This window comes from Acanthopagrus latus, chromosome 4 (genome assembly GCF_904848185.1).
Source record: "Acanthopagrus latus isolate v.2019 chromosome 4, fAcaLat1.1, whole genome shotgun sequence".
Classification (NCBI taxonomy): domain Eukaryota; kingdom Metazoa; phylum Chordata; class Actinopteri; order Spariformes; family Sparidae; genus Acanthopagrus; species Acanthopagrus latus.
This window is the reverse complement of record NC_051042.1, coordinates 11740509-11870308: the sequence shown is the minus strand read 5'-3', so window position 1 is coordinate 11870308 and position 129800 is coordinate 11740509. Positions and strand designations below refer to the sequence as shown.

Genomic DNA, 129800 nt, shown 5'->3' with positions numbered 1-129800 from the left:
AAGAGGACTGAGATCTGTGCACCACATTACGCACACAGAGACGCATGGCAGCATTCTTCCTCGTCTGGTTAAATAGAGCACTTTGCTCAAATGAAGTTGTTATCGTCTTTGTTGTGTATTGATCACCAACTCCATGTAAGAAGATGGGACTGTCAGTAGCTGTGCTGGGCTGATCAAGGAGAAGAGGGCAAAATGTACAAAACCTTGCAAAGTTTGCGAGTCCTTTCCCATTTTTTTCCCTAACATGTGGCTATCACACAATTATCTCATATTTAGGCATTTTTTCACACCAAATCAAATACGCTTATAGTTCAGGACTATTTCTGTGGGAAGTGGAAGACAATCACAAGCTAACAATACTCCCCCCCCCCAGTGTGGAAAGTAAGTTTCATCTAATAATGATCACCTGCAAGCCCATTCAGGTCATTCCACCCACACTGGCACGGTGCCAGGGTGTTACCTTTCAGAGGATAGCTGTGCATATGTGTGTGTGTGTGTGTGTGTGTGTGTGCTTAGCTTGGAGGCACTATATTTTTTATGCATGCATATTTGATTAGTCACCCAGGCAAATAGCAAAATATAAAAGCATCTGAAAATTCCGAATGGAGAACCTTGTCAAGCGTCTCTGCTGCGCTCTGTATCAGTTTGCGAAAAGGAATTTTCCCCTTCCCTTTCTTCTTTTCCCTCTGAAATGCTGTCTCAAAAGAGGTGGTTTCTGTTTTCGCCTCCGTTTGTTCTCAGCGGGACTCAGTCAAACATTACACTGAGCTGAGGTGACCTAATAGTGGCTGCGATATACTTCTGTCTTACTTAACCAAATATAGGGTGTTATCACTGAACAGATCACTGGTAGCATTACATGATAAAACAATACCATCCCTCTGTGGGCCGGCAAGCCTTCAGACAGTAGGAACAATAGCAGCTTTGTGGGAGTCTGTGCAGCTCTGTGTCTAAAAATATCTAAATGTCTTGTCCTCTCTTACCTGACACAGTACCTCCATAATGTCCCCACCTAAGTCAAATATGTGCGCATATCCCCTATAATGGATTTGTGGCGAAAAAAAAACCTTTAATTGAATGCAACTCCGTTAGATTCACATCTATGATAATATACTTCCAATGTCTTTCTGTTAAATTTGGATAGTTCTCAAGGTGTAAAACCAACATGCAAAGAAACCAAACATTATCTTAATGAAATGTTTTTTTCTGATTTTATCAATAATGGCTATGTGTCAGCGGGGTCTCTTGCAGTGGCAAACCCAGGGAGAATGCTGAATCCTGGGAAACAAATAGCCCATTTGCGTTGCACAACCTCAAAGCAATGTAGCTTAACATGTGTCCCGAGTATTTGGATTCTACTTTTCTTTTTCACTGCTCCACCAAGTTACAACTACTCTCAGAGGTTGGTGGCAGTGATGTCAATTCTGATTTACGTTGTGACACGGTAAGGATGACGACACCAAACACAACGCATGGTGTTTGGAAGATATGAGGATACAAAGGCTGTGAGTCAAAAATGAATAGATCCCCTATGAATGGAACCTACAAGCCACAAAGCACAGTCAGGAAATGCAAAACTCAAAATTACCTTGAATGAAAAGTATGTGTATGTGAAACTGCCTAATGTCAGACACACTCCTGTATGGTACTGTTTTTAAAGGAACGAAACATATTCGATCTCCAGGGAACGAGAAGGCATTCCAGGAGCTACCGTTTGCTTTTTTCAGCATGGCTTTCTCAAGGGACTCTTTATCTTATTGCTCGGCCCAGGAGACGGGCAGCCATCAGGGGTCAGCTGTGTGACGTTCGGCTGTCTTGTGCCGAGCGCTGAGCAAACAAAGGGGCTCTTTCTGATGGCTTTTACCGCCCTGTTATCATAAGCAGCTGTGAGCCGCACCATTTTATTAAGACTTTTGTGGTGAAAGCACTTCATCGTCTTGCCAGATGCACAGGCCACTGAAGCAAAACAGAGTGACACAGAGAGGCCAGCGCTGGAATTCCCTCATGCTGGCATTCCAAATCCCTCTCTGTCCCACCTCTGCCTCGATTGTTGCTGTTTCTTTATTTAACAAACTCAAAAACTATTTAAAGTTCTACAAATCCACTGCTGAGTGGAAAAACCATGTAAACCTTTGATCTCTTGTCTGTTGCTCAAATCAATGATGAACTGTTTCTGGAAAAGTGTCCCAGAAATGATGTCCATATTACTTTTGATTCCTCCTTGTATCTGTCATGTATATTATAGGGATGGGCAGTACCACAACATTTGGTTTCCGGTCTGGTATCAAGTAATTCGAGGGCACTATCATGATATCGATATTGATGCTGATACCGATCAGGTCTTTGGTCTGTAGCCTATAATGGACTTCATGACAGTGCTGATGAGGCATTTCCCTTCTCCCTCCTCTGCTGTAGCTCCAAGTTCTATTTCTCGTGTTTATTTGGAGTTTGTGATGTTGTCACAGTAGTAAACAGCCTTATACACACCACAGTTTGCAACATTTTCATTTACAGCTGTAAAATGAGTCCAAATGTTGGATTGAAGTCCAAATGTTGGATTAAACTAGTGGTTTGGGTACCTGTGTGCTCATACATTGAGAGAGTGCATTTCAATTCACACGTGTAGCATAAAACAATTGCTGTGTCTCAGTTCAGGGTCTGCATCCTTCGGAGGCAGTGTTTGAAGGCCAATTACGTCACAACGCCACACGAAGGCTGTCCCAATTCAAAGGCTCCTCAAAATGCGCCCCACAAACGTGGCCTTCTTTTCCCTCTCTCTGGATGATGCACCGCCGCCATCCTTCGTGGCCTCACATATCCCAAGGTTCCGCCTGGAAAAGAAGAAAGAAAGAGAGAAAATGGCAACATCGCGTGGCATAGATTGTCACTTTTGCGGGCCTGGGTGGCAAAAATCGTGACATTAGGGTAAAACATCTGGTGACTCAACCAGGACATGCTCCAAAGACTAGACCGTCCAATAGTTGACGCGGTTAACAAGAGCTCTCCGAAGGACTTGCCTTCGAAGACTGCAAAGGCCGGGTCCTTCGAAGGATGCAGACCCTTAATTGAGACACAGCAAATATGTGTGCGCATATTTACAGCCCTAAACAGTGTTTCATATGGTTAGGAAACTAAATTGTAACTGCCGACTTCACATAATAAAATCAATGTGCTGCTGTAGCACTGTAAGACTGAGCCACTACAGCAGGCTCAGGGAGTCAAAATGCAAACTCAAAATTCACAATAAGTTTAAAGGTCCCATATTATGAAAAACACGTTTTCTCTGGTCTCTACATACATAAGCTGGTCCTCCCTGAGCCTGCCAACTCCCAGAATGTGGAAAGCAAATGAGTCCTGCATGGTCTCTTCAGCCTACCCACTGGTAAAACGGCGCTCCTACAGGCTGTTCAGATTCAGCTCCTTTCGTTGTGTAATGAAAGGAGAGATTTTCATAGGTCGGCCTTGTTTGCGCGGTGATAGGAGATATCCTAGAGGGGGCATCCATCCCTGAGGTGAAGTTCTGTGTGTTCAGCGGTAAGATAGCAGTGTTTCAATGGTAACATTTGTTTTATTTTTTTAAATAATCTGCCGAATTAAGTAATGAGCAATCACGAGAGTGGAACCAATAAAACAGTGATGTGTTTGCAGCCGTGACTCTCAGAGCAGATGCACGTTGTTCAGGTAGCAGCTGGACCGCATGGGAAAGTGTAAATTTTATGAAAATTGGCTGTCCAACAAAGTTTTTCTGGATGGCTGAAACCGGTACTAGGCAATTTATATAAGACACGGTGTATTTTGTGCAAGAAATGTTTCAACCTTGGCATGAAGGGAATCAAGGCAGTGGAATCCCACATGCACAGTGCGAAACACAAAGCCTCAAGATTAAGCTGTCCACAAACGCCAGGTATTTCCCAGTTCTCGTCTCTACCGAGCCTCCACCCCCATCTCTGATATCAACAACCGGGACAGCAGCATCAAATCTCCGCATAATGTTTGGATGCATACCTTTGATGAAAGCAGAGGTACTGTGGTGTCTGAACACCGGGACGAAACACCAATCAAACAAATCAAATGAGGGAATTGGAGACGTGCAATGTTCCCAGACTCTGATATTGCCCGCTCCTTTGCATGCGGTTCAGACAAGACGGCCTACGTCAGCAAGTTTGGAATAGCCCCGTGCATTTCAAATTCGTTTGTTTTAATATTTGACGTGAGCCTCAACCAGACCACGAAAATCTGCATGTCCGCTGTCCATGCGAAGATCACGTCCAGTCCACATATGCGGAATATCAGTTCATGGGACATGGAACAGCCCAGGATTTACTACACCATTTCAAAGTAAGTAGGCGGCACGCATAGATCATTAAGGAAGCAGAAAATTAGAAACATCATTCCGCCCATCTCATTTATGTAAATGTGGTGACCAGAGCTTTCAGTATAATGCAGTCCAGTTCAACACCACTGCAAATTATAACATCAGTAATTAAGTGAATATCTTTCTGACAGTGTCAATCAAAACTGAACATTATAATATCTGTAAAGTTATGGCAGAGCTGTTGAAGTGGATCACATTACATTGTACATTATAATGTTCTGAATGAAGTGGCTGGTGAGTTTCTATTGTACGGCCGTCAGCTTTCACTTGTTAAGGTGCCAGTTTATATTATTATTGATTCCTTTTCTATGTCAGCCTTCCATCCATTACAAAGATAATATGCTGTATGACAGTTTGCTAAATCGTTACTAGATTAATCCAGCATGCTTCACCATTGTTTATTCTCAGCAAGGTGCCAAGGACCTGGATAGGCGTAAGCTGTTGTCTATCTCCATGGACGGAGCAAGAACAGACAGCAGTATGGTGGCGCTCAACTGATTGTGGTAGGAAGCTGTGACCTCCACGCCTTACATAATGCTTGCAAAGGCGGCTTCATCATGTGGCAACTGGACAAAGGTCTGAGGGCCATGCGCATACTCTTCCATATTACACCTGCAAGGAGGGAGGACTTTACAGTTCTTACCAAAACCACACAATTTCCACTGCCCTTCTGTGGCCACCGGTGGCTTGAGAACTTACCAGCTGTTGAGAGGGTAGAGGTAGACTTTAGAGGTATGGCCTTCAGTGACCATGTACGTGGATGCAGTCAGGACCAAGAGGCTACCAAATCCAGGAACCTCATCTTTTGACACCCTTGAAACTGCACAGAAAGATCCTCTCATCATGGCAAAACTTTACTTCTACATGTCTGTCATCAGGACCTTCAGCCCCTTCCTGAGCACATATCAGACAGATGTGCCAATGATGCCATTTCTTGGGGACGATTTGGCAGAATTGATGAAGGTAATTATATTCTACAACTGAACTTTGTGTTTTTTTTCTGATTTTATACATATATATGATATGACAATTATATTATATCATATTGACAAAATCTGAAAGAAGAAAGCAAAGAAGCAAAGCAGTGTTGACATATTGTCCAGTCAATATGATTGTAATTATATGGGTTATATTTTTTGCCTTTCTGTTCACAGTGTATTTTGAGGCGTTTCATCAAGAGGGAGGTTCTTCAGGACATCAGTCCAGTCCAGTTAGCCAGACTGGATGTTGGTGACAAAAAGAATTGGGTCCGTGAGCATCGGCTTGTGTGCAGAATCAACCCTGAAGGTAGTGTATCAGGTTATTGTTTAAAATATTACCAGGATCCGGAAAATGGATTTGCTAGTTGTTACATAGGTCACTGTTATCCCTGTCAGGAACCCCTAAGACAGAAAAAGATAGAAGAGTCCTAGAGTTTAAGAGGGATCTAAAACTATCTATCCTGCAGAAGGTGCAAGACAAGAGCTCCTTAAAATATCCCACTGTGAGGCCGCTGGCCTGTTTGGACCGTAGAAAGATGTTCTTTGAGCTAGCTACGGATTCTCGTCCAGAGGTTTCTGCATGATGAGCAGTTGTCAGGAGGTGTCTCAGCTGGTATGAGAGAATAGAGCAGTTAAAGTTTTCTTTTTGCATTCATTATGATGTCTGTCTCTAAATGAGTGTGAATTCCACACCACTGAGGTTAGTTTCCTGGGATTTGTGGTAGCTCAGGGGAGGCCTCAACCAAATCCCTGTAAGAACTGGGCAGTACAGGAGTGGCCCAGGAGAGGGCTGCTGCAATGTTTCCTGGGGTTTGCTAATATCTACAGAATGTTCATTCGTGACTACAGCTTAGTCACAGCACCTCTCAACTATCCTCAGCCACCTCACCATTCGATTGGTCTCCTGGAGTCGACGCGTTACAGAGATTTAAAGGATTATTTACCAGCATGACTGTTTTACAGCATCCCTACCCGACTTGTCAATTAATGGTGGAGGTGGACCCCTCAGATTCTGGCATGGGGGCCATACTATCCCAGCGTCATCCTACTATACACAAGCTTCATCCCCGTGCTTTTTTCTCCAGATATCTCCAGCGGAAAGAAATTACAACATCAGAAACAATAAACTTTTGGCAGTTGTTCTGGTTCTTCAGGAGTGGCAACAATGGCTGGACCCAGAAGCCATTCCTCATTTGGACTGAACATAAAAACCTCTCTTACCTGCGCTCTGCCAGAAGGTTTACCTCCACCTGCCTTACTGATAATTTTTCCTGAGTCGCCTAACTTGCACTCTTTCATACTTACAAGGCTCCCATGATGGTAAACCAGATGTTCTGTCTGGTCTTTATTCCCTGACCCACTCCCAGCCCATTGTGCCTAATCCCTGGATCATTGGAGTTGCAACTTGGGATATCGAGCCCACTGAACATGTGCCTCCATGTGTTCACCCTGACCCTGGCAAGGGTCTACCTAACTGCCTGTTCGTGCCAGAAGAGGTTCAGTCTCAGATGCTACAGAGGTTCATCAAAATGAACCTGTCACCCTGGAGTTCAGCGGACTCTTCAGTTTCTTTGCCAGCATTTCTGGTGGCCTAGCCGTTCCAAGGATGTAAGTGAGTTTGTGGTGGCCTGTTCAGTGTGTGTCTGGGGTAAGGCATCTCATTGTCCTCCTGCTGGCCCCTTTCAACCCCTGTCTGTTCCCAGTTGTCCTTGGTCTCATATTGCAGGGGATTTTGTTACAGTTCTTCCACCTTGGGATGGAAACACCCCAGAAAGTGCTTACAGAAAGAGCTTATCGGGACCTGGGCCCTGCCCTCTGCTGCATCATGGCTCATCAACCCAACTCCTGGTTGTCTTTTCTCCCTTGGGTGGAGTATTCTCATAATTCCCTTACCAGCTCTGCGATAGGTTTGACCTCGATCATGGCCGCCTACAAAAAGGTTGTTGGAAACCATGGGCGGCCATGAAACTGTGGGCGGCCAAAATCTTGGATGTTCTTCATCGGGCCTTTGGGAAAATGATACAGTCAAGGGTCAAAACCAGATACCAGAAGTCCAACATAGGCCATGAAAATCCAAAAGGAACAGCAATAAATAACAAATTAATTTTAAAAAATCAAGAAGAAAAGAAAAGGTGAAACAGGCCGGTCAGCAAGGCAGAATGTTGTTGGAGGAAACAGCATATAGAATATTGGAAAAGCACACACTTTCATTCACACAGAAGGATTCTTCTCACACCCACTTTGGAAACTGACATTAGCTGGTCTTCTGGTGGCAGGTTAGACTTTGAAGAGCAAATCAAAGAGAGCATAAAATGTGTTCAGGTCCTGCTAAGGATGCTCCTGCTTTTGTAGCCTGCGATGTTCTGGTTTGCCTGCCATTTATCATAGTGCTGAGTTATCTCTCCAATCTAAACTGATGTCTCTGCTCTGCTTTTTGTATTCTCACTTGTTATCTGACTGAAAAATCATTTTTTGGCTCTGGACATGGCTCCCACATCTCCATTAATTCAGCCTTTCTAGCTGAGGAATAATTATGGAGTGGATCCATGCAAATAATCAACTAATATCTGAGATCAAATACTGCCATGCCATAAGCACACTTGATAAGCCTGTGTCACGTGATGATGCATGACGCATGTTTTCACTTTCAGTCTGACACGCTCACTTACTAGAACAGCTGTCAGTGATGGCTTGATTAATCACTGAAACCAGGGTGTAACAAACTACATGAAACTTTTATAAATTAACCTGTGTGCCCTTTATTGAGTTGAGGTCTGTCTAATATTTTGAAATTGTTATTGTGAAATAGTCCCAGGATGGTGCATTCAGGCTATTCAAATATCTTAGACTAAAGATCCTGCTCTCACTACAACGTTGATGGCTCATTGATTCCAAATATTTGCACGTGATTAAGTACGATACACGTGTTATCGCCCTTGGCATTAAAATCTCAGTCCAGTGGGCAACACTGCTCTTGTGCAACCAGTTTATAAATAGAAAACCTTTGGAACAGGGACTAAAGCAACATGAATGCCTCATATGCATGAAAGAAGGCAGTTTCAATACAGTGTGGAAGAAGCTGATTAACATTTCTATTCCAGTACAGCCAATTTAAACTTTGCCTCTGTTCTGTCACTGTTAAGGCACTTGAACAACAGCCTGACTTTGAAGGATAAGCAAACCAAGAAAATGGCATTACATGGCATGGCTGACGCTCAAATCTGAACAGCCTTCCTTGTTCAAATGGGCTTATTCACAAGCTATTTAAAGTTCCTTTGGAGTACCAATGTCTTACATGTGACTCTCAGTTAAAATATAGAACCGTTTTTTTCTTTCACATTCTCATCTTTGTTCACATGAAGAGCTCTTGATCCTTTGTTTTCTCCCCTCTTTAAGTAAATACCAATTGCTCTTGTAGAAGTTGGGATTATTAGCTCTATTCTGTGATTGCAAGCTTGGGAGAAAAATATTTTTTTGTCTGACAGAATTTAATCAATGACAGGAATTTTGAGTGTGTAACATTGTTCCATTTCAGCAACTGGTGTTCCTATTTCACTTATGACATACTTGATACTTATTGACATATAGGAAGGCTACATTAGATGTGGATTGGCCAGATGCACTTAAAAGCTTTTTGAGGTTTCATTTTGTGATGTATTGAATTGAAAAATCTTCAAATCTTTGCTTTTGTAGATGAACAAAACTCACTAACACATTTCCTGGAACTGGTTTGAATTCCAGCTTAATCACCAAAATGACACATGTGTTTACATATAAGTGTTTCTGACAACCCTATTGCCAACACAACAAAGGTTTGTCAAAAGTTTTGCAAATGACTATTAGAAAAATGTTTTAGATAACCATTTCAGATATGCCTTAGCCATACACTTCAGGTTTAGTTTAGGTTTAAGCAGAAAATATACTTGTCTGTGAAAATAACTGATTGATTAAGGTTAAGGCATAACTGTGGTTCAAAGAAGTCAAACATGAAGCAATCAGTGGCCTACTATGACAGACTCTGATGCTTTTATGTCTCATCCAATGGGGTGCCCGTTGAGAGATATCAATGTATATTAGTAAATGTAATGCTTATTCGTTGCCACTGTTCGGACCAACAGATGAAGTCTTTCTTTGTGGATTTCAAAATCGACTCTGAACTGAACTCAGTTTCCCAGAATCCCCCACTTTCACACCTAGGTGCAAAGACTGGCAAGAGACCAAGCTTTGAGCCACTACTGGTCAGGGTGAAAGACCCCCCACTGACCAGATAGTCAGAAATCAGGCTACTTCCTTTATTCTCCTGCTTGGCTCATCAGCCAAAGAACCACCAGCACCTTTTCTTCAAAGACTGGTAATGTTGAACTGGGCTGAGATAGCCCATAGCATAGCATGGCAAAGCACAGTACTTTTAAACTTTGGTTGATGTAATGCACATGTGCATATTCACTGTTTGGGTGTTATTGTGATCTCAGGTCAGGTTATTGGTAATTTGCTTTGCTACAAGGTAAATTTGACATCAGTTGAATTACGCTTCACACAGACTCAGGGGCTTTGCATGCAATGAGCAATGTTCTCTAACCTGGCATCAGGTCAGACACACACACACACACACACACACACACACACACGCACACACACTCCCATTCAGCCTGGAGCATATCACACCCACATTTGATATCAGTGAGATCATGGTGTGAGTGCTACCATTGTTTCTTTGTTCTCTCCTGTCAATGAAACAAGTGTTGTCCACCATCTTGGACCTTCGATCAGTCCAACCTTTCGATCAGCCATCTTGTAGTCCCTTTTGATCAGCACACACACACACACACACACACACACACACACACACACACACACACACACACACACACACACACACACACCTGTATAGACCTTCCCTCTGATAACCAGTGAGGTAACACAAGGTTCTGTTCTTGGTTCATTCTATTGTGCTACTGTGTGAGACTGTGACCTTGATCAGACTACATACTGACAACAATGACATCAATGGCATTCAATTGTGAATGTTTGTAATTGTCTATTTATTGTGGCTGTCGCTTGGGGCAGGAGCTCGCCCCCGACAAGGGGACCAGGGACAATCCTGGTAGTCCGTCATAACAGTCTGGGTCAGCAGTTCTCCTCCCCTGCTGAACACAGCCTGGACATAGCCCTGTTTTCTCTTCCTGAGTTGCTAGATACCAATGGAATTCTGACCACCACAGCTCCTAGCAGCCGCCTCCAAAATGAAGGCTTTGAACATGGTCCATTTGGATCTACACCCCCAACCTCCACTCTGATGAGCAAGAATTTCTTCTGGAGATGGGAGCTGAATACTTGAGGTGCTGGGGCCTCACCTACAGTGGCTTGAAAAAGTATTCATACCCCTTGAACTTTAATACATTTTGTCACATTACAATCACAAATGTAAATGTATTTTATTGGGATTTTATGTGATAGACCAACACACAGTGGCACATAATTGTGAAGTGGAAGGAAAATGATTCATGGTCTTAATTTATTTTGCAAATTAAAAACAGAAAAGTGTGGCATGCAAAAGTATTCAGCCCCCCTGAGTCAATACTTTGTAGAACCATCTTTCACTGCAAAAACAGCTGCAAGTCTAGAGAATGAAATAATTGCCCATTCTTTCTTGCAAAATACCTCAAGATTAATCTGTTTGGATGGAGAGTGTCTGTGAACAGCAATGTTCAAGTCTTGCCAGAGATTCTCAGTTGGATTTAGGTCTGGACTTTGACTGATTCCATTGTAGCTCTGGCTGTATGTTTAGGCTTGTTGTCCTGCTCCAAGATTGTCCTGTATTTGGCTCCATCCATCTTCCCATCAACTCTGACCAGGTTCCCTGTCCCTGCTGAAGAAACGCATCCACACAGCATGATGCTGCCACCACAATGTTTCATGGTGGGGATGGTGTGTCCAGGGTGATGTGCACTGTTAGTTTTCTGCCACACATAGCGTTTTGCCTTTACGCCAAAAACTTCAATTTTCTCATCTGACCAGGGCACCTTCCTCCACATGTTTGTTGCATCCCCCACATGGCTTGTGGCAAACTGCATAGCTTTATTTGAACAATGGCTTTCTTCTTGCCACTTTTCCATGAAGGCCCAATTTGTGAAGTGCATGACCAATAGTTGTCCTGTGGAGTGATTCTCCCACCTGAGCTGTGGATCTCTGCAGCTCCTCCAGAGTTACCGTGGGCCTCTTGGCTGCTTCTCTGATCAATGCTTTCCTTGCCCAGCCTGTCAGTTTTGTCTTGGTAAGTTTGCAGTTGTGCCATACTCTTTCCATTTTCGGATGATGGAGTGAACAGTGCTCCATGAGATGTTCAAAGCTTGGGATGATTTTTCATATCCTAACCCTGCTTTAAACTTCTCCACAACTTTATCCCAGTGTGCTCTTTGGGTTTAGTGGAAAATTCATCACAAACTGAATGAAGCAAGAACATAGCAAGAAGCTCACATGACACGCTTCAGCAGAGAGAAGATAAAGTAGCTGTTTGGCCTGCCAAGGTACACTCGCGTGCTGTTTGGTTGGTCTGGTTTGCACATACTTTACTTCATATAAACTGTAAACAAAATGCAAACGTGAAAACCCATGCATTGTGCGGACACATATGTGGAGATTTTTTATTCATAGTGTGTCCATTTGGTTAAACCATTTGTTGTTAATCATTTTCAGAATTTCAAAATACTCACCTGAGCCCTCACACAACAGCACAAACACCAAGCTTAGAGCCTACAGAGTCGCATGGCAGGGGGCAATTGCTTTGTATCATTGGTAGTAATGTAGTAATATCCTTTACCCAATCATATGTTTGACCAAGTATTGATTGCCCGATCCTTGCTTATGACCAACTGAGCCTTTCGAGGATAACCCCTTTCATACCCAGTCATGGTATCGTCACCCTTTACCAGTGAACCTGTTCACCAGTGGAATGTGTCAAAAGAGTGCATTTCTTCTCCCGACTTGTGTGAAACATGTTGCTGCAATGAAACTGAGAATAACCAGACGTTTCCAAAAATCAGTGAGATAACCAAATATGTGCATGTATTAACTAATTAATTGTGCTCCTCCTCATCTTTCACTTCCATTTTTCCATTACATCTTTTCCATATTTCAATGCTGGGAATTAATGTTGCATACCTCTTAAATGTAAAAAAAAACAAACATTTTACTGAGATGACAACATATTGTACCCCTATCACATGTAATACATATGGCTTACTTTCTCTTGATCTCTTGAGTGATTATTCAATGTGTTATAGTTTGAAAAGGCCTTATCTGTGCTCCTTAAACCAGCAATATTCCATTTTTACAATCGCCCAGAGCCTTTATAATACATTTTTGTTACTGTTAAACTGCCAAGCATGTCAGTGGTGCTGTAAGACATAAATGTCCCTCAGCAATAAATCCATCCAAAATGTTAGATATAAGGTAAGAGGGATGAGCATCATATTCTGCAGTGTGAATGGATACTAAAAGCTCTTTATTCCCCCAGTGCCAACCCTCTTGATACCCTCCACCACCACCACCACCACCACCACAGCCACCACCACCAGGCCAAAAGGGAGATGTAAACATTGTTCTGTCATTCAATCCTGCACATTAGACTCGAGCTTTTGCATCCACTGACAAAGCTGCTACATTCTTCAGTTGAGAACAGGGATGTTGGCTGTGTCTGCGCTGTGACACACTATCTACCAGACTGCCTTTCATCTCAGCAGCCCACCACAGCACCACAAACTGTGCAGAAAGGTAGACAGCGTACATGGGAGAAAGTATCCATGGTGTTATCTGTAGCACCCTTATTCTGAATAAGAAAGCATATACAGTTATTAACTTGGTTTGAAGCAGTAAAGTTGACAAGAACAGCTGGCATGTTCATGGCACAATTTCTGCAACACAACAGTCACCAAAATGTTTGCAGCTGAAAATGCCCCAAAATAAAATAGAGCTCCTTTGTTTCCAAAGAAAAGTAATTATCCCTGATTTCGACCTTGAAAACAGTAGAACAAAAGTGTTTAAAGTGTTAGGGTTATTCCTTATCTGGAATCCAGTATCCAAAAGCCGGATGCAAATCAGTTCAGTCACTCTGCAGGACTGGAACTAAAACAATTGATCATACTGCATCCATATGTTCCTGCTGTGGAAAGACACACACTGGGACAGGCTCGCCAGTCAGTAAGACACAGAACCAAACTAAGTCTAGGATTAAAACCAATCTGAACATAGCAGTGCAGAATGAATATCATCAATCAGAATCATTTCTATTTCTTTTCTGTTTATGGTACCTAACACAGCCCTATGTTATTCCAAGGGCCTTGGCGTGATTCACCGGACACTGTTTCTCCCATGTGACACAACACTCTCTGTGGAGTTGGTGATCAAGAACTCATCTTAATCAATAGTAAATTTTCTTTAGAAAACATTTCAATAAGCAGCTTGCTGGAGATGGTACTGAAGCACTTCTAGTAGTAGAACTTCACCATTCAGCAGTCCTGGCACAGTTGAACGACTTCAGCTGTTGGATTCAACGTCAGATGTTATGAAGTTTGTGTTTCATCGGTGTGGAGGATGCCTTCATCTACCTGCTTAACAAAGCTTACCTACACCTGGAGAAGCCTCAAAGCACTGTCGGTTTCATGTCCTCTGACTCAGGACCTTGTGGAATGGATTACAGAGTACTTGACTGCCTATAGAATCCGCGGTATGTCAGGCTGCAAGGCTGCTTCTCTGGCATGGTGTCGAGCAACACTGGCACACCCCAGGACACTGTACTGTTACTGTTTCTCTTTATCCTCTGCACGCCTGAGTTCTGCTTCAACTCCCAAACACGCCACCTTTCAGAGGTTCTAGAATGGCTCCTCCATTGCTGGTTGCATCACATATTATATGGAGGAGCACAGAGACCTGGTTGAGGACATTTAGGATGGTCTAACAGGAGCCACCCACTGCTCAACATCCCAATAACTATGGAATTTGAGGTGGACCTTTGATGCAGAAGGATCTCCCACACCCCTGTTGCAATATTGGGGATGGGGTGGAAGGTGGTCACTTACAAGTTCCTAAAGGTGCAAATGAATAACGAACCAGACTTGCTGGACAACTCTGATGCCCTCTACAGGAGAGAACAGGCTGTTCTTTCTGAGGAGGCTCAGGTCCTTTAATGTGTGCACAAGGCTGCTACGGATGTTCTACTGGTCCAGTATCATCTTTGTTGTGGTGTGCTGGAGAGTTCTCACCCGCAGCTGTGCCATTAACAAACTAAATAAGCTTTTTAGGAAGGCCAGCTCTGTGATGGGGATGGAACTGGACAGTGACTGAGAAGAGGATGAAAGGAAAATTGAAATCTATCATGGACAATTCCTCTCATCTTCTCTATGAGGAACTGAGGCTAAGAAGCATGCTCAGTCACAGTTCCTTCCAGCCACATGCCTGATAGCTCTTTGGGCGCTCCTTCGTACCATCAGCCATTAGACTGCACAACACTGCAGCACCCAATACCTCCCAACCCACTCACTCATATACAATACTTATTGTTGAGACAAAATTGAACATGTATATACAAACAACCTGTATGAGAGTGTACACTTTATGTATATCTCAGGAACTCTTTGGCACAGTGCACATTTACACATTTACATGAACATTGCGCACATTTCTGTTCTATTGTGCCTACTGTAAATATATTTGCACAGACAATGTGAACCAGGAATTTTGACCTCAAAACTTGTAGCATGCGCAGTGACCTGGAGACTATATTTTTTTTTGGCACAGCAACACAAGGGAACAGTGTGCAAAACAGTGTACAAAAAAGTGGCAGTGCGAGGTAAGGGCACAAAAGTAAAAACACTTTGATAAAATAAAAATTGGGACCATAAGTCAATCATCTCTGTGAAGTGTGATGTAGAGTTTTTGTTTTGTAAAGACCTGATCAATTCAGGATCATGTGTGGGGGGATCAAATCAAGGCATTGGATGTACTGTTAAGTGTTTTATTTGTTACAGCAACTGCCAAAGAAATATACATATTAGAAGATGTAAAGTTAATTGTTGAGACTTCTTTTTGGAAGATTGGTATTTTGAGGCAAATGTCTGGAGTTGTTTTATTGACAGAATTGAAGCTTGTCTTACTTTCCTCTCTGACTGTGCAGTTAAATAACTGAAATGCCAGTGCCAGTGAGGTAGGGAAGGTGATCTACTGCCCATTAGAAACAGTGATGATAGACTATATCTAAGCTTCTTTTGTCTAACGCTGTTAGTGAATGAACTTGCAAATTGCTCTGATCTGAAAACACAAAGCATTCTCTCACTCCATGTAACAGACAGGGTAAGAGACTGGACTGATGTGAATCGGTGAGAAACAGCCAGGAGTAAGAATCTCTTCCTGACATCAAAAGACTGCCATCTCACTTCTGTAAGCTTAGGCAGGGAGGGATGACAGAGGGCCGCCAGGCAGACACATATCCCTCTGCAAGATGAGCCCACAGAGCTCTCTGTGTTGAATGGATGTTGATGTCAAGGTCGGCACCACTGATGAAACCGCAGGTAAATATAGTGCCAAAAAGAAAGATGAGTCAATGACCATAGTTGTTCATCCTACCAAGCAATTTTTTTTTGTTCCAAAAACTAGCTGCAACATTTTGTTCAATTGTCTTCTTGACATCCATTTGAAAATGTATGAAACTGCTTTAATCTGTTTTATCACAATTTCTCACTTTGTGGTTATGTGGTTAAATATCTGTACATTCACTGCCAACAAGGTGGGATGTAGCACAGTGAAGTGTAGGAGATGAGGGGTTGTGTTAAGCATTTGCCCGTACATCCCAAGGTAAAGTCCCATCTTATTTTAACACATCCATTATTAAAGTGGAAGAGGGAAAGTGTACTTGGGCTGGGGTTAGGGTTAGAAAACTATCAGTGACATCGGTGAAGTGAGATTGTACTGCTCACCCTGCTGCCACCTGGAAAAATATACCCAGTGCCATACCATCAGCTGACTAAACAGCCTCTTTCCTCAGGCTGTAAGACGTCATCATCAAAACTTTTCTGAACTAGAACTTGGCTATTTTTCACAGCCATTTCTGTGACCCAAAACCATGTGTTTTTTTGGGAAGGAATGGCTATCCCCAGCCCTTATCTTGGCGACCAAAACTGGCTATTTGTCACGGGACATCAGACTTCCAGGCACTTTTGTTGGTGACCAAAACAGGTATGTTAAGCCAAAGCATGATGTTTTCCTAACCCCAACCAAGTGTTTTCTGGGCCTGAACCTAATCATAGCATAGGCACATTGTTATGAGAAATAGAAAATCGAAACAAAACAAAATTAAAGTTGCGACATAACAACGTTAAATTGCATACTTGTGGTTTTACAGAAACATACTTGGCTAGCATTATTCTGGCAACTGGGTTGTCACAAGGCTGAAGCTAAGAAGTAAAGACTGCTTGAAACTGTGAGTTAACTACAAGAAGTTAGAGAGAAATCAACCATACACATGACAGTTAATGGATTTTGTTTTTATTTTTATTTGTTTTAAAAAAGAAAGAAAATGGTTTAGGCACAAATGGAAATTCTCCCAGTGTCACATCAAAAGTGTCTAGTCTTGTTGCCACTAACACGACTGGAAAATGCCCCAGTGTCCTGCGGTTTTGCGCTTACAAATGCTAAATGCCATCTCAAATTGCATGGCAGCTGTATCACCCAGCTGTCAAGCCATCACCATCCGCTCTTGCTCCCGACATGGCAAAACAGCTCATATGCAAACTGAATGTAATATGACACAGATTATGCAAATCTTGAAACGCACAAATCTAACATATGCGTGGTTTGCAGAAATGCAAATGTCAATATTTTGTTCTAGTCACTTGGCTGGTGATATGTATTGTTCCAATCATGTCTCATAGATGTGACATTAACACTAGTATCCTTAAATTCCTTTCCAATTTACATTTCCTTCCTGGATTATGTTCATAGATAAAGTTTTACTTACATTTGACTATGGCACCAGAGTTGGTAGCAAGGTGTACAAAGCACAGAATTTAGCATTTTGAGTGATATATATTGTTAAGTTTAGGTTACATGGGCCCTTTGGTAAGGGTTAGTAAAAGATAGTGGTTCTGTTTAAATGTTTTCTGTATTAAAAAAAAAGAGCATGACCTTTCCCTTACTTACATTGAGTGCTGCAAGTGATTGAACAGAGCCATACAAACATTTGATAATGCTGAAGTCAAAACTCACAAATATTGTATTGCAATATCAGATATACTGGCTTGGAAAACAAATGGAATACATTGCAGGTGAACATATTACTGATATGTTGGGTATTGACATTCTTGCTACTCGTGAAATACATTAATTGGCTAAGTTTCTTGACTATGTTAATAAAAAATGTTGCAAATTAGTAGTTTCCAAAAGCAAATGGACAAGGATAACTGTTCTGTAGTAATATTTCCAATTACCCCCTCTGCTGGGATGATTTGTGCATATTATCTTATAGACATTGACCCTAGAGAACTTTCCAACAAAGGATACTTACTACAGCTGCAGCCTAGTACAATTCACTTATTGTTAGTGTTCACAGTTCTGAGCTCAGTTCTTTCTCTCCCAGCGAATACTCTTGTTTACTGGCAGCAGTGAGGTTCATGTAATTGGGTAGGCCTTCCCCTGGTCTATATTTTGGTACAGTAAGAGAATATGGGCTTCTGCCCGAGTTGTCCCCTTTTTTGTCCTGTATATTTTGCAAGTAGAGAAGCAGTGCGTTCTCATCAGGGCCTGAAAAGAGCCTTTGTTTGGCTTTGAACACCTGGACAGAGTTATATCAGTGGTTCAGACTCCCTCCCTCCCTCCCTCCCTCCTTCTCTCTCTCCCTCTTTTCTCTATCTGTCCATCTTTTTCAATCTGAATTGTTCTCTCCTTTTCCCCTCCCCTCACTCTATTTTATGCGCTGTGTGTGCGTGTGTGTGTGCGTATGTGTGTCCAACTGCAGCAGTGAGACTCACACTCCAGACAAGTCACAGACGGGCGCTGGAAAGTGCTTTAAGTTTAAAAACAGCAAAAGAATGATTTTAGTCAAGGCCATTTTAATGATCATATCGCAGATCAAGTCCTCCTGATTTTTTTCCCATACCAGGTCCAAGAGATTCTCAAATTAAGTCACGATCAATGAATGTGCAGAGTCCATCACCATGACCAAGTATTTAAGATTTTTTAATCCAAAAATATGACTCCTCCCTGCATTGGCTGCTACTTTCTATCTAAAACCACTCAATTTTAGTTTTAAGGCTAATTATTAGTTATTAATATCATCATATTGTGTTTCTATATGAATGTATGACTGAACACAAATATGACAGCAGAACACTGCATCAAACTAAAACCTAAGAAATATCAACCTCGCTGACACACTGTCAACAGCTATTCAAGAATCAGGAAATTCACATTGGTAGACAATAAACTGGCTGCGCTGTGTTACTGGATGCATCACAGAGTACAGTAGTGTCTAGTTTTTAGGTCACTCGGTGTTAATATACAGTCGTGGTCAAAAGTTTATATACACTTGTAAAGAATCATGCATATCATGGCAGTCCTCAGTTTCAATGGTTTTCTCATTTTTTCTGTGATGGAATGAACAGATCACAAACTGTCTGTAACAAAAAAACACTCGTGAAGTTTTTTACTTATTTGATCTCTGTGTTACTCTACTCATTCCTCTAAACTGTGAATTGTAGCTGAAAGGAATGACAAATGACCCTGTGTCCTCTCTGTGAATTGCTATTTAACAAATTCAAAGGTCTCAACAAAAGACATAACGCTGCAATAGCTATCTGGGTAGTGATTGTAATTGGCCTTGAAGCCTACAAGAGGGAGGAGACTTGACCTTCATTAGAAGGTGTGCAGCGCCAATTAGCCTGAGCAGCCAAGCCTGGAGAAGAAGAGGTCACCTGGCTGCACTTTCCCACGACGGGGCATTCTCCGAAATCGTAGTCAGCCAGAGTATTGAATTTTCAGTATATACACTAGAAACCCAAGCCTGCAGATGACTGTGATGAGGACGGCCGATGTGGATTTCAAATAAGCTTTGACACATTGTGTCAAAGGCGGGACATGTAACCCTCATCGCCCCATAGGCATGCAAGACGCAAAATGAAAACACCAACATCAAATTGGGTGATGCGTTCACTAGAGCATCATAGCACTGAGCAAGTTTTATTTCTCAGAATCATACATGAAAGTACAAAACTTCTTTTTTATTCTGCATTAACATAATATTATGTAAAACTGATAGATATGTAAATATGTAAATGTACTTCACCAATTATGGTAAATGTATATATCAAAAACATTTAAAATTGGCAAAACTATTGAAACAACAAATGAACATGTCCTCCATAAAAGGGGCATGAAACAAGGTTGCAGTATTAATCCAACCCCAATTAAAGGAAAAGTCATCTTGTATTCTGTATTTGTCAACGTATAGAGCCAAGCCATTAGTCAGTGTATTTACTACAAGCATGGAGTGTGTATTAAAAACCTGACATATCTTATATGCTGCAGAGCTCCATTGTTTGCCAAAGAATTTAAAAGACAGCTTTGTGAAGGCCTTTATACACTGGGGTGGTACAAATAAATTCATGCATCTGATATTTTGTTATAGTGTGCTCCAATTTGAGAATTTGGGACCTTGGGATATTATCCCTTTAAATAGGTACTTGTCACAGACCAGGCAGCACTGCGAGAAAAAAAAGGCTTCAGCTTGCATAGCTCTGAGAGGGCCGCGGGGGTCCGTCGGGTCTCGCTGCAGCACTGTCAATCTCGCTGACGGGTAAAGTGAGGACATATTTACTGGGTTCATCTAAGCCGCCGATCCCGGTGCTCCAGTCCGTTAAGATGTATTGTTACGATAAAAAACACCAAAGTTACAAACAAAAGGTAAAAATGGAGCAGTCTGGTGGATTTGAAGCGAATACAGACGAATATAACAGCGGCAATTCCCCACACATTTATGTCATTCTGTTTGTGCAGGGAGCGGTCGAGGTTATTCACTCCAACCTTTGTCACGTGGTCTTTAAAGTCTTGTGTCCCTAATGTTTGTGTTACATAATACAGATATACACATAGAAACAATTAACAGGTCTGCCATGGTCATGAGTCGTGACATGAGTCGAGTCCTACTGGGTGACAAGTCCCCTCGTTTCAGTGCCATGAGCACGCTCACTGTACTCACTGAATTACTGACTAGACCGAATGTGAATTATTCCACTGATGGAAATATTCCGCAACAAATTCCCCATTTCCTCTTGTTTGTGTAACATTTGATAAAAAGAAAAACTACAGTTTGCTGGCACAACGTAAAGAACATTTATGGCGGCAGTGATTTCTCAACTGCTGTTAATCCCTCAAACTGTTTGAGCAATCAACTCATCCCCTCCGGAGCAGGTTCCTGCTTATTTGCATGAGTCTGGGCTCATGCTTTGCATTTCATATTATATCCTGTGACTTATCCCGCGGAGGCCTTTCCTTTCCTGCACAAGCAAGTGCGCGCGCACACACACACACACACACACACACACACACACACACACACACATCTTACCCTCTCCCTCACTCTTTCTCTCCCTACGCTCGGTCTAATCCCTTTGAGTCCCTCTCTCTCATTATGAAGTGTTAGAAAGTTGCTGAAGTGAGAAATGAGCCTGCAAAAGCTCGTTGTCCTAATTAAACTTTGACACAAAGAGTGACAAGAAGCGATGAAGGGGAAACAATAGCAGGCTGTGTACGAGTGCAAGTCCGGAGCAAGCGAGCAGCTTCGCCCCGACGAACAAAGGCATTTGTTTGCGTGTATTCAACTCCATTCATCTTCATCCAGTCCAGGTGCAAAAACCAACTTTGCGAGGAACAACGCGACTCGTAACACCTTTGCACGGCGGGCGAACAGCCAGCGGTCTGTCCAAATCCATCAACGGGCGCAGATCAAAGCTGCTGCGTTGGGATGTAAATATTGTGCAGCAGAATGAATTCGTTCTCTTTACTTTTCAGTGCCTGGACTGAAAGACACAGCTGAATGCTTCAGCCTCAACGTTTCACTCTTGACTCCTTCTCTGGTTTTTGGGGAGCTTCCTTGCACACACAGTGCGCGAGTGTAACCTTGCTATCATCCCACCAGTTAGAGTGACGATAAAAATGCACTGCATGTATTCCCCGTTGTCATGACTGGTTATTTGAAGTTGCAGTGGCACAGCCTTGCCAACTGTGCAGAGTGAGAACATAAGAGCAGATAATGTCACACAGCCACCACGTTCCGCGCTGTTCAGATGAATACATGATGCAGGATGTCTCCAGGATGAATACCCTCACATAAGAGCCTCCGACTGCCCTTAACAGGGGCGGAGTTGGGTTCTTTCTCAAGTCTTTGTGTTAGGAGGGAGGAACTAAACATTCAAATAAAAAGCCAGTGGATAGGCTGACAGCGTCAAGCAGACGGAGCAGGCAGACTTGCCCGGGACTGTACTGCTGACCTAGAATGGCACAGAATGGAACAACAGAGAACGGAGTGGCCGAAGAAACCTCAGCTTCGCCTTTTCCCCAGCCTGTCACGGTCCAGGTTATCAAGTACACCAAGGTAAGGGGCCTCTGCAGCAAAGCACGGTTCAGCTGCTGCAGGTAGGACTGTAACGTTTACATGTCAGCGGAGGCATTTACTGTCACTGTGTTTCACACAGATTTTCATCAACAACGAATGGCTCCCCTCCTGCAGCGGAAGGACGTTTCCCACCGTCAACCCAGCAACAGGTGTCAAAATCTGTGATGTGGAGGAGGCAGACAAGGTAGTCATTAATTAAAGCACCAATGGCTTTAATGTATCATATAATGTCATTCATGAAAAGTAATAAAACTTGGTATAGTTCTACATAATGTGCCACTAAATAATTCATCGTTTAAATGGAAGGATTTGCTTATTTGCTGCTTAACTGCCTTGTCTCTAATACCACAAGAAAATACAAATTGGGTCTATATATAACCTCCACAGCTGCTTTAACGATACGCCTTTACACTGCTGTTTTCCGGATGCCACGCAATATAACAACATATGTCGTTCTGTAAATGTCAGTCATGAGGCTACAAACGCCACATGTGCTATTTTTCTGCAAATAAAATCGCGAATTGAAAACTAAAACTTTCAGATAATCATTCTGTGGGCACGTGGTACACTCAAAGTTTTTCTTTTTTTTAATATATAATATATATATATTAATATATATTAATATATAATATATATTTACTTGTTTGTCTTTTCTTACGTGCTGCTGTGATCTGATGGGATAAGCTTGTGTCCTGATCCTTCCTGCTCTGTTCCCCTCGCTTCTTCTGTGTAGGACGATGTGGACGAAGCCGTGCAGGCAGCCAAGGCGGCCCGGCAGAGAGGCTCTCCGTGGCGGAGAATGGACGCGTCCAGCCGGGGCAGTCTGCTGCACAAGCTGGCCGACCTGGTGGAGCGGGACCGGCTCCTGCTGGCGGTGGGCTCTCTCTCCGTGCTTTTTTTTTTTTTTTTTTTTCTTTCACACACACGCTTTTATGACTGTTTTATGATACTTTGATAAGATTGAAAGTTTATCACCATGGGGCTTTAGTCGCATTTGAGTCGGATTTGACCGATAAATAATAATTCGTTCTATAGTAGAATAACTCCTGTCAGAGCAATATCAGGCTATTTTAAATTGTAGCATTTCATTATTTACTTGGGTGCATTAACTTTTAACCATAATTTTAATGTTGCATTTGGTCTCGATAATACGACCCAACAGTAATATATATATATATATATATATATATATATATATATATATATATATATATATATATATATATATATATATATATATATATATATGTACACACAGCAACAGATCTTAATTATAGGAGCATGCTCTCTTTCATGAGCTACAAACTGCAGCGCATGTGCTGTCATAAACTGACTTATTCCTATCAGGGTTTGGCCTATATTATTGCGTGACATCATGATACCCTGACCCCACCCCAGCCTCTCTTTGTTTCTTTGTAATGATTGCTGGATATTGCTTTCCATCTCCTTCAGATATTGTTTGGATTGAAATCCCTTTCCACTCTGTTTAGCTGCCAACTCGCATTAAGACTCAGATCTGCAAATGACCCCTTACAGATGTGAGTGAAGTAATAATACCAGATTGCATGTGACTGCTAATTGCAAACATGCTCTGGAGTGGTATCGTGGAGGGTATGGCTAATTACGCTAAACCCCTAGCTATGTTTTTTTGTTTGGGGAAATAAGGACCAGATTCAGACCATTTAAATGTACAGTTAAGTGGTGCAGTGGTTTCATTATCTGCTGGAGCTGCAGAGCCACATTTCTTCTTTTTTTCCTTGAAGCATAAGTCAATCCAGTAAACATACTATAGATGTTGGAAAGAGGTAGGGTACAATACAGCATAAATCAATAATATGCCTTAACAAAATCAATTATAAACCCTGTTTTCCATGCTTGGCTTATTGCCATGCACTTATCAAGACACAGTACATTGCTGTAGAGCACTGTGGCTGCCATCCCACTGCAAAACCCTTTGGATTCACATGGAAACTACCTCGCCAGCTATTTCAGCCTCATACAACTCATTCCTTTTGCTAGGCACTAGATTCATTTGTTTTTATTATAGTAATTATTGTTATTATACCTGACAAGTATAAAGTCATATTAACAATTCTGGTACATTGTACACCAGAGAAAATGAAACAGTTTGTTGATGGCCAAAAATAAATGTATCAAGCTGCACTGTGCAAGAGGAGGCCAACATTTTTATAAGTTATGATAACATTTCATTCGCCAAGGTAGTTGCTACAGTCTGCAACACATCACTACAGTGAAGTCTAAGCAACCGTAGGGTCACGCAGGCTGGAACTAAGGCAGCAGGTTTATCCAGGCGATCCTTTCTCTGTGGGTCAAACTGAACAGTTTGTCTTCCAAATAAGTTTTCAACCTGGTGGTAAGGCCCCCCACCACCCAAATAAGTTCTAACATAATTACTGTAACAAAAACAACATTTTTTTTCATGTAAAATACTGCATATTTTTATGTCTTTTGACTCTTGAAAAATTATTCAAATCGACATGAAAAGGCAAAACCACTCAGTGAGTTAGTTCAGTGGTTTTCATTTGTGCCCAGGGCACACCTCTATTAATTTCCTTGCAAAATAGCCCCTATACCGTGTTATCTAATCACTTGCACATGTTTATTATAATATAAAGGCCACATGACACGTGGCATATTGGGATTTCCTGTAAGGTTTTGAAAGCACGTAAGAAAAGACAAACAAGTAAATATATATTATATATCAATATATATTAATATATATATTATATATTAAAAAAAAGAAAAACTTTGAGTGTACCACGTGCCCACAGAATGATTATCTGAAAGTTTTAGTTTTCAATTCGCGATTTTATTTGCAGAAAAATAGCACATGTGGCGTTTGTAGCCTCATGACTGACATTTACAGAACGACATATGTTGTTTTGTAGACGCTGGAGACTATGGACACAGGGAAGCCCTTCCTGCAGTCCTTCTTCATCGACCTGGACGGCAGCATCAAAACCCTTCGCTACTATGCAGGCTGGGCCGACAAGATCCACGGCAAGAGTCTGCACGTAGGTGAGTGTGTGTCATCATCTTCTCACTGTTAAGAATTTCCACAAGTGAAACCATCAGAGATTTGAAAGATCCTGTCCGGTTGTGGTTGTGGATGCGCATATGAACAGCCTTAGTAGCTTTAGCTTCTATCGCAGGACAGGCCCAGGTCCAGTACTGCTGGTTAGGTCGCCAGCGTTTTAGCAGCACTAAGAGCTCAATTCACCATCAGTGAATACAGCATAATGTACATTTGAAAAAACACGTCTGAAGAATTATTATTGGTCACAGTTGTGTGTGTAAAGAGTGAAACTGGGCTATTATATAGCCTGTTTAAAAAGCTTAATGTTACAAATATCTGTTCTGTGAGACATGACAGGGAATACTAAATAATGCAGTTAAAATGTGTCTTGTGGCCTATTGACGGGGGCATAATCTAGTTTATAGCGCACAGCATAGTTTGTTATGTACTCAAGTTTCTTGAGCACAGTTGCTGTGTCACAACTAATATTGTAGTCAGGACCACCGAAACAGAGACCAAGCCATGACTAAGACTCTGAGGTGTTGAGACCAAGACTTAGACCGGCGTCCTACACTGCATGACAAAATGGAACTAAAATGTGAAGATCCTAATTTCCATGAAAAAAAAAACAACAAAACACTCACTCAAAGCAAATGATGATTCCTCCTCATGCGTGTCATGTCAACAAATACTAAGCAGCTGAAATCATCTTACTGTAACTTTTATTTGACATTATTTTTCCACGTTTTACACAATACAATTCTTCATGCATGCAAGAGAGGGAAAGGAAAAGACAGCAACTTTTTTCCAGTAACAGATTTCCTTTATGAAAAACTAACTTAATTGTGGATTACTTGAATCGCATAACTATCACGTTACTGTACTTACTGTAACAAAAAACAATCCCAGAACTCTAACGGATTTACTTTGTAACAAGTTACCCCCAACACTGATTGTGGTGGCTGCAATTACTCAGTTGATTTATTAATTTAAGCAAACATTTGAGAGCACAAAGTAATCATTTCAAGACAAAATAGTGCAAAATAAGTAAATGAGTAAGAAAAGATATTTAATGAAGCACAAGCTAATGCACATGAGATGAGTTTCCAGCGCGCACTGGAAACATGGAGGAATTTCTATGCACGTGTCCCCTCAGGGGGCTCCGTAATCAGAGCACCATTGGAAAACAACTTAATTACCAAAGAGCAAGTTACTGGACCTGGCTCAGGACTGTCCCCAGCTCTGGGTAGGATCTCATCCGGCCTCTTAACACTTCCCCCTCTTGTCAGATCCTACTTTGTGTGTGCACATAGACAAAACACACTCGCCTTTTCCTCACGATTGGATGCCAATAGAGTGGTGAGAGACGAAAGGGACGGCAGGACAAAAGGAAGAGGAAGAGGCTGAGATAGTAATCATGGAGGTGCAACAGTCTCTGAGGATTAGCAATCAGTGTTGGCTCAATGCCTCGCCAAGGCAGCAGCCACTCAGCCACTAATCCCCACTTTTATACTGGAGTACTCGTCCCTGAGGCACATGGCTGAGCTGTAGCTTGATATGACATGCATTATATTTATAATAATAATACATTATAATACTATATATTTCCGTACTACAATCAACTACAAAATCCTCTTTCTCACTTGCAAATCCCATCATGCCTTCGCCCATCTGTACCCCTCCGACCTTCTTCAAAAATACACCCCGTCAGGGAATCTCCTGCACTCCATTCCCCACACCAGACTGTGTACCTTCAGAGACAGAGCCCTCAGGGTCGCAGCCCCGACCCTCTGGAATGTTCCCCCTGCTGACATCTGTGACGCCTCCGCTCTGGACATGTTTTTTTTTTAAAAAAAAACTCCTCAAACATCACCTGCTCACTACAACCTACAACCTCTTGTCCGTGAAGTCCATTTATTCAAGGGCTCTATTCCAATTATACCACGATCACTTGCCAAAGAAAAAGACATTCAGACAATATGTATGTGTTTTTTGTGCATTTCGATCAAAATATAAAGTTTTTCACAAGCTGTGACTCCATTTCCCTGGCAACACCTGAGAGTTTGACTAATAGCTGAAACAATCACTACAATCCCATGAGGTTCTTATTTAATGGAAATGCCGGTCACCACTCCAGTAAATGGATAGGATGGACATCAGATGTGCTTAGCTGCGGGTGCATGAAAATCCTCTCAGCTCATTGAACCCCTTTGTTTCATCCTTTAGCCAAAATGCTAACATTATCCCAGCAAGGTTAAAATTTAATAACATTGTGTACAGTTGACAGAAAATATTATATAAATGTAATTTCAAAGCATGTTGAAAATTTTATGAACAAATGACCAGCTGGCTGCAGCCTGAAGTAGTGGGTAAATGGCGAACAGGATGTAGGAGAATCTCTTGATAGAATGCTTTCGGCGGGACAGCAAGAGGTAGTGGGAAGTAAATGCACATATAGTCAATTTACCCAGCTTTTTTAAACATTAAACAAAGTTACTGACCTATTTATAAGCTATTCATTACTTCTTATTTCCAGTTCGGCCAGCAGACACTTTTTTCCCACTTTTTAATTTACCAATTTGCCCCAAGAGTTGGCTACTTGTCACAGCTGGTGTGTTACGAGTGCCACCTGGTGGTGTTCAGAGGATGATGCACAGACGGGCCACATTTCGCATTGTGAATGTTGAGTTTTAGCTCATCATGTGTATTTGGTGCATGCAATTTTCGTCTTTTGTGTGCATGTACACTTTTGTACACATATGTTTTATAAATGACACCAAAACACTCTGTAGGATACATTCACACTTAAAGTGTACATGCGCCCAAAAGCCGAAAATGGCACGGCAATGAAATATTCAGATCTATAAAACCTGCCGTACGCCCAACAGTGTGCCATTACTTTTTTATAAATTCCAAATCAGACGGAGGAATTCGCGCACATCAATCCGCCTCATACCCCGCCCTCTCAGCACCCAGATTCAACCATAAATGGTTAATACAGTGCATGCCTCATGAATGTTAATGCCTGGAAACGAAGGCGTTGGTTGGTGAGGTGGAGGCTATAAAGCATATATTGTATACATTCATTCATACATTGTCCTCTAGTAGTGCGAGGACAGTAACAGTGGTCTAAGCTTACCATGCAATATTACGCACAAGTGGCAAAATTTATATGTGTACAGCAATAAGACTGACTGTTCTACTCATCAAAATGGTTGTGAGTGTTATCCCTCAGCCTGGGATATCATTTGAAAATGGAATTTGACTGTTTTGCCACTACAGAAACTGGCTTCTGGCGATCTGGATCCATCCCTTTATCTGGCTCTGCACCAAAAGTTAGCAAGGTCCATTCTGGGCAGAGACCCATCCTCCATCCAGGTTTCAGGAAATCAATTTTTTGAGTAATCCTGCTGACAAATCAAGCAACCAACATTCAGACTTGTGTGAAAACACGACCTCCTTAGCTTAGGTAATTAAAACAGCATGACGATAATTATTTCTTATGAGTCCAAATTAAGAGGCTATAAATGCTGTCAAATGTAAAACTGCATTTCCAGTCAACAATGTTATTGTAACTCAGTCAGTAGGCTAGAAAGGAACCGAACCAAAAGTAACCGAGCTCCTACACATCACTAACTTGCACTTGTCATTTGCCCTCAGAGACACTCCTCCAGAAGACATATATGTGCACTGCTTGACTACACACACTGCCCCGCAGTGTCTAGTTTGATGTGTAGGCTACAGTCTCTTAACTTTTTAGATCAATAAATACCTAAACAAGCTCTGTTAAATCTCACAATCATATAAACACAAGCATAACAGGCTACCCAGCACACTACTCGCTCCTTATTCCTGTAAGTGCTACCGTTGTGCTAACATTAACTGCTGGAGGAGGCCGTTGGTGCCTCTGCAGCTCCGTTCAGCTCAGGGGCTGTGTGCTTTATGCCGACTTTAGCTGCTACAGGAGTGTGTTGCTGCCACAGTGGCTGTTTTCATTGGAATCAGGGGTTCTGTGCTTTGTGGTACTCAGTGTTTGACAATGCTGCTTGCTGCTCACTCGATCTTTGGGTCAGTGGCTGCGTACTTCGTTCTACTGCGTTAGCCGCTGAAGAGCAGGCTCCATGGCTGTGTGCTGTGAGTGCAGCACGTTATCATCACTCACCATACCCAACTACCTCATGTCTAAAAGAAACCTAACATTATCATAATGAACGTAAACAACTAATGTGGGTATTGTTAGTACTCACTGATGTCAAGCCAGTGGGTTGGCATTGGGAAATGTTGCCATAGCAGTATACCTGTCTAGCTCAGGTAGTGAGTCACTGACAATGTTACAGTGGTTATTTTTTTAATCTTTTCATCAGATGCTCTTTCAAACTTTTTTGTGTTTTTGATCCAAGTACAAATATTTCTGAAAAGACAAGCTGGACCTTACTGAGCCTGTGATGATCTTTACGTTGTAGTGTTTCATTATCTTTAAAGGCCAAATAGCTGATTAAGCATGTGCATAAAATCTAAACATATTTAAATATATGTAAATGTGTGTATAACAAAATTAAGTAACATTAACTTAATTCCAACCAAATGAAACAGTAAAATGCAGACTCAACATTATTTTGCCATTCTGATGAGTTGTTTTGCGTCTGATTCTTTGAAATACCGCACCAGTGGGGAGGCCCTTCCTTCAGTCGAGCTCTGCCGCTGATTTTATATAGAGAACCTGGTATGAGAATATCAGTGCATGTCAGTGGCAGCAGAGCAGGCGCACACAGGGCCTGAGGCTGCCCCTTGGATTCTTGTGTTACATACTGCTCCCTGTTACACTTTTGTACGGGGGACATTCCCCACTGACTTCCTCATTGAGTGAATGTAACCTTCAGTAAGCTGTGATTGAATGTGGACTCACCCAGTGGCTCAAAGATAAAGGCAGCTGGAGGTGAGTTCTGTTGTGGAGTCTGCCAGTCTGTGATCAGTCACACAGGAAACTAGAGAAGGTCAGGGTGTAGACTGGGAGGCTAAGTCTGACAGTTGTATGGTGCAACGTTACACATGTACGTGGCGCATTGATCTCACTGTTGGAGCTGGTGGGTAAAAGGATGTATGTAAAACTGCTTAGAAATACAAAATATAAAATTGCAACAAAAAGTTACAGAGCCCAGTGGAATATAGCAATAATATATGGAGAACTTAAACATAGACTTTAATTATTATAAAGCCCAAAATGTGGCGTATTGCCGAGCAATAACGGTTTCCTGACTTTTTGCTTGTTTTGACTTTGGGTTGTCATCGTGGCAAAATGGGGCCCTGATGACTTAAACTTTGTTCAGCTGTGAAATAATTACAAATCACAGCTGAAAAATACACATCTTTGGTGATGTGCCAACTCTATAGTAAGGGTTTGGAAACATCTTGATTTGAGTGAAAGCAACCAATTAGTCGAGGTTAGGGGATCTCTGTCGACAAGATTATGTCAACAGAGGTCCCCTGTTTCCTTGATCAGCCCATCACAGCAAGCAAAAGATTGCCATCGCTGTTAAAGATGTTGGGCAGCTGTTTTAAACAAAATATGTTCTGCATTTTTGCATCAGAATCTCAGTTCAAACCCTTTCTACCAACAAAATAAAAAATAAATCATGTAAATTGATTTAGCCTCAAAATTTTCCTCACCTATGTCACGCAGGTCATGTTTTCATGATTTGTTGGTTGGTTTTTCCACAGGATTTATTAGAAACTACAAACTTCGATAGAGGATGGGTCTTGGCTGTGAATAGACCCCAAAAACATCACAAGATTTTTGTTAATTTCTCAGGGAATAATGTGTGGATCTTGAACAAAATCAGGTGTATTTAGGTGGCCGGTATACATGATGGCGTACAAATGGGCTTGTTGGGTCTTGGTGGAGTTATGCGCTGTACTGAGTGCCATTCAAGTTCAAAATGTGTTTGTTTGTTCATGATAATTAAATGAATAAATATTAGAAGTGCCCAAGTAAAAAATTGTGATGGTGCTCTTTTGTTGTTGTTTTTTTTTTGACAGATGAGAGCTTCATGTGTTTAACCAAACACGAGCCTGTTGGCGTCTGTGGAGCCATCATTCCAGTAAGTCCAGAAGGGGATCTGGTTTGAATTTATGAGCAATAATGTTGTTAGGAATTCTTATTACTGTTCGTACTCCTTTGGCATGGTGTGAAAATTAAACACACACATACACACTGGGGTGCTGAAATAAAATAAAACAACACATAACACTGTTGTTTATATACTGTGTGTGTGTGTGTGTGTGTGTGTGTGTGTGTGTGTGTGTGTGTGTGTGTCTGTGTATGTGTGTTTAAAACGCACTTCATGATGTGTGACTGTGCTCATGTAACAGTCTGCTCTTAATAAGTATGTAAAAAAATATCAGAACATTACGCAATAACTTATTTATACCATGAGGAGTCCAACACACTAATTTGATGCGTATGTATTGTGGAAAGACTCTGCTGTATTCTGGTTTACTGTATATCTACCTACTGTTAATAATCCTCACAGGTGTATTAAATTTGGCCTCAGAGTAGAGAGTTGGGATTAAAAAAAAAACAAAAAAACAACAACAACAACATTGTGCTTGTTTGCTGTCTTCGCCACAGTCTGAAAATACAAATATAAATTTCATCTCCACGGCTCAGATGGGTCCAAGCCCTCAGGAGCAGAGCTAGGTCACATGACTCACCGGGAGCCAGAAAAAAACAGCTATTGGCGTCTGAAGAAATATTTCCGATCACAGATATGTTCCATATCGGGGCTGTCACTTTTTCCAAAGAGCGCTGTAATAAAAAATGAGGGTCAAACTTATTTGCGGTGACACGCAATTTGAGTGAATTTAATAGCAAGACAACACATGTCAACTTAAGCTTAATTTCCTGATAGGTCAGTAGGACATGCAATAGGTCAAGATGATGCAAACTACAACAAACAATACTGCGCTTTAAACACATTTCGTACAGTATCATATATATTTGTGTAAGTGTACACTATATCTTAAACATTTTTGGTGGTTTACATTGCCTTTAGACAACCGCGTAATACACTGTGGGGCAGGCACAGCTGTGCTTGTTCCGTAGAAATGCATGTCGTTCAGCTGAGGGAATCTAGTCCCAAGGAAAAGGGCTGTTTGACAGCAGTACTTCTCCAGCGTTGTCACCTCGTATGTGTGTTTTGTGGGTTTTCAAGGTACTTGTGGTGTCTTTTTCCGATGTTTTTTGTCCTGTTTTTCTTCCGCTCCTCACCAGCCTAATTTTCCCTCCACACCACTCCACGTATCTGTTTATTCAGCCCAGCCCTGCTACCTGAGCTCTACCCAGGTCTGCTTTCCCTCCACACCTGCGCATCATCTCCTTTCCGCCTTCCTGCTCCTCAGTGTCTTTGCAGCCCTTTCCCTGTTTCTAGTGTTCTTCCATTCATTGCCCTCACCTGTGTTTCTCTGCCTCGCTCTACTAGCCCCTCATCTATTTTATTTTGTATTTAACCCCGGGCCATTTGTTCAGTTATTCTCGAGTCATCCTGTTATTTTCTCATGATCCTGCTCTTTGGATTCCCTGATGTTTTATCCCGTTTGCTTGTTCCTTATATTGCCATAACCTCACCCCTGCCTGCCACCTTATGCATTTGAGTCCGCTTACCCTGATACAGCGTGGCAACCTTGAAGTATTATCACAGATTATTACTATCCTCTGTCTTCTCAGTTGCTGATCTGTCAGGAAGCAGCAAAATTATAACAATTTGCCACATTTGCACCTCCCTAAGTGTAACTACCCAGCAGTGTTTAATGAAGCAAAGCCCTTCAGCAGGTTACAGTCTTTAAGTGAATGGTTCTATCATTTACGGTACAATGCTAACATTCTTTGAGCAAGGCTTGATTGGAACCACTGAAGACTGTTCTAAGAAAGCACGGATCTTGAATGTGTAGAGCTAGTGAAGCAACTGGACTCAATTTAAAAGCAGTGTGTGGCTGTGAGGATGGAATGAAACTGTGGAAAGTGCACTAGAAACCTTATCTTAATCTTTGCTGTCCCTAAACAAGACCTCTTCTCTGTTAATCCCTTTAGGGCGATTCTTAGAGGAACGCAGCTCCAATGCTGTGCTGCTTGTATTTGCTTTCACACGTCGGACGATGTGTTTTTTGTTTTGTTTTGTTTTTTTGCTTTTGACAATAACTTCATCAAATTTAGGGTGGGGCAATGTTTGGTGTTTCACCGTATTGTGTATTTTTTTATCGTAGCTCCGGGCAGAAACATGAGTATAATTTCAGCATCAAGACAAAATAAGGCCATTCAGTTTTTTTATCTTGAGCCTATAACCTCTAATGTTGCTTTGGCAACAATGGAACAAAACAGCTGTTGTATAACATGGGCGATTATACCAAAAAATGAAATTTATACTGAAGGACGTGCAATTACTGAAAGTACTGCTGGCACACACACAACATGAGTCATTGTGAGAGGCAAACAGGATACCTTTCTCTCGGCTTGTGATCCCAAGATCCCTTAATGGTGCTGTGTGTTTCCAAAGTGTTGTAAAAGTTAACAATGCCTGAATAATAAGCATGCAGCACTCACATGTATTGCCCTCTTATTTGGTTTTGAGTGCCCAATTATTTGTCCATTGGTTTCCAGCATGGAAACGAGCAACTGGAAAATAAATGAGCTGTTTTTTTCGAAATGTGTTTACTTTGAATCATCTCCAGTCGAGATGATTTACGGCTCCTTTCATGTTCTTATATATTAGGGCCAGAACATCCAGAACAGCATCCAAGTGATGAAGCGAAGCACTGATGCGTGGAGTTTGTGCCTCTGACATGACTGATGTTATTCCCATTTGAGGCTGTTGCAGTGATAATTAGAACAATAAACTAATGTTCTCAAAAAAAACCTTAAACACAGGTCATTTTACGCGCTCCAACTGAGTGACTGAAAATGACGTATATGTGTTTATTTGAAATTTACTGACAGCAACATGCTGCAAACAAGTTGGGACAGGACAGGGAAAATGGCTGAAAGGAATTTATTAGGTCGCTCAGGTAGTGGCCGGTTGAGGGAGGCTCAGGCTCAGGCTCAGGCTCAGGCTCAGGCTCAGGCTCAGGCTCAGGCTCAGGCTCAGGCTCAGGCTGGTTAGCAGGCGGATTAGCTGGGGTTCACAAATGGTACAGGTTAAGGCTTAGGTGGAAGCACAGATGAATCAGTCTCAGAGAATCCACAGAAGGATTAAGGCAGGTGGCAGGGGTGCAAGAGGCCGGGCGGCAGGATGGCTGTCAAGCTTGAACACAGACTTCGCACATGCTCTGGTGAGGGCAAAGAGAGAATAAAATTAGTCTCATAGGAGCACAAGAATACACAGTATTTGAGCTGGCACTGATGATCAGATGAGTTGCAGGTTTGTGAGAGGCAGGAGCTCTGACATCACATAAGACAAAAAAAACAAGGCACGAAGCACAGAAAACTCCATACAAAGTCCAAATCATGACAGGTGTCTCAGCAGTGTCTGGGTAGCAGTGGCAGTAGGCTAGGCAAGGTACCAAGACATCCTTCTTAAAATGTGTGTAGATCAAATTCAGTGCGTTCTGGGTCTGCCCAGCATCTCCTCCCACTTGGACATGCCCAGAAACCTTGTAAAGTAAGGCACCCAGGAGGAGTCCTTATCAGAAACCCAAATCACCTAAAGTGGTTTCTATCAATGTGCGGCCCTGTTCAGACCCGGTATTACCCCCGCCCCCGAGTGATCCGATCACAGTCGGACAGCTCTACCCAAGATGCATTGAGGACGCATTTGAGATCCGCTTACTCAGACCACATTCAGAGGTGGTCAGGATGTGACCACTTTCTTGTAGCAGCGTGCACGCACATGTGTCCTGCTCAACTGACGTCATAGAAGTAGTCAGAGGAACAGGCCGAATTGATAACAGTTGATTTTCATGTGATTTACTGTAATGCAAATCATCTGCGTTGGATCTGCTTCTTCCAATAATTCCCGTGTTTATTTTGCATGTGTGTGAGGAAGTGACATCTGATCACGAGCAGTCAATCGAGACACATGTGGGGAGACCTGTAAAGGACAGGTTTGAGTTGATGGACTTCATTTCAGATCTGCTCCAAGCTCCTTCCAGATGTATAAACTCTTCACCCTGTCCCTAAGGGTGACCCCCCACCACCCTGCAAAAAAAAACAATTGTTTGTGACAGTGTGCTTTAACAGACTTGTACTGCCATTACCTGTTATAGGCAGTCAACTAACATGTGTTCTTTTGTCTACAGTGGAACTTTCCTCTGCTGATGTTCATGTGGAAGATCGCACCGGCCCTGAGCTGTGGAAACACTGTTGTCATCAAGCCAGCAGAGCAGACCCCTCTCACAGCCCTCCATGTTGGATCGCTCATCAAAGAGGTCTGACTTTGGGCTCCACATGTACAGTGGGATTGATCCAAGCTGTGGACTTCAGAGGGGTTTTGTCTTAAAGCCTCTGTTAGTCATCTGATGGAACAGATGTGTTCTTATAGAAAATCTGACTTTTTTGTGATTGGACTGCTTATGTTTTGGTGGTTACTGTTCACAGCGGGGGGAGACCCCCACACACTGTCCACCTCACTTGCAATCAAGTCAATTGACAACAGTGTTTCGGTACTTAGACCTTCATCAGGTTATTTTATCAGACAGTGGTGGAGGCTGTCTTAAGTAGTGTTATGGACTCGCATGGCCCAGTCAGGCCACACTGCCGAGATTGGGATTTTGAGGGTTGTCTGCTGCAAGTGAAGCGGATTTTTTCTTGCAAAGCTTTATACAATAAAACAAAATGTAGCCTTCTTCTTGGTTCTGAGGAGAAAACTTTTGTAGTTTAAATTTACTCCAGGGTATCAGGAGCCCAATCTGTTAGTGTAAGAAAAGCACATAAAAAAAGAACTAGGCCATCTTTACCTCTTTTCAGCCTTTTGACAGAATTTAACTCATTTTTTTAAAATGTCAGTATGTTACAATATGTAGACAAAAAAACCATGAGACAGTTTTTTTTTTCTGGCTATTCCTTATATAATTTTTGATTCCCTATATCAACATGCACTTTGTGTTGGGATCTCAGGCGGGGTTCCCTCCTGGAGTTGTGAACATCGTTCCAGGGTTCGGTCCCACAGCAGGAGCAGCCATCGCCAGCCACATGGACATCGACAAAGTGGCCTTCACTGGTTCTACAGAGGTACATTGTTGTGTATGGCAGCCAGAGCTAGAAGTAGGACAGTGCTCACCTGTACACAGTGCTGTAACTTCTCATAAGCTAACGATTTTTTTTTTTTTTTTTTTTTTGCCCTCTACTTGTGAGATTTTCTGGCCCTAAATAAACTGCATTACACCGACATGTGACTAATGACAACACAGTCCTCCTGCATAACCTTTATTTTGACAAACTAATGAAAGTTGACTACTCTCGAAGGCATTGGTTTTGATAAAGAATTCACAAGCTACTGGTGCAGTTTTTTTTTTGTACATATCACTTAAAGTCCTAATTTAGAGATGACCAGGACTACGGTAACAAATAGATTAAGTTCACACTTAACGGCAATTCTTCCTCATTGAGAAGCTGTATAGCAAAGTGTGAAGCCACGTGACATGGTCATCATAACATGTATTGCCTTTTTGCTTCTTTACAGAATGTTTTATTTGTACACCCCCTGCAGTTCTGGAGAAATACTGCACTGGAATGGTGCAGTGAGCATAAAAAGTTTCTATGCACACGCCATTCACAGAGACACGGTACCCTGCACAAGCATAAACAATGAACAATTATCATTATTCAGCAAAGATTTTTTTTTTCTATCCGCAGGAACTCTGTTTTCCGAAGACTGTTTTAATTCTTTGACATAACAGTTTCATCAGCATTAATATTTTCCAGTGACAAAGGGTTAAAAAGAGATTCCTATCATCAAATCATTAGCTTTACACTTACATCGCTCTGTTTCTCAGTGTATGGCAGAAGCAGAATTCTGTATGGCATAATTTCCTTATGACAGAGTCAGATATTGCTGTCTGCTGTCATGTGTGCAGGTGGGCCAGCTGATCAAAGAAGCTGCAGCCAAAAGTAATCTGAAGAGAGTGACGCTGGAGCTGGGAGGGAAGAACCCCTGCATTGTGTTTGCTGACTGTGACTGTAAGCGAACATCCTCTCTGACTCTTTCCCTTATATTGAATAATGACAGGCAACATCGTAATGTTGGATTGTGATTGTTTCAGGATGCAGATTTGACCTCATGAAATTCTACTGAATTACTTTGTTCAGGAATCCTCATTTTTCACAGTGTGTGACTAAACGTCTTTGTGTCTTTCCTGTCATGTCACAGACACACTGTCAAAAACTACTATTGCTTAGTGGTTGAATGCAAGGCTGCAGAGAACCCGGCCTGGCTTCAGCTACTTTGCTGCTAACAATTCAGTAGAGCAAACTGTATCAGGCCAAACTGGAGATACAGCCACTACTGTACCATCCATCCATCCATCCATCTTCTACCGCTTTATCCGTTACCGGGTCGCGGGGGCAGCTGTCTGAGCAGGGACTACTACTGTACCATTCATGTGTAATGTGTTGATAGAATGCCATTTGACTGAAGACCCCAATGTAACATCCTTCAAACAGTACCTGTTGAAAGCCAGTAAACAGCAATTACTGTCTTTACAGACAACTCCAAACAAGCACTTTTTTGTATATCACACATATAGAACTATTTGGCCCTGGTTAAGTTATAGTGATATAGATAATTAGGGATGGTTATGGTTGAGATGACTATGACCAATTACAAGTCGTGAATGTAGGAACGACAAAGGAGACAAAAAGTGGGCACATCAAACATGTAAACTGTCACCCATCATCAACTCATCATCATAATCCCAGACGGATGATGCGTAATAGAGAAGAGAAGGTGTGATTTTCTACTGGAAAAGTAAAATTATATTTTACGAAATGTTATTCTTTTTTTTTTTTTTTTATCCGGATCCCTGTTAATCTCTACAAAGCGGTCATTCATCTTCCTTCAGTGTGCGTAACAATTTAAAATCGCACATAACTGGCAAAACAAGCCGAATTAAAAAATCAGTAGATTTGTAAAGTGACACTGCATATGACAGGATAGGCAATTGCAGCGTTCTTTGAAAAAATGAAACACTACCACAATTGTCACTAATACACAGTTAAGAAAAAAATATGGAAGGCAGATATAACCAATGCCAATGTGTGTCCACAGTGCAGCTGGCTGTGGAGGAAACCCAGAAAGGAGCGTTTTATAACCAGGGTCAGTGCTGCACAGCTGCGTCGCGTGTCTTTGTGGAGGAAAGTATTTATGAAGAGTTTGTGCGTCGCAGCATAGAAAACGCCAAGAAGATTGTCATAGGAGACCCCCTGGACCCCCGGACGTCCCACGGGCCACAGGTAGGAACACACTCAACATTGTAGAATACCTGCAGACGATTGGATGTTTAAGGAACAGGTCAGCAAGGAAATACATTTTTCACTGTTTCTGAGTGACAGGAGCTGATGGGTATCTTATGTCACATCTGTCTGTATATACAATATGTATATACACACAGACAGACAAAAAAGTGAATTCCCCAGTGTCTGGTTTTGTTCCCATTTGATAAAACCGTCTCCTTCCCTTGTCTGCTTGTCTGCTTGTCTGCTTCAGATTGACCAACAGCAGTTTGACAAGATTATGGATCTGATAGAGAGTGGGAAGAAAGAGGGAGCCAAGCTGGAGTATGGTGGATCAGCTGTGGGCGAGAAGGGCCTCTTCGTACACCCCACCATCTTTTCTGGGGTCAAAGACCACATGCGCATCGCCAAGGAGGAGGTAGCAGTTCATTTCAGTTCACTGCAAACAGGCTGGTCCAATGGTCTGTGATTATATTGATCCAATCCAATTGATGCTTGAGTCGATCTACAAAAGGAGTACGTGGTATTGGTCATATCGATATTATTGGATTGATCCGCCCGCCCCTAATACCCTGCTACTGACCCATTCTACTCTGCTTATGCACTCCTGCCATGCCTCTACCACAGCCTGGTGCCTACGATGATCGTCTGTACGTGTTTTAAACTGGTGCACAAAACAAAACTTAGCGAGCAAGCACGACACATTGTGCTGCACTCCACCGTGGCTTCAGTCATTGTCTGATTGACTGTCAATCACACAATGTAATATCAAACCAGTTTGCCTTGAGGGAGTGGGATATAAACCCAGTCTGCATCAATACAAGCGTACAAACTGTTGTGATCAAACCGGGTTTAGCTTAATATAATATACTAATATAATTTATATGTTCATTGCTTTTACCACTAGGTGGCACTGTTGTAAAGCAGAAACTACCTGGGATGCTGTAGTGTAGAGAGTGAGTGAGAGAATAAAGATGGTGACTACTATGTATAACTTTAGCTCTCTATGGGACCTTATTTCAGAAATACTTTGTATGGAAGTGAATGGAGAGAAAATAACACAGAATGTACACTAAAATGTGTCAGCATAAACAAGCCACAGTATTCTATGTACATAGCATCTGCCTTTACTCTGTATGCACACATATATTTGTACATAAGATAAGCATTTGGCTGTCAATGCTACCACTACCGCTTAAACAGACTGTAACAGTCTACATAGAAATAAATAAAAAGGGGAGAGACATTAATTACCAAGTGATACAGAGAGATAAGAGTTAGCTACAACAATTGCAGCTCAACTGTCCACTATAGTGTGAACAGTGTTGTGCTCCTCTGATCGTTCGCATGTGGCTGCATGTTGCCCGAAGCACATCCGTCTCAAATTGTGCCAATGCATGGCCGCTAGTAATTAAGGCTTTAATATGAGGAGGTCTGAAAACATGGCATCACAACTAACTTTGCGCACAACTTCCCATCTCAACTAATCTCACATTCATCAGAAGGCCACATAAATTAAAAGACAGAATCCACATTATTGACAAAGAGAAAGCTGACAAGTCTCTCTCCCTCATTACCACATCGTTAACACACACCAGAACTTTCTGCACACAGCAAATTGCAAAATTAATTGCACATTTTTTTTATCTGTTCCAGATATGTTTCATATGTTTAATACTCTTATCGACATGGAAGTGGACAAATGTTCTTGATTTATGCAAATGCATGTTGTCTCTGCATCAGATGTGTGCTTGGCCTGCAAGTGGTATTTGAGGCTTAATGTACTCCAGTGGCAACTCAGTTCACAACGACAGGAAATCGGAGCTTGAAGGTTCTGCGCAGTATCTAAGCTGTTCCTAGGACTGCGCTCTTCTGGACAGAGATCTCTGATGTTGTTTTCTGTGTTCTATCTTTCTAATAAACGAAATGAATATAAAAATGGAAAAAAGCATTTGTTAAAAAGCACATCTGGCCTACGCTTTCTGAGATATTGAACTGCACAGTTCTTTTTATATTTATTCTCACATTCTGTTACTCATTATTCATGTTTTTTTTTTTACTCCGTATGAGTGGTATTCAGAGAGGACAGCAAGTGAAACAATTTTATGGCACTGCGTGGCTCAATTCTCTACATGTGGCTGCGACTGACATCTTTTCCTCTCTTAGATCTTTGGTCCGGTGCAGTGTATATTCAGCTTTAAGAGCCACGAGAAGGCGGTGGAGAGAGCAAACACATCACAATATGGCCTGGTGTCAGCAGTCTTCACCACAAGTATGGACAGAGCTCTGTCTGTGTCTGCAGCCCTTGAGACTGGCACAGTCTGGTAAGATCCTGTTCACAGTCCTCACAGCGAAGGGGATTTGATTTGCCTGTTTAATTAAATTTTGTCGGGCCACTTAAAGGTTTTTGCATGTTCACTGGACGAATGAAAGAGCTGACGACAAACGAATTAAACCATTACTCTCCCTCTCTGTCAAGGATAAACTGCTATAATGCCCTTCACGCCCAGACTCCCTTTGGAGGGTATAAGATGTCAGGCAACGGACGAGAGCTGTAAGAACCATCACTGTTTCTTCAAATTTCATATTCTGGTTCGATTTGCATTTCCTAACGTGTTGTCTCTGTCTTTTCAGTGGAGAGTACGCTCTGGCTGAGTACTCGGAGGTGAAAGCAGTAACAATCAAACTGAGTGAAACTCTGTGAGAAGAACAGGGAAAGTCCAGCGCTCTGCACTTCCTATTCCATCAAACCACATCACAGTTCTCTCTAACTCGCACGATCCCTTCTTTGTCTTTATGCTCATGACGTTGGGTTAAGGATAACGCCACTGGCTTCAGTAACGTGGCAGTAATTTCATAGTCTTATATTTTTCTAATAATTCAATCAAGAATTTCCCCAAAAGTGTTGCTACGTCTCCAAATAAGAATTGAATCAAAGTAAGAAGTAGCTTAACCCACAGAGCGCAGCAGGTCAGCTGAACATGTTGAAAAAGGAATTTGAACACAGCTAAGAAACAGATATGACGACAGATATGAAGCTAGACTTGAGCTCTTCCTGGGAACACACACCCTGAAAAATGCAGGCGCACTGATAAGATCGTTTCACAGAACTCATTCCACATATTGTAACCTTTTTTGCTCACTGGACATGGAAAAGGTTCAGTTGTCTTATCCCTGAGCCATAACAGGGGTGACTTTCGCCTCATCACAACGTCTCCCTTAAGCCTCAAGCCCTGAACCCTCACAGACTTAGCTGACGTCCCCTGGTAAGTGTTAGTGAGTGTGATACTGCAAGGGGGCCGAATAATGGTCATAATAAATAAATAATCACACAAAGTTACAAAAATTAAGGAAACATTTTCATGATGTTTCAGAAGCTTGTTGCTTTCTTATTGTTTGATCAAGTGTGACTTAACTAGAGAATCAGTTCTAAATGAACATTTCAGAGGTCAGGAAATTTCCGTTGGTGAATATAAAAACATAGCATGCAGAATAATTAAATGAAACTGATTTCTAGAGCACCATAAGGATCATTTTTGTGCTCCCGCTAATAAGTGATGGTAACCCTGTATTCAAACTGTGGGTAATTCCCTCAAACAAAGTCTGCAGAAATGTGGACTTACAGAAAGTTGGACAGTACGGATCCCTGCAACCTCAAAGAGTGTGGACACCGGGATAAGGCTCCTCTCCTTATACAGCCAGGTATGAGTGACTAAAATTCCATATAAGATGACACCTGAATCATCGTGTGGCTGAAAAGCTGTGAAAAATTATAATATATTCTAATAATATACCTTCTATTTCAAACGGTCCTTTAATAAGATGCAGACTCTGACCCAACATTGAGAGTTAAATCAATGTTTGTTTTCTTTTTTTTTGTTGCGTTAAAGTTTGAGTGTCTTCTCGGTCATCCCCAAGGCAAAAGTCAACAGAATGAGCATAACTGCCACACAGGGAAAGTAGTGGAAGGAGATGAGAGGATATCTCTACTCCAGTAGTTATAATGATTGACAAATTGATTCCACGAGATGCATAAAATGTAGTGATTAATCAATAAGGATTTTAGAATATAAATCAGTTACTGTCTCTTGTCACATGTGGTCATATATCCCTAAATGAGACAATGTGGGACAGTCAGAGAATAAACACTGTTTTTGTTTTTGATGGGCAGCTGATGTGTGCAGGTACTTTCTGTTTCTGATCCGACGCGCTGACTCTGACTTGGTGTGATCTAAACTGAATGTTCTCTCTGCTGAGGAGAATGTACCTTCCCTTTCACATGTTGGAAGGACCTTTGTTTCTTGTCCCAGATGAGGTAACATTTACCTTGCCAGTTACATATCAGTACTGTAACAGCAGTGATGTTATCGTTGCATTGATAGTGTCAACTTAAACTTCTTTTTTAACAGCTTTTGTGTTTCAGTGTATAGTGTTTATTATCATGCGAGATTCAAGCCTGTCTCTGCATTTTTGTAACATTAGTTTGTATTTAAATAGAAATTCTGAATAAAGAGATTCAAATATATTTTGTGTCGTTTTTGCACCTGATGTATGGGTGTGTGTGTGTGTCTATGTCTGTGTCTGTGCACGTACACACACACACACACACACCCATTCACTCTTCATCGCTCTTGTCACTCTTGGAGACACTCTTGCAAAGACTTACATTACATTACATCAGCATGACCACTACTCGTCTTACCCTAACCTAAACCTAACCATACCCCAACCTTGAAACAAATTATAAATTCAGTGAAATGTAAGAATGTATTCATGGGTGAGGGTTAACACATTCATGTCCTCACTATGTGAGAAACACACATTCTTTCTCTCTTTCTTTACACTGTGCAGAAACTAGAGAAGTGCAGAACTGCGAAAGTGATAAAGGTCACTGGGATGTGAAAGAGACACCATGGCCCTATTACAAGACACACAATAATTTTGAAGCTGCTATTTTCAGGTAAAAAAAAAAAAAAAGTTACATCATGTTGCTTTAAAGTTTGTTATTATGATAACAATGGACCTATGTCACATACAACACACCCATAGCTGAGATATATGGCAAGAACAGGAGCAAGGGTGGGAATGCCTCAATGGAACAAGTAAGGAATAACGACTTTCTGCAAAACAAAACCCTGGAAATACTCCATGGAATGCTGTTGGTCAGAGTGACATGTAGTACTAGTATCGTATATGGCATATAGTCAAGCAGGGCGGTTGTCATCATCTATATTGATCACTATCAAAGTAAAAGTCCACGTAGAAAGGTTGGACTGTCAGTAGCTGGTGCCTCCAGCTGATCAGTGAGAAATGACGCTGAGGAGGAGGAGGAGGAGGAGGAGGAGGAGGAGGAGGGATTCTCTCCTCTGTGCAACCCCACATATTTTAAAATCACCCCAACTGTACACACAGTGTCGTCCATCGTGCTCAGTAACAGCACCATCTCGCTGTCTCAACCCATGCACCGCCATGGAATAATCATGTAAACGGGACATTAGGGTTTTATTTTGAGTGTATTCATTTATTTCACCTGGACGCGCTGTTTTGTCAAAAGCGGAAGTTGGCCGTTATTTTGAAAATTACAGGCGGAACTGCCTCCCCTCGTCCAGCACGACTTGACGTGCGTGCGTCTGCGTCTGGATTGGAAAGTTTGCATCGTGAAGCAGGAAGCCCAGCAAAAACTGGGTCTGTGTCAGGGAGGGAATCTGGGCTTGACACTGCTAACGAGTTAAAACCGGAGGAGCCCTCCCGTGACGCTCACCGGACGTCTCAAACATGTGGTGAGTCGGCAAAAGAAATCACTGTTGTGTCAGAGTACTGTGTGTGTGTGTGTGTGTGTGTGTGTGCGTGTGTGTGTGGTTTCTGCTGGGCGCAACAAGTCGTCACGTTCTGCTTGGATGTGGTGTGTGACGTTACCATAGGAGGAAAAAACGATCCGTGTTTAACAATCCGCCTAAAAACCACGTTGTCCCCATTTGGGAGTAACTGACACTGTGAACTGTAATAGTTTAACTGTTGTTACTCTCAGGAAGGACTATTCTTAACTCGACATTATTATAATCCAGAAAGAAGAAGTGATTTGAAAACAAATCTCCATCTTTAAAATATTTTTATTATTATTTATTTATTTATTTATTTATTTATTTATGGCAGCCCACTCAGCTGTTCTGCTATTCGGTAACGTGTGAAGAAACGAACCTGGAAAATTGTCCGAACTGACTGTGAAAGCTCAACACTACAGACCACGGTACTGTTTTGCAGTAACTACTAACAGTCAAAACAGTGCAGATCCTCGCTGACATTGGCTGAGAGGGTTGGGTACGATGAGCAGGGGCGTTCACAGAGTTTCAGTGAGTTCCTTCTTTCTAAAAAAAGGGACCCCACAAACACTGTATTGTCATGCCTCCACCCGATGTTGGCGGTCTTGGCTCTTTAAAAATAATAATAATAATAATGATAAAAATAATACGCAAATGCATGCACACAGACACACAGACACACACACATCCTGAAACACAGATGGAGGAGATCTTAAGAGACTAAACTCAATAAACTCACATATGCTAGGTAGCCACCACTGAGGACACCGAGGTCATGTCCCCGGTATTTTTTTCCTTAAGTTTTGTTTCATTTTCATTTTTCCCCTTACATTTCAGCGAGTAGAAATGTAAACATAAAGCCGAAAAACCAATTACATAAAGCCCACCTAATTATCATGATATCAATGCCGGTCTCCTGTGACACAGAGGTCCATATATTTGACTGATTAAAACTGAAAGTAAACACAGTTGCGACATGACTGCAGGTCTATTTTTAGAACGGCGATTGAATGAATCAGAGCAAAGATGTGACATAGTGGTGATAGGCTGCATCAATCCAAGTTGTCCTTTGTTGCAGCAAGAAAGGCAGAGGATGATCAGGCAAAGAGGAGGAAAGGCGAGAATTGTAATAAGCTAAGCTGCTGAATGTTGACCTTGGTATTTAAAAAATCCTGGCTACGGCCCTGGTCATAATGACTGCTCACTGCTGTCAAACGTGCCTCTGAATTATGTCTTCCTGTCACTTTTCAAGTAGTCCATTTATTTGTCATGGAAATTCATTCAAAGCAGAGCTCCACCAAAGAGTCTGCAATCGTTGCAGAAGGTTATCTGATGTGTCAATGTTTCTCCTATATGCATCCTGCTGCTGGATTTTCAGCGCTGCCGCAAAAAAAAAAAAAAGAGAGACATGATTTTCGTAGGTTTAATATGACGGGCGAATGGCAAATTTAAGTTGCACAAGGTGAAAGCACTACGCACTAAGTTGGACGAATGAGACACACCCATTGGTATTGTATTTTAGTGCTTCCTCTATTTTATATGAATATTAATTTGCAGAAATTATGATTTTTTTTTCTCAATAGCTTCCATGCCATGTGGCCCACTGACTTCTGAAACAGATTCTGTTTCCATAAAAAAAATAATAATAATAATAAATATAATGGTAAAAAAGTTCTCTAATGTTCAAGAGGTTAACATATTTTCAAGCAGCAATGTCAGCTTCTACACTATTTTGTTTCATGTCTAAGATTCTGATTCTGAAATTCAGATTTTTTTTTTCTTCCTGGGGGGGGCTGCCCCTGGACCCCCTAGTGTTGCTAAGTTACTGACTCAGAGCGCAGCTGCTACAAAAAATTCTCAGGGAAACACTGTGTTGTGAATTTTGGACATGTGGGGCGAAATATTTCTTTAATAGCTGAAGCCGACAACGGGACAAAACCAATGTAAAGAGAGACATAGTTGAGCCGTATATATTTTCCTGCTTTTTTGTCCTTTGCCAATCACACCTATGCCTAACACATCTTTATAGTTGATAACTGATAACTACTTTGTCATAAACTTCGACATCACTGAGCATCATATGCCTCTCTTGCTGATGTGCTTTTGTAGATGTCATTTATAATAACAAATGTGATGGGTACAGCATTTGTTATTTTTATACAGTATGTTTTTACTATTTACTTGAGATACTTCGGCTTTCCTTCTATAGTGAAATGAAAGTAGCCAGCCATGAGCTATGCAGTTATATATGTACATAGATGGATGGATGGATGGATGGAGTTCATCGGCAAATATTTTAAATATTTGTTTATATTTGTTATAGATATTTGTTTGTTTCACAAATTTCATATAGGTTACAAAGTAAACGAAGAACAGTATGATCAAGCTGCATTATGGGATATGTAGGTTCTTTTTTTAATCTCTCTCCTTTTGTTTCCTCATCTTTTGTGGAAGTGCAGTACAAAATCACTTTTATGTTGCCTCACACTGTATAACCTTTCTTGAGAGTTTTATTTAAAAACAGGCCAGTTAGTTTACAGTACAGTATAGTAATGTTGTAACATAAATACACCTGTGCAATCTAATGTGCTCCAACTTGTCCTATGATAAATCCTTCCTCCACAGGATGTATTTACCTCATCACAAGGTTGTGATTTCACACAAGTTTGTATGTATGTTTTTTTTAGCATGTCTCAAAGATATAAAGATCGAGTTCAGTAGAATTTGGTCCAGGAAATAAGCTATTTTTTGGAACAAATCAACACATTTATAAATGGTCCAAAAAAACTGTCCACTATAATTTAATAATGTAATTTTGAAAACTGCATCAGCTGATGAAATAGTACATTTAGATGCTAAGGTCTTTTCAGAGGTACTGTACTGTGTTTCTTATTTTATTTCATGGGATCGTATTATTTTCAAATGCATTTTTGTTAAATTCTGTCAACTGCCATTTGTGTATACACTGGAGATACATTGTAAAAACACATTCACATACTTATTTAGCAAACCAGTGAAATAACAACACTGCAATTTTTCAGAAAGCTTTACAAATATAAGTACTCACTCGTTTTAAAAAAATGTTGCACCATTTAGGTTTTAATGCTAAACTGTGCCTTTTTGACTAGAGTGTGTTTTTGTGTGGCTCCAGAGAGGTATGCAGTTTGTTCATTATCACTGCCTCTTTGTCTCTGTGTAGGGTGATAGCTGAGTCCAGGCTTCCTCTCTGTGGAAGAACTCTGCTCTGATAGTGATGAACCAGTCGCTCCAGTAGGAATGTCCTACTGGTCAGTTGGCCTTCCCCAGGACTCTACAGACACTCTCAGCAACATGGAGCAACAGATCAGTGAGTAACCGGCGTGCAGCCCATTCATCTCTCTTTAAACTGTGACACTATACTTGTTTTTCTTGTTGGAGTGTTAGATGCAGCAGGCAGGTTTAAATTAATTGATGTGTGGAGCCACTGCAGCGCTGTTTAAATTTAGCAAAAAGAGAACTGAAACTGATAGTTTGACCGCCACAACCCTTATCTGTTGCTGCTTAACTGTATTTATGAAGCACACTGTGCACCCTGAAAACGGGGAGAAAGTTTCAGTCTACACACAAGACTTTTCTAGCTTCTCTACCAGCATGTTATAGTAAATTGTAGGAAGAATGATTATAGATAAATCGTTCTATAAATATAGAATGGAGTGTGATGGAATAAGGTAGATTAGATTAGAAGAGTTTCACTATACATCGTTTTTTCACCCTTCGAGAGGGAAGCTGTTGTGATCTGCTGTTATATTCTGTCTTTAACTGCTTCAGAAGTGGGAACATGTCTCATTGTGTCCTCCTGGGGTCTGTAAGAGTCGCCACCGATTCTGTCAGGTGACTGTACCTCCCCAGGCTGTGTTCACTCGACCAACGCTGCAGATATCATCAGATCACTTTCACACTACCACACAGCCGCACCACCCGGCAGCGAACACGTGTAACAAGTGTAACAAGTTTCTCTCCCCATTGTGGGTTAAATGAAGCCTATTTTATCTTATCTAATCAAATCGAATCGAATCGAATGTGTAACCACATATTGGATGTTTTGTTGACACACTGCAGTTACAAAGAGAGTCACTTCAGACACTACATGTCTTCTCGTATTTTGTGTACAGTTCGTTTCCAGTGGACTGGCGAAAAGTCATAAAGTTATTGTGAAACTGATATTGTTAATAGATTATTTACATTTGACAATAAGGCCTTAGTGTGTTACACTGCAAATGAGTAATGGAGATTATATCCCTCATGACAACATGCAGACCATCTTTTGAGATGAGAATAAAAAAATGGAACGTATTATTGTGGCATCAAACCAATGATCCAAGTCTAGACTGCTCTAAAAGAAAACAACCATAAAATGATGGATGGAGAATCGTGACACCCCTGATAATCAGTACACTGCACAATACACATCTGTCACCTGATGCCAACCACAGCAGCTATAGAAATAAACACTACAGTAATCAAACATTAACAAAACGTCTGTCTGTCGGTCAGTGAGAGAGGGACAGGAAGGGCCAAGATGGCGCGTCAGTGGGTACGTCACACCGGGGGCCGATCAGTTGAGGTGACAGCAAAACTTGAACGAGATGATGGCGGATGCCGTGCGTGACGAGCTAACGCAAGCCTTTTAAGACTGGTGTGGTTTTGGACAGAGCTAAAATTTGGTGTGTGTCCTCCCGCAGCGCATGTGTCTGGTTGAACGATGGCCTGCAGAAAAAGTTGACTCCAAACAGTCTTTTCACCAGAGTGTGTGCGGGGATGTTTGTAGGTGTCTGACTGAAAAAAGCTATAAAGCTACAGTGCGAGCTTTTAAATGTTCAGTACATGCTGCTACCTAGTATCTGCCCAGACACTATGTGTACTATGTGTCACACTGGTGTTGACTACCGTGTGTCTGTCTGTCTCATTAAACACTGGAATTGGCTGCTGAAGTTTCCTGTTCATGGGCTTACTGCATTTCATAGTGGAGGAATCAGCAGGGTCAACCCTTTGTAAAGATAGTAGAGCTGAGTGGTCTGTTTGTTCCTGAGGAATTCTTAATTCCTACATGAATTGTGGAGATGTCTGGGTTGTGCAGCATCCAGGATCTGGAACGTGTTTAAACAACACAAAAACAGTCCGTTGCTCGTCCAGCGAGGTTGAAGACTGGCCTCAGCTGAGTAGAAGTCCAACGGTTCGTGTGCTCCCCTTTAGCAGCTGCATCACAGAAGGAAGTTAAACGACGCCAATAACATCAGACCAAATTACTTTCATTGACTTATCAATGAGGAGGAGGAGGAAATGAAATCATCTGTTCTTGCTTACTGCCTTTCTCACCCTAAGGAGTACGTGAACTACAAAAATGTGAACGTATCGGTTATCTCATTGGTCAAGAAAGGCATGTAATTACTGGTGTAATAAGACTGAACCACAGAGAGGTGAAATGTAAAGGCCGTCATGATGATTTGGCTATGGAACTTTACAATTACACCTCTCTTTCTTTTTCTCTTTCTCTTTCGCTCAATCTCCTTTCCAGTACAAGTTCAGCGTTGCCTCACGTAGTCTTTTCATTTTCATCCGTCAGTGAATAAAGTAAACACATGGTCAGCTGATGTACATGCTACCACAGTCTGCTAGAATTAAGTCATGAATACAACATGGCTGGCTACTGGGCAGAGTTTACGCAGGTGACAAATCCAAGGATGAAAAAGCACCACCGTTTCCTTACCCCACTCATTGTAACAGTCAGTAAATGTGCGTTTGTTTTGGTAACTTTATAACCATACCTGCTTTCAGTGATGCTATATAGACATCGGTCTTCTTCGAAACTGAGTTAATAAGTATGTCTCTGCCTCCTCTCTGGCCAACACAGTGACTTGACGCCGGCTGGACTGAATATACATTTACGAAAATATTTGATCAAACCAGGGCTGTGAACGTTTTTTCTTAGGTTTAATTCAGAGGCTACTAAAATTATTCTCCCTGTATACGGAAGCGAATGAACCATCGTTCATGATGCTGGTCAGATGATAAAATCGGTTATTTTAATGCTGTACAATATTTTTCCATCTTTCAAGTAGAGTTATGTTAAGGTAATTACTGGACAACTTTTATGATTTGTACTTGGAAAAAAATACCGAGGTCCGAACCTCGTGACCTCAGTGGTGGGTACGGCCATGCTTTTGGTCTGTATTTCACTCAAGTATGCATAGATGTATTGCAACCATGATCCCACAGAAATTTGTACTATGTGAAAGAATATAATAATTTGCCCAACCTTCTTGACATGTACTCAATTGAAAACAGTGCAAATACAATATACATAATGTTTTACCTCAACAGCTTCATTGACTTTTGTAAATATATGCATATTCTGGATTTTATGGCAGCATGATGTTCCAAACAAGTTGGGACGGGGCAACAAAAGACTGGGAGAGTTTTGAAATGCTTCAAAAACACCTGTTAGGAACATTGCACAGGTAAATAGATTAGTAGTATTAAGATTTGGTATGAAAGGAGCATCCTCGAAAGGTTCAGCCGTTCACAGGCGAGTGTGAGGCGAGCTTCACCACTTCACATGACTGTGTGAAGGAGATTACTGCATGGGCCCAGGAACAGTTGGTAATTACAGGCTGTTTGTAAATTATTGCTTCTGCTCCTTTTTTATTTACGTTTTGCACAGTGTCCCGACTTGTTCACTACACTAGGTTTTAATGAGCATTTTAGTGATGCAATGTACAAATTTCATTTCAAATGCTTTTCTTTTCTTTTTTTTTTTTCCACTTTTGTTTCCTTTATTTGGTTTCACATCTTGACAACAATTACATAATAATAATGTCCTTTCATAGAGTGAACCATTTTTACATTTTTTTTAAACACAAAATGAAACAGGCAGAACATGGGATGTCTTGGGTTTGAGAAGATGAGTAAGATATGCAGAAGTTATAAAGAGTTATAGAAAGATTTTTAATCAAAAGAAGGGCGTCTCAGGGACATATACATTTTTCATGTTTTCCAAATTTCCTCAAATTTGTGTTGTTGTTTTTTTTCCATCTTTTCCATTACAAAGATTTCATAAATAATATCGTACCAGTTCTGTATAGATGGGGCATCTTCCTGGAGCCATGTCCTTGTGATGGCTTTTCAGAGAAAAATTAATAAATATATTACCTGTTGCCATTTAATTCTTAATCAGTCTTTTATCCCCTAAACGTGCCTGAATTGGAAAAGCTTCTCCTCAATTTCTTTCTGTCTTGGTAATAACAATTGCACCAAAATATAAAATTTTCAGTTTGACTGATATGCATTAGTTTTTTCCCTTGCCAGATGCATCTTGATAATAATTTATCCCATTCATTGAATTATTTATCTGTTATTTCAGTTGGAACAGTGTGAAACAAATTTAACACCCTAGGCAAGATATTAATTTCTACACATTCAATTTGTGACTCAAAACCTAATAATTGGAATACTGGGAAACTTGGTATTTGGGATTGTAAGATACTCACTTTGTATCCTGAGCTAAAAGGATCTAAAAATCACAACAATTTCAAAACTGAACACTCTGGGTGCAACAAGTAGACTAGGAAATCATATGATGACCATGCTCGAGGTAACGGGTTACCCAAGCTTTGTCTCTACTGGACACACCATGATGAGCAAATGAGTTGATCATTGCATCACTTGATAGAAAATTCAAAGCCAACACTTTTCATGTTTGAGTCAACCAAAATGCCAGCCATTCTCAGGTTGCATCTTTCTTACATCATCTGCTTTTCTCTGTTTTGTATCAGTAAAACTGACTGTGTTTTGGGTGTTTGACCATTAGTCGGACAAGAAATTTGAGGACAGTCCCTTGGACTCAGGGAACAACCTAATAAAGGTTCCACTGGACAGTGTGAAATTACAGCAGATCGTAGAAGACAGTGTGGGGGAGAGAGAGAGAAAGAGAAAGAGAGACAGGAAGCTCAGAGGCTGGCAGAGCTCTTAAACAAAGGAGCCTCTCCCTCCCTGCCTCCCCATCCTCCCTCTCTCCTCAGCCTGTCACAGGGTTAGAGAGGAGGGAGATCATCCAGGGAACACAGCCAGGATGGCTGAGGACGCTGGCTAGAGCGGCTGAAGACGAGCTATGACACAGAAAGTGAGCTTTAAATGTGATTGAGGCAGGAGCAAGAGGAGGATCCGCTGCGCTATGAGCAGGTTAGTAGGGGAGAGGACCAGTGGGGCAGGGCTAAATGCTGACCGGAGCCTTGTTTATATGCTGCACATGTAAGACTGGCTGAGCCTTAAAGCTAGTGTGTGCTGAGCTCTGACTCTGCTAGCAGTTGGCTGCAATCATATCTGGGTGCAGCCTTTGTGGTCTACAAAAATGTCATGGATCTGATGACTTCTGTACTGTAGAGTTCATTTTTACAGCAGTGGTTGTTCAGGAAAATCCATGAACCTGACTCTGATGTCTCACTGGAAATACTTGTTTTGAATACGCATGGATGGATTTCAGTGGAGCAGTTGAGTGGAGCAAGTTCCAAATGTTGCTTCCGATCATTTTTAATTCATTCAGGAATACATTTCACATTTAGAAGCGAAAAGAGAGATCCCGGAGTTTGTTGAATGACTAGTCTGGAGATACAGTAACGCTGCCGGGAACTGATCCCCTGGTGGAGGGGAAGTGTTCTGCACATGCACGTCCTGTGTGCCCAGAGGTTTTTTTTTATTTATGTAACACAATGATATCAAAATGAGACAAACCAGTATAGTATAGTATTATAGTATAGTAAGTATAGTATTTCTTTATTAACAGAAATCAGATTACACCATTACACTGCGTTGTTGCAAAAAATACTTGGTAAATATTGTTGTGTCTGCGCTACTTTGCGCAGGAAGCAATGGCGTCATTTTATCTCAGTAACAGTGAGAGCTGGGTATCCCCACTGACTCAATTCGGTTTTGGTTTAATATCTTGGAGTAGCAACGATGGGATGGTGCCTTTTGTCTATACCCTAGTATCAAAGTATGTTTTGCAAACCTTGTAAGGTATGTCACTGGAGATACTGATCAGGCTTCCAAAGATGCCATGTTGTGATGCTGCTAGCATGCTGGTCCTACAGATGATTGTTTGTCCTCGTCAAAAATAACAGTGAACAATCGGGATGAGACAGATCATCGCTGTGTTTTAAACTGGGGGACAAGACTGAACCGAAGGGAAAGTGAAACCCACAGTAACGCTACACAGAGAAATGTCTGTTGTGTTCCCTCTGTAGGCTGTATCCATGCTGAATAACATGTCCTGCTGCTGACCCGTTCTGCTCTGCTTATGGATCTCTGGTCATGCCTCTGCCACAGTGGGATAAACATGCCGGTCCTTCGGTGATCGTCAGCATCCACTGATGTGTTTTAAACTGGTGTATAATGCAAGACCGAGCGAATACACTTGACACATAACACTCCGATTGCCAGCTTATGTGATTGGTCACCAGACTGTGAAGTCAGACTTTGTTTCTCCAAAAGTTGAGTTGGCTTCAACTTTTCCAACCCAGCTGGCTAACCCCTGCAGCATGCACTACTAAAACAGACTATCCTTTCGTATGAACGGGGAAACCTTTGTTTTCACCACAACCCTTGATCCAATGTGAATAGAGCCTTGAAGCCTTGCCCCTTAGTGTATCAGTGTGGCTCTATTTGAGAAACTCCTCCACAACTTCCTTAGGGTGAGCGAGTCTCAGATCTTCACCCAACAGATTTTTTGTAAACCTGTATGTTCTTGATGAATGCTTTGCCTCAGTCCCAAAGACCTCTCTGCCCTTCTCAGTCTGCACATTTTCCCTCAAAGTCCACTGGTCAGATCTTAGATGTCCACCTTGTCCTCAGCACTAGCTCTTTTGAACTGCCTGTTGAGAGTCTTGATTTCTCTTCTCAGCTGCCAGATCTCTGTCTCTCTCCTTGGTGTATCTTTAGTCCCTTTATATTCTTACAGACCTTTCTGCATTGGCACTTGACTTCCAACGCTCCACCTGTGACTGTAGAAAACTTCTTGTAATGTCCTCAGACATGGTCCTCAGACCCCCAGGGTGCCAGGTTGTTTTGACTTCACTGTGCCCATTCAGAGATATCAATATTGCAACATGTTTGACATTCACAACATTTCAAACTGAATTAATAATGCTTGTCATACATGTCTGAATATATGGTATCATGTCAATTTATGTATTTGATATTTTACACAGTTTTTACAAGATTTAAATAAAATGTAAGTTTGATAACCAAGGGGAACTTGGTTGAGGAACGAAGTGTCGCCTCTGATGACATCACATAGCAACTCCCAGAGAGAGACACACACAGACAGAGAGAGACAGACACACACACACACACAGGCCGAGACCCAGACAGACAAACACTGGCAGAGAGAGACAGAGGGGCCTATTTAGACGGTCTATAGCGGATGTTTTTAAGTGCAAATCGTGAGTGCATATAGGCCGAGTTCAAGTACATTTTGCTCATTAACGGCAAATGATATGGCTGCAAAGTGAAGCACACAACACAAAGGGACTGTATTTAGACTCTGAATTAGTCATGGGTGTGTTTTGGCCAAAAACATAAATTAAACCACTTCGAGTGCCATCTCCCATTCCCTTTAAGAGCCAGGTGCACCAGGACCTGACACATATTAAACAGTAGCACCTGTCGTCGCTGAGGGGAAAGGGATGTGATCCTCGGCTGCTGGACCCTCTGCCCAACCATTTCACAATCAACTGTCCCATCAACAACTCTGTTTCACTGCATATGAGAAAATACAGTGATGTATTTAACTGAGTAGGAGGAGTACTGCTGCGCATCCCTCTGTGTGTGCGCCAGTCTGTGGATCAGGCAGGAAGAATCATAAAAAGTATCATCCTGATTATTAACCGCTGGGATGAGAGGGAGACTTTGGACCTTAATAAGTAAAATATTAATGTCATTACCTGCAGCGATCCTTCAGCAGCAGAAACGATGTGTGAATCGCTACATTAACGTGCACGAGGAACAGCTGATAAACTTCATTGATTATTTAACACTGCTCACTTGTTTCCTTTGGAGAGTTTAAAACTAAAACTTTTAGTTCTGTGGATTGAATGCGCCACCATATTTGTTACAGTGCATTACTGCGTTCATGGAAATGTTTAACATAAGTGAAAGCAGCCTCTCAAATCGTAAAATCAGAGTGTATTAACGGTGTGAACCCACCTGTGTAGGCGCATCTAATGCGTCCTTAAAGTAGCAGTAAACAGACTGCGCTTTTGATTTCAGACCAGCTTTTTTTTTTTGTCTATAGCGCTGTCACGTTTTGCTGCCTCAAGATAGCAATCCACCATCAGTGCACCTGACCACACCTCATTTAAAGGTCCATTATTATACTGTTTTTCATCAATGTCACACAGCTGTCAGAGGTCCAACAACAATGTGTTTGAAATACATTGCCCCTAACCCATCCATGGTCCTGAATTTCAGCTGACCAAAAGTCGCTGAAGCGACTCTACTGAGAGCATGCTGCTTCTGCACCTTTAAATGCTATGAGTTCTGACTGTCAACCTGCCTTGCCCACTACATGCCCCTCTCAGAAAGAGGATGCCGCTTACGCTAGAGGTAGCATGCGCTAATGATCATGGTGGATGTATCGCTAAGGTTCACTGAGATGCTGTCATTCAACCATACCAGTTTGACCCAGAATCCGACCCAGAAGGAGAGGCTCCTGAAGAAGTACAGACTCTGCGGCTGCAGCAGGACGTTTCAGAATGGTTAATGTGTCTGAATAATGTTAGTTTGTTCTTATGTATTGTTACATTTACTACCATGTAGCTAATGGTTAACAGCTAGCGAAAGGTGTGTTTGTCTCCATCACAGTCTCCAAACTCTTGGACACTGTTCACATTGTCTCTGTCTCCAGTCTGCACGTTTCCAGATTTTTTACTGTGACAACCATCCTTCATAATATTATTTACATTAAACTTGTTTCAGTCTTCATTGCATAGTGGACCGAAGTGGAGCTAACTATTAAGTCAATTACCAGCTGACTTCTCCATTCTCGTAGGCAACTGTAAATACTATCAAACCGTGGCGACACTTATCTGTGGCTCGGGTGCAGTTGCTGGGTCTGGTATGGTTGGGACTGACCCTTTTACGAGGGTCAGTGTCGAGGCAAAGCCAGCTTTGTACTGACCCTCGTTACTGAAGCAGTCCGATGTGAAGTGGTTAGCACACACATACAAGCTAACAGGAAACATACACAACTGCGTAGGTCTGAAACTAGCAATGATGCTTATGCTGTGTGTGCCTTGCTCCGAGTGTAAAATAGAGCCCAGAGACGCACATGCACACGCGCGCACACACACACATACGCACATTCAGGACCCAAACCAACAAAGGCTGACTGGAAGTCACTTCCTCCTTCACCCTCATCAGACTCAACTTCTCCACCTTGCTGAACATGTACAGTACACCTGGTCCAACCCCCAAACCTCTTTGTCTTTTTTGTGATGTCTTGTAATGTCTGTCACCATTAGTTAGTTTTTGTTTTGTTGTTGTCATGTCTTTAGAATCAGTGAATAAATGTATGACAATAAAGTTGTTGTTCGTGGTTTCTGTACATTCTACAGTTCAGTCACTGAACACATTCTGATTTTGCTAACACTCTACTAAAATTACAATCATTTCCCCTGAATTGATTATTATCAATGTCGCTGGTTGAGAGATTAACAGTAGTCCATATAATAACCTTTATCAACAACATATTAATACTAATATTACAAGCTAAAATTACACCAGTGCACAGATTTTGGAAAAAGAGAGCACTGTATCAGATTATTGCTCTGTATCATCAACTCTCTGAATTAAGGTGACATAATTGGTATGAGGAATGGAAAAGTTGGATTGGTGCATCACTTGCTGGTATATTGGTCTTTCGCTGAAGGTTTCAGTAATTCAGTAATGGAGGAGATATCGACAACGTCAGTAGTCTGGAGGTCTGTTGTTTTTTTAGCTCTCCCTGGTTGTGTAAGGATGTGATTGGGGAGTATTGATGGTGGATGGGAGGCACACGTGGGTCTAATGGCTTTACTCCTTTGGGCTTTCTCATATAGCCTCAGCAGCCAAGTCAGACTGTCTTTCTATTAATTATTCATAGTGAAGCCGGGCAGGCAGGAAGCAGGCACATGCAGCTCAGACACAGCTGAAAGAGGAAACAAAAGTGTTCGCTGGTAAAATGAATAACCAGTCTGAAATTTCTGACGGTGTGGTTGAGAGACATCAGCATTGTGAAAGCAGTTTTTATTACGTTCTCTGCTCGATTTATGAGCAGATTGTTTACCGAGAAATGTGTATGCATGGTATGTAGTGCAAGAACAGCCCTGAAAAGTAGAGATTACCAACCGCTAATTCACACATCTTACTGCTGAAAACCAGGATACATTGTTTGTGGTCCCACTACTGCTTTTATAGGACTAATATTACCTGAAAAAGTGAACTGATGCCTGACAGAAAGGCCAGAGCTGTGAATCAACGATTAGTGAGGAAGACCCCTGCTCAGTGCTGGCCCTGGTATGCCACACTGTCACGTGGTGTCTGATAAACTTTCAAGGATCTGAAACTGGCCTTGAGCCTTAACATCATTCCCCCCCCCCCCCCCTCCCCCACCGAGGCAACCTCGTTTTTCATTTCAGTGCCGTTTTCTGGTCTGGATGCATGTTTTTGGATGTCTTGCAGAAATGTCATCAATGTGTGCCTCTGATGTGTTTTAAGGAAGCTGTGTTGGTAAATGCAGGTTTAGTGACCATACAGCTCTGACTTATTTGATATGTTACCAGCGATGATGCTGGTTTTACAGCAATACAGTGCAAGACAGTAGGTCCTGGGCTTAATAACTAGTTTTAACAGGGCCTTTTTGTGCAGAGTTTTCTTGTTCTCTCCATGGCTGTGTGGATTCTCTCTGGGTACTCAGGCTGCCTCGTCACTCGCCCAATGTCAGCTGGGGTCGGCTCCTGCCAGTCTGTTTTCAGAGTAGGTGTTGACGCCAGCACAAACACTCCAAAAAAGAGACAGGTGTTGACGGACGAGGGAGCACGGAGCAAAACTGCAGCAGAGCTGTTCCGCAACGCACGTACAACCAGTGGAAATCTGGAATAAGAGGTTACCTGATGAATGGAGCAATCAGTAACAAATAACAATAAATATAGTATATATATAGTATAAAAAGTGAAGTTAAAACTGGAATGGCACTCAGTAGAATGCATTCCTCTGCCAGCAGTCCTTTTGAATTCAATCAAGCACAATCCAATATCAAACTTGATAGCTTTGTATCACTCTAATTGTTAAATTGTGGTGCTTTATTGTAGGATATAAAGCTTTAGGACACACACACACGGGGTTTAAAAGCCTCCAGCTCCTCTCCAGTTAGTTAGAACTGAGGAAGTTTCTTGGCTGAGAGGCGAAAACATGTTCAAGAAACTGAAACCAGTTGCCTACGATACAGCACATCGAATTATCATGACCTGGTTGACTGAGAACCTTCATCAGCATCTAAATGTTAAACTGATGCTCGAGATTCAGATATTATTCACTGAGAAATTAAGGAAAATGCAGAAAAAAAAATCCTGGATCCATCTCTTAATCCAGATCTGCACCAAAAGTTAATGGGGTCTTTTCTGAGTGAGCTGAGACATCTGTTTAGTGGAAATCCCGTCAGTAGTTTTTTTTTGTAATCCTCTAAAAAAAAGGGAACCAACCAAATGGAAATGGGGGCAAAAACATGAGCTCCTTGGCAGAGGTAAGGTACACAGGTTAACACTAAAAAAACTACACCAAAACATCTCTGGGCAGTGGCAAGGACAAGCCAGAACCCAGTGTAGAGTCACTGTCTCATTTACAGCTGGCGGAGAGGGCAAATTCTTTTTTCAAGCAGCCAATAGGTGGTGGAATCAAAGATCTTTATCAGATTGGTGTTTGTGCAGCCCCTAATGTGGATGTCTGAGCTGTCAACCACTGTCCTCAGTCATTTTAGTTTGCAGAGACATCCGTTGGAAAGGAAAAGGACTGACTTGTCACTGACCCTAATTCATGGCTTTGATGAAAGATACCTGCCATGTTGTATGATGGTTAGTACTGTTTATGGGAACATGGTAACCTGAATTGATTTGTTATCCTGGGAAACTGGTCAGATGCTGCCTCTGATGTTGTTAAAATTTAAGATGCAGTCCTTTTCATTTCCATATTATATTAATGAAAGTCAAGTGCTTTTTAGGATAGGTCCATATTTTTAATAGCAGAACACCTGACAGTTTATTTTCATTGATGTATGGTTTAGTATATTGCACAAATGAAATAGTACATCAATACAACAAGCAAGTATCTCACTTGCTTGTTGTATTGATGTACTATTTCTATTTTATAAGTGAGTCCTCGGGAAATGAAATCGCTCAACACATATTATGCTGGAAAGGCTTAAAATTTGCTATCAATAGAGTGGAGCTACAAAATCTGAGCTAGATATTTGGCATTTTCATTTATACAGATAAATCCTTCTGTATTTGCCTTTAAACACAGATATCAGTGTGTGATTTGAGTTAGGTGTCAACTGCTTCACCTGCTTCAAAAGGCTATTACTCATTCACTCCGTGCGCTAATCTGCTCAGCTGTACTGTAGTTCATGCTATGAGAGGATTTCTTTGATAGGGTGACCTAGATCTGGGCATGTGCTGCTAACAAGACTGCAGTTCAACCTGCAGCATGCTGCCAAAAGCCTCCTTCCCGTTCCCATTCCTGTCATTAGCCACTGTTTTCCCTCTGTGTGTCCTATGTGGTGTCAGGCAGCGGGGAGGACATGGGAGCGAAGGCATCGTTGGTGGAGGGTCCGGGAGCCGGCTCTGCACTGGGTCCTTCTCCCACCCTGGAGAACATCAAGGCAGCGTATGAAGAGAAACAGGAGGAGGCTGCCAGGGAGCTGATCCAACAAGCCTGCTGCATAGAGTGCAGCGCCGGATTCCCCCGCATCGATGGGGTGAGTACCTCCGATGTATACAGTACATGCCAGTCACAGTATCAACCGCCCTGCGGGTAGGCTGTAACATGATGTGTTATCATGGTGGACACGAGGGCTACAGCGACATGCTGGCTAGTTTTTACCTGGCCTTTAAGGGGAAAAACAGGTTTTTACTTTGATTACATATCGTCAGTGTGGCACAATGCACCTCTGTTAGATAAACTTGTAGGACAGTATTAACAGGGCCTCACTGTTGAAATACAATAGAATTTGCAGTGGGGACAAGTACAAATTCAAACTCGCAGACCCTTCATTTCTTGATAAAGATAAAATGTGTGACAAACAACATTGTATTGAAATGCCCTGGCCAACAAATCCTGTTGTCCAGATGTAAGAGGACATGTTGGTTTGGTACAGACTCCATCAAAATCATGATGCTTTTTTCAGTGAAAATGACAATTGCGTTGCAAAAAGGGAAATTCCCAATTACCATGAATCACATCGCAAAAAGTAAATGAATAATTGGAATATGGTACATTTCTTTTTACATCTCATGCAGCCCTGGTATGTACAGTATCTGTTTATTAAAATGTTTAAATGTAGTGTTGATGTTAGCTTTGGCAAATAAAGACTCAAAGGTATGTCACGAATACATAGAAATGGTGATATTGGAGGTCTAAGCCAGTAGTTCCCAAGGACCAGGATCAGGACCCCCATCAGGATTTACAAGATAAAATCAAGGGGTCTCCAATTGATCAACATGCAGGAGAGCAGAAAAAAACACATTTTCCTTTAAAAGAAAGTGAAAAAACCCCAGGGTCTTATAATCTTTCTCTCAGGACAGTTTAGATCCACAAAACACTTTTGGCAATAGCCCAAAAATTGCTGATTTTGAAAGTGTTTCCCAAATATCTAATAGGATAAAAAGATTAAGTGTTGCCTCAGCGTTGGGCTGATGGATGATGCCATCGAGAGTGGCAAGAGTTGTTGTTGTTTGTGATACGTGGAGAGAGGAAATGAAGAGAAGTATGTTGCTGCTTAGCAACATTATGTCTCAATGTCCTGTTTATAATTATCATGATGAACCAGCTGAGACAGGCAATCCCAAGACACTCGTTTAAATTTGTGGCAGCAATGTTTGTTTTGTTTTTTCCTGCAGGCCGCTTTTTCTCTCAGTTTTGCCATTTTTACACAGTTTTCTTAGCTTAGCTTCCTTGCCTAGTTTGCCAATATTGCTTTATGCACACAAGGCTGAACTAAGCTAAGTTGGCTTAGCTGGACTTGTGGAGCAACCTCTTGCCTTCATGCTCTTGTCACCAGTAAAGGGAGCTGGCAGCTCTCGCATCCATGCCTGGAAAGCCTTTTTAATCTGTGTTTCTGCACCACATGTTACCTTAACTGAGCTGTGATCAGCCTCTGAAGCTTGAAACAAGTCTTAGCGGGCTAGCGGTCTTAAGAAAGCTAAGTTAAGAATGGTACAAATACAAATGTCACGACTGAACAAAACACACTAACAGCAGGCTAGAGAAAAGAAACACTGCTGCCACCAATGTATCCATTAGTGCACTGACCAGCAGCAACATTTTTTTTCAGCTCTTTTCTCCCACATGTCACAAACACCAAAACCCCTTCCTGTACTTGTTATTCTAAGGGGACATGCTATTTTTTCGTGCTCTCTGTTGGAGGGCCTTTTTAAATGACTGATGTCAGGGTGGTAGAGGGCTCCGTTGTCCATGACTATCACTGGAGATGGACGATGGCATCAATCACCGGCCCAACCCTGCTTTCCAGGCAGTACTGCAGGAATATCAGATTTCAGTAAGCAGCCAATTCTTCATTCCCGTCCTTGTCTTCAGGTGGTCCCTCATGTTTCAGCACGATTGCTTTCTTATGTTTGCCCATTTTGAACAGAATCCTATTTTAGGGCTTATTTCTTAAACAGGTTTGCCCCTAATCATCCACGTTACATCGCATGCACTTGACACAATTCTTGTTTGTCTTAAATGGTTTTCAGGAAACAGAAAATCTAACAACAAAATGCTTTAGTAACCTGGTTCACGATGACAAGGAAGTTCCATTCATCTGATACAGATATGCCAACCTGAAGTATGAAATGAAAGAGGCATGAAACCTTTCCTCCGTTCAACCTGAAAAACCAGTCGCACATAATCGACATACTGCTTAACATCAAGACAAGGTTCGGCATCTTTCGATGAAAAATATTAGGTTTTCACACTTACAGCTGTGTCAATATAAATGTATTTATAAGATTGTTAAGAAATATTGTCCAAAAAAAAATGTGTATTTATATGAATAAATTGACAGGCAGATAAACTCCAACTCCAATTACCACGCAGACAGCAAAGTGTCAAGTTGACTCTCTTTAATGTGGTAACTGGAAGTAGGGTAAAACAACAATACCTTCAAACAACCGGACATCAGGATGATGAGGACGTGTACTATGTGACCATTTGATTTCAGGAAATGGAAAATGACTTGTTTTTCCATATTTTGCTTCGAAATCAGAAACTGAAAAGTGGTAAAGGACTCATTAATTGATTGTGTGTGCTGTGCTCATGAATGGAAATTGGGAATTACGAAAACATTGCTATTTTTCGTTTCAGATTTTGCCGTACGTCTTTTTTTAATGACCCGGAAGGCACCACGATCTTGAGGCTACGTCCGTTCTTGAGGCGATCTCAAAGTTCTGAAGTCCTCATCATGTCTTTCAATGAATATTCAAAACTGTTTGCTGCCTGCTTTAAATATATGATGTAGGGCACAGACAGCAGTTGAAATAATGCAGAGTTCTTAGTGCAAAAAATAAATCATATCTTTATTTTAGGCCATCTGTGAATCACCTTCATCACAATCTAATTTACAATTGTAGGCCTAAACTTTATTCCCTCTAACTTTAATCATATTAAAGGCAAAACTGATCTCTCTACAGCTGTTAAAGCTTACTGACGCCTGATTCATCTGTGATCAACTGCAGCTGTCATCAGAAACAGATATTGCTTCATTTGATGCTGCAGAGGAAAGGAAATCAAATTTCTCTTAAAACGTATTTCCTTGGTCCTCTCTCCTTTCCTTTCCTTTCATTGCGTCTTATTCCCACCCATCGAAGATCAGCTAATCAGCTTTTGATCAGCCCAAAGACACAGTCTTACAAACCCACCAGCAGAGGGAGCTAAACAACAAGTTAAATAAGTGACTAAAACACAAAAATCAATCAAAATTGATTGCAGTGTTTTCCATCAGACCAATTAAATTGGTTAAAAGATTAGGGAGATCACACAATCATCCAAATCCAGCTGCCTCATAGGGTAAATATTAAATAGCAAATTACACGACTTCAAAACTATTTCACCCTTTATTCTGCTGGTCACACACATTTACTGAGCAATTTTCCAAATATTGTTTTTTCTGTACAGTTTATTGCTGTAGTTGCAAAGATTGCTTTGCAACCGTGCGATGTGGGACAAAGAGTGAACATTGACAGACTCAGTATAACACGACCTGCATCAAAATCCACTTCCCTTAATAATGGTGCATACTCCCACCTCTCACCAGTAGTGACTTCCTCATTGTGTTTGTGTGTGTTGTTATAGGTCCGTCTCCTGTGCGTGGCCATTCAGAATGGTGATCTGCAGAGTGTGTGCTATCTCCTAAAAGAAGCTCGTATCACTGTGCCCCAGGAGCCATCCAACACCAACCCAGCCATCCTGGCGGCTTACTACGGCCACACCAGCCTTGTCAAAGAGCTGCTGGATTCCATACCTGGTAGGAGACAAGGAACAGCTCAACAACGACAATATATTGAACAGGGCTGGCTTTGATTTTGGTTATAACATTTTAAATCAAAGGCCAGTTCATGTCCTGTAACTGTGACACAATGAAAGTTTATTTAATGACATACTTAAGGTGTTGCTTCTGTCAGAGTTGATGTATTAACACCTTACGACAATTATAGAAGGGGCAAGCGAGATAGCTCGTTATGGATAGTACTATGTGTCTAATGTCTTTTGTTGCTGGTTCAGATGCTGTATCAAGCCTGAGAATAACCCTGATGATGTTATAATGATGTCATGACAGTTATCTGTGCTTGGACTTGACCTGAGCGTGAAACCTACCTACATTTGGTTCCATGCTCAGGGCTTGTGTCATTGATATTTTTCAGGCAGATATCTCTGGCAGAGTGCTGGGGAGCACTGGGGTGAAGTGCTTGGGTGGTGAGAGAAAAAAAAAAGGTTATTTTTTCATTAAGACACAATAATTATGTCAACATCGTGATGTCCTAAATTAAGATGTACCTTTATCGATACAGCGTAGGATAAATTTAATTTACATAGCAGCACAAGGGAGCAAATAGTGTGTCAACACTAGCAAAAGTAGCGGGATAATAAGTAGAACAGAAATGCTTCATTCACTCGAAGGATTATGTGTGCATATACTTGTGCAATGTGCAATATATTAGATATACATATTGTGTATACACTTGTGGGCTGTTAGTGTATACATGTGCAATATCTGTCACTCACTCTCAGTGCTGTATGATATGAGACTAAAATGTGATAGGAGGTACCGGTTGCTTAGGTGTTGTTCAGACTGATGGCTGATGGCACAAACAGGCCCCTCAAAGGCTTCGAGGCATGTGACTGGATGAGTCTGTGGTTGGACGTGTTCCTGAGCTGCCTCAGTTTGGCATATAGAGAGTAAGAGATGGATTATCCATGGTAGCAGCCGAATTTCCTCTCATGTTCTTCTCAGTAACTGCCTTCACACGCCACATTACTGAGTGGCCTTCCTGACCAGTTAATTATGTTGGTTTGTGCCACAGCTGCTGATGGCACCTCCCCAGCATACCACAGCAAAAAAGATGACACTAGCCACCAGAGACTGGTAAAACATGTGTAGCAGCCTAGTGCACACATTGAGGGACAGCTATCCTTTCCTGTAGATTGTCTGACCAGTCCAGTGTGTTGTTTATTTGCAGCCCTAGGAATTTACGTCAACCATCTCCACCTCTTTTCCCATTTCCCCCTTGCCTGTATGTCAGGTAGTACGTAATCCATGCATAATGATGCCATCACTATGACGATATCATGTGATGTCATAAGGATAACATCTTGTCATAATTATGACATCATGCCAAATCAGTCATCAGGCCATAGTTATGACATCACAAGGATGTGATGACAATCATCAGGGTGATCTTGGCATACCTCTTTGTGTATCCACCCCAAGTTATGCTGTTTAATGACCTTTTCACGGAGTTGCTTGGAGTGTTCTTTTGTCTTCATGGTGTAACTGTAACCATGAATATGACTAACCAGTGACTGGACCCTCAAACACAGACATCTCTATTCTACAGTTACATGAGACACATTCACTGCACTCAGGTGATCTCCATTTCACCAGTTATGAGACTACTAACACCGATCGTTTAAATGGGGTTAATGTTGATGCAGTCAATTATTGTACATTATATATTTTTGTTTAATTGAAAAAATCATCTGTAAATTGTATATTTTGTGTATTTTTTTGTGTATTGACCAGTGTTCCATTTATAAAAGCAATAAAAGGGGGAAGCAGTTAAAGGGATGAATAGTTTTTATAGGCACTGTAGATATTTAACTCAGAGAGAATAGAGAGTGCCCCTTTGTCTTTTTTGACCTTTTCATTAACACTATAACCATCATTAAGAAAAAGATCTTTGAGCCATGACGTCTCGTTTCAAAATCAGCTCCTCAAAGTTTTAAATCGTCTCTCTCTCTTTGAACCCCTGCCAGATTATTTAGTGGACTAAAAAGAATTTTCATGGTCCAGTCTGTGTGGTCGTTGATGACGTAAGGAAAGTCTTGGAGGTGATCTCCTCTGACTGGTGTTGGCTCTCTGCTTCCCTCTCAGGTCCTTGTCTGAGGAGAGACTTGCTGAACTGGATGCTGGCCACATCTTGCGAGCAGGGTCACCTGGACGTGGTCCAGCTGTTGGTCCAAAGCTATGATGCAGATGCCAAAGACTGTGCCATCCATAGCGATGAGTTTGCAGTCATCAACGGACTGCCTCTCTATGCTGCTGCAAGAGCAGGTAGGGAGACACACGGGAATACACTCCAGACTCCATCAATACTTGTGTATGTGGGAGACGTCAAATTACGGCGGCTCATCGATCTTGAGTGTTTTTGTCTCCTTTCCATTTTTTTTTTGTTTTTTGCGAAGGTGTTGTTTTGTGTTCAACAATATACTCTTTGTTTTAACAGTTACTTGCATGATGTTAACATCCTTTGAGACTGTTTACCTAAAAGAGGAATTCGCTCATATAAATGTTTCATTTCTTTGTTTTATCTTCTCCTGTTTACACACTCTTAGTCCAATATTACTTGTTCTTGATATTTGAATGGGTCATTTTTCAGCATGCAAAACTCCATATTATATTCATCTAGAATTTCAAAAATTACCGTCTTAGACGATGAAGGCCAGACATGATTTATCAACAGATATTATTTAATCGAGAAGTTTTAGACATTTGACTGATATCTTAATATGAATTATTGATTTGATTTCAATTTTCCTCTTGGGAGGTGGTGGCCCTAATATGAATGAAACGTCATTAAGATTCCGCTACACTGTAGAACAGATCCTGTCTCCGTCCTGTGGGTGTCCTCTGTCCTTTTGGCCCCAGGTAATTCCACCAGGCCCCAATTGTAAACTAGTTTGAGGTGTTAAAAGCTGTCCTTCCTTTGAAGTGGGCGAACTCTGCAGTGTGGATCACATCATTAATGTTTTATGGCTGACACTTGAGCAATCAGTTTGTTTGATTGTACCTAAGATGACTTTGTTGTGGGATGTAACAGTGCTGAGCTGGGTCTTCTCCATAAATAACACTGTGTTTATGATGACAGTTTTAGTTTTAACAGCTAGCCCCTGGGCATTGTCCAATATGCTCAAGGCACTGTGGACTTTAAATGCATTCTGCGACTTTTTTTTCTCCGCCTGACCCACAGGGCAGTGCGGAGAGTCGTCTCTGTGCTCCTCTGATTCACAAATTAAAGACTGGATATTAAGAGTGTCGTTTCTCTGTGGTTTCAAAGCAGATTTATGGAAATAAATTCATGATGGACTTGACCTGTACTGAGGAGTACAATCTGTGACACAAATGTGGGGTTGATGATTGTAAAGTACCTTAATTACTTCTATGATCTGGGTCACAGCCACCACTGCTGCAAAAGGGCACACATTTAGTAAGCAGTCCAAATCAGTGGGCTAAACGACAAACACCTTAATCGCTCACTAACACTAACATGCACATGTCTCTTTTATCTCATGGAGCATCTCTCCCTCTATGCCACCACTTCAACTGTCCAGGAGGGCTCACCTTACAATTTGAAAATATCTGGCCTAGACAAACAACCATTGCTCACTTCCATGGTCTGATTTCCTCGTATGGCTGCTGTCAAAACTGCAGTGAGCATATGCTCATATGATTTGAGTAGTAGTTGAAGTTCAAACTGTAGTCTTGACTGAAACTGCTGTGATACAAAGCTGAATGCTGTTGCTGAACAGACTTCTGTATGTACAACTTCAAGCTGCCTGCAGCTTTGTGTTTTTATTTTTGTGAGTAATTTCTGTTCATAGGAGAATTTTACAAATAATGCTTCCTTTCTCTCTCTCTCTCTCTCTTTGTCAGAATTGTAAAGGGTGTAGTTGTCTTTTTGGAATAGAGTTTATTTGACTGGACAAAAAAACAGCAGGTTCATTTTGAGCATCACATGATTGCTAATAAATTTATCCATACAGTGTATGGTAACAAGTAGTATGAGATGACACAAAATCACTAATTCAGAAAGCCATCAGGACTATGGTTGTCTACAACACATTGAAAATATTATTTTTTGGTCAAAATATTTTTGTATCTCTATCTGACAGAAGCACAAAATAGAGAAATATAAAGCCATGTATTTGCAGAAGTACAGATGACAGGTACTGAGTGAAACCTGTCCAGTGCTGGTACAGTGAACAAGGTAAGCGGTGGAGTAGCGGAGTGAGTAGTGTGCTCTGTGTTGCAGGTAATGAGGAGATCGCTCAGTTCCTGCTGCAGAATGGAGCAGGATTCTCCTCTTACACTCTGATGGACCATCCAGCTTTCAGCAAACACCTCCTCAGACTCAAACTACAGGAAACCTCCACCGCACAGGGAGAGGAGGTATGTGTTCTGGAAATCTGTCTCTGAAACAATAAATGTGGGGGAGTGCCATTGTTAGGTTGTATATTTGATATTGTCTGTTCTTCCTGTTTAGCTTTTGACCACAACAATGAATTGTGACCTGGCTCTGCAGGTATAGATCTAATAGATGGGTATCTAAATAGCATCTTTGTAAAGATGCGGGCCCATGTAAGCAGTAGAAAACATGGCAGGATTGAAATAAAAAGCAAAAACACAAAAACATGAGGAGTTTATATTAATACCATTAACTTAATGCATCATAAAAGTGATTAGTGTGATGGATGTGTAGAGATAAGGTTTTTGACTTTGGATCAGTTTTTAGGTGCAGGCAAACTGAGGAAAATAAATGATGTATGTAGGTTTATAATGTATATCAAATAACTAAAAATGCCCTTATATAAGCTATCATGATATGGTGATGATGACTTTTAGCAGCACACGCGTCCTTGTTTGATGGTAAACTGGAAACCTGTCTATCAAAATAAAATGCATGACATAACACTGAAAAACAAAAAACTGAAACAAAGTGTCTTTGACAAAGTCTTCTTGTTTTCAATTCATCTTGACTAGACTGGAATATAACATTTCTGACTTTTAAAAACGAAATCCAACTTTGTGTTAAGCTTCAAATAATGTGTGCTTATGAATGAAACATTTCAACAAAAATAGTAATACGAAAATTACAATTAAGTACATGGAAACACAATAAAATGAAATATACGTTTGCCTCATGTTATCAAAAATAAATGTGATTAATCAGTTGTGTCTGTGTGCTTGTGTGTGTGTGTGTGTGTGTGTAGGCTGTCAGTGTGTGTTGGAGTGGTCTGCAGCTGCCGTGGTTGGAGCTTGACTGGTTCATGGATGTCTCATCACGTATCACACACCTGGATCTGTCTTCCAACAGCCTGGCCGCCCTGCCCTCTGTGGTGCCCTGGGGTCTCATCCGCCTGCAAACTCTGGATCTGTCTAATAACCTCCTGAAAGAGCTGTCAGCTGCTCATACCTCCCAGGAGGTCATCTGCTCAAGGTAAAGACATCCAGGCTAGATGCATTTGAGACAAATATATTTTCACACCAGGACACCAGCAGCGAATCCATGTACTCCATCTTGGACATGATGGACGTCCTCCAGTTAAGGAAGTGCAAAGGAATGCACATTTTCTGTCCACATTGTGACATAAATCAGTGTCTAGTTCAGCTGGGTGTCCATTACAGATGTCTCTGCGAACTAGTTTACTAGTAAGCACAGTGAAGAGGAACAGGCATCTTCCATAAAAGTTCACAGTGGTGAAAAGTTGTACTGAAATTAAGTGAAAGTCTGAAGCCTGAAAATAATCTGGTGGATCAGTGTATGAAAGAAACAGCCAGCTTTCACCCTCTGAGCGTTTCTCTCTGTCCTGTGCTTCAGTTTACGGCAGGTCAACCTCTCCAGCAACCAGTTTGCCAGTTTGCCTCTTGGACTTCTCCATCTGACCCACATCCAGAGACTTTCTGCTGCCAAGAACCAACTCACAATCCTGTTTGACATCCCCACCAGTACGTCCCAACTCAGCTTATATCTAGCTATGTATTTTGAAACGAAATTTGAATATGGATTTTATATAGAGATAAATAATATAGAAACTAAACTGCAGTCAGTTGCCTATCAAGGTCATTTTGAAAGGGTTGCATCAGAACAGAAAGCTGTGCATCAGCAGTAGTTTTGCTGGCGTTTTTTAGGTGTACTGGACATACAGTCCTGGTTAAAAGTGTATATATACTTGTTAAGACCATGCGCAGTATATCATGACAAAGTTCAAATGATTTTTTTAAAAATATATTTGATCAAAACATTTGTTTTGTTTACTGAACGAAGTAACTGGCAGCAGATAGAAAACAAACAATAATGAACAGACCACAGAACAGAAACAGAAGAAAAAAGGATAGACGGTACTCAAAATATATGTCAAATAAGCACAATGATAATGCCCAGTTACACTGAACTGGAGAGCTTAGTTGTCTATTATTTTTGAATGCGAACCCTGTAACACAGGGTCCACATGCCTAATTCACAGAGAGTCACTCTACTCCAGAAGGAATCATGGTCCTATGATAAGATATTTCCCCCATGTAGTTTGGTAGAGGTCTAGCCAATTTACCGCCCTGTTTGTCAACTCCTCATCGGCTGCCACTACACTTAATTGGACATAATGCCTTTTCTGGCACGTACTTTCCAGTAGAAGGGTCTCTTATCTACATGTTTTTTTGCCTGAGTCTCAAGAATCAGTGAGTTCTGATTTGCACTGCGGTTGTGTTCTTCTCATCCCTCGCCACTCGGTCAGCTACAAACTGGATCGGTCTGCGCAAGCTGGAGGAGCTTGATGTGTCTGATAACTGTCTGACCAGTCTGCCCACAGCAGTCGTGCACTGTTTGAAATCCTTGAGATTTTTCAATGTGAGCAGGAACAAACTGAGCACCTTCCCTGACCCCTGGGCCTGTCCGCTGGTAAGAAACCAGATAGATCATCGTCCACTTCCTGTTTGTCATGTCTGCTGATTTCACTGATTTTTTCTTTTAATCAAATTAGCATATTCCAGTTGCTGTTGCCCATGTTCTCTGGGTATTACTGTATGAAGTTTGTTTGATGGCCTCGTTTAGTATAATTGTTTAATAGTGTACCTAATTTGCCTTCTATGGGCAAGTTGATTTATCATGTCTGGATTGTTGCAATCTATTGTAAGTCAGACATTCTGTTTGTCGGATAGAGTAAAAACTGTTGGAGAGGTATTTCTGCCATGCCAATGATAACATTTTTCAAGAACATTCAGCTGGGTGTTTTTGAACATATGCATTGCATTTTGTTATTGCATGTATGTACACATTTCTTTTATCATTGTTATTGGGCAGGAGAGTCACAAAGTATTGTGATACAGACAGACATCTTGTTGTTTTTGGTCTTTCCGTGGGATTCGTTTACAATAAGAAAAATGTGAAACCATACTTTAAGAGAGACATTAGGCAATGGAATGGAAAATTATTTGTATGGCTCAAAAGCACAGTTCAAAATCATTATCTTCTCCGACCCATACCATGGAAAGTCAGGAGAATTTTCGTAGTCCACAAAACATTTCTGGAGCTTCACAGCAACACAGTATAGTAGCATCTCCTTGATAGACTGTAGGTAGGTGGGGTCTTGTTTTGAAATATAAATGTACAATGGAAACTTAACAGCTGTAATTATTGTTGGGGCTTCTGTACATCACGGTTAAAGTGTGTCGCTGATGTGACCAGTTAGAATTCAAAGTGGTGATGAGGTCTTAGAATGTATGGACGGGGTCTTAACAAAGATATCAAAATGTATTAGATTTAACTCTAGGATCTTTGAATATACCCCGGCCTGGGAAATGGCAGCTTTTCTCGCCACTGTCACCAAGTGAAAATGCTACAACGCTGTTTTGCTGTGAAACTCCAGAAACATTTTGCGGACGATGAAACCTTCTATCAAGATGCGTAGAGCAGATAAGGACTGATTTTCTGGTTTTGGTGCAACTATACAACATATTTTCTGTTCTCTTGCCAAATTTCTCTTCAAAAGTAGAAACAAAAATGATGGAGTGGCAACTTTCAATGCATTATCTAGATTATATGTTGATATAGATATGTGTTACTATATTTTCCTGTGCAGTATTCAAAATCACAAAGTAACAGCTGAAATTGACATTCTTCACATTGCAGCTGATTAACATGTGTATAACCGCAGATAAATATTCTTCTTCCTCTCCCTGTACAGAAACAATGCAAAGCCTCTTTCAATCTAATTGAGAGTCTTCCGAACACTATCTCCATCTTCTGGAGGACCCAGCTGCAGGAGGTGGACTTTGCTGACAACAGCCTGAAGGAGCTGCCTTCATATATCTTTGAACTGGAGGTAGGAGCCATCACCTGGATCTGTTATTCCACATCCGTGTCAACACCACACTGAAATGCCATAAATAACTTAAAAGCTCTGTTCCGTTCCATTTTCTTTCTCCAGGAGGGTTGTGGAAATAACAAAAAGTCTATGGATGAAACAAAAATAGATACATATAATTGAGACAAACACAGTAGACAGACTCCCCTGTGTGATGTATAAAGAAGCCACCAGATGGCACTGCTGCGTTGTGGTGGGCTCCATGTTTGGGTCATTGATTTACATTCTTGTTGTGCAGCTCAGACGCACCAGGAGATAGTTTACAAGTTAGATGTAAAATATTTATCTCACTCTGCCAACACTAACGATGGAAACATTTTGAGATTGCAGGAATAGCAGTCCAAATAAGTCTATTGGACATTAGCAATGTGCCAAGGTAGGAGCGCGAGCAGAGAGGTGCAAAACCAAACTTAAAAGGAGAAAGCAGAAAGAGTAAAAAGCCCAACACTGTACAGGAAACTGTGGCTTATGATTGTGATTTCAGATTAAACCATTCGTTCATTTAAGATGTCCCATTCGCCAGTTTCTCATAATTACACGTGGAATGAAAATTAAAAGTCGTACCATGTGCAGAAGAAAATATTTGTCTTAAATATGGGTTTGTTAGGTGATTTCCAGTCAGAAAGACATCACGGCCTGTGGTGTAAGCTTCCTCTTTATCTGAATGAAACTCACCCACAAGTGTAGCAGAACAGGTTGTCATATGTAACAGGTTTCCCAAGGGTGTTGCTAATACTCAGGATGTCATCATATGAATACCCACACAGTTTCTTTCATCAAGTTGAAACAAGCAGTTTCGTGCGTCAGGATGCAGTTTGGTTTCTGGTTAGATTTGCTGTTTTCGCCGTTTTGTGTGTGCTTGTTTAATATGATATCATTCCTATTTCTTAATGTTCTGTTTGTCCAAGTAACTAGGATAGTGCCTTCATATTCAACGGTCAGATACAGGTTACACAGTCACGCCAGATTTCCAATATTTCGTATTACCTCTTAGTAAGAGAGTTTGTTGAATTTGCCTTTTAAATCTTGTACAACCAAACCTCACAGAACAAAAGATGAGAGATCTTGTATTCGGTAGCACAAACGTGTTCTTGCATGAGGCCAAGTCACCTATTTGTAATTTTCATCATTCAGTTGTACAAGATTATTTAGGAAGCTACTCTTGTGTCCCTGTGGTTGGCTGTAGTGCTCCATGCTTCACTATCAGTCCACTACAAACTACGTTAAGAAGACACGATTCATGATATTTTGCCCACAAGCGATTCTGCGATAATCGAAACATTGCAAGACAGTCACTTAATGATAGATCCAAAATCTGTCAAACTAGTGAAAACAAGCATAGATGAAACAGCATTAGTCATCTTTCCAGTGTAAGACGAAGACTGAACTGCCAGTCAGCGGAACAGTTCTGGAGTTAAAATGTTTAAAGGAACGACACTATGGCTCACACAGTTCTTCTCCTCATACCACAAAGAGTCAGGAAGTCGTGACTCCGGTCAGGCAAATTCTCTGTGGTATCAATATGTCCCACCCCTGATATTAATTGATAATTTGTAGATGTATTTTATTTGTATAACCGGCCATAGAAAAGCCACTGGGATTGTTCTGACCCATACTTTCATACAAAAAAGTATTCAGTGATTAAATGGTATATTATTATTATTGTTATTGATATTATTATTATTATTATTATTTCAGAACAAATATTAACAATTAATTGAAACAATGAAACTAGATGATATCTGTAATAGAACTGATTCATGTGAGAAACCACACGTTCATCCTGAGCTCAGTGAATTGTAGTCACGATGTTCTTATCAGTCTCCAAGAAATCTGACCCATGATCAGGTCATCCAGCTGATTGTGTGGTTTAGACCATCTCACCCCTCCTCCCACTCTTCCCCCCCCCCCCCCCCCCGCCATCAGGGCCTGGTGTCCTTAAGATTATGTGGGAATCAAATTGTGACACTCCCAGCCCCCGAGAAGTGGAAGTGTTCTCGGCTCAGGACCCTCGATCTTTCCAGGAACCAGCTTGGCAAGTAGGTCCACACACATACATGTGTTTACACTGTCTGTTGAAATCAGCTGTCACTGAACAACTCATTCATCCTCAACGGTGTTAGTTATTGTGTGAAGAAACGTGCAGTCTTAATGCACATCACAGTATGTCGGCCATTCAGTCAACAAGTCGGTGATAGATTTTTTTTCTAGATAAAGACATGCTCATAAATATTTCTTGACAACTGCGTCATGTTAAGCTAAAACACAGCTCATCCTTTTCATTGCCAGTGCACTTCTTTGACTTGACTTGTTACTAAATCTCAAATTGTGTCTTTTAGGACAGAGGAGGAGCCCAAAACCAGGAGGCTGGCCTTCCTCACTACATGGCACAGAAGGGATCCAGATCCAGGTAGATCTGATTGACTTACATGGAAATAATTCAACCCTACATACAAATAAACTTAACGGTGTGATAAAAGGGTTTCTGCTTGCTACTTATGATGTAGAATTTCGAATTTCGAATTTAGGGATAAATTTAGGGAATTTAGGGATTTTAGGGACAACAGTCCCACTTACATATTGTTTTTCCCATTATTTAAGCCCTTCACTGGTATGAACTTGTGGTTGTCATACTTAATATACATTCAAAATTTCTCAGTATTATTATTGTACTGTTATCTTGTCCTTGCAATAGTTTTAACACAACGTGTTATGTATGTGAGACTTCTCTATCCTCTTGAATATTTAATCTTCCCGCAATAACTTTTTTTTTTTTATCTTCCTCTGTTCATTTGACCAATGTGGCTGTCAACAAAACAGCCTTCCTTGTGAACTGACCCATCTCCAAACCTTTACAGACTGGACACACTGGATGTGTGTACAGTGTGCGTGTCAAGTGAGGCTACTGCATCACATCATCTAGAGATCCGGATTCTAGCCTACGGTGTCATATGCATGGTTCAAAAATCGGCCACAAAACAACCTGTAGACAGTCATATGGACATCATCATGCAGTACTGCAGCTGCAACACCGTCTGTGTGAACACAAACAGGCGGGTGAGCAGCAGCAGCCACCAGGCAGTACACAGGCGTCCGGTGTGTCCAGCCTGTTACTTCAAACTAACCTTTTGATATTTCGAGCTTTGTTGGAAATAAACAGACCTGGGAAGAAGACCTACCAGCTTCAAATCATTCATGTGTTACATACAAAATACAAATGCATACGAAAACATCTGCACGACCAAGTATAATTTTAACCCCACTGGCTGTTTAAACATTATGATTTTTGCTGACTTCCCTAAACATTCACAGCTGGGTCTGATTGTGGTCCTGGAAATCCACCATGGGTCTTGTTCATCTCCGACATAATGCTGTCTGATCAAACACATCGTTATCGTGTAACAGCGTATTTTATTTGTATTCGTATTACACAATGTTTCACATGCTGTGTCAGAGAGATACCGTCCTGCCAGGAATTCACTTCTCAGGAAGTTGACTTATTTTCCTTGCTGGAAATGTTTGGCACAGACGAAGCCAAGCGAGTCCAAGTCAGCTCCAGGGCTTGCTACATTCTACTGAACCTAACATAGTGATTTGCTGTGTGTATGTAAGCATGCATGCTTGTGACAATCTCCGTTGCTCTGTCTTGGCAGTGTGTCCCATAGAGTTTTCCATGATTCTGCGGGATTCACTGGAAGTGCTTTACTTGAACGACAACCAGCTTGAGTGTGTTCCCCAATCAGTGTGCGGTCTGCACAGCCTCACTGAGCTCTACCTCTCTAAGTGAGTTCCTCTGCGCGTCTGCCAACCGTCACTTGCACATAGCTGTCGCTCTGTCACACCGATGATATATCAATGCAGTGTATGTCCGTTTATACATAAATCCCCCCGATCTCTGGTTTTCCAGCTCTTCGTTCACTGACAGATGATCTCAGAGTTGCAGAAGCTTTAGAGTCGGATGGATTTCTCTGCAGGGGGCACTCTCGTCTCTGTCAGTGCTCAAGATAAAGATGTAAAGACATTACAGTTACTGGACGAATGATCATTTTTCTATACACTAGCCAAGATTCTCTGTAACCAACACTGGGGGCCATATCCACCAGCACTCCTGGACTCTCAGAGCTGGCAGGCAGCATGTCAGCACTGTCTGTTCCACAAGAACCAGATTAAATGTAACCTTTTTTAGCCGTAATGAAGTACATGTTGAAATGAACACAATTCTTATTTAGAATTGCCAATTTTCTGCATATTTTCAGCTCTTCTACTTTTTATAAAGCCCGTATACCCATATACTGTATTGCATTTGGATGAATAATGTGAATAAAACAATGTAGGCAGTGGCAGACCAATTCTATTGTGGAGTTCAAAGGGTTAAGTACAGAAAAAAAAAACCCTTCTCAATCCCAAAACATCTTCCTCCCTGGGAACCACTGCTTGTTATGAGGTCTGTCCTCCTGCTACAGCTGTTTGCAGCTGTTTTATACAAGAAACAAACACCCAGAATGATTGAATAGTTTAGGAAGTCATGGATTCACAGTGTCCTGTTGCTGCCAAAAAATGACTTTCGCAACATGTCTGTCTGACTTCAGTCAAAAATGTGTCTATTCTTGTTTCAACAGTTGAATAAGCTTCACCATGTAGAATGATGCGTGTGAATAGTTTGATATTAGAAGGCTGTTTTTCACATTCAACGCTCAAAATGTACTCTGTGTTTACTGGAAATCTGCTTTTAAGAGGCGCACAAGAAATTTGACATTGAAAAATGAAATAGTGATGCTGTGAAGTTAATTTTTGGAACAATTTTTTCACAATTGCTCCCTACACTTGTATTTTTTTTTTTTGCTTAATGTGTTAGTCGAAATAGAGACAAAACACACACATAAGACAAATTTAATGAGACATTTTACTGATAGCATTTATCTTCTATAGTTTTTGCAATAACATTGTTACTGTGAATGTGTTTGGCCACAGTAATTAGTAGTAGGATAGTGAGATCTGACATTGTGACGGCCCTTTTCGGAGGCCAGTCCTGCTCCAATAATCAGCATATACACGTGTGATGTGGAATCCTGAAGTGTCCATTGCACATACACCGATAATGGAATTTACCGTGTTGTAGAATTCATCCATAGTTTACTGTTTCCAACATGTCTGGAGGGGATGTGGGTGGAGGGATCCTGTTTGCCAATAGTTCAATCCGTCAAATCAAACTGTCAAACTCATCACGTTACTCAAAACTGACGTTTGGATGGTGACCGTCTTTTTTTCTTTAATACAAACTGCTGACTCATGTTGTCTCACCTGCTCTGGTAACAGTAATCCTGGGATCCGGGACCTTCCAGCGGAGCTCGGACAACTCTCCAACCTGTGGCAGCTGGACATTGAGGACCTCAACATTGCCAATGTTCCCCAGGAAGTGAGAAAAGAAGGTACTGTCCAAATATCTTTAAGGACACTTTCAAAAGAAAAGGACCTCTTCAGTTTGAACAGCTAACAAAACACATGGAACATGGTGGTATCCCGGGGAAAAAAGACATAAAGTAAGAAACTGGTTAAGGAACATAAGCAGTCACACAAAGCAGTTCATCCAGAATAACTAAACCTCTTTGTTTGGAGATCTAACTGACAGTGAACATGTCTCAGATGTTGCTCATCATCCTTCATTCCACGGGAATAAACTTCTGCCTCAAAGACTAAGTTGAAGCAGGCTGTGGCTCTGTAAACACTGATGGATGTTTTATAGACAGTCTAGATAATAATCTTACTGCTCATGGAACATGGAGCTTATTGTTTTTTCCCCCCTTCTTTCTCAGCAAGACAATTGTATTAAGTTTAGCCATTTCTGCATCATGGGGCTTTTACATTTTCTCCACACAAGCTACACACAGAGGCACGACCGTAAAGAATGAAGGCTCAACCCCCAACAGACACATTCCAGTTGTTGGGGTTTACCACTATTATTCATGAAGAAATAATTAACTGGAAGCAGAAATATTCCAGACATTTAATGCCTCAGCCAGATCAGAGCACATGGAGAAGTTCAGTCATATGAATAAATCATCTCTGGTCAGTTTTGTCCGTGAGTCCAAAGGAGAGCCTTTCATTGCGGATTTAAATACATGCAGTTACGCAATTTAATGAAGCTTTCCAGCACAACATTAGAGGAGTAATGGCTTTTATCGTCCATGAGTTATTATCTTTTAAGTGGGAGGAATGCGTGTGAAGTTGGGAGTCCTTGTTGAATCCTCCAGCCACCCCTTCCACGGCCTCGTGACAGAGAGAGTGGGGTGGACGTGAGGTGGCGTTGTTGGTGGATGTTGTTATCACTGGGACAACTGGAGCAATGCGCCTGTCCTGAGGGCAGGTAAGTGACGTTGCGGGAGAGCTGGAAAGCGATGTCCTCTGCTTCCTCCAGCTTAGTAGTTTTAGCAGACTGTTACCAGTCTCCGTCAGGGGAGTTGGAGGCAGTCTCTTAATCCCTCTCTGCTGAGATGATGGTCGCCAGCTTCCGTTGCTCTGCCTTTTCTGTGATGACATGGGGCCTCAGCCTTCTGTTGAGCCACTTGCTTCATCTCAAAAACCTTTAAATTATTTTCCAAAGCTCAGGTGTGTCAGCGAAACGTTTTCCAAGGTTAGGCCAAAGGCGGAGGCCATTTCTGCAAGGTCCGCACTAACCTGCCGAGAGACGAGCTCTCTCTGGGTACTGAGCTCACCAGCATCAGACCAAGCCACCACAGACTTTAATTCATCTGTGATGATGGATTGCAGCACTCTCTCATCAGAGTCCTCACTGATACCAGTGAAGATTCGTGGCAGCTGGCTGAAAGAGGATACGCAATGTGATGACATTATGCAGATCTTTGCTGCACGTAATCACAGTTTGCTCAGATGTCCAGTTGTTTCAGCCTGTCAACTCATCTGACTAGACACAATGTAAAGGAGTGGAAATTAAATATCCGTTTGTACAGTTTCGTTGTAATGTCATTTACAACACCCTGAAATAACAAATCTTTATCTCTCTGATTTGTTCAGGTCCTGCTTCTGTCCTGGCTTTCCTCCGAGCACACCTTCGAAAGGCAGAGCCTTTTAGACTGCTGAAGATGCTTGTGATTGGTCCAGCAAGGCAGGGTAAGACCACGCTTCTGGAGATTCTACGGACAGGCAGGGCGTCCCCCTTCCAACTAACAGAGCACAGCATCTCCACCTCTACCTGGGAGCTGGACAAACCCAACGGAGGCAAAAACAACGTGAGAAAAACACAAACAGCAACAACATGCATATTCTGTACATTCATTGCATGACCACACACACACACACACACAGACACACACAGACCAACACTACATGGTCTGTATTATTTAAACCCTAACAGATGGAGGGTTTTTTTTTTAACCAAAGAAAGGTGAACTTTTGAACTGAGATTAAAATCTAGTGATTGCAGTCTGACAATCACTAGATTGCCGACTCTGATTAGCTTCTTGATTTCTGTGTCTTTCTTGTTCAGAAGTGTAACAGACTGTTCAGTGCTGAGAGCATTTCCAACCAAAATCACAATAGGTCATTCCTTTCCCGTCACAGTGACTTTGAGCCATGCCAGCAGCAGGCTGGTCTGTCTGTCAGTCGATCCACCACTTTGGTCCAGACTAAAGAGTGCCGAAGTCACGGCCCTTCCGGTTTGCCCTTTTGGAAAAAGTATGTTTAGCATGTATCAATCGAGACAAATCATTTTTTGATCCCGCTTGAATTGTCCCATGAATTCCACAGTAAATTTTAAATACTCAATATAAAAGCTGATTTTTCAACTTGACAAAGTTGTAGTTTGTCATAAAACTAATAAAATATAAGACTGTGAAAGTACATAATTATAAAGTCTACACAACCAGCAGTTGCTTTAGAGATGTTGTCTTATTGAATGCTCACCAAACCCATAATTTAAACACTGTAGCGCAGGTCCTGTATATATATATGTATATATATATATATATATATATATGTATATATATATATATATATATATATATGTATATATATATATATATATATATATATATATATGTATATATATATATATATATATATATATATATATATATATATATATATATATATATATATATATATATATATATATATATATATATATATATATATATATATATATATATAATATACATACATTATATAGCTCTCAGAACTGAAAAACCCTCCTTTCTTTTTATACTTAACAAAACAATGCATTCTTAGTTTGTGTAGATCAGTTTGAATGAAAATAAAAAACAAAGGCAAGAAGGGGCATCTGCGTGATCAGACAGAAGGGTTGCGTTTGCATTCAGACCTGCAGAGGGCACCCTGTTGACACAGTCAACTGGTCAAATTAGGATGAGGCAGGAAGGACGCATAGCTAGCAAATTAAAACATCAATGTAGTTGAAAAGTACTCTCAGAAATCGCTTGATTAACAAGTCTTAAGCCCAAATTTCTATTTCTTCATCACTGTTTCGATATCTTGGCTCGGTCCTACCCCTCAGTCGCGGCGGCTTCTCTCAGGGTCTTGCACGCCACTGTTACAGAGTCAACGAGTTCATAAGCCAAAGACCATAATCCTTTTATGCAAACAGGCCAAGGTCTAACCACTCAAAGTTTATGCTGGGCATCATTCAGTATGATCAACCATTAGGGAAAACTAACACAATTACATGTGTGCGATTAACTGGAATTTCTTTTACATGCCATTAAAGCCCGAATTAATGAGCACTGCGAGCACGTGCAACATTTATTAATGCATCTTACAGTGAATCCCGGAATGCGTTCACACACCAGTTTCATCATTTAATGTAATGAGAGAGTGAATTCTGCTGCCTGTTTTATGTCATCTGGCACTGCACGAGTAGTGAGGGATGGACTGCTCTTTGCTCACATGCTATATGTAAATGGATGTAATGGATGTTCTTTTATCCATACAGTTGATGTAGATAAACATAAAAAACATCATGAGCGACTGTTGCTCAAACTGTTACTGTAGTTTTATAAGGCAGGTTTGTTTGTTTGTTTTTTTTCATTCCATCTGCTGAGTCCATCCTCAAGAACTTAGAATTATGTCTGACAATGTGTTTGTTTATTAGTCAGATAATGTACACTATATTACCAAAAGTATTCGCTCACCCATTCAAATGATCAGAATCAGGTGTTCTAATCACTTGGCCTGGCCCCAGGTGTATAAATTCAAGCACTCAGGCATGCAGACTGTGAAACAAGACATTTGTGAAAGAATGGGCCGCTCTCAGGAGCTCAGTGAATTCCAGCGTGGAACTGTCATAGGATGCCACTTGTGCAACAAATCCAGTCGTGAAATTTCCTCGCTCCTAAATATTCCACAGTCAACTGTCAGCTCTATTATAACAAAATGGAAGCGTTTGGGAACAACAGCAACTCAGCCACGAAGTGGTAGGCCACGTAAAGTGACGGAGAGGGGTCAGCGGATGCTGAAGCGCATAGTGCAAAGAGGTCGCCGACTTTCTGCACAGTCAATTGCTAGAGAGCTACAAACTTCATGTGACCTTCAGATTAGCCCAAGTACAGTACGCAGAGAGCTTCATGGAATGGGTTTCCATGGCCGAGCAGCTGCAGCCAAGCCACACATCACCAAGTGCAATGCAAGGCGTCGGATGCAATGGTGTAAAGCACGCCGTCACTGGCCTCTAGAGCAGTGGAGACGCGTTCTCTGGAGTGATGAATCACGCTTTTCCATCTGGCAATCTGATGGACGAGTCTGGGTTTGGAGGTTGCCAGGAGAACGGTACATTTCAGATTGCATTGTGCCAACTGTGAAATTTGGTGGAGGAGGAATTATGGTATGGGGTTGTTTTTCAGGAGCTGGGCTTGGCCCCTTAGTTCCAGTGAAAGGAACATTGAGTGCTTCAGGATACCAAAACATTTTGGACAATTCCATGCTCCCAACCTTGTGGGAACAGTTTGGAGCGGGCCCCTTCCTCTTCCAACATGACTGTGCACCAGTGCACAAAGCAAGGTCCATAAAGACGTGGATGACAGAGTCTGGTGTGGATGAACTTGACTGGCCTGCACAGAGTCCTGACCTGAACCCGATAGAACACCTTTGGGATGAATTACAGCGGAGACTGAGAGCCAGGCCTTCTCGACCAACATCAGTGTGTGACCTCACCAATGCGCTTTTGGAAGAATGGTCAAAAATTCCTATAAACACTCTCCTCAACCTTGTGGACAGTCTTCCCAGAAGAGTTGAAGCTGTAATAGCTGCAAAAGGTGGACCGACATCATATTGAATTCTATGAGTTAGGAATGGGATGGCACTTCAGTTCATAGAATGAGTAAAGGCAGGTGAGCGAATACTTTTGGTAATATAGTGTATATAAGAGATGATGATTGAGATATCAGATTAATTAAAGTCATTAATTTCACAGGAAAAAAAAAAAATTGTCCTGCTCTCTCCCGCTTTGTTTTACTTTACCTAGCCTTTACATTCATCTGACAGCTTTCAGGTCCGACTAACTCTGATTGGTCAGCTCACAGTCCCTACGCCGGCACAGCGTACCATTTTTTTGCCTCCAGTAAAAGGCACTACTACCATAAATATCGCCACAAGTACCACTTCTAAGCCAAAGATGTCACCACCTCCCAGATTAAAGAAGGAATATGATCCATATTAACCTCAGCCGCACAGCCTCACCCAGCAGGCCACTAACTTTATAACGGTCTGTATATGGTGTTGGCACGTTCACTGCTGGGTGCTAACAAGCCCTCAGGAAGAGCGGCAGGCTTTGAAGCTAGTTTTTGTGGAGCGGTCTTTAGTTTTTTAATTACGTCACGTGATAGGATAGCAGCACCACACGCACAGTTCTTGGCAGAAATAGACCAGAAAATGATCTAGAGAGTCATATTGACCACCGTACCAGCATTTCACTACAATTTTTTCATGTCTGTACATGTAGAATATGTCAGACTTTCTCTCCCGCCCTCTCGCACCTTGTAAATTGCCATGATATATACATAACAGGGTGCATGTCTGAAAGGGTCTTCTGACTCACATCTGAGAGGACATGAGAGTCAGCCAGCCGTTACCGGGAAGCCAACCTCATTTGGAGCCCCATGAAATGGTTTCATATGGTTCATGGGTGAGTCTCAGATGTGGTAGTATGCAGCATGGGGGCCCCACAGGGTACGGTGCTCTCTCCCTTCCTTCTCACCCTCTACACATCGGACTTCACACACAACACTGTGAACTGTCACCTCCAAAAGTTCCCGATGATACAGACATTGTTGGATGTGGGTCCGAGGGGAACAAACAAGAATATAGGGAGGTCATCAACGACTTTGTTAACTGGTGTGAATGCAGCCACCTGCATATAAACAAGAGTAAAACAAAGGAGATGATGATCAACTTCCAGAGGAAGACACCACAGATCACACCAGTGAACATCCAGGGTTTGAACCTAGAGATGGTGGTGACCTAGAGACAAACTGGACTGGACTGACAACACTGATGCCAACACTTCCTTGTACAAGAAGAGCCAAAGTTGACTCCATCTGCTTAGGAGACTGAGGTCCTTTTGGGTGCAGAGGACATTTTTTCGAACATTTTATGACACTGTGGTAGCATCAGTGCTTCTTTATGTAGTGGCCAGCTGGGGAGGTAGCAGCATGGACAGGGACAGGAAGTGACTGAACAAACTGGTTAAAAGGACCAGCTCTGGTCTGGACTGTCCACTGGGCCCCAGAGAGGTGGTGGGTGACCAGACAGTGGAGGCCTTAGGAGGAGAACATTCATCCCCACAACCATCAGACTGTTTAACTCAAGCACCACCTGAATTATCACTTTCCACTCTGTGTTTTTGTAAATATCTTATTTTTATCCATTTATGTTTTAATTAACTTCATGCGTATTGGTCTGAAGCATTAATTGCACCAGCTTAAATTGTTTCACAGTTTTTAATTAACATCCTATACATAGTTGTATAAGTTGGTACCTTGATGGACATTTATACCTTTGATAATCATTACGAAGACACATTATTTAACAGCTACCTAATACTTATCATTGTATTAATAAGTGTTAATTAATGCCTCTAACTGTATTAATCAAGGTCCGATAAATATCCTGATCAAGTGTTAGAGTTACCACTTAAATATAGATATTGTGTCAAAAACATAATTCTAGTAATTAAAAAAAAACTAAATAAAAGATAAAATAACAAGCTTTTGTTTCTGGGAACATACTATAAAATTCAACTTGAACAGTCTCCATCAAAACGTGTCAGTCATCTGGCTACAAAGCTGTGATGATTGACATGTTTTGATAGAGGTACTAAAACTGTGGAGCTCCAGTCTGTCCATTGGCCAAGTGTGTGGCCATGCTCACCTTTATGGCCGTTGTTGTTGATAGAGACGCTGGAGCAGGAACAGGTGGCCCAGCAAGTTTGTATATAGCTTCGATGGAATTTGTCTAGGCTTACCTTTTCCCTCTACCGGTGTCACCAAGAAACCTCCTCAAGACATTTTTTTTTTTATTCCTGACACATCACGTGCTCGCTCATCAGCGCCCTGTTTAGAGTTAACTCGGTTGTCGTCTTGTTACCCACAGAAGAACTCGGTGGTTTTCAACGTGTGGGACATCGGTGGTCAAGCCAGCATGTCCACAGTGAACCAGTGTTTCTTCACTGATAAAGCCCTGTACATGCTGATCTGGAACCTGGCTCTGGGAGAGGAAGCTGTGGCCAACCTGCAGACATGGCTGCTCAACATAGAGGTGCAACTTAGCTCTCACGCGCACACACACACACACACACACACACACACACACACACTCACGCACACACTTTAGTGGATCTGCTGAGAACATGCTCCAGGTGTTTTTCAGTGTTAGGGTGTCAGAAAGTGAAAGGTGTGACTGTGAGCATGTGCCAGTGCTGAAAAAAGAAATGATGGGAGGAGTGGTCTCATCTCTAGAGAAGTCATTTGGTTGTCGCACCATATAAACCAACCACACACAGATAGATGTCATCTAAAAGAAATATGATGACATCAGAAATGTTGAAAGCGCTTACATAATTTCACTCAAATGATTCACTAAGGCCTGTGTACTAACTGTAACATATAATGATGCCTTTATTTGCGCTCTTTGCTTCTCACTGATTGATGTGCATAGTTTGAATAATAATCAATAATGTTTTAGGGGCTCACTAGAGCAATGTTTTCCTCTGTTGTAACTCTGTCTTGTCGAACATTTTTGCTTTGGACCTACCTTACCTGCAGGCTGCTGATGAGAGCCTGTATCTATCAGTGTAACATTCAATAGGACAATATAACACAAGATCGTTCTCAAGAGTGAACGTAAGGGTTCAAAAGTCTTAACTAAAACTAAAGAGGACACAGCTGTCAAGCCACTGACATTAAAGTGAAGATGTGATGCAGCTCGCAAGTAACCACATAACTGTGATCAGATGCAAAGATTTACCCTACGTCTGAAAAAGCTATTCTTGCTTTAGTAATAAAAGCCACTTTATCTGCCATCTTTATCTGTACAAATTAAATCTGTGTATTTTATTGTTTTCTATGTGCAATTTGATTATACATATTGTCAGCGTGCTCCAGTCCCTATTTTTCACTTGGAAGTTTTCTGTCCTCAAAATTGGTGTGGAGCAGCCGGATTCAATGAGTATGGTAGCTTATATTCCATATTTTCATTCAAAAGCAGTTCAGTTCTTGTGTGTTGTGGCTTTTAGGCACGGGCGCCCAACTCAGCAGTGGTGGTGGTGGGAACACATTTGGATCTCATCGATACCCGGTTTCGCACTGAGAGACTGGCCACACTCAGAGCTTATGTTCTGGCTCTTTGCCGATCCCCATCAGGGGCTCGAGCCAGCGGCTACCCTGACATCACCTGGAAACACCTGCAGTGAGCGCACATCTCGCATTTGTTGTTTGTTTATTTGTACTGCTGCACCATTTGTGTAAGCTTCATGCCAATTGTGTCACTAGTATCAGCCTGACAGTAAATCCGGCTGTATAGTTTGTGTTCATGTGTGCGTGTGTGTGTGTCTCGGTGCTCAGTGAAGTGTCCTGTAAGACTCTGGAGGGTGTCGATGGTCTGAAGAAGCTGATCTACCAGGTGGCTCTCTCCATGAAAGACAGCAAAAGCTCAGCCTTTGGCAGTAAGCTGCTTGGCAGACTGGTGAGTGATGCTCCACACTGTGTGTCACTGTTTGGAGCAACAGAGAAAAACTACTGAAAACGTACAGCAGTACTTGCATACATCCCTGTTGTTACATCTGAGTTAGTTATATTTGACTCAGTAGTGTGGAATCAGAAGTGACGTCTTATTGTTGTGGCTGTGAGATGTAGCTGAAAGGCACACAGACAGAAACAGTAGTTTCCAAGGTGGGTTACTGTAACTATTTTATAAAAAAGCCTCCATTAGATTAGATGATAAAGCTGTCAAAATGATCAAACACTTAAAATCTTCCTGATGTTATTCTGAAGTGCAGACAGATGTTGACCTTCGTCTCCCCCATCAGATCCCCAGGAGCTACCTGACACTTCAGGAAGCAGTGATAGCAGAGAAGCAGAGGCGAGATGGTGAGGGAGAGGTCCAGTACCTAACTGATACCCAGCTGGACTGCATTGTCGAACAGAACCCTGAAAGTGACATCAGAGACTATGAAGACCTGCAGACGGGTACTGAAACTTGTTCAGCCAACACATTTCAATGTGACAGTAATGAGTTTGACTTGTCAAAATACATTTCCATGTACTAGCGCAATGTTTTTTGAATGAGCTTGTCACCGGTTGGTCACGAACAAAAACCTGGAGACATACGAGGAGAGGAGGCACTGCACCCAGGCACATAATCACCATCCAGCAGCAAAAGAAATGAATTACAGTACTTTCATTACTCAAGGGTCGTCTCTGTTAAAGGTGCTTTAAACAACTCCAAATCCTCCTCAACTTCATGTCTTATCTTTTGTATTTAGCACATGTAGGCACAGAAACTGAGACGTTGTGATTAGACAAGCAAGCAGGCCTACAACTTGGAGGGATTTGCTGACCATCCAGTAGCTTACTTAGCTTCTGTGACTGCACACAGCTCTCAGAAAGTACTCACACCCTCCCTCTCTAAGAAAAAAAATAGTTGGGTAATGTGGGTGAGCCAGACAAGACCACACACCATTTTTTTGAAGACATCTTTCGAAAAACTTGGAGTCACATTCGTGAATATTTTATGACTTTCCTCTGTTTTTTTTTTTCAACCACCTTCAGCCATTAGCTTCTTGATAGAGACGGGGAACCTGCTGCACTTCTCTGACACCAGCCACGGCCTGTGTACTCTGTATTTCCTGTGTCCTGTGTGGCTGTCAGAGTGTCTGGAAAGGATCATGCACCTCAAGTCGTCTCAGTCTGTGGCCAGGAATGGAGTGATCCGAGTGGAGGACCTCAGGGTAGGCTGACATTTCAGAGAAAAAAAAGAGTGGTTGTCTGATTTCTCTTGATAATTTTGATACTGACTTCCAGTGGTGATGTCTATGATGATGTCTGTTGTACAGATGCTATTGGTGGGAACAGGGTTCACCCAGCATACAGAAGAACAGTATTTCCAGTTTCTTGCCAAGTTTGAGATTGCTCTCCCTGTAGCCAACAACAGGTAAAATATTGCTTTTATACTAGTTGATACTAAATTGATACAAATACAGATTTTCGCTTAAGTTTTGCTGTATAATTGTGTTTTATTACACTACACAGCATATGCTACATACCTAACAAGTAACTCTGTATAAACAGGTAACCAAACTTAAGCTGCCACTTGAAGACGTAGTATGTGAGACTACAGCATTAGTCAATGAAAATGACTAGCCTTTTGTGATGTACTTTATTCAACTATGTCTTTACATTATTCCAAATGATTCCAACAAAGTTCAAACCAGAGAAATACTCAAACTCACTCAAGGTGTAATTATTTGGTTGCCTGTCACGACTTGCAGAGTGTATGTGATGTTTTGGCATATGCGTTTTAAACTGGGGAATAAGACCAAACTGAGTGATCACAAGTGAAACACAGTACTAAGTCTTAGAGAGATGTCCGTTGTGTTACCTCTGTAGCGCTAAGCCATGCTAAATAGCTTGCCTAGCAGCTTACCTGTTCTACTTCTGCATCTGACCTCTGGTCATGCCACAGTATGTTAGGCATGCTGGTCCTGCAGTGATCATCGGCATCCACTGATGTGTATTGACTGGTGCACAATGCCAGACTGAGTGAATACACATGACAGATAACGTTTACAGTCCACTGTAGTCATTCATGCTGTGCGTGATCGCCAGCTAATGTAATTGGCCACAACAATGTGACTTCAGTCTTCATTCCTCAGAAGTTGAGTAGTTTCAACGTTCGCCACAGCCAGCTGTGTTTTTTTTTTTCTTTTCTTTTTTTCAGAACACACACAAATCCACATTTTTATCCCCAAAGTTAAAAAAAAGAATGTCTAAGCTCTCCATCCTTATGTAAACAGAGCAGAATTTTATGTGACTCTGGGTGTCACATCACATCAGACCAGAAGGTCTGGCTCTACACTTGACTCTCATCTCCATAGCTGGCTGAGCAGCATATCCAATGTGAAAGCAACAAAAACGTCCTGGCAGTAGCACCAAGCAGCCATCATCGCTGCACTTTCTTCATTTTCTAGTTTAAAATGCGTTCTTCATTTTATCATTTCCTCTTGTTGTAGCTATTTGCTGCCCCACCTACTTCCCCACAAGCCAGCCATGGACATACATGGCTTCCGCCAGCAGACCAACAACACCTTGCAGCGCCTTATAAAGATGAGCTTTGTTCCTGCTGGGTTTTGGGAGCGCTTCATCGCCAGGATGCTCATCAGTCTAACAATGATGGACCTACAGGTAGTGAAATCAGCAGACTGTCAGCATTCACCTGTTGCACTTATATTCTTTCAGCTTTTTACATTCGTGGCCTGAAATGTTGTGTTTGTGCAGTCATTTGAGCCTAAAAAAAACACCAGGAGCCAGAGCAGCAGGAACTCTGTGATCTACAGCTTTGCTGGATCCCAGCAGAGGAACCGCTGCAGCACCTTCAGAGTCCGACGCAGCAAGACCATCTACTGGAAGGAGGGGCTGCTGGTCACTTTTGATGGAGGTTACCTCAGGTCAGAGCCGGGGCTTAGAAGGCCAGTAATGAAATAATACAAATGCTTTAGTGAGGAAATAAAGAGGGTGAGAATGGAATGGAGCTTCGGTTAGATTTAGAGCCACTTCTGAATCGGGATAAGTACACCTGAGTGAAAAGCCTGTGAAGGCAAACAGTGGGATGGAGGAGGTATTCAGTCAACTTCAAAGGGATATACTGGAACACACTGGAGGTGAGGAGGGTCAAAAATTCTGCAGATCAACTGGGACATCACAGGGGATTTCTGAAAAATGCTGTTGTTCTTAGGTTTTAATCCAGCAGAACAAATAATCTTTGTTCAAAATATGCACCGAACATATTACTGTGTGTCTCAATGTCTTAAGCCGCCTGATATATGATATATATTACATTTATATAGCAGTCTCAGTGCTTCGATTTAGCATGACACATAATGTATGAAATGAGAAAAACACATCTGTAAAATCTAAAATATCTAAAATAATTGCAACTAATCAAAGGGAAGTCAAACAGCTACTTGTTCCTGCTGCTCTTGCTTGCCCCACATCAGCTGCTGTTTACAGGCTGATAGGTGAGGTGTTGAAAAGTGGATGAAACTTCCAGTGAAACCAGGTGATGACGTGTGTTTGTGTCTCTGCAGCGTGGAGTCATCAGTTGTCAACTGGAAGAGGAAGAAGAGTGGAGGCATCAAGATCATCTGCCAGTCAGAGATGAGAGATTTCTCTGCCATGGCCTTTATCACCGATCACGTCAATTCTCTGATAGAGCAGTGGTTCCCTGGTTAGTGCACTGCTCTCTGTATGTACAGAGCTGGTTGGCTTATATATACTAACATAAGTACTAATTTGTTAAATGAGACTGGCCCAACTCTTTGTACCATTATGATGTGCAACACATTTAGTTTCCAGCTCTGCACTAAGCAACAGATGGCTTACATATCTTTTGTCTCTGTTGTAGCTTTGACAGCCAGTGAGAGTGATGGGAGCCTCCTCATAGAGCAGTATGCCCCCTGTCCCATCTGTGCCTCACTTGGCCAAAAGAAGCAGACCAAGTCGCCAGCCAGCCAGCCCAGCCAGTTGGAAGAGAGAGGAGGAAGCGGAGAAGATGATGGAGGAGGAGGAGGAGGAGGAGGAGGAGGAGGAGGAGGAGCTGCAGGAGTACATTACTTTAACATGGAGGACTGTGTGCTGGCTGCAGTGGAGAAGGAGTATATCATCTGTCCTCAGCATACTGACCAGCCAGTCAACCTCCAAGAGCTTGTCCCAGAACTCTTCATGACCGACTTCCCAACACGGTAACACATCACCATTTGATGGATCATTGTATTTTAAAAAACTGAAACTTGTGGAAGCGTTGGTTGGTGTTGGTTATTTGTGGGCCCGACTGATAAAGTTTCTCTTTATTTAATCAGTTGGATATGAATGAAAGGCAGGATCCACACAAGCAAATTTAAGATGGTATAAAATTGTATTAGTGTATCAAATTATGTTAGTGGAAATTTGCTCAGTGTTGTTTTGGGGTGAGCTGAGTGGAGCGGTGTGCACAGCCACTGCTCAGGCCAGCTCTGGAGGAGAGAGTGGGGTGTAGAGCCGGACCCTCTGGAGGAATTAACACCCAAGGCAAGGAAACAAGGACATACAATCTTGTGTGTGAGTCAGATTAAAGATGTCAGGAATGACATAAACTATCTGACTGGAACATGTTTTTAGTACTCAGCCATGTATATTATCCGGAACAACAGTAGGGTGTATATGTGAAAAGCTGTGAAATAGTGGTCTATTGTAATTTGTAGATTCTGGATTATTATATATCGGGTTTGCAAGCACTGTGTGGATGACCAAGGACTTGACAACATTACTAGGTGGATTACTGGGCGGATACAAAGTGGTTTATTCAACAGTTTTGGTGGGTGGCACAACACCTGAGTTCAGGCCACACATAAAACCACATTAAAGCAATTTAAAATCATTAAAAAGTCCCAAATGTTGTTTAAATACATGGGCTAAATGAGGTCCAGTAAAGGAATGGAGGACGAGGTGAAGCTAAAAGTCTAAGCACCAGTACTAGCTGAGCTGGTCTCTCATGCTAACCATGAGCTGGCTCCCAGCAACACCAGGCCCCACACACATGAAAGGAGAAGATACCTGTGACCACAGGAAAAACGCCACCAGCATTTCCATTCAGTTACACTGGGTTTTCCCAGAGATTGGTGGGCAGCTAAATTCTGGGCTGCATCTGCTCCATCTCCATGGTAAAGGTTCAGCAATGGCTCCCAACCCTCTCTTCAGCTCTCCCCTTGTTGCTCTCTTTCCCACTGTCTCCTGCCTCCGGCTTAGTTAGTTAGTGGATTTAGGGTTAGGGGTGGATGGAAGGATGGAAAATAAAATCCTGAGGTAGAAGAGAACATTTAAATGGTCCATAATGTGTGAGAAGATAAGGTGCTGTGTACAGTAATAATAATTTAAAGCACTTTATTGGTGTGTTGTGGAGCATAATAGAGTCTGATGGCACCAGGAAGGAACGCTTTCCTGTGTGTTCCTCTGGGCATTGGGGGTTGAATGAGTCTGTTGCTGAAGCTGCTCTTAAGCTTGTCCAGAGTTTTGTGGAGTGGGTGAGAGGCTTTGTCCATGATTGCCAGCAGTTTTGCCAGCATCCTGTCCTCGGCCACCTCCTCCAGGGTTGAGAAGCTTAGAGCCAAAAACAGCCCCTGCCTTCTTGATGAGTCTATTCAGTCTGCTGGTGTTCTTCACTCTTTAGGCTGCACCCCAGGAGTCCACAGTAGTCTCGTATCCCCAGCCATCCTCGTGTCCAGCTCCTCTCCTGCCTTCTCTTTCCACCTGAAAATCATCTCCTTTGTTCTGTGTTTGGCTTTTTTGACTCTCCCCTCAGCTGCTGATTGGTCAGCATCCACACTCTCGTCTCTGATAGGCTGGCCACAATGTCTGTCAATGAAGCATAGTTCTGCAGGTGCAGGTTGTTTGGAGTAATGTGTCCCAATTGAGGCTGGAAGTAGAACACTCGTACATATGGTCTAAAAAACAAATCATGAATGCATAAGATATTCCACATAAATAAAATCATGCACATAAATAAAACTAAAAGTAAGCACGTAACAACTCCAGCTTAAAAATGAATCAAAACTTTTGCCTTGTCATTTTTTGGCAACGTGATGTGAGTGTGATTAAAATATAGTTTGATCAGCTTTGAAGCATGACTGGAGATCTGTTTGGGACATCACTACCCTAGTCCCTTGGAAGATTCAACTAATTAAAAAAATATGTTAATTAAATGCAAATGTAAGCTCAAGCTGTAGAAGTACTGTTCCTGCAGATTTATATCCAGATGTTGGGCCTTTAAAGTATGTCACCATTCAGACTGGAGGGCCTGAGCTCATTAAAGCTGCCATCTTGATTTTTTTTTCTTTTTTTATGTTGTCTCTGCGGTTGAAGCAGCACATGAAAGGCCTGTGATAGGAGGATGACAGAGGGTAGGGGCGGGGGATACAGCCATATTATCAGCCTGTATGGAAGAGAGGCTTTTTTTTTACTCACATGTTATCACTAAACATCATCAACACACCAACATCAACAACAGCACTTTTTTTTGCTATCAGTGTCCTTTTGGAGATCCAGAACATTAAGACATAAATGAATTATTTGAAAACTTCATGAAAGAAATAAATACAATCAGAACATAGTAAAGAATATAAAAGCTGTTAACCTGGCTCAGAAGGCAGTCAGAGTCAGGTGAAGGAACATGGAGTTCTATGTCGTGGATATCATTTCCAGCTCTCTGATACAAAGTAACTAAACATCAGGAAGTGTCTGCCACTCGACATACATAAATTGTCTTCCTGCATCATTGACATGTTTATAGACACGGCAGTATACTGCAGACTCTATTCTATGACACAATGGAAACCAGTTCAGATACCTGAGATCTGGTGATATGTTTTTCTTCAGGTCTGAGCAGCAGATTCTGAATGGGCTGAAGCTGACTGTTTTTTTGGCGAGGGGGACCTGAATTAACTTGTTGGTTGTTCGATGTAAACAAACTGACAGTTGATCCACTTGGAAGATGTATCATGTAACATTTCTGTGTTCAAATGGAAAACAAAACAAATTTATTATCCGTATTCTTGTCATTATACTATACAGCATATATTTTGGTGTGTTGTGTACTTGCATTATCTCTCTCTTAACTCAACACTAATCCAGTTGCTCCAGTTCTCTACTTTGTTCCTCTGTAATGTTACATTCATGAAATAAAGTACATTTCCCCTCCAGCTCCAGTCAGACCTCAACATTACAATATTCAACACCTAGCAACTATGTGGACTGCTGCTGCAGTCAGGTTGATAGACAGAAGTGGAGATAAACCCACTTTGTAATCCCAAAATATATTTGTGTTTGTGTGTGTGTTTGTGTGTGTGTCTTAGGCTCTTTTTGGATGGGGCCATGCTAGAGTACTCTGAGGAGGACAGTAACATCCTCGGCCAGGGTGGCAGCGGGACCGTCATCTACCGAGCCCGATATTGTGACCAGCCAGTGGCCATCAAGCGCTTCCACTTTAAGAGATATCGACAACAGGCCGTCAGCAGTGACACAGGTACGAGGCCATTCCTCTTTTTAAAGAAGTGTCTCTTTTGGTTGTTCAATACTGAAGATGAGAGATTTTCCTGCAGTGTCTCCTCACACCTCAGCTGTTTTCCTCGCTCGCTCTCTCTCTGTCTCCTTCAATTGTTTTTCTGTAAGCGCTCTGGGTTTGATTTGACTCGTCTTAGTATAGCAGTTTTGCACCTGGGCCTGGTCTGATGTGGCATAGGCATGAAGAAAGACGTGGAATGGTCCTTTCCTGTGACTTCACAATTAGAATAAAAGGTTTTTAGGTCAACAATAGGCCTGCACGATATGAGGAAAATCTGCCATGTGCGATAACACTGTTCAATATTGCGATGACGATATAACTTGCGATAAATAAACAAATACTGAAGTTTGCATATTATTGACTATACAGTTAATGATGTCTAACGTTTTAATTGTTTGTGTAGGTCTCAGAATCCAAAATAAGTCCATATAGCAGAAGGGCTGTTTCTTTTCACCACAAGGTCTTCGTCGACCACATTTTCATGGCTTTTCTCTCCTCCTTCAGTCATCATAACCTGCCAATCGCCACCAAACTGATTCATTTTGTCAGGGAAGCTAACGGCTAGTTGGGGCTTTATCTGATTGGCCCTTGTATCCAGGGCTCTGTCTGGTTAAATGTCGGCATGCTCAAGGTGCATGCATGGCGCATGTAAACAAAATCGTTTTTCTTATTCATCACGTCAGGCAATCTTTTTCGATGTGTTTATGGCACATGTTCATATCGCGATGACGATGAAAATTCAATTTATCAGGCAGCCCAAGTCAACAGGAGATAAATGCTGCAGTAAAAATAAATCAAAGTCAGGATTATCAAACCTTGTGATGTCCTCTGTAATACTGGAGTACTGGTGTCTTGAGACATTTTCATTCTGAGCAGGTAGAACCACAGAAAACAGGAAAAACTTCCTTTTACTGCACACCTGTCCATCAACCACCTCAGCCAATGAATGATCAGCTTTACTCGTTCACAAATACCACTTCCTTTTGCAACCACACACTCTTCTAAATGTAACACAATATTTATAACAATACCTCTGCATCTTTTTAAACATAGTTATTCCATCGTACTTTGTTACTCAAAACCACTCAAACTCATTGAAATTGCCTTAATTAGCTACAGCTGTTATGATGTGCTGCTGGCAACGTTTTTCATTTTGATTAAAGAAAGAGATGGTCAGCACCATTTAAAATCTGCAGCTGAATGTTTTGTATGCCTCTCTTTGTTAATGATGATCAGCGTCGCAGCTTTGGGACCGTACAAGTTGTGCAAACCCTTTTTTTTTCACCTTCAAACACGCTCTCGTTTAATTGATATGCAGCTGTCTGAGCTCTTGTCTAAAATGTTTTGTATCGTTGCGTTTGGTTGCTTCTCTTAGCATCCCCCTTTTTAGAGACAACTATTAATACCAGATACAGACTGACACTTTATAAAGTCTTTCATCATCTCGTATCTAACAGCCTGAAAGCCTAATAAATCCAAACCTTAATTATCATAAGGACATAGCACCTTGTTAAAGAGTGGGCATCTGGTTCACATCAGTGTTGGAATTGTTCTGAAAGATATAATCACCTTTGCCTGACTTAATAAACCTCTTATTGTTGTTCTTTGTTGTAATTTTCTCCCTGCCTACTGAACCTTTCTTCTGAAACTGGCATTCATGTGCGTAGTTACCTTTTGAGATACACCACCCAAACAATCCTTAGACCAAGTACACTGCCTCATGGCAACTGCACTCTCAGATGGCTGTGACTCCCTCGCAGGACAATGCACCCTGATACCGCAGAAACTTCTCAGGAATGTCTGTAGGACTGTGACAAAGAGCTCAAGGTGTCTGCCTGGCCTCCATATTCCCCAGATCCCATTCTGAATAAGCATCCGTGGGATGTCCTTGCACCACCCTGCAACCCACACACCTCCAGCGCCAAACACTACAAGACACCACAGAATGGCACCAGAAGTCCTGTGTCCATGCCTGAAGGGTCAGAGCCAAGTCCCATCTATGGTGGGGCCTCCATGAGTTGTCTTGGTCGGGCATATCCCATAGGCATTTTTGGGGAATTTGGAGTCCAGGTCGATCTTGAGGCCATTCCTATGCATTTATTGTGGTGTGGTGCTTGAGGTCCACTGCAATCAGCGAGTGCTATTGCTACGGGAGCGTGTACTTGATCTGCCATGCTGTTTGCGTAGTTGATGCGTGTCAAGAAGCATCCACCTGAATTCCAGCACCCAATTTTTCCTAGCAGAACATCGCATTATAACAAGATCATCAGTGTAATTCACCTGTCAGTGATTTTAATGTTGTGGCTGATCGCTTTATATTATAAGTGTGGAGAGTAGTATAAACATATATGGGTACGTGTGAGCATATATAGTACTGGTAAGTGCATGTACAGTAGTAAAGAATGTAAATGCATTGTAGTTTGATATGGCTTATCGTTATTTTGTTCGTTGCCTCAGACACCATGGTGAAGCATTTGCAGTCTGCAGATGCTTGTCGGAGCTTCTCTGAGTTTCGTCAGGAGGCCAGTATGTTACACTCTCTGCAGCATCCCTGCATCGTCTCTCTGGTGGGCATCAGCATCCGTCCGCTCTGCTTCGCCCTGCAGTTAGCCCCCCTGGGCAGCCTCAACACTATTCTGGAAGAGAGGCACAAAGGCAAAGGCACGTACAGAGATCTTTATCCTTTAATTTCCCGCTTCAATGTCTATATCCATGTAAGTGAAACATGAAGTTATTTTTTTTTTGTCTTTTTAGACTCCAGGTACATGCCTCTTGGTCACATGCTAACCTTCAAAGTAGCGTATCAGATTGCTGCAGGACTGGCATACCTCCACAGGAAGAGCATCATCTTCTGTGACCTCAAATCTGACAACATCCTGGTGTGGTCTCTGGAGGTCTGTACATCAATTACTATAAGCAAACCATTCATTTTTCTTATTTCACAATCACCCTGTATCAAGACAAAGACAGGTATCCAAAATGTTTATGTAAGAGAAAATTGACACATATGAGCAAAGACTATTTTTTTTTTTATGAGGAAACAGATTTGTTTCTATAATTCAACTCAGCTGTGTCTTCTTCCAGGAAAAAGATCCAGTCAACATTAAACTGTCTGACTATGGCATTTCTCGACAATCCTTCCATGAGGGGGCATTAGGGGTGGAAGGCACACCGGGTTACCAGGCTCCTGAGATCCGACCAGGCATCGTATATGATGAGAAAGTACTGACCACCTCTTCTTAACTCACATTATGTAATGTGTGTAGCATTTTCATTGTTTGAGTATTGTATCATTGTTGGGATGATTGCGGTGCACTTTTTCCCCATTATCACTAAGGAGTATTATAAGGTTGGTGTTGGCTGTCTGTAGGACCATCACTATACACGAGATATCTTGTTAACTGCTTACCAGAGTTTTCACATTAAGTATGAATAGTCACCTAAACTATAGTGTTGATGTAGATACCTTTGTCATGCATCACCTGCCGAGTGCCTACTATTGTTCAAGCAGTTTCCAATACCAGTTACCATTTCCATTCCATTAATACTAGTTAGCCAGCCATGTCATTGTTCCCAAATCAATATCAAGATTTCACAAACAAATGAGTGGTTGTATGTTATTGTCGGCCACAACCTGAATTAGAGACTTGAATAGTGCTGACAGGACATAAATCAACATTGCACTTACAGTCTACATCTGTCTGCATTCCAAACTGAAGACAGCCGGATGATCTCAAAACAAAGTCAAGTAAAGTTTATTCCAAAGGGGGTCACTTGTCATGGACTCCACTTTGTCCATGCTGCTGCTCTGCACTCTACCTTAATGTGCTTCATTTTGCCTTCTGCTGAACGTCTGTAAATTCCTTGCATGGTAATGTTGAAACAGTAACAGAGGGCGCACGTGCTAAAATTAGTCTGACCCACTGATGGATGAACAGACAGTGTTGGGAATGAAGGAGTTTCCCCCCGCCTCTGTATTTATTTGACTCGTCACTCCAAAGGGTTCACAGCTAGCTGGCTGATGTTTTGGCAGACTACTTCCTCCCTGTAGCATGTTGCCTTAATGTCTGATTAGTTCCACATGTTCACTTTAATGGGAAAAAAGGAAGACAGCGATAGATACATGTAGGTTTTGCGATGGCTGTATCAGAGCTGTTGAAAATCAGACACTGCAGTCCCCTATCTTCAAGCTGACCTGCGATGTTCTTGGAGGCTGCGTACGGTCTTAGTTTGGTGTTTGCTTTCACTCTCAGACTGTCAAATCCAGTTGAGCTGGGCCCCGTTTTCCGTGGTGACTTCCGCCGTGATCCGAGTTCTCAGTCCAGACAGACAACAGGATCACTGGCTTCACAGCTAAGTGAGCCATGAGCTGCAGTAAATAGCAAACGCAGCTAACTAAAGCCAACAAGAGCTAGCAAAGTTCCTCTGGTGATACACTTCCCCCCTATGTTTTCAGAGCTGTCTTTAAATGTCTACTGTATTTTTGCAAACTATACATTTAAACCATTTAACCCAATTGCTTAGCAAACATTATTATTATATATTTTTGTTAATCAAATGTCACTTAGGCGGGTATTATATTCTACAGTTTTCTGTTACACAATTTGGCTAGTGTATTGTTTTCTATCAGCATCAAAAGCAAGAAAATGGTCAGATTATTGGGTATACACAAACTGATCATCGATCTGCTTGCCTGAGTTGTAAGGTGTGTTTTAGAGTTTGAGAATCCAGTCAAATTGATATATGTCCTCTGTGCTGACAGATCACAGCAGCGTGTTACTCTGATACAGCTGGCCCAGTCAGCTCTGAGATCCTGGACTCCCCCAGGGAGGCTAGCTTTACTAGGGCTTACTGTTTTACAGGGCCCTGCCTCTGTGGAGGAGCAGAAATTTGTCTTTAAGCCTCTATTCATCAGCCCCTCTCACAGAGTCTGCTGACCTCAGCAAATCAAACACCCTTTCTCTTCTCCTGGGTTAATTTCACCGTTTGATGTGGTTTAGCTGTTCTCATGAGATGCAGACGAGGCTGGAGAGAGAATTAATGCTGGAGAGAGAGAGAGGGCGAGGTCTAAGTAGTGTAATAGGAAAATAAATGAAAATGGCTGTTAATGAGTTTGCCAGCTGCGAGTATCTTGGCAAGAAATGGAACATTTATTTGTCAGTGGAAGATCTCGACAATGTACAGTAACACAAGCAGAAAGTGTTTAGGACATCAACACGACTAAGTGACAATTGGGAATCCCAAACATGGATTGTTTAATGCAGTTAAAATGTCATGAATGGGTGTGGTCTAGAAATGTGTGAAAACAGTGTTTAACAAGTTATTTTACCTGTTAGGTGAAAACATTTTAATAATATACGGTTGCATTCATTGAGAGATAATATAGTCTACACTGTCCATGATGTGCCAACATGGCTATATCCTTCTAATCTGGTTCTATTTATTTAGAATGAAGATTAAGATTAATATAAGGACAATATAAAAAGTGGAAACAGCGATCAACTCGGCGTAGTAAAACTGGTGAAAGGAAAGCTAATCAGCACAGTTCGTCAGGCCTCAGCACGACCAGAAGTGCTAGAGAAAAAATGGCAAATGTAGCCATAGTTTTCCATAGCCACCGTGTCTGTGGCATGCTGTGGCATTACGGTATATCTGGAGTCACGACAGAAGTAGCTGTGCGCTTTTGGCCGTGCACTATTGTTTGTCTCTAACAAGCTATTCTGGGAAATCCCACAGGGGCGGAGTCCCCCAATCACGGTGTGTGACCTTGCAGAGACTTCCCGAGGAATCCACTCTGGTAATCAGGTCCTCAGATGTGGATGTCAAGGATGAGATGAATGAGTCACAAGACAAGAAAACTGGAGTTCGTCTTTGTTTGTTTTTGTTTTTTTTTTGGTTTTTTAAATCACAGTTAATGAACAAAGGTGCTCTTTCGAGTTAAGGGCCGCAGTGATTGCAAACAAATCAAAGGCAATCAGAGTCCTGAGTATACACAGATGAATGAGCTCCAGAAGATAAGAGGAGACCGGGATAAGCTGCTGTTGTGTTGCTGTTAAGTAACTGCCAATCACTGTCTCTGTTTTCATTATCAGTAAAAGTCAAGCCATCGCTGCCATTCACCTCCTCACACGTGGTAACTGATAACTGTTGGAGTATAGTGTTCATTTAGCTTTCAAAACAGTGATCTGGCGCATATGTTTATGTATTACACCTGTTTTTGTGACGTCGTGCCTTACTACGATTGCACAGGTTTCCTAGTAAAGTGTTTCCATAATCCTTTTATGCTATATTCCTCATATGTAAAGCCCAAGCACTGAGGATGACAGGGCTAGAGGTTATTAAGTCATTCAAATTTTGTATACTGAATTGTAATATGGGTCACAGGGCTGGGTGGGGGAAAATGTCTGCCGTAGTCCAGACACATGCAGGGGTACCAGATAAATAACCTTTACATCTGCTGTGAACCAAAGGAACCATTTCACTGTCGTCTTTGTCTTATTGACCTGGATGTACCTCTGAAATCTGACGTTGTTCTGATGTTGTTATTTCTCTCATCATCACTGCTTAAAGGTGGACATGTTCTCCTATGGTATGATGCTGTATGAGCTGCTGACTGGGCGCAGGCCAGCACTGGGACTGCACCAGCTTCAGATAGCGAAGAAGCTCTCCAAAGGCATCCGACCAGCGCTGGGCAGTCCAGAGGAGGTTCAGTTCTGCTGCCTCCACAGCCTGCTGACCGAATGCTGGGACACCAAGCCAGAGAAGGTTAGCCTCACCGCTTGTTCACGCAGTGTAATTTTTTTGTCCAATAAAGTGTTGTAAGTCAAAAAGCAAACCTTGTAGTTTGCTCTGCTTTGTATGAAGTAGTCTGATTGACTGCTGTTCACAGTGTGGTTTGGATAGAGGATAAGCTGGAGACCCCAGTCAAGACATTAAAAGATTTTTTTTTTTTTTTTTAAATCTCATTGACCACCACAGAAAGCCTGGGTCATTTCCTCATGGCTTGGTTGTGTTCCCGTGAACAAAACAAGTCATCTTTGTGGACAGAAAGCCTGGAGGGATCATGCCCTTTTAGCTCCTGGTTTAGCTCTTCTGTGCAATGATATAATTGCTGGCCTCAAGAAAAAATGTCAAACAGCAGATCAGACTAACCCTCAGTGTGTGTGTGTGTGTGTGTGTGTGTGTGTGTCTGTGTGCGTGCAGAGGCCAGTGGCTATGCAGTGTCTGAGGCAGATGCAGGAGCCCAGCTTCCCCTGCCTCAGTTATGTGTTGTCCTGTGACAGCCACTCCCAACTCTTCATGTCGCAGCTGCAGGGATACAGTGCTGTGTTCTGGAGCGGAGACAAGGATGACAGGTTTGTTTTTCTTCACTTTGGCCAGCTAACAACTGCTTTTTTTATTTTGGTTTTTAATGCAGGAAATAATCTTTCTCTTTTAGTCATATATGTTTTCACAAAGTTACCCAACCATGAATGCTCTGCAAACCTTTAAACTCCAGAAAAAAAAAATTGTGTTAAATAAAAAGCACTTTGCACAAAAGTGAAAATCAGTCATTAACCACTCACCTCCTGGCCGAAGTACAGACAGACAAAGTTTCTTTGCAGGTAATCCAGACATTTCTGGAGCTTCACAGCAAAAAAACCCTGCTGAACAAGTAGATGGGGACTTGTAAAGTGTTTAAAAAACACCAGAAAAAACATAAAATGGCTCCAAACAAGCCCTGAAATCAAAAAATGATTTGAAAAGTCTGCAAGTTTGCAGACTTGACGTTTTCAGTGGTGGGTGTGTGCCATATCTTGATTATTATTATCAACTTAATTTTCCCATATAACTATAGGTTTCAGACAATGACAGTCTGATGGTGTGTGTGTGTGTGTGTGTGTGTTGTGTAGGAACTACAGTGTGGTAAATGTACGAAAGGGTCAGATGGAGGTCAGGAGGATGTCCTGTCCAGGCAGTCGGATCAGCTGTCAGATGAAGATGGGTAACACGCTGTGGATGGCCACTGAGGTACACACCACCTGAAGTCACTTTTACCTTTTTTTCATGCAAATTAATGTCCATTATACTTGATTTGTAATTACATATTACAGTACGTGTTCAGGCTATAGTTAATGTAAGATGACCTGACTATATACCTTTTTGAGTCAGAATATCCATGATGGCAGACACCATGTTTCCAAGCTTGGAGTACCTGTGATTTTTACAGTGAGGCGACCTAGGAAAATTAGAGAATCAACTGAAATGTCCTTGAAAACAATTGATTTAGAATTTGTTTATTTGTCAATGAATACAGGCACCCAAAAAACAAAAAGAGTAGTTAAAATCACGTTGACACACAGACCACAGACAAAATGGAGCAGGGTGTGCTCTTGAACAGGTTCTGTTGGTTAATTAATCTGATATTTTCAGAGCCTCACGTGAGAGGTTTTCACTTTTGGGAGAGTTTTGCTTGTTGCAGGTTTTATGAAAAGCCTTTGAGAGAGAAGCAAACGGAGAAAACAGAGACTGCCCCTGTAGTGTGTTTGTCAGACTAATGTTTGAGATTGATTGGAGTCTTTGTTTAAGGGCAATAACAACAAATCATGTATGTAATGACTTTGCTTGTTAGTTAGTGGATAAGAGTTCAACTTAGTTCCCACCAAATATTTGTTTTCATTTTGTTCAGATTAAACAAGAAAGTGCACCGTGTTATTGTTGCTTAGCTCTTTCCCCTGATTGCAGTCTTGCCAAGCTAGGCTCACCTCACTCTGACTGCAGCTCCTTACAGTGATTTTTTTCATGATGGAATATCCATAAAGAACAATTAATAATAATGTGAACAGAATTATACATCTATCCTCTGGAGTTATATACACAGTGTGTTCATTATTTTGTCATATATTTGTGTGTTTGTGTGATAGGAGCAGGAAGTGTTTGTCTACAGTCTGAAGGACATGTGTCCACTCAGTCAGCCCCAGAAACAGTTCTCTAGTCCAGCTGTGATCACCTGCATGTTCCCTGTACCTGAGAGAGAACAGGTAAGGTCTTCACACACACACGCACACACACACACACACACACAGACACACACAAACTCATGTGCTATATGTATGTGTTGTTCATCTCTGAGGGGAAAAAAGATGGACGAAACCTCAAGAAGAGCTTCAGAGATCACACCTCTCCCACGACAGACAGACATGCAATAGATCTCCAGCGTATATAACAGAGTATACAGTTTTTATTTGACAGAATATACGATAGTAAATCACATAAGATATATGTGAAGAATGTGAATCTGGCGGGACTACTAATCAGGTTCAAGCAGCATCGCCAAGTGGTGCCCAAGATATACAACCTCCACTCCAACGTAGTGACCTGGAAAAGGACAGGCCACAGAAGATAAATAGCATGATATATCAGAATGTATTAAGATTAAGACTTCACAAAAGTACAGATATGAGGGGATAGTAAAACAGAAGAGAGCAATGATCCGTGGGGGCCCAAGGGTATGATGATCCAGATCCTTCAATATGTGAGGTAGTGAGAGCCAGGAGAGAGCGAGAGGTTCCCAGGGGGCCGTTCTCCAGCAGAAAGGAGCCTGATTGATAAGAGAGGAGGGGGAGAGAAAAAAGCTCGAGAGCGAGAGGGAAGGGGAGAGAGAGACACACACACAGTTTGCACAACAGAAAAAAAAAGTGGGAGACATTCAGTGTTTATCAGAATTAAACAGATATTTTCTTGTCAGCAGGACAACATGAAATCTAAATAGGCATTCACACTAGGCCCAGTTGTTCTCTCTCCGGTCTCCTGCTGGCCTGTTCTCTCATTGCTCCATCCGCAAACCGGGCCTGAGCACGATTACCCCTTGTACATACATCACCATGTCGTAGCACGTTCGCAGCACAATGGAGAACAACACAGAGAACATGACTATACCGATTTTTTTGGTGCTTATTTTGTGTCATTTCGGTCAAATGACGGCCCCTCTCACGGTCCTGGATTTGTTGATTATGCAAGGTAGCGAGATAGGCATGATTATACTTGTGCTCGTGCATGAGCAACCCTCCCATGACAAAGCACACCTCTTCCAACAGTGTCTGGTGTCAAGCAGGAAGGTTATTGAAGAGAAAAGGTGGCATGATAGGAAAAAGCCCTGCAGCCAACAGCCTGCTTTTTAACTCTTGAAAGCCTGGGAAGTTTGGGAGCCCTGAATTCTAAGGAATATACAAGGTGGAAAATGTGGTTCAACGAGGTCAGAGAGGTATGAAGGGGCAAGCCTGTTTACAGTTTTGTTGGTCATCAGCAGCACCTTAAAGTCTGATCTGACATGTACAGGAAGACTAGGATTGGGGTAATGTTATCAGATATTCTTGTTCTTGTTGATACTCTGGCGACAGAATTCTGAACCATTTGGGGCATGTGGCGGACCTGAAAAAAAAGCAATACTATACATACATTTCATTTAGATGAAACTGGCAGAGTTCAGCAGATCACCAAGTGGTAGAATATATAAGGAGAACAGAATTGGACCCACTAATGACCCTTGAGGCACACCATTTTGGAGGGGAGCGGAGGAAGACACGTAGTGGTTAATGTGAACAATGAAGTGTCTGTGTCAAAGGCTAAAATGGGGAATTCCCCTTTACCTGCACACATGAAAACTCTTATTAAAGAGGCTGCTTCGGTTCTAACCAACCGAAAGGGAGTTGCAGGCTTTTAAACTGTGTGTGTGAGTGTCCTGACAGAGTCATTAAGGACACGTGTGAGCTCTGAGTTTCAGAGTCGCTAACTTGTTAGTTGTTGAACCGGCCATGATGTGGGTTGCTAGGGCTAGCTGGGCCCAGTTGTAAATGGTTGGTACGCTGTCTGGGGAGGGAACTCAGTACTACATTGTAGGTGAGTGACAAGTTGTGTCGTAGGCCGACTCCTCTGTTCAAAGACAGTCGTTCTAGCTTGATGTAGATGATTTTTTTTTACTCCTGTTTCTGTCTTCTCGGGCCAAGATGTTCACATTGTTGTCCTGAAAGGAATGATTTCGCTTTCTGATCTGAGTGGACAGCCGAGTCTTGGCCTGAGGAGTTGGCCCTCTTGTTTTGTGGCATTCGTTTATAGAGAGGTTGTTTTGTCTCCCCAGTGTGCAAATCTGTGCAGTCCTGGCTGCACCGGACAGCATAAACTACATTATTCTGCTGATGCCTGCTTTGTTCTTAGGATGAGCAAGTTTCTGCCTCAGCATGTTGGTAGGTTTAAAGTGAACCAGGATATGATGTTTATTGAAGATCCTCCTGAGTCTCTCAGATGTTCCTGCAACATAAGGAATAACGACGTAGTTGAGTTCTCTCGTCTCCTCCTCTGTCTGCTCTGGATCTATTAGAGGTTTTGACAAAGGTCCAGTTCGGGTAGCCACAGGTTTTAAGTGCTCCCTTGATGTGCTTCTGTTCCTCCTCCTTCCCCTCTGTCTTCCGTGGACACAGTCTCGGCCCAATAGTCGAGCTGTTTTTGCGCATGCATGGTGGTGGTAATATTATATGTTTTAGAACAGCCTTCCCAAAATCTTGATTTAAACAACATCATAAACACGTTGACTGTACTGAAGAAACAAGTCTGTGTCAAGAAGCCAACAAATGTAGTTAAACTTCACCGATTCTGTCAAGAAGAGTGGTCAAAAATTCCGCCAGAGGCTTGTGGATGGCTATCAAACGCACCTAATTTAAGTAAAAAATGTTCGAGGGACATTTAACCAAATATATGAATAACTGTTTGAATATTTTTGACCCAGCAGATTTGGTCACATCTTCAGAAGACCTTTAATAAATTCATTATTGAACCAAACTTAATGAATGCTTTTTTTGTCACAAAGTAGTCTGTGTTCAACTCATTCCATCATTGGAATTCAACACTTCCATGAAATACGTGTTCATTGCGTGTCGGTAAACATCTGACCACAACTGTAGGTAACCAATCTGTACATGGCTGTGTTCATGTCATGTCTGTTTAGAAGGGTTAGTTGAATCAATAAACCAAATGGTGTCAGGTTCAAGTAAAGACTACAGCAGCACAAAGGTCAATACAAAGAGAGATTAAATGCACATTTTGTTCGCCTGTGATGAATCATGATGTAGTTAACAAACTGAAATCAGGTCATTAAAGCAAGAAACACAGAGAGAATTTGAGTCTTTTTTTTCATGTAAGATCAATCTATGAAAAACATGTGTCCCTTGAGGGTAGCTTTCATTCATTTTTCTACAGCATGTGATCTTATGAGAGTTCCAACTAAATAGCCAGTGTATATTCCCTCACATTATTACTGTGCAACTAGCTGCTGTTTTTCAGCATTGTCACAGGACAACTTTGTGTGATTCTGTGTTTTTTTTTTATACTGTGGAATGAAATTACCCTTTAGGCCTGTTTTCCTTCTATTACACTGTAATGTGAGGAATCATAAGACACAAGTACAGTAAAAAATGAGAGAATATTACATTATGGGGTGATCTGAAAATGTTTTTTTCACTGGATGGCTCACTATGATAGGACACTACTTTTCATTACCAGAGTCTCTGAGTGTCAAAATGTAAAAATATGTCTCTTCCTCACCTGTTCAGAGTCTGGCCAGAGTGTTTGCAGGGATGTCTGACGGCCTTGTGGCAGCATACAGCCTGGTGGAGGACCTCCCTGTGGAGGGGGAGACCTATCTGTGTTCACACACTCTCAATAAGACGGTGTTTGGTCTGAAGGACTCAGATCCCAGACAGAGGCCCTACCCAGTCGGGAGCATGGCTCTGGTCAGCAGCGGCTCCCAGGTGAGCACATAACAAAGTTTGATAATTCATTATGAGGGTAATGGAATTGCAGGAAAAAGTGGCTTCTTCAATCAAACCTTAACGTTATGTGTGTGTCTTAACGTTATGTGTGTGTTAACAGTTATGGTTCTCGAATGGTCCGGGCATGCTGGTCATCGACTGTGTGAGTCTTCAGGCAGTGCGAAGGCTGGAGCCCTACGACCCCCCATCCTCCATCGTATCAATGACAACCAGCTTCAGTCTGTGGGGAGAGGAGGCAGTGTGGATCCTGGATGACCACATGAACACCCTTCTGCTCTACCATGCTGCCTCCTATCAGCTGTGTGCCCAGTACTGGTGAGTGGAGCTTTAAGATGTTTTTGCACCTGCAGATCAGTTCATTAGGACCGGACCAGGCAAAAGTAGGACACGTTTTGAATCTCGTCCGGTTCCTGTTCACATGGAATTTTCATGGATTAGTAATTTAGCTTTTTAAATCCTGTTAGAATCACATATGTATTATTGAACGTCGATTACCGTATTGGAGGTAGCAATAGGAAACTTTTGTGAACTCGGGACTAGAGGTAAGACTGCCACAAGAAAGTGCCATCATCAGCTGCAGTATAGTGGATGTTCAAAGAACAGTCATGTTTAGAAACGCATCCAGCTGTGACAAGCGCATGGTAGATATCTTTAAGTGCTAACGATCTAATGATGTTGGACACTGTGACTACTTAAAAAAGTGTTGTTCCCTGAAAAACAGCGAATCAGTTGGTTCATCTGTGATCAATCCTGCCATGCCTTGAAAGCAGAGAACATCAATCGGGATTTATGTCAACATCTTGAGCTTTGGAAATTTGGGGGTGTTGTTTGATTTAAAGCAAGTCTTTGCTTTCAGAACATGAAACTCTTATAACCAGATTCGGACAATAAATACAGTTCCAAAGCTTGTCAAGGCATGATGACAAACTTGCTTGAGCTTGGTTAATTTAGGTTTGTGACGGTGCTTTTCTCCAAGTGAGGGAACAGAATGTCCACAGTCTGCATAATGTGGATGAATGTCAAAGTTAATTCAATAATAATGCATTAACGCAAATTCCACTTAATGCCAGTCATTCCTTTGACGCACAATTAACGCACACACGTCATGACCCTCGGCCCGCCCCTTAATTTGGGAAATCAGGAAGTGACGTTGTGGATAGCAAGCATGGACCTATTACTAATAAAGACATCCCCAGTGGTGGAGCCCCATTCATCTCTATGTGAAGCCAAAAATGCTTGAATACCGGCCAGGGCTCTTCCGCCTACTTCTGCCGACAGAGCTGGCTAATTCCCAGTTTAGCACCTGGCTAACTTGAATAGGGATAGAACAATTTAATCATGCGTCTCTTCTTGACTTAGGCTCAAATTATGATATGACACGAATCGTCTTGCGGGATGGGAGCTAACTTATACATAACTTATACGCCTATTTAATCATAGTGGTGGAAAGCAAATAATTATTGACTATAGTTTGCCTTGTTTACATTGCACTTTTTTTAAAAAAATGTATCCACCATTTTGCAGACCCTTCTTTCACAATATTAGCTTATGGGTAAAAGTCTTTTTGGGCCGCAGTGCAGCACGTGACGAGGTAATTACACGGTTCGGTCACTACGAAAACTGGCCTCAAAACCTGGAGGTCCTCCCTGGGGCTTGCAAGCAGAAACAAACCTCCTTGAGCAGAAATGGATAAAGAAAGGGTCTATTGAATGGCAAGTTCAGCTTCAAAGCCCTACCAGATGGTACCAAGTGCTGGCCGAGAGCCCTCCTCCCCCTCGTCAATGGGTGGCTACAGCTTGCAGGCTAATTAACATTGTTTAGTTAACCTTCACAAGTATAAAGTTGGACACTACATTGTGTTAGTATTACTGAGGAATGTTACATTCAGGTCAATATTCCCATCTGTTGATGCTTAATGGGCTTGAATTTGTCATGTTACGCTTTCAGCATATTTTTGGAGCATGCTGTGCCTTTGAGGTTATTTTGGAGAATATTCTGATTAGTATTTGTCATTGTTTTGGATTGTTGCAATAATAATAAGTATTAATAAAAACTTTAAAAAATATCTCTTTAAAGGGATATTCCGGTGTAAGTTTGGACCCATTTACTGCAGCATATTGTTGTTGTGTGGTCGTTTCTGAGGATGCTAAAACTACGTAAGCTATCGGTCCGCAAACTTTATCTCTTGAGGGGGGGGTCGTACTCGGTGTCGAGGTGTGTTAGAACATGGATTAAACTTACACCGGAATATCTCTTTAAGTTAAATTTAGAAAAGATATAAAGTATGCAATTAATTCTGAGCAAAGTATGGACAATCATGCGATTAATCGCCATTAAATATTTGAATTGATTGACAGCCCTAGTTAGAATGTTAGAAATTGCTAAAACTACATAGCTGTGTGGCTCATTAGCAAAACTGAACAGCTCTACATGTGTAACTCCTTTCCTTGTGTGTCATACATGTAACGAGCTGGGCACACGCAGTATTGTCTTGTCGTTCACTCTGTGTGCATGGGCCGAGGAGCTGGATTTCACCTGACTTACACACACAAAACAAGTACAGTAACTAAGAGAACAGCACCGGCAACTGCATGTAGGACCTGAGCCAAACTACAAACCCAGTATTTAAAAAGTGACATGTCCAGGTTTTGCACACAGAGTCATTTAGGATTTTCTGCTCTGCCATTTTCAGTGGCAAAAATGTTGACACTGGGACAATAATTAAGACAAAAGTTACAGTGCACAGCAGCAGCTTTGAATAAACCATCAGCCTACCTGCTGCTGTAACACTACCCATTACTGCATGTTAAAGAGAAGGATAAGATGGAAACTAAGCTTGATGAATAAATATTCCCATGGTAAGTAGTAATTATGAGAGACACAGCCATAATCATAGATAAAAGGTAGAAATTGAAGAATGAGAGGTCATAGTTAGGAGATGTTAAAAAAAAAAAAAGTTGAAATGATGATGGAAAAAACTCATGGAAGTCATAACTCTGGGTTAAAGTCATCATTATTAAGTCATCATTGAGATACAAAAGTCATAATTCTTCACTTACTAACTTCACTTACTGACTTTTTCATATATGATCTGTCTTAAATTAGGTCATTGTGCTGCTAAATCTATTTTTGATACATTTTAATTGACGTCTGAGCTCACAGGGGTGGGGGTTGTGGGGAACCTATTAGAAATAGGTTCAGCTCAGCAGCTCTGTTAGGTGGTGTGTGCAGTCTGCCACATCCCAGCGGTTACTATGCAATGGAAGGCTGGAGGATTTTTGCCAGTTAAGTGGAGTAATCGAAACATTGAAGTCTGCTTCTATTAGTTTAATTGTTTCTGGTAATGAGGAGTTACATTTTTGTCAGTGGCAGATAAACTAATCTTACGATGTGCGTTGAGTGTTTGGATTCCATTGATGTGGGCGTTCTGACGATTGACTGCAGCCGGTTGTTCAATTAGAATGATGACAAATGAGGGGGAAAGTGGGCATCCTTGACGAGTCCCCCTCTGCAGTGTGAAGCTTTGTACTTTGAGCTCTTTAAGATATGCCAGTGCCTGTCCATTAAAGGCTTTGAATGTGGGGAGAAGGATTTTAAATTCTATTCTCGATTTTACAGGAAGCCAGTGCAGAGAGGCTAATATGTGAGAAATATAACCCCTTATATTAGATCTTGTCAGTAGACCCACATCAGCGTTCTGGATCAGCTGGAGAGTCTTTAGAGACTGACTGGAGCAGCCTGATAAAACGGAAATGCAGTAATCCAGCCTCAAAGTAACAAATGCATGGACTAATTTTTCCGCATCTTTTTGAGACAAACATTATTTTCCCTGAATGTTCCATTGGTGCAAACTGCTGGACATCCAGGGTTTTACAGTTGTGGTCAAACGTTTACATACACTTGTAGAGAACATGTACAGTGTATCGCGGCACTCTTGAATGACAATAATTTTTCCAACTCTCATTTTTCTTGGGTGAAATAAGTAGAACATGCACTACCTTGTCAGAAGAAAACATTGATGCAGTTTGGTTTGATAATGAATTGAATGTAGGTCTGATCGTGTGATAATGTGATAAAACTGACATACAGTAATTCATATATTTGTTTAAATGTCCCTTGACCATTTCCACCTCAGTGAGGTGCTTTTGATAGCCATCCACAAGCTTCTGGTAGTCATCTGGCTGAATTGTTAACCACTCCTCTTGACAGAATTGGTGAAGTTCAGATACATTTGTTGGCTTCCTGGCACAAACTTGTTCCTTCAGCACAGTCCACATGTTCTCAATGTCAGGACTTTGGGAAGGCCATTCAAAAACCTCAATTCGAGCCTGATTTAGCCATTCCTTTACCACTTTTTGTACCACAAATTTTTATTGAAGCCTAAACAGCAACACATAAACAGCAATACACCCTCTCACACCACATATGTGTGATGGATGGTAATGGTTTGAGCCATGACAGAATTATCTTTTTTTCTGGCCACCAGCTGGAAGATGAGCAATAAATATAACTTTCTTTTTTCTATTGCTCCATCAGGAATGGCTCCAAAAAATATAAAACAGGGGGTTTAATGGTTATTCAATGTTCAAAATGATGAAAATTTCAGTCTGAATCCCCTCCCAATATGATTTAAGTTTTGGACAGTTCCTAAAAATGTGTGTGCGATCCCCAATCTGTTTATCCCTCCAGCCCAAATGTGTTTTACTGCTATCAGTTAAGATGTCGAAAAAGCTCTTCTAAAGTATCTCATATTGAATTTCCATTTAAATTCTTTCCACTGTAAATTATCTTATGCCCATCTTCACACACATTTTCCCATGTTTCATCTTCAGTGATTACATTCATCCCTAACTTTTTGTTCTTCTTATATCGAGAGCATTCCCCAACACAAGTGGATGTAAAAATTGATAGATCTGTGACACAATTTTCATATCCCTTTTCTTTTCCATGACCCTTACAAAAAACTCTTCTATGGGAGGGGGGCCTTCTTTAAGTACCTTCCATTCCTTATGTGATGTCAAGTACCTATATAAATCTTTGAACGTCAGACCAGATTTATCTGGTAGTGGTTTGAATGACCTCAGAGTTTCCCCCTCAAACATCTGGTTTATTCAGAATCAGTATTCAGTATTCCTTTATTGTCCCACAAATGGGGAAATGTGTTAATAGGAAGAATCATTTTTCTCCCAATTCCTTAAAACCAGCGTCCAATTTACCCAGCAGAAAATCCACAATCTCTACATTTTTTTCAAACTCATTAGATCAACATTATTAATTATTCCTATAATGACACTATTTTGTTTACCTAACCAACCTATGCATATTCCTGTGCTAGTATTTTTCACATTTGTAAACATGCCTGCCAGAACACATCGAACACATTGAACAGACCAACAGTAGATCCTAACTGGATTGTTATAAACAGTGTTGAACTAGATTGCCTCCAAAAATGAAAAAATGCCCACTTTTCTTTACAAATAAGAGTTCCGTAGGCATCCCAGATTCCAAGTGGGCTTGCAGCAGTCCATGCTCTCATCATAGCTCGTGGCTTTCACATAGTCCCCTTCCCACTACGACCCAAATATATAAACTGAGGCCCTGATATCATAATATTAGCCATTCTCTCTCATCTGAGTATCACAGATGACTGTATTAAAACTGCCCATATTGTTAGCATTTAGCTTAATATTGTATTCAGCAGGAGTTATATTACTCATGCCCCTTCAGTTAGGCTGATCCACCACCAGCATGATGTCTATAATCTCTGTGGGGGTCAGTAGCTGCAGATTCCTCCTCCAACCAACTAAAAAGTTGGATATGAGCGGTGCCATCTCTCTCCTCTCTGCATCTTCCTGTATCCCACACACCCTGATATTGTTTCAACCAGAATCTATTCTCTGTATCATCTTGTTTAGCTGTTAGCTTAGCCTCACTCTTCAACAGTTAGCCTACAGCTCAGTTGTTCAACTGCAGTTATTCTCTTGTCCCAATTCTGTTTGCGGCTTTATTTCACCCATAGCTGTCTCTAGCCTCTTTAGGGTTTGTTTTGGTGTCCCAGAAAGATTCACTGTCTTGAACTCATTGAGTTAAATGTTCTGTTCTTTAACCACATGTTTATCTGTTGCCTTTCTCTAAGTTTTAGGCTCTTTTATTTATGGCTTGGGCAGAGCGAGGTTTTTACACTTCTGCCTTGGGCATGGCCTAACCAGAAGTCTCCTTTAACACTTTAATTGTGTGTTGGGGATCATTAACCTCTTTGAACACCCAACTGCAGCCATGACCCAATCTTTTGGCTGATGATTTTAGGTTTTCCTGAAGACTTTGGAAATAACAATTCCTCTTTACTTTAGCTGATCAATCAGTTTACTTTCTTTAGAGCACCAGATCCACTGGCAGCAAAACAGCCCCACAGCATAATACTACCACCACTCGACAGTAGGTTAAAGGGTTAAAGGCCTTACCTTCCACCCTCCAAACATATTGCTGGTCATTGTGGCCAAAAAACTTATTTTTAGCTTAATCTGACCACAGAGTTTTCCCCCCAGAAGGTTTTTTCTTTGTCTATCTGATTAGCAGCAAACATCTGTCAAGCTTTAATGTGCTGCATCTGGAGCAAGGCTTCTTTCTTCCACAGCAGCCTCTCAGCCCTTGTTGATGCAAGACACATTTGACTGTGGACACTGAATCCTGTCTTCCGGCAGTTTCTAATTCATTGCAGACTTTATTTTTGGTGGTTTTCTTCCTGATCGTGGCAATGACACAACTGCCATTCACTTTTCACTCACAAAAAATTGTTTGCACACTTGATCTTGGGACGTGTAACTGCTTTGAAATGGCTCCCAGTGACTTTACTGACTTGTTCACATCAATAATGTGATCTTTCAGATCAATGCTGAACCCCATAGACTTTCCCATTGCAGAGATTGTAGCTAGGTCTCATAGGTGTATGCAATAAGGAGGTCATTTGTAATTTCAACCACTGCTGTTTCAGTGGTTGGATTGGAAACTGTTTTTTTTCAAGGATCTTAGAGAAAGGGGGAAGGTTAGAGATGGTTCTATAGTTGGTTAAAACCTCTTGATCAAGTGTCGGCTTTTTAAGAAGAGCTGCTAAGGACTGTGGTACATAGCCTGGTAATTGGGACAGATTGGTCTATCTAGTAAAGACATGCCAACTAAAGGTATGACTTCTTTAATCACTTTTGCTGGGATTGGGTCTAACAGACATGTTGATGGTTTATATGAAGAAATTGTTGAAGTCAGCAGGTGAAGGTCAGCGTGAGAAAAGCTGACTAAATGTGTCTGGTTTTAAGGTTTCTGTGTTAGAGGGTTTCTCTGCCTGGCTACAGTGTTGAAAAGAAACTTTCCTCTGTCAGTGCTACATAATAAGCAGCTCCGGCATCACAGATGACTTTCTTGTTCGTTTTTAGGCTTTCTAGCCAAGCAAGATCCTTCCAGCTTGGTGGAATGCCACCCCCTTTCAATTTGTTGGAATGTCTGCTAAATATATGCAAGTTTGGGGTTGTACCATGGAGTTAATCTCCTATGCTTTATTTATTTTTTTTCTTTTTTAAAATGGCATTGAGTCAAGGGCCATTCGCAGAGTGGCTGCAACACTATCAGCAAGATGATCTATCTGGGAGGAACTAGGATTAGCAAAATAATCTTTTGTTATATTGGGACATGACACTATGGATTCACTATGGAATTGTTTTCCTTAAATTTTCAGCACTTTCATAGAAAGACATCTAGAGTAAAAAAAGCTTTTGCCTAGTGGCTTGTAGTCCATTAATAGGAATTCAAAAGTAATTAAATAATGCTGTGATAAAACAGAATTCCGTGGGAAAGCTATTACATGTTCACTTTCAAAGCCACATGCTAGAATAAGGTCGACGGTGTGGTTAACATTTATGTGCACAGTGAATGAAGCCAATCCAGTCTAATAATGACGTAAATGCAGTAGCAAGGCTGTCATTATCAATGTCCATGCAAAAATTAAAATCACCCACGATAATTACTTGACTGTTTTTTATTACTGTTGTCAAGGACTAAACCCGATAAAAACTCAGAGATTTCACATGCAAACTCAGAATAAGGACCTGCAGTATGTTACGCCATAAAAACAAGGACTGGATGTGTATTGGCTATTGTTTTCCAGGTCGGGTTAGAAAGACCAAGAGTAAGGCTTTCGAATGAGTTATGAGTTTTAGGTCGAGTTTTGGTTCAGGACTGATTAATAGGCTTGAGTCAAATAGGGCTGCGATGCCACCTCCTCAGCTGGCGTCCCCAGGAACTTGACACATTCTTCTTTACACAGCCAGGTGTCAGTAAGATAGAATAAATCAATATTATGATCTCATATTTAACCATTTACTAAAACAGCTTTGGAGGATAGTGATATATAAGATATGATATATTAAGACACAGTCTTAATGTGGTTTTGGGTTGGCAGCTGCTCTAAAGAAGAACAGAGGAGCTTATAGGACAGCAGACCTGCCTCCCGATCCCAATTCTGGGTTGTCGTGGTTTTGGACCACTAATAACTTGGCAAGATTTCTAGTTATGGTAAGATATTATTATCCATCTGAAATCGGTGAATGCCATCTCTTCTAATAAGATCAGGTTTTCTCCAGAAAGTCTGCCTCTTTTCTACATACTAAGCCCATGTTGTTTGCTGGACACTACCTCCACAGCCATCAGTTGAATAATGACATGCAGCTAAACATTACAAACTACATCAGTTGACAGTTTGGTTTCCATAGTGCGGAACTGTGTCATCCTGCTAATAGATCTAAAGTGAGAACAATGCCTTATTTAGGTTTTAAACTCTTTATTGTGCATTTAATTAAAAAAATAAAATCCCCCAAAATCCAAAGATTATATGGGGGCACACACTCCAGGTCTCCTATAATTATTTAAATATAGGAGGCTGTCATTTAAGCTTAGAAGAAGTAGAAGTAAACCTGACAGTGGCGATGTTAACTTGAGCTTCTAAGCAGAGCAGAGTCTGTGACCCTCCTTGTCCGTGGTCATTTGAAGCATTTTTTATCTTTGTTATCTCAGGTTGACTATTTACAGCCAATTGAAAAGCTGCACACGCACACCGATGATGTAACACACCTCTTTCCTAATGCAATCTTAATCTGCGTGATGCTCCCAGCTGCTTTTAAACTTGTGCAGGAGTAAAAAAAAAAAAAAAACCTCCAGTTGAATCGTAATTGAGTGTCGATATGAACAGATGTTTCTGACATCATGTCATGGTTTGGTTTTAGCTGCGGAGACAGCAATCCGCTACGGGACGTCTTCACTGTGCAGCGTCCCGCAGGCCTTACCGCGGTGACAACTGCTGACCTCAAGACCGCAGACCGGGAGGGGAATCCGGAATACAGTAACGGAGAAGTGACAGTGATCTACAGTGAGGGAGCGGGCACTCAGATCATCCTGCACCAGGATTCGCTGACGGACTACTGCTCCATATCATCCAGCAGCTCCCTGGAGCTGCCGGGCTCAGACTGTTCCAGCACCACAGGATGCAGCACAATAGGCAGCCGCAGCAGCCTGCCACTTCCTGCGAAGTGGGAGGAGATCGGCGAAGACCAGCAGGCATCGACCAACCATGAGTCTGAACTGGACTGGGCAGAGATGGCGAACTCCAGACCGCCTCAGCTGCAAGCCTTCACCGTCCTGTCAGTGAACGGGACTCTGTGGATCCCCAGGTACTGATGCTGCACGCCAACTGAACACAACACTAAACAGCCAGACAACATAAGCTAAGATGAAGAGTTGTAAATAAACATGGTACAGTGACCGTGTCAGTCAGTTTCAGAGGAGTGGCTTTGGAGGGGGCTTGAAAAAAGAGGTGTTTGTGTGTGTGTTGGTTGGACTGGAAAAAAAAAAAAAACACCGTTTATAGGAAGCCGCTGTGGTATCACAAGCGCAGCAGTTATGGGGTCGAGCTGGTTAATGTAGGTATGACACTGTTGTTTGTTCACTGCTATACTGATTCCAAATGTTTCACATATTTTCCATTTGTTTCGGTCAATTGACTCAAAGATGCAGAAACTTAGTAACTAAGTTTAAGGAACAGTCTGTTTTATTTTAATGATGTGCATATGTATATCTATCTATCTAGGTATATCACATGATTACACTGTGTCTGTGTGTGTCTGTGTGTGTGTGTGTTGTCTGGCAGGCGTGGAGGAGATGTGATAGTCATCGAAATGCAGCCACATGCTGATGACGTGAGGGGCCGTGTCATCGCTGTCCTCAGTCCACCTGAATGTTCCTCTTTAGGGTGAGTTCATTTCCTAGTAAAAGTGCCATTTCTAAGACAAGTAGATTTTTGAGTTTCATTCCCAACTCGTCAAATAAGGAAGATTTGGGATAGGGGGCGCCGATCCGTCCTCCAATCCCAATGCGTCATTCATATTTGGGGCTTGCGGGCCGGGATGAGCCACTCGAGACCGTGTATATAGTCACATCCTTTGATGGTCATGGAATCCAGCAGCATTAAACAACTTGGATAACTCATCCACAGGCTTGTATAGGAGACCAAGTACGACAAGAAAGGTTTTAATATTTCATATACTGTTGCATTCAGCTTGGCCATTAAAAAAAGTGATTAATAGATCAAAAAATTGCCCAATTGCTACAAATTGTAGCAGTTTATTACATTAATAACATTTATTGCCCTTATTTGACTGTTTTCACATTTCTTTATCATATAAGGTCTTTGATTTGTTATGTTTAGTCTTTGATAGGCTTTACAGTGCTATCTTGTGTTATTGAATCGGTCACACTATTGGACCACCACACGAACATTTAGAGTCCTTAATGTTCTGAGAGTTCTAAAGTGGGCTTTCTCCCACCTGCATGGAGCCTGTTTTCAGCTATGCGTGAAACCTTTTTACCTGGGGGAGTAGAAGCCAACGAGCTATATATTCATTTATTGATGCAGCCTCAATAAAGCTGAGGGAGATCCTTCATCATGTACTTCATGGTCCTTCACTGAGCCTGTAATTAATTCTGTAAAGAAGCCAGCAGCTGGTCCTCTGCAGAAAGAACTTCTATGTGAGCTTCCCCAAAGGGGCCTGGCCTTTGAGCAACAGGCAATAAACGGGCCACCCAAAACAGAGTCCTTAATAAGCAGTTATTACATGGTGCACCTGTAACACGGGCGACACATGGGGAGGTGCAGCTCAGGTCATGGGAGGGGTCGTCAGGCCTGCAGGGCTTCATTTATATCACATAGCTGCTCTCTTGTTCTTTAGTTGTAATGAGGCATAATGCTGCCTGTCCATGGTGATCGGACTGCTTCCCGCCATTGCAAATGTTTTAAAGATTTTGAGTTTTATGTTTGAATGTGTCTGGTCGCTCACGTGTCAGCCTGATGTCTCCTCGCAGAGCACAGCCTCACCTGTTCTCGTAATCACGAGGCTATATATCACTGAACACCAGGGGAGGATAATGATACGCCCCAGAAAGATGAAACAACAATGGAAGAAGATAATTCAGGGTTGTTGTGTGTGATACATGGGTGGTTGAGCTCTAGATACAGGGTCACCAGGAGCCCTCCTTCCTCCCAGAGTGCTTTGTGTCACAGCCCTCATAAATTAGAGTTTAGGGGTTAAAAGTAGATTCTTGAACATCATTCTTTGATCTATTTTACCTGCTTTCCCAGGAGACGGGCTCCGCAGTAGACATTTTAGAGCACAGAAGCGCAGGAATTATGTTTTGTTTTTGTTTTTTTTACCAGTGTGTAGACAAATAGAGATTTCTGCGCTCACAGTACATTCATTGTCCTCAGCGGCTTTCCCGGGACCTCTTCCGAGAACCGCCCGCTAGCTTACAGGAAGCGCTACAGTGAGGCACAGCGAGGTAACCAGCGAGATGTGTCACCAACTTCAGCTCCTTTTCCCTGCACCGCATCTCCAGCAGGATCGATCTTTTCCATCCCATCCCTCACTACCTTCCCTCAACTCTCATGTCTCTCTTTCTTTCAGGACCCTGAAGGAGGCAGCACTAGTGGCAAAGGACACGGTTGTGTGTGGCTTTCAGAAGGAAAACACGGAGTGGTGCCTGTGTGTCTGGAGGGGCTGGGGCAGCCACGAGCTGGAAGTCTTCTACCAGTCGTACGAAGAGCTGAGTCGCTTGGAGACCAGCATGAGGAAAAGAAGGTAGCTGTTGTGCTGCGACGGCAAGGTGCAGAATTGCAGCTCTGTATGGAGGGTGAGCAGAGGGGAATACACACTGACAGACTGCCAGTGTTCAGAGCTGCTTGGGGCAACGGCGGAGGGGGAGGAGGCCTGCCTCGAGGGCTGAGCCTCAAGTACTGCACACGTTTACGTCTCCTGACTACATACTGCGGGACCAATAATAGGCCTGAAAAAATCTGTAATGCCACAGCAGACCTGAAAAGCCCCAAAGCTGAGTCACAGATGAAGGTTGCCAGAACAAAACTTTGATGCTTTAATAAGGACTTCTGCATACAGGTTTGAGTGTGGTTGCATTTTATTATACAGTGCTTTATGCTGTTTGGCCCCTGGCTGCAGTCTGTCAGCCAGTTTGGTATGACTGGGATTCACTCCAGGATGAGGACTGTTGGTGTATTTGACTCCAGCCGTTGCAATCTTGTGTTTGTTCTTTATGTATTTTAGTTTTTCTTTCATCAAACTGTTTCACTTTGCAACTTTGTCTCCTCTGGAGGTGGACAGGGTATACATTTGGAAGTATTATGGGTGTCAAGATTTAGATTCAACATTAAAAATCAATCAAAACCTGCTTTCAGGTTCGATCATCAAAAAGCTCAATTTTCGATTCTACCAGAATATTTTTTTCTCCATCCCCAGCTATTTGTGTACATTAAACGGAAAGAAGACAACTCTTTAACACTTGAAACGCAACACGGCTAGCTTACCAGGAGCGTGCAGCTGCACTTTCAGACAACTATCCTTTTTGCCCCAGGAAGAGGCGTCTGAGGTGTTGAGTTCATTTTCTTTGTCAGAGATACTTTATAGATTTGTTTGGGAAGAGGGTTTACTTGTGACAGATCTAAAAAACTGAATTTTGTAACAACTGCCTGTGAATTTCTGTCTTTTGTTGTTTATTGTTGAATCCTTCAGGGGTGTTTTTTCTTTGTGGAACTCTGGAATTTTTATTTTTAGTCAATTTTACTTGAACTTGTCTAGCTCTAACCTGCAGATAGCACCAGGATAAGGATACGGTAAAACACCTTTCTCTTTTAAAAATCTAAACAGTTGTCAGGGCACAAAACCAATGAGGTGTCGATGTTTACAAATCCAGATGTGATGTGTAAAAATGGGACACGCATATCCAGAATTGTTTGTTACTAAATGAAGTGATATTGGAGTTAAAGGGGAATTCTGGTATTATCAGACCTGGGCCTTATATTTACATGTTTTGTAAATGATGCATACTTGTGAAAAGTTTTGGAATCGAGTCGAGTTACAAAGCTGCATCGTGATCCTTGGATTCATCTCCGACCACCAAAGTTACATCTACTGAAAGTGCTTGTGTTTTCTGGGGGACCGGAGAGTTGCTGGTTCAAGACCTCCTCGGACCAGACTATACAGTGTGGAATGGTAGCTGCAGAGGTGCTGGTTCACCTCCTGAGCACTGCCAAGGAGCCCTTGAGCAAATCACTGCACTCCTAATTGGTCCTCGGCTCCTTATACGGGGCAGCCCCTCTCCATTAATGCATGTGTGTGGGTCCTGTTTGTGTATGTGTGCTTATTTCGGACCTGTGGATGTAAAAGTAATTTTACAACTTTACAACTTTTCTAACCCTAACCCAGAAGAAAAAAAAAAATTCTCTGCAAAGGGATTAATAAAGTACATCTTCTTCTTTTGCCAGTGACAGGCCATGGTTGTTATTCTAAGTGTCTGATAACATTATGGAAATGAGTGTCATCCAAGCAGAAATCTTGTGTGATTGCCACATCGAGATTGTCATGAACAGATAAATAGTCGGCTATGACATTGGAAATTAATTCTTGCCGGCAGTTCCTCTGTGTAAAATCCAACAATATTTCCATTGTTGTCTTCAACAACAGCTCATATCTCGCAAGATTTCAGAGCAAGACTTCTCCTCATGTTTCTGCTAACAAAATGGATTTTCTCATTTTATGTAATGGTCTGTTTCTGTGGGAATCGTTCAGGTGATGTTGTTAGACTATGAGAATAACAACCTCAGCCTGTCAGTGGCAAAACTCACAGGTAATAGATGGCATTGATATGTTCACATACGCTAATGTTCCTCCTTGCTTCAGGTGCATTTTAACTCTGTAACTAACTCTTTGTCATATGAATCTGCATGCCAGCTGCAGCCCCCTGTTGCCAAAGTGGCCTGTAAGCAACTAACTAACATCTGTGTCCTGTGCAACATTATGCAACAGAGCAGAGGTTTTCCTGCTTTTGTATCCAAAGCCTGGTGCTTTTGGCAAGGTCTAACAGATTACATATCATTAACATATTTTTAAATTAAGCTCTTTTCTGGCTTCGGACTCGACAGCGTGCTCCTTGCTCAACTCTGTCCACTAGCATCTGTGTCCCCAGAGAATATAAAATCGTGCGGAGGAAATGAAACATGTTCTTAGTAGTAGTAGTTTATTTTTTTATTTTTCCTGCCATCTGCCTTTCCTCCAGAGGGTTCACATTACCATCAAATGTACAAAGATTCTTTGCGTAAAGCACTTGTGGATAAAATGAAAAAGCTGTTAGCCAGTGAAAAGGCTGGCAGCCACTGGAGGAAACCATGTCTCCTTGCATCATCTTACATATTTAAATAATTTCATCTTTCCAGCCAAATCATTTTTTAACTTAAGTTTGCCAGTGTGTTTTTCTACGGGGGCCAGTTAAGAACTGTATATTTTCCACAACAGCCTTACAGTGAGGCAGAAGTTATTTGTTTATCAGAAGGTATAATGAAAGTGTATTGCAACAGGAGCGGCGGTTGTGCACATAATCACTCTACAACATGGCACCAAATAAAGTTCTTATGATAACTCTGTTTCATTTGTGAATATCGGTTGTCGTAATCACAGACGAAAACTTCAGTTGCCCACTCTGAGAGAGAGACACAGAGAGAGAGAGACTTCTGCTGATGAAGTGATGATGACAGCTGGATAATAAGACTCCTGCTTGTTAAGAGGAACATAAGAGGCTGCTCCCTGCTCTGAAGTTTTCTGTGGTGGGATTTGAAAGAGCCCTTGTTTGACCTGTTTCTGACCGCACACCTGGGTTACTAGTGTTAGAGAGGCAACCCAATGATTTCTTATTTCCAGTTATTTGTTACTCAGTTTTCATGAAGTGAGTGGGTGATTAAATAAGTAATTTTTTTCTTAATCGAAGAGGCACAGACTGAGGTATCCTGACTTTCAGTCTCTATTGACTGTTTTAAGCCAGTAACCATTTTCCGGGCACATTCAGGCTGGGAAAGCTCAGCTGCAGCACTGCTGTGTTCAAGATCGCGAGCTGTATAAATGCAGGGAATCTGACAAATTGTCATCACTGCTTCCAGACTGGTTGGCAAGTGAAAAGACATTGAGCCCTAATGCAGCAGCGTGCTTTAAATTTCCCCTTGTATTTTCTTTTACTTTTCTGTAAAGAGTAAACAAATGATATCAACTCCAGATGCACCAAACGCTCTTAACATCCAAATCTGCTGTAACCCAGGCGAGCTGAATGATGAATCCCACCTGGTCATAAAATGGAGGCACGTGGCCGATTGTTTGTAATTAGAGGAGGTAATGCCCACTAAAGAAGAAGAATGTCAGCCGCAGTGAGACTGAGGTATTATAAACATGTGCTCTTCCACAGCGTCAGCACTGGTGTTACAGGAGCATCAGAAACACAGTATCAGGACACATCGTATCCCTCTCTGAATTTATCCCGTGGACAAATTTAAGAGTGTAGGCACAGGATTCGACCAGCGTGTGTTTCGACTCCAGAAGCAGTGCTCATGGCAATCTGAAACAACTCAGCAGCCATTCATCCGTCTCATCAAACACGCTCTCTGTGTAAGGCCTGCTTTGCCAAAGCAATTACTAGTAGTAGGTAAGCCATGACTCAGGTGCTGAATGCATGCAATCATCCAAGGGTTTGACCAGTAGTATTTTTAACCACAAAATAAACAATCCAATCATTAGATTCCTCTAAAACATATAAGTTGATGATCTATATTTGATTATATTAAGCATTTTTTCATGTTCCTATAATTTAAAACATGTTTCTGTGCGTAGACTAAAGGGTACGCCAAACGCAAAGTAAAATAGTATGAAATTGCCCTTTGAGGTCAGTTTGTTTATTTACTTTGTTTAGCCATAAAAAAAAATGTTTATTAGTCAGTGAAGATCTTTCTTTTCTGATTTAACTCCCTGTCCAAAACTACATTGTGCTGTGGTTATGTTAGCTAGGAAGTGGTTGAACGCTGGGCTGCACAGTGGCCCAGTGGCTAGCACTGCTGCCTCACAGCTAGAAAATCGCCGGTTCGCGTCCCGGTTGGGACGCCTGGGATCTTTCTGTGTGGAGTTTGTATGTTCTCCCTGTGCAAGCGTGGGTTTTCACCGGGTACTCCGGCTTCCTCCCACAGTCCAAAAACATACTGAGGTTAATTGATCATTCTAAATTGTCCGTAGGTGTGAATGAGAGTGTGTGAGAGTGTTCGGCTCTATGTGTGGCCCTGCGATGGACTGGCGACCTGTCCAGGGTGTCCCCTGCCTTCGCCCTAAGTCAGCTGGGATAGGCTCCAGCCCCCCCGCGACCCTGCAGAGGATTAAGCGGCGTACATAGAATATGTACAGATGATGGATGGATGGATGGATGGTTGAACGCTAACCTTAGCTGATGCATGATCAACAATTTGTCAGATTCCCTACGTTTATGTGACCTGCAAACTGCAACAGAGCAGTGTAACATAATCCCTGCATTCAGGCTTCCTTGGGATAATGTAAGTACACAAACTCAACACAACAGAGCAAAGTTCACCTGTTAATCAGCTGCATGTATATGTGTTCATTATCACCGTTGTCCTGCCTGACTTGAATTTTTCAGTAATCTGGTTTCATACAGTATATGTATGTTAACATAACCATTTGGAGTAGATGATGGGGAACCATCACTGATGAGTTATTGTCCTCTGAGCTGTTCTAACCTTAAATGACCCAGAGTCCCGACAAGACAAGAAGCTACAGAGGTTTTCCTAGAAGTACCTGTGGGCCCTCCCATAGAGATGATAGAGTTGGTGCCAGAGGTTTGCTCAGCAGTCAACATGGTGGCACTGCAAATATCATGAATGATGCTCTTGTCATTTAAAAAGACTTGGCCTTATGCTCTGCACAGCACTGATATGAATAAATCATGCTCAGTCCTCGGCTGCCCTCATCTGACCTCTGCTCAGGCCAGAGTGCCCACAGCCGGCCCGGCCTCACAGCCACTCTGCTCCTCACAGTGAAGCAGCTCTGTTCAGGATAACATTCATTCTTGTCACTATTGGTAACACTAACACTGCAAACTTGATTTGTAATCAGGAGCTGCACATGCCTGCCATGTGCAAAAATCATTTTTAATCTTGTCACACGGATTTATGGTTCAGTTATACTTTTTTTCCTGAACGCATGAGACAGAAGAGGGCAGTAAATAGAGAAAACTTTGTGACAAGATGCCTGGATGCATCTCTGTTGTCTGCAAGTGTTTGAATTTCATCCCAACCAAAATACAATTTTAATGAACTCCAGGGAATAAAAGAGGCTCAAATTACAGTCCTCAGTATGGGTCAAGTACAAAAAATGCTGGACTACATTTTGACATGCCTTCATTCAAGTAAACTCAGCCTGCCTGGTAAATCTTTTAAACTACACACCTCCACTTTTACTCGGCAGCAGAGCAATCATTAGGTAACTGACCCTTACATCCATCTTGAGCGATCCGAGCACAAGTGGACAGCTCTCCAACAGTTCACCTCACACCTTGCGTCTCGATGTGCGTTGTGTAATCGGGTCTCACTTCCCCGCAAATAAACCCCTACATCACTGGGACTGACACAATGTTTTTTTTTGTTTGTTTTTTTTGTTTTTTACACAAATAGAGAACTTAATGCATAACATTTACTGAATTTACAAGAAGGCCCAAATCATGAAGAATTTATTGTAGACAGGGTTTCTTTGTCTTTGTATTTTTTTTGAAAGAAACAACTCACAAAATTGTGCAGTGTTTTAAGGGAGTCTGGGGACTTTCTCCACAGATGACAAAGAAGTACACAAAACTGGTCACTGTTTTCCATTTTTGTTAGCTGTGATCTTTGTGAGATGACTTTGCCATAAATAAAGTGTTGACATGGAATTTGTGAAAATGGTGAAATCAGCTGCTAATCTGCCATCCATTGAAAAAAACCTTGACGAAATTGGGTTCTAAGATTATTCTATTATAGGTCTCCTGAAAATGTGACTAAATCTGCTGGTGTCAAAGCCATACATACAGCAACTAAATATCCACACTCCTCACAGGATGAGCAGTGTTATTTTCCTCGGGGATAGCCTTTTCTGTGGAACCGTAGAGCCTCCGTATCCCTACACTGAAATTCTGACCCAAACAGGTGATCTGTGAGCGGCGAAATACAGTGCAAGGCCCAGTTGCGTAGGGATACGGAAGTTGTACGGTTGAGAAAGTGTAGTGCCAAAAGAAAGGGTGGTCAGACTGCAATGTAAAGTGATGTGAATTTTCTCTATACAATGCACACTTGAACTTTTATAGGTTTTTTTTAGGCGGGCCTTGTTTTAGGTGGTCGAAATTTGCTTTGCATCTAGACTCCATTCACTGCAGTACAAAGCTGAGCGTCTGGGCTGGAGCGGCTCTCTGCCTCTCCAAACTGAGGCTGCGCTGATCAGTGATTACGGTAGGGAACAGACCGACTATAGATATGTTCTTTATATGACCCTACTTCAAAAAACACAAACTATCCCTTTACTACTGGTTAGGGTGACAGACCCCCTGCTGACCAGAAAGACAAAACTCTAGCTCCTACCTTTGTTCTAGCTCTTCTCCACCTCTTTACCTACAGGGGTGCCTGCCCTCCAGTTCTCTTCTTCACCTCTTCCCCCACAGGGCTGCCTTCCCCCAGGTTCGCTTCTCCTGGTTTCTTTGGGCCCGACAGCTATTGAGAGTTGCCAGCTGCATTTCGAGCATGCCCAAAGAAGTTCTCCTCACAGCAGTGACGCAAGGTCAGGCTAGTATTCCAGCTCAGTTAGGACCAGCAGCTGCAACGCAGAGCTTCCAGTTAACTCCACAATCCAAGGAACACGAAGCAAGTTAGCACCGAGCTGCTGTCCCTGCAACCGAGGGGGGCGACCAGTTTTCTGGACCTGCTGTCTTTCATTGGACCTTGCCCAGCAAGAACAGCACTGATCAACACTGGGATTACAACCTTCTCCTGCGTGGCCAAGGAACCACCGGCACCTTTTCTACAAAGAAAGAAAAATGCTGAACTGGGCTAAGATAGCACACAGCAGAGCATAGCAAGCCTAAACACAGGACTTTTTAACTCTGGCTGATGTAAGGCACATGTGTTCAATCTGCGTGTCTGTTCACTGTATTGGTGTTATTGTGACCTCTGTGTAGTCAGGATATTGGTAGTTTGCACAGCTAATTTGATGTTAGTTGGATTATGCTTCACACAGACAGAAGTGTCTTGCAACTAACCATCTTCTCTAACCTGGCATCACATGACCCACACACACACACACACACACACACACCCACACACATACATACACACTCCTTCAGTCTGGACTATATCACACCCACATGTTAAATCAGTGAGCACCACCATTGTTTCTTTGTTTGTACCCTATCAAAGAAACAAGTCAAAAGTAATCTAATGAAAACTGGATCTTGTTATTTATCAGGATTAATAATTATCCCTGATGATCATTAAGTATTATTGTCAGCCGAATTTAACCCACATCCTCTATTAATGTTGCATAAAGCCTTACAGTGTTATAAAATCCTTCAGTTCTTTGTGTCCAAAATGTTGTGAACAACCCAAATGTGCAACCAGAGTTCCAGCGTGACTAATGTAGAGTCAGAGGAGGTCTGATGGGAGACAGGGTGGGGGAAAATGGTTGGTTGGGTTATGAAATAAACAATCCCCCCTCAAAGCAGGACAAAGCCTCTGTTGTTTACCACAGTTGCTTCCAGTTCAACATCTTAAGGAGATTTGGCTCACTCAAAAGAAAAGCTGTGGCACAAACCTGATCACTTCCACATCTCAGAGTGTGTGCGTGTGTGTGTGACCATCATGTGCGATTTATACCAGCCTTTCAGATCGCTAATTGTGTGAAAATTACAGATGCGGAGAGGGGGGAGGGGTGCGGCGCCTCCAGAGCTGCAGCACTGGTGTCCGTGTGACTGGAAAAGCTGAGCCCAAGGATCAGAGGTGTGTCGACCTGATGGTGTTCAGTCTGACAGCTAAACAGATCAGGCTGACCATCGCAGTGATTTGTTTCAAAGCAGTAACCACACCAGCACAATAGTGGAAGGAGACAAACACATGGTGAGTTTTTTTATTTTTTTTATTTCCTGGGACAGAAATGTGACGAAGAATCGGTAGGACAGACAGGATGACAGACACTTCTCCACGTATAACTGCATTAACATAAAAACATCTTTCTCATGTACATTTCCAAAGACTCTACCAGTTATTATGTTAGTGTTGTTTTTTCATGTAACGTTGCCTTGTGGCACATTTCTCTTTAATTTGTTGAGTGAACAATCTGTTTAGTTATCCAACTGTCAACGCCATCAGATCGATACGCCCCGCTCTTCCCCTGTCTGCCTCAGTTGCCCCTCTGATACGACATCCGGAGGCACATCAGAGCCCCAAGCGAAATTTCACCCCTCATCGCATCTGAAACTTTCACATAGAGGAGGATGTGGAGAATTGATGCAGGATCTCCGTACTCAAAAAAACATCACCAGGATCTAAAACAATGACAAGCAAATGGAAACCAATAGGAGGTTACTAGGTCAGTAGCCACAGTCAAATAGTAAGGCAAGCCCTGAAAAGTAAGCTGAATGCTAAGAGCTCGGTCCGAGCAATTAACACACCCTGCCAGTCTTTAGATACCAGAGAAAATAGAGGCTACTGATATCAAGACAAGGGAGCTCCTGAGTGCATGGAGGAGTGAGCTACACTAAAAGAGAGCACAGAGATACTGATCATAGCAGCGCAAGAACGGGTCAAAGATAGGTGATATCTCCGAAGGTGGTGGTGAATGACCAAGGCAAGATCCTGTGGGACTTCCAGATACAAACTGGTGATGGCTAACCAGCCGGACATGGTTGTGGTGGACAAACATCCGAAGAAGGCAGTGGTAATAAATGTATCAATCCCAAATGACAGCCACATGAAGAGGAAGCAACACAAGAAGTCTGACAACGCTAGTGGCTGAAAGAAGAGCTGGAGAAAATGTGGAGAGTCAGGGCAATAATGGTCCTGATGGTAATAGGAGCACTTGGGGCTGTGACCTGGAAACTGTGAGAGTGGTTCCAGCAGATCCCAGGAACAACATCCAGGATCTCTGTCCAGAAGATTGCAGTCCTAGGAACAGCTAAGATTATCCAGATGTTGCAAAAGAACACATTTAATATGCACAGTATTAGCATAGCACAATTAAAATGTGCACACAATGTACAAGTACATTGCAAAAAAGTAATACAACTTAAAATGCGTAAAATAGTATAATTCTTTCTCATCTGGGTATTCATTCTGTATTAAAATGTCTAAAGTGTCTGTCTAAAAATGAGTAAACACTTATGATCACTGGATCAGTTAGTTACCAAATGGTCTGTCCCTCTATGGTTATAATACATAGTTATGATATAGAATTGCATGCCTGTTATTGAATGCTGCAATTCCAATACAATTGTTATTTAATCAGTACTTCAATTAACAACCGAACCGCTTAGATGGATCTAAATCACCATTGAGGTTTATCGGCTCAATTTTGCTTGTTAAATATTCCAGAGGGCGGTCCACATTTGACTTTTGTGTCCAACAATCATACTAGAGGTTTAAGGTGGTCGAGCCTGATGCCAGTGTGAAGTGACTGAGGGGGCTGTTAAAAGTTCCGAGGGCAATTTCTTTTTACTTTATGTTTTACACAATATACATTTCATTAAATTACAAATGCGATGACAACATAAGGGCACTGTTTCGAAATTAAATGATACGTTTATTCATCAGAGCACACAAATGTAGAACAAGCTGAGGGAGAACTACTTTTGGTCTATGAACGTTGTCAAAAGCTTGATACTAGAATGGATGGGCAATAGGGACCATAGATGGACACTGATGTGTGCTCTACAGTGATTGGTTCCCTAGAAGCAACTAGTTACTCGGGTAACTACTAAAACAGCAGTGTTAAATATTTTCTGACAGATTTCAGCATGGAAAACGCAAATCAAATATTCTCTGGTTGTGTCTACGTTCTTGTGGTGGTTGGTTTGTGTTATCAGATTCAGAATTCCTTGATTAATCCCATGAACGAGGATATGTGTGCGTCACAGCAGCCAAAGGACAGTAATTTTACAATAAACAACAATATGATACATAATATGTACAAATATAAACAGTGTAATTATAAAC

At 41.8% G+C, this 129800-nt stretch overlaps 2 protein-coding genes and 1 pseudogene across 4 annotated transcripts; 2 read left to right on the top strand and 1 right to left on the bottom strand.

The window, feature by feature from the left end:
- Window positions 1–21860: 21860 nt before the first annotated feature.
- On the top strand, window positions 21861–43015 carry aldh1a3 (aldehyde dehydrogenase 1 family, member A3). 2 transcript variants are annotated; one of them, XM_037096793.1, is made up of 13 exons: window positions 21861–21994; window positions 22095–22199; window positions 22749–22889; window positions 24925–25054; window positions 31089–31150; window positions 35340–35468; window positions 36157–36270; window positions 37116–37218; window positions 38306–38490; window positions 38744–38908; window positions 40657–40814; window positions 40970–41044; window positions 41125–43015. In XM_037096793.1, the coding sequence occupies exons 1-13, from the start codon at window positions 21896–21898 to the stop codon at window positions 41192–41194; spliced, it is 1536 nt and encodes a 511-aa protein (XP_036952688.1). In that variant the 5' UTR covers window positions 21861–21895; the 3' UTR covers window positions 41195–43015. The 2 variants fall into 2 exon arrangements, with proteins under 2 accessions (XP_036952688.1, XP_036952689.1); XM_037096794.1 differs by lacking the exons at window positions 21861–21994; window positions 22095–22199; window positions 22749–22889 and adding an exon at window positions 23440–23553.
- A 1076-nt stretch (window positions 43016–44091) lies between these two features.
- Window positions 44092–122168, top strand: lrrk1 (leucine-rich repeat kinase 1). 2 transcript variants are annotated; one of them, XM_037095742.1, is made up of 38 exons: window positions 44092–44270; window positions 47509–47655; window positions 60161–60351; window positions 63945–64116; window positions 66244–66423; window positions 68402–68538; window positions 69360–69586; window positions 69968–70095; window positions 70881–71044; window positions 72330–72467; window positions 74436–74548; window positions 74849–74919; window positions 76163–76292; window positions 77826–77938; window positions 79542–79756; window positions 85125–85289; window positions 86266–86438; window positions 86594–86714; window positions 87058–87217; window positions 87800–87978; window positions 88084–88181; window positions 89260–89431; window positions 89525–89694; window positions 90334–90473; window positions 90651–90987; window positions 94132–94301; window positions 96798–97001; window positions 97095–97234; window positions 97425–97562; window positions 100911–101105; window positions 101544–101695; window positions 102233–102350; window positions 103244–103360; window positions 106925–107122; window positions 107244–107458; window positions 116413–116856; window positions 117333–117434; window positions 119143–122168. In XM_037095742.1, exons 2-38 carry the CDS (start codon window positions 47586–47588, stop codon window positions 119318–119320), a joined length of 6135 nt encoding a protein of 2044 aa, XP_036951637.1. In that variant the 5' UTR covers window positions 44092–44270; window positions 47509–47585; the 3' UTR covers window positions 119321–122168. The 2 variants fall into 2 exon arrangements, with proteins under 2 accessions (XP_036951637.1, XP_036951640.1); XM_037095745.1 differs by lacking the exons at window positions 44092–44270; window positions 47509–47655 and adding an exon at window positions 52247–52526.
- LOC119017645 lies at window positions 78703–79380 on the bottom strand (annotated as a pseudogene).
- Window positions 122169–129800: the final 7632 nt, after the last annotated feature.

Bases quoted from the DNA above. Each gene is read 5' to 3' on its own strand.
- aldh1a3 (XM_037096793.1), top strand. From the start codon at position 21,896: ATGGCACAGAATGGAACAACAGAGAACGGAGTGGCCGAAGAAACCTCA. The intron at 21,995-22,094 runs GTAAGGGGCCTC...TGTTTCACACAG, and splicing joins AGGTTATCAAGTACACCAAG to ATTTTCATCAACAACGAATG. The intron at 40,815-40,969 runs GTAAGATCCTGT...CTCTCTGTCAAG, and splicing joins CTTGAGACTGGCACAGTCTG to GATAAACTGCTATAATGCCC.
- lrrk1 (XM_037095742.1), top strand. From the start codon at position 47,586: ATGTCCTACTGGTCAGTTGGCCTTCCCCAGGACTCTACAGACACTCTC. The intron at 69,587-69,967 runs GTAAAGACATCC...CCTGTGCTTCAG, and splicing joins CAGGAGGTCATCTGCTCAAG to TTTACGGCAGGTCAACCTCT. The intron at 117,435-119,142 runs GTGAGTTCATTT...TCTTTCTTTCAG, and splicing joins CCTGAATGTTCCTCTTTAGG to GACCCTGAAGGAGGCAGCAC.